Raw genomic sequence first — 144179 nt, forward strand, 5'->3', positions numbered from 1 at the left:
AGCACAAAACAACACATTATTTTTACCCTTCTGTCATCCACATATGGTCACATGGCTTATTTTCTATTTTAAATTATGATGCATTAATTGATTTTTGGTTTCTTTTTCTGGTTTTTATGTCAAGCCTGTTCAAAAATCTGTGCACACCTGAAAGTTTCAGTCTGAGCTTCATCAGGTACATCCGACTGAAACACTGTGATTTAATAAGTGTATTAGCAGTAAGTGAGACAAATGGTCTTCACTGTGTGTAATTTAGTGCATTTATAATTTCCCTTCAGGCAAAAAATATGTAAAAATAAATTTAAAAAATATCAGTGTTATTAAAAAAAATATGCAGTATCATTAACTTCCTGAGGGGGGCTTGAGTATTAAAACAGGAGTTACCACACTTACCTGCCTACATCTGTAGGTATGAACTGTGGAACCCAAGAACAGTTGTGCTGCAATTACTGAATTTAAAGTGGGGTTATATTGACCATGAGTTAATAATTCTATTAATGCACACTTGACTGTTTTTGGTATTATTTTTATGAGTCTTCAGTTCTCCAGGCTTCTTGAAGGACATTCAAAGCTCTCTTTGGATGTTTCTGCCTTTTGTTCTGTTCTCTGTCAGGATGATCCCACACTGCTTCAATAATGTTGAGGTCCGGGCTCTGGGGAGGACGATCCATGACTGATAGTGTGTTTTCTATCCAGGTATGATTTTACTGCATTGGCAGTGTGTTGGGGATCATTGTCATGCTGAAAAATTAAGCTGTTGCCAATCAGATGTTTTCCAGATGATATTTCATGGTGGATCAAAATCTGATGGTACTTTTCTGTGTTCATATTCCATCAAATTTAACAAGATCTCCAACACCACTGACTGAAATGCAGACAGAGTCTCCACCATGTTTTACAGATGTTTGCAGACATTCACTGTTGTACCTCTCTCCTGAACTCCTCTTACATTCTGATGAAAACCAGATTTTCAAATGTGGATCCATCCCTCCATCAGACCTGCTGCCACTGATTTTCAGTCCAGTTCTTGTGTAATGTGGCATACCTCAGCCTTTTCTTCTTGTTTTCACTTCCTTAAGAATGGCTTCTTGACAGCCGCCCTACCACTGAGACCATTTCTGATGAGGCTTCAGTGAACAGCAGATGGATCAGCTGAAGGTCCAGATGCTAGTAACAAAGTGCCTAAAGATATAATTTAAAATTGGTTCTTTACTAAGTTGCCTGTTATGTGTAAACACAACAGTGGTTCATCCCTTAAGTTAGGTACCTTTTATGCTTGAATGATTCATTCAAGCATAAAAAGTGTTAAAGTATTAAATGGCTTAATAAACATAAACAAACAAACAAACAAAAATATTCCCATGAAAATGATCAGGTACAAGGACTGGACTGAAAATGAGTGAAAAGCAGTCAATCCAAAGACAACACCTAGAGAACTATTGCTCAAGACTACAAAAATAAAAAAGTCTGACTGCTTGGAAGCAAAATATATTTTTAAAAAAAATTTTTTTTTTTTTTGATCCACCATGAAATACTATCTGGAAAACATCTGATTGGCAACAGCTTAACTACTTTTCAGCATGACAATTATCCCAAACACACTGCCAATGCAGTAAAAGCATATATATATAGTATTATATATATGATTATATATATATAGATTATCTAGATACACATACATATATATATATATATATATATATACACATACATCTATATATATATATAATATATATATATACTTATATATCTATATATATATATATATATATATATATAAACGCAGCCGTTTCTATTCTGCGCGCTTCTGAGCAGCAGCCAATCAGAGGGCCAGTTTAGTCAAAACCGGAAGTCGTCATCACAGACAGAGCAGTATTCCCGCGAAGATTGAGCCTCCTCCGCAGTTTCTCTTGGTATGTGTCTCTCCTGTTGTATGTATAAGAAGCTCGAATAACTGACATGTGTTTTTATGAAGCGGTCGAAGTAATGAAAGTCAGAAATGTAAAACATTTGTGCTTCTTCAGCGCGCTTTTAGCGAGCAGATCTGAGAGTGAAGCTCTGAATTGTGTTTCGAGCGTGTGTGTGGCACCAAACTCCCTTTGTAAAATGACAATTTAGTGATGTCATGCCTTGTCGGCGGATAGTAACTTAGTATTGAATGCAACCCGAGACGGGTTCTCACATGATAAGAGTCATTTTCTATTTCGGCATACATAAAATATCCATATACATAATCTTATTGTAATGTAAAGGTTCAGATGAGCCGTCATATTAAATGGACGGTTATTGCTGCTTTAGCTGTATCCCGAATGGAAAATAGTTTTGTTTTTACCTGTAATCGCCTTTAACATTTGTTACCTCCAAATGTAAATGTGTCCTGAAGCGATGTTATTTTGTTTTTGGTGATTATTAGACTGGAGGCTTGGCGTAAACTCATACGGGAGGTAGTTATTGGGGTTAAAACTGTCTTATTCGAGGTGTTAGTGCGTTTAATTGACAATTTGGTGTATTTCTGAAGATTTTCCATCTACATTATGTGAAGTACACAATTATATCATTATTATCCAGCTGAAAAATGGAATAAACTGTATAAGTTGTCCTGCTTTCCCACTTTTTAAATGGTTTCCAGTTTACAGGCACATCATCATGAGTAAGAGGAAGGCCAAAGATGCTCATCTGCCCATAGGGGAATGCATCACACAGGTGTGTATGAACAATCAGTGAGTTTCTCCCTGTTGTACTCCAGCACAAACCTAATCAGCTGCCAGTTTGTTTCTGTGCAGGTTCAGCAGATTTTAAGGGAGCGGTTTTGTGAGAGGCAGCTCCCTGACAGGCTGGATGGAGTGGAAGCTCAGTACAAGTAGGTTCATATCATCAGGGCTGGTGCAAAGAAATTTTGTATAGTTGTTAAAACTATACAAAATCACTGAAAGAGAAGAAACTGTCTGTAGAAATGACCACCAAAGCTTCCTGTCATAGCTACAGCTGGACCGGCCCGTTCTCATCCTCGGGGCATCTTTGGCTCTGTCATAGCTGCGTTTGTCGTGACTTTGTTGCAAGTATAGGTGAGGGTTAATCGGTCACTCCTAAGTCATCATTTGTAATCAGAGTTACTTGTTGTGAAGGGGAGCGTTGGAACCCAAACCACAACATGTTCCCGAGCTTAACCAACTTGTTTTAGGACCTAAAACCCATTAGATTAGCTTTAATTGCCTAAACTGAACCGACTAGTTTTTAGTGCCATTCTTCCAGATTAATCAGCTCCAAGTCCAACACAATCAGCTCAGTTGGCACTCATGACGGGAGAACCAAGGTGCACCACTAGCAGAACAAATCAGAGCCGGGCCGGGGGCGGGGCAAAATCACTGGGCCCTTTATACCCAAATAATAAAGCTCATAACATCACGACAAACAAAATGTGTTTTTGTAACTTGGCTTTTCCTTCCTCTGGTTTTTCCTTTTTTCGCTTTGCTGCCCCACCTTTATGCTTATATGAAGTGCCACTCATGTTAGCTTAGTCTGTAAAATGCTTCACTTAGTTTACATGACGTTGGTGGACGGTTGGTGACGAGTTTTACCCACAATACGCTTGGAGAAAATATCGGCAATCCACTTGAAATTTGCGTGTCATAAAGTTAAATGTAAGAGTGAGAATACAGCCAGTCATGCAGCACAACATCTTATTCAATATTTTACACCTACTACATCATTAATGTCTTGTAAAGTTTTGTAAAGTGTCTTGTAAAGTTTTTAGCAACCAAGACTCAGTCCTTACTGTGGCAACTTTTAAATTGGATGCAAGGGATTCAACGTGGTTCTACAAAAACACGCTTTAGGAGGTGCTAGTTGTAAGTGAATGCATTTAAAAATAGCTCTGAACCTTTCAAAATTCACCAAAGCTGTCGACAAAGTCTGAAGAACCATCTCCTTTAACCTAGCATGGTGCCCACAAGGTATCATCTGAAGAGGGAGTACCTTCATGTAATACCAGTTTGTACCACTAGATGGTGCAGTGAGTCAATATAAACTGTATTTAAGTAGACAAATCCTTTGGGGACAAAAAAAGCATTCTTGTTACAATGCAGGCCTGGAAAAAGGCTGGACGTAAGGCTAAAGAAATTATCGGAAAACATTTCAACATGCTCACTGGTGAAACACTGCCCCCTTGTGGTGAAACATTTAAGGTAATTACAAAAGTACCTTTAAAGGTAATCCGTAAAATGTTGTTGTTTTGCTTCCGCTTCAGTTTCTAGAGGTCTTCGGCGGTTTGGAAAGCCTGTAGTAGAACTGTCATCTATAATTAAGAGCAGACCTGGAGCTCGGTGTGAGTTTCTGTGACCCAGTTCAGTCGCACCTGGGTGACAGCTCTGTCCCAGTTTCCCAACCGACTTGGCCACAACACGAGCTTCCCCAGCAAGAGAATTCAACTCATTTAGAAGCAAGAAATGGGGGTGTGTATTCACAGGGCATTGTGGGTATTGTAGTTAAAGCCAGTGTGTTTGCAGACATCTCCTGGAGCTGCTGAGGCGGACGGCGGTCCACGGGGAGAGTAACTCTGTGTTAATTGTGGGTCCCAGAGGAGGAGGGAAAACGACGGTGAGCTGCTAAAATGTGTTTATGGGTTAAAAATCTATTTGTGTGGACTTCTTGTCTGACTGTGTCTGCGTTTGTGGTTTTGTGCCCAAAGCTGCTCCAGTGTGTGCTGAGAGACCTGCAGGAGGAGGAAGAGGTGGAGAAAAACCTTCTTCAGGTTCACCTCAATGGTACCAAACCTCATTTAAACTCCTCACAGTTTAAGGACCCACACGTTTGGTAGAAGTCTGAATGGGATGGATTTGTGTGTGTGCCGCAGGTCTCCTGCAGACTGATGACAGAATCGCGCTGAAAGAAATAACCAGGCAGCTCCAACTGGAAAATGTTGTTGGCGACAAAGTGTTTGTGAGTATTCACAGAGACTTTTGTTGACATTTTCAGCTCTAAAAACACCTCCAAAAATCTCTCTGCCTCTTTTCAGGGAAGCTTTGCTGAAAATCTGGCTTTCCTTCTGGAGGCGTTAAAAAAAGGTGAGCAGAGTAAGGATTTCAGACTGATTTCAGCTGCTTTCAAGGCCACAGCAGCACGTTTGATGGGGTTTTTTTGATCCCTTCAAGGTGACCGCAGCACCAGTTGCCCAGTGTTGTTCGTCCTGGATGAGTTCGACCTGTTTGCCCACCACAAGAACCAGACTCTGCTCTACACCCTGTTCGACGTCTCCCAGTCCGCCCAGGCTCCCATCGCTGTGGTCGGCCTCACCTGCAGACTAGTGGGTCTCAGTATCCTGCTCAGAAATTTTTGCTAGAAACGATGGCTGTTTTTAATATGTGTGATGCTTCTTTTTCCATCCAGGATGTTCTGGAGCTGCTGGAGAAGCGGGTGAAGTCGCGGTTTTCCCACCGTCAGATCCACCTGCTGAGCGGCCTCAACTTCGCCCAGTTCCTGGAGCGTGTTCAGATGCAGCTCAGCCTGCCGGACAGTTTTCCCGACAACAAGTTCGCTCAGGAGTGGAACGCCAGCGTGAAGGTGACGCGGACAGTCCTGTGGGTGTGAAGCGCCTTCAGGCTGCAGATAAATGAGCGTCTCTGCAAACAGACGGTCACATTAGACTCTAACTTAAAATCAAACCAACACTTACAAAATAAACCTCATGTTTTATTCACAGCATTTGCAGCAAAGTGTTTTTAATGAGGTCGTCAGAGGAATTCGAAGGTCATTTCCCCTGTATAAGCTGTTTTGGTTGTTTTTTGTTCTCCAGACTCTGTGTGAGGACAAATCCGTGGAGGAAGTCCTGCAGAGACACTTTCAACTCCAGCAAAAACATCCGCTCTCTGCACGTGCTGCTGGTGAGAAGAACATCTCTGCCATTTGGTTTGAAACACTGAGCGTTTTCTATTCTTTCATCACGTTTTTCATGCAAATGTCTTCGTAGATGTTGTGTCTGAGTCGCGTCTCCGTCGCCAAACCTGCCATCAAACCGGCCGACCTGCTCGAGGCCAGCCGGATGTGTTTTGCTGATTCCACGGCTAACATGCTCCACGGTGGGTACAAATCCCAAAAAAGGAAGAGGGGAATGTCTTAAGTCGCGATCGGAAGAGTCTGAGTGAGTTATGTCTCTTTAGGCCTGTCCATCTTGGAGCTGTGCCTGGTCATCGCCATGAAACACCTCAATGACATCTACGAAGGAGAGCCGTTCAACCTCCAGATGGTCCATAACGGTACGAGCAGGCATTAAATATGTAAGTTCAAGAAGCTGTCTCTTTTTTTTCCTCACACCGGCATGATTGTTTCCAGAGTTTAAGAAATTCCTGCAGAGGAAGTCCAGCTCCATCTACAACTTTGAGCAGCCGGTCATCATGAAGGTTGGTAGAAACTCCTCGCAGCCCCCCCCCCCCCCAGGAGTCTTCCCTTCCCTTCCCTTGATTCTTCGCCTCTTCTCGTCTTTAGGCGTTCGAGCACCTGCAGCAGCTGGAGCTGATCCGGCCGTCGACGGGCCCTCGGTCAAATCCCAGCGGGAAGTACCAGCTTGTGAGGCTCACGCTGGACCACAGTCAGATCATGGAGGCCCTGCAGAAATACCCACAGTGCCCCACTGACGTCAAGCAGTGGGCCATGTCGGCATTTGGGTAGAACTTCGGAACATTTAGAGGGTTTTAGTTTTGTTTTGACCTGGACTAAGGCTGGAGGTTGGAGCAAAACGACGACGTGACGTTTCTTCTGGATCTTCTGGATGTTCACCGTAAATTATCAGGAAATAAAAGGAAATCAGGGATCAGATTTCAGACCCTATATGTCCTTTTTTTCCCCCTCTTCTATCATTAAAGAGGTTTATTTTGAAGGTTTAGGGAGCTTTTTAATGACCTACATCACACGGGCTTCCTTTTGGAGAAGAAAGACTGAAATTCAGCTTTAAGTGTTGTGTCATTTAGTCTAGAACACAATGATTGACCTTCCTGCTAAAATTGTAGGTTAGAAAAATCAAACAAGCCGTGGACCATCTGAGGCTTCAGATCATTTTTAGATCACGGTATCAAGCTGCCAAATGCTGCCATCTAGTGGTGAATTCGTGCAGTTGACACGAACCTGGATGAAAGTTGTAGTTTTGATTCTTGGGGAAAAAATTAATTATTATGCATATTATATTAACTAGTGTGGTCAGGCCGTGGTGAGGCATCTGTCCCTCCACAGCTCACAAGAATCGCTGCTCCTCTGACTTGGTGCACAGCGATCACCTGATGGGCCCTATCTGTCACTTTCTGGGCAGTAACCTGTGAAATCTGATGGCCGAGTGAACGTCGGTGATGTTCTGGTATAGTTTCTGCAACATTAGATTCCTATTAGTGTCAGTAAAAAGCACTTCATTCATTATTTAATCACAGGACATCCTCCTGGTAGATACTTGGTGTTCTTGAGTCGTCAAAGTCCTCGCTGCTCAATAAAGTTTTAAAGGTAAAAATGGCTTAAATCCTCTTTTCTTTCCAGCTGTATAAACAAAAAAGTTAAATTTTCCACTTATTTGAACTGTGTTTGAATGCAACACGGATATTCAGCACCGTACTGTTATTTTATTTAAAGCTGCATTTTTAAAGATTTTGTTCAGTGTAAAATGTCATTCTGTACTGGCCGTGCATTACAAATATAACCCTAATAATTTCATGTTTCCAGGAGGAAAAAGTGCCTCCCACTGTCAAATTAACCACCTCTGGTTAGACAACATGTAGCACTGAGTGTTTCAATAAGGCTGCAGTCTACTAGTGTTGCTGGGGCAGGGTCCTAACTGGGTGAAGTCACCTGGAAGTATCTGCATGGCAGCTGTAAGAAGGAGCTTCCTTTATGAAATGAAAGCAGGTAACGGTGCCCTGTAGTCCAGCGCAATGAATCAGGCACGGTCAGCATGGCTGAGAAGTGGAACCGAGCATGTAAATGTTAATTAATAATTAAGCATTTTCCATCTCCATAACCTGCTGATAGGTTTTTGTTCAACCTGCAGGTGAGTCTGCTTCTTGTCAAGATGTTGGCTTTTGTGGAAAAAACAGTGGCGCTAAGTCAAGACAATAGGCTACACTCATGTCCACTTTATTAGGTACACCTGTCAACTGCTCATTAACACCAAATATCTGATCAGCCAATCACATGGCAGCAAGATGACCCGCTGAAGTTCAAAGTGAGCATCAGAATGTGGAAGAAAAGTGATGTAAGCGACTTTGAACGTGGCATGGTTGTTGGTCTGAGTGTTTCAGAAAATGTTGATCTGGGATTTTCCCACAACCGCTCCGGTTTACAGATGATGGTCTGAGAAAGAGGAACTATTTAGTGAGCGGCAGTTCTCTGAGTGAAAGTGTCTTATTGATTCAGAGAATAATGGCCAGACTGCTTCCATCACCTTGGTAAAGGTTCATCTTTGTCTCATCAGTACATAAAACTTTGGCCAGAATTCCTGAGGCTTGTCTCTCTAATTCTTGGCAAAGTCCAGCCTGAACTTCCTGTTCGTCTTGCTAATCAGTGGTTTGCATCTTCTGGTGAAGTCTCTGTACTTTTGTTCATGAAGTCTTCTGTGAACAGTAGATTGTGATACCTTCACTCCTGCCCTGTGGAGGTTGTTGCTGATGTCACTAACAGCTGTTTAAGGGTCTTTACAGCACTTAAAATGTTTCTGTCAATCGACTCCTGTTGCTGTCGTCAGTCCTACCTGTTTGACATCTGTTACTTAGAACACCAGTGACGACTTTCTTCTTCAGGACACTCCAAACAGTTGTACAGGCTATGGCGGTGGCTTCTCTCAGCTTCACAATTGCTTGTTTTTCACCCACAGACAGCTCTCTGGTTTTCACGTTGATTACTCCTAACTGTGACTATCTGGCATTAATGCTGAGAAGAAGCTGGGAAATTGAAATAAAAACCAGTATATTTGTCATTCACGTTAAGATGCATCATTTGGAGATGTTTGTAGAAACTTGATATCTAACTGCAAACTCCAGACTGATTCAGTGAGGGAAAAGAAATGAAAAACCACACTCACAATCTAAAAACACATTTATTTACATCACGTGGATCACTTCAGCTGATAAAAACCACGGCCGGCTAATGTTAGCCTAGAGTTGCCGTGCTGATCAGGGATCAGTCCTGCCTCCTCTGTCATAATGTACCCAGGGTTCGTGAAGGTTCTTCCTCTGCTGTAACACATTTTCAGAGGATTTTTCTTTCCTCTCATCTGTGAGAGGACAATTGCCAAAGGTCAGGGTGACGACCCCTGGAGCTGGTAAAGACTCACTCCTGCTCAGGAAAACCCCAGCGGGGTGCTTTTTTGATGTACTTCACTTTCCAGTTTGAAATTGCAGACCTTAGTTTCTTTCTGTTTTTCCCATTTTTTTTTTTTCTCAGTAACATAAAATGTACAGTCACATGTATGAGGAGCAAAGAAACAAGATATTTTCATCACTGAAGAAAGATTAAAACAAACAAAACAAAAAAACAACAAAAAACAACCCGCTGAAATTTCTTGATCAGACTAATTAGTTTCTTCCAGCCTTAAGAACCCTGTGAGCATCATTAGCATCGGAGACAGCATTGGCAGACCCTGACTCAGCACTGCAACTCGAAAGCCTTGAGAAATGTGGGGTCAAAGTAGTGTTTTTGTATGTTTTTTTTTTTTTTTTTTGTAGAAATTTCAGGCCTGGCAACCAGACTTATCTTACTGCAAGACAGTCTTAGTGGTGGGGGTCACTGGAGTTCAATGTTTCCTCTAAAACTCTTACCAACAGCGGGAAAAAGGAGGAGATTGGGAAGCTGGAATGAAATAACCTGTAGTGGATGATTGTAGTATCATGTATGGGAATACTGCAACAGCTCCTAAAGAGCTTGGAGAGCTTTTTAAAATGCAACCATTAGGGGACCCAAATAGGCTCCCTGAGGAACACCCTTGGCAGAACCATCATGATTTGTTTTCTTTCTGCCTTACAAAATACTCCAATGAGCCTCCAGCTTTTAGCCCACACAAATCTCAACTTAGTGAAACTTTTACAGGCCTGGGTTGCCAAGTCAAAACACAAGAAAAGTATAAATGAATGTAGAGGAAACACTGAAGTTCAACACGCACTTATAAAGATTCAGCTCAGAGTATATAGTTGATACAGGTATTTATGTCTGTACAGATCCTAGACTGCTTAAAATAGTGGGGGCAACAAGACACAAATGTTTCACTGTTTATATGCACAGCAATGTGAGGTGCTGGGCTGGAGGAAGTCGTGGTAAGAAACACATAAAGCCTCAACACGCAGAAGACCCATCCATACACCTTCAAATGAGAGTCAACAGTAAGAGTCATCTGCTCCTCATTAGGATGAAGCTAAAGTTTAGGATACTTTATGCAAATCAGGGGTGGCCAATGCGACTGGACTATTTTCACACAATAAGAGAACGTTCGCATGTAACCCCCACACTGGTTTTGATTTGAAATCTGGGAGCAGGCAGGTCGCGTGAGCTGCAGCTGAGTATCTGGACTCTTAGGGGCCCATTATGATTGCTGCACTGACAGTGTCACATGCAACACAATGACAGGCGTCGCCACTCAGACAACACCTCCGCATTAGCGCTGGTTGTAAGAGGAGAAGTCATCAAAATGGGAAGATGTCTAATCTAGGAATCTTTGAGATCCTGCACCAACTGAAATGGTGGTTAAAAAAAAAAAAGAACAAAATTGCCTAAAACACTACTGAAGTGTGGCCAGCAGATGCAATGCCACATTTAGTGTGTGTCAAGGGCCAGAATACAACAAGCCCTCTAACAGGCTGCAAACACCTGTCAATCATTTACTATCCCTACCTAGGAAGTGGTCTGGCCCCTCCAAAAAGGGAGGATTCTCATGAGCACTTTTTTTTTTTTTTAAATGGAGTCTTCATCATAGTGACAACCAATCAATCACAATCGTTTTCATTGATTTAATTGACCAGTGCTTCCAAAGTTGAACCTGAGGGGCTCTAGCAGAGACCATTCCACTTCCTGTTAGTCCCGTTGAACAGAAACTGGCTGCAGTTCAGTGGGGGGCACTCGTGACACAATCATCAATCAATAATACTTTTTTTTTCCAGCACCTTCTTCTAGACAAAAAGTTCTGGCTGTTGAAGGTGATGCTATTATGAAACTGCTGCTAGAAAATTTAAAATAGAATTATACTTTCTCAAACCCCTAAGAAAAGGTTTACCCATTATATTGACATTTTTGGGCTACAGTTTGTTCTGGACCATCTTAGAAGTGCCCGCTATGAAACCAGATGTTCAGGGAGTTCTTGAGTACTTAGAAGCTCTTTTGTTAAAGTTTCTTCAAATCTTCAGAACAAACAGTGAAGCAACAGATTCCCAACTCAGTTCGTCAATATGCCACGCCACTAAATGTGAATCCTCCCTTGGTGGAGTAACAGAGATAGTATAGACCTGAGGGGAACCAACAAACACTAAATAAGATCGTCTCCAGTCGCTTTAATCTGATGTTTGGTTAGGTGAAGATGACCAAAAATTTGCTTTGTTTTGGAAATTTAGGCGCTAAAACAATAGGAGGGCCAGAAGTCTTACGGTTCAGTCCTTCCAAGGACAAGGTTCTTTTTCTTTTTTCATCGGCTGGTTTGGTCCTAATGGACCACAGAGCCGGTACAACTGAGAGGTGTATGAAAGGATGTCCAAGTGTGCTGGGCTTTACAAGTTTCTACGGGACAGGGCACAATCACACGAAACCAGCCAAACGCAAAGCCCTCTAAAGTTACACAGGGCCGGGCTCAATCCATCAAAGTACACACAATACTGGAATCCAGGAGTCTGAATAACATTCATTCTCGGTCATTTGTCCATAGACTGAATAGAAAGAAGCATGAGTACAGTTTATATCTTTTTCTTTTTGAATTAAAGAAAGTTCCTGAATTACAACTGAACACCCACCCCAAAACACCCTCCCCAAACCCTGAAACCCCAACAAAACCAAAGCTCGTGCCAGAACTTTATTCCAAGTTGCACTCGAGCTCTGATCCCCAAAACCTCAGGCCAGTAAATTAAAAAATAAATACAACATATCAATATGCAAGGTCACGGATTAAAAAAAAAAAAATGCTACAAGTTATTCGTGTGTGTGTATATTGAAAGTCACTCCTGCAGCTGAGCCTACAGAAGTGTAGGGTAGGTTGCGGCACTGGTTGCATATAACTCGCTAGAACTTAGAAAAGCATAGTACTGAATCCCTGAATGGTATTTGTCGGTTTGGGTCGGTTTCCCCGAGGGCAGTTTAAACTCAAGCTGGAAGTCTTTCACCTACAGTACTTGGGATATGACTGCCAACCAAACAGCAGCGAGTTTCTTTGCTCGTGGCTGATAAGTTTTGTCAGCCACTTTGGCAGGTAACCAACCGGTTTGGAGGCAGCTTTTGGAAATCCACTTGGCGGCTGGAACACTGGTGAGTAAGTTTTGCATTTGAGGACACAAACACAGGGACTAAAGAGAATAATACTGGTGTTTCTCCCTTTTGTGTCAGTCAAGGATCCTTTTCGTTCTGCAGTTCAGTCTCCCACCACAGGACGAGAAAAAGCATTGCAGTGGAAATGAGGAAACTTCTTTGTAGCCTTATTCTGCTTTTGTCTGTCGAACCTTCAGGGAACAAATTAAGTTTACTCCTAAACTGGAACCTTTCCCCTAACTGAAGAACATTTTGAACTTCTTTTTAGCAACCTGGTTATGATTTTGGTTTATTTGCCATAGTTTCTACCCCAAAGAAATCCCTGCAGGTGAGGTAGTACTTTCTGAAGGGCTGCTGGGGTTTGCAGTAATGATCGTCCCTGACTGTTCAAGCTTTGATAGGACCTCGGACAACGGCTGCTTTTGAACAGCAGTCGAGCAGCATAAGGAAGCGACACTGATGCAAATATTGTACTCTTGCTACAATAAGTAAATAAGACGATGGCTTCAACTTCCTTCAGGTTTGCGGTGTTGTTGCAGTATGGCGTGCAGAAATAATCTTAAACTTGTTGTCCTGCCAAATCTTTACCATTCAAATTTACTCTCTACAGTTAACTCTGAAGATCCTCTAGATCTAGGCGAGATAACTTAACAGCTTGGCCCTGATGGTTACAAAGTTGGCACACATCTACGTGCTCCAAAACATTTAGCTTCATTACAGACTTTTTAATGTGCAAAATGTAAAGTTTTGCTGCACTGATCACTAATCAATTAAAATTCTTAGTGTTTTACTTATATACTTTACTGGCTCTTACTCTCCAAAGCATCACAGTTTAGTGCTGTAAAGAAACGTAACTATCTTGAATGTGAAATGGTTTGGTATAAAGAAGTTTCTTCATGTTTTTTCTCGTATTTTCTAACTGCACCCAGCGCTTGATTTTAAACTGTGTCCTGTGAAACCGTCCCAAAGCTTGAGGAGAGACTGCAGGTCTGCCGGCACCAGTGTTCAATGTCCCTCAGAGGAAATAAAGACTCAAAAATGTCATTTGTCGCCTTCGCAACAATGACAGATACATCCGTTTTGCCTGACATCTACAAGAGTAACTAATATGGACACGTAGAAATGGCACCAGGATGAAAGAGAGAAAGAAGAGATCCCTCGTCTCCACTCATTTAACTGCGGTTTAGCCGTGCGGCTGTTCCGTTGGTGCCAGCAAGGGTTTAAAACAAGTTGAGCAGCCTAACTGGTTTGCCATCTATCAGGTTAAATGTTAACCTGGAGGAACAACAGATATGCTGAGAGTTACTCAAGAACCTTAGGCCCCAGTTACTGCCTGGTAATCACCGTTTGCTAGGAAAAAAATGAGCATTCCCCTGCTGGAGGGTTGATTGCGATTACTAGCAGATTGCCACAGTCCCCTTTAGCTGTTTGCAAACACTTGCCAACTACTCACTAAGCTGTAGTGAAACTGTGAAAGGTGGCATCAAAAAGTTGCACCTTTGGAAACATGTTTGTTTCAATGGGCAAGTCAGTATCTTCTGTGCAATCTACTAGCAACCAAAGCAATTTCAAGGTTTTTGGTTGCCACAGGGTAACAGGCTGGTCTCCGGGGCTGTGAACTGAGGCCGTAAGGAAATAATCCCAGAAGTCCAATTTTTGCTTTGCTAATTCAGTGGTCTGCATCCCTGAGGCAGGCTGGGTAATTGGGAGCCTCCTTTCTTTTTGTTAAGATTTTCATTAGTATGACTAGCAAACATAGTGCCGTGGAGACCTATTATCGAATGGTTGGTGTTCAGTACTGTAGAACAAATCACCAGTGTGGAAATCTCTAGTCTCACACTTTTTTTTTGCATAAACTATCCCAGAGCCTGCACTAGGGAAGCCAGCCACGTGTTGTTAGCTCTGCTCCAACACAACCTACATTGTACTGGTTGTGTATCCTGATCACATGGGCAAGACCACCTACATCTGATTTGTTTTAGGCACCCTGGGTCGCTGGTTTCTTCAATTTACATTTCTGTTAAATTTTGGTTTTGTCCATTCAAATGAAGAGGTCAGTGAATCCAAAGCTCAGGCTTCAGACTCTTTTTTTCCTACTCTTAGATCTTTATGATGTCAGAAAAGGGGATATTCCTCATATGGTATATGAGGTGTATGGTCTCCAGTTTGTGAGGGACAGCCAATCAGAAGAAAGGCTGAGCAAATAAAACAACTTATTTCAGACAGAGGATGAAATCAGGGGCCTCAGGTCCAGCATGAGATTAATAAGGATTATTTTGAACTGTGAATCATGCTAAGCTACTTCAGTAAAAGTATAGGTCCACATTTACTTATCGACCAACCCAATCTTACACCGTTTCTTCAGACTGACTAAAGAGACTGACCTTAATTCTCTTGTGAAGTTGTGACTATTCCCGCACGGCCAAACCCTCATAAGTGGAGACGAGGCGAGACAGAGGAGGTGCAAGATTCAGCGAGAGAGGAGGTACTCCAGTTCGAGACAGGTGAGGACGAGGATGTGAGGGCATGGTGGTGAGTAGCAAAGATTCCTGAGGTGTATCCAAAGAGAGCAGAAACTCTTAATCCGAAAAAGAAAAAAAAAAAAATGATGTGTGCAATCAAATCAAAAGCAAGCTGGCTCAGCTAAATACAGGCACAGTTCCAAAGTAGGGCTGGGTACCTGTGGAACCTGCACTTCAAATCTGTTACCTCCTAAAATAATCATGCCAGGTGACCTCTTTTTTTTTTCTTTTTTTTTATCTTGTTAATCTGATTTTTCTAAATAGAATCAAACAACACAATTTATTTTACAAAAGAACAAGAATACGACGCGAGAGTTTGATATCTTGGGTTAAATATCAAAAAAGGTGTCATTAGCTGGTACCCAGCGCTAATCCAGAGAGATTTCATGATTCAAATTAAGCTCGTCAGCGACAGGTATTTACTCTGCTGATGGCTGACACGGCAAACCAAAACAGAAAACAATAATAATAATAAAAAAAAAAATCACTTTTAAGGACAACTTCATCATCATGGGGTGGGGGGGGTGGGGGTGGGGGGTCGTGATTTTATCCCACTCTCATGAACATCTGAAAGAGGAAAAAAACAAAAAAACTGGCAACAGGAGGAAATAAAAGTCGACACTGAGAGAAACGGGGAGGAAGAAGGGAGAAAGTTGTGGGGAGCTTTTTTTTTTTTTTTTTTTAAACAGTGTCTATGGCCATGTGTGTGTGTCGAGGCTTCGCTGACCGCCGCCAGCGAGCTGTTTGGATGCGACGAGGAGCCGAAGGTTGTGGAGGAAGTGCGAGCGATGACCGTGAACAGGGAGAGAGGGACTAATTTTTAAACTGTGTCCATCTGAACTGAGGTATACCTGGTTGAAGGAGGTTTATGGTTTTTATCATCGTAATGCTTGAAAATGGACCCCCCTCCCCATTCCCCCCCCTTTAAAATAAGCTTGATTACCAAGTTGTCTGGGTCCATAATACACTATGTACAGCAGCATTACACTATAAACATTCAGAAGCCGTTGCTTATTGGCAGAACGATAGTCTCCAAAAAAAAAAAAAAACCCACACGAGAAAACAGCAAATGTATCAAGAGCCGGGTGCTTGTCCTTTTTTTTTTTTCTTCTTTTGTTGTTTTTTTTTAACACTAAAATGCACTGAAAGTTTCGTGAAATTTCTCAGAAGGATCTTCTCCGCCCAACTACATCTGTGTGTGTGTCTGTGTGTGTGTGCGTGTATATAAAAACAATACATGATCAAAGTGTCCGTTGAGTGTCGTCGTCCCAGCATGTGAGCGCTGTCGCTTGGTAAAACATCCTGAGTGAGTCCGCTCAGGATGGCAGAGAGTTCAACGTTAAAATCCTCAGGCACGCATATCAAAATGAGGTGGATGTCGACTGATGTGGTGAGGCGGGCGCGGGGCGATTCCTGAATGCGAGCAGCGGCCCGCACTTAAAGGAACGGGGGGGGAAAAAAGACAAAAAACACAATCAAAGGGAAAAAAAAAAAAAAAAAAAACCCACAAAGCCGACCAACCAGGGTCAGCCATTTATCCCCTCGTGTTGATCCGTGTTTCCGCTGGCTCATCCGGAGTCGGCCGATTGGCTGATCATAAGCTGGACTCCTTGGGCGGGAGGTCCACGTTTGTCACCATGGTGACGACAGTGACGATCTCCTCGGGGCCGATGACGGGCGCCTGGCGCTGCATCTGTCCGATGCGCTCCTCCACGCAGCCGGCAGACAGGCGGGCCTCGGCCTCGTGGTCCCAGCAGTCCTCGATGGTTTCGCAGAGCATGGCCAGACCCTGAGGGACGAGTTCAGAGAACCATCAGGCTGCATTAAATATTAAAGACCTCGCAGAGTTTCTACCAGCAGAAATCTGTGGAACCAGTTTGGATTCAGGAGACACACACACCCCCTCGCTACTTTTAAGATTAGACTTGTAATTTTTTTTTTTTTTTTTTTAAATCTTAATTTTGTGAAGTCACATTTCAAGATGCATCCATAGACAGGTCTCCCCTGAAGGTGGGGAGCCGGATATAAACCTGCTGCCTGTAAGTAAGAGACAACAATAATAGTCATAATGAACTAACAGACAAAACTAAGTTTTACCAGTATCCATTTTCCCAGTACTTCAAGTCTCAGAGAAAAGGTCAACCACACATGCTTCAACCATGTTCAGGTATTTTACTCTGTGACAGACCTTAAGGTGTTTTTCCAGGAGTGTTCCCTCCACTAAGCTGAGCTCGAGCATCTTCTGCATAATATATTTAATCAGTCCTCTTCTGTTAGCTCTGTTTGCTTCTTATTTAACGTACACTGTGGAGAGACCTCCATTCGACTGTGCAATGAGGTACGACCTACACATCAGCTCTGTATATGCATCAGCAAGAACTTTAAATTCTGTCCCTCCTCCTCTACGGGCTTGATGCACTTTTCAAAAATGAAGTCTTAACTGAAGGTACCTGAAAAAGTCGTGTTTTCTACAACTAGCTGAAAGTTATCAAAATGTTCAGCGTCCAGTTGTGCTGGTACAAACTCCGCGCCAAATGCCACCCAGCGGAGTATTTGTGCATTTCTTTTAAAGGCACTGCAGTCCACATAGATAATTTATCTCGATAGCTCTCTTGAAGTTTTTTGGTCTCCCGATAAGATGCAAATATTTATTCAGTTTTGCTCTAAATCATTTTGCGTCACAGTGGGTGGTCACACCAGGAAGTCAGAATATGCAGCTGTGCAGCTCTGCAGTAATCCTCCCCCTTCATCCTTTACAGGCAGTCGTAATGTCTGAAATCTAATCCTTGGGTTTGTTCCCCCAGATAAAAATTAAAATCATCCGGTTCCATTTGTTCAACTGAAACCTTCCTTTTTGATAAAGCTTACGGATCCTGAACCAGCCTTTAGTTCTGCTGCTATAGGCTCAGGCTCTACAGTCAAAGAAATAAGCTCCACAAATAATAAAGCACTACTTTTAGGGATTTTCTGACAAGGAAAATTCAGAGACTTCTTTAAAACAGATCGATTTCCACACTCTGCTCATTTTTTCATGCATTGACGGGTGAAAAAGAGCCAAATGTGTTCATTTAATCTGTGGAAATGAATGTAAATTGACCTCAACTGTGATCAACTTGGCCAAAAAATATTTTTTCCCCCACCATAACCGCATCAACTTTGTCCTCTCTCTCTCCCATTGTTATTTCTCCTCGTCTCTCTTTCTTCTTCCCCTCACTCCACTCTGCAGGTTGCAGGTGAACCCCCCCCTTGAGCTGGAGGTTTGAGGTCTTTCACTCAACCCAAAATGATCTCAACCATACATGCACAGGAGGAAACGATGGGCTGTGTAGTTACATTTCTAGAGGTGTATGTTAAGATATGACACAGGTTTCACCGAAGGCGTCTGACCCACAGCGTAGCTTTAACAAAAACTAAACTTACTTGCTGACATGTTTGATATTCAGTAGCTGTTTTCAGACCTGTTCTGCCCTCTCTGGCATCTTTTATGAGGCACCAAATATTTTAAAAAACACTGAATGAATGAGACCGTCTCAACAAACACCGCCCTCATCTCTCACCGTGTGTTTCTGCCAGCAGTCTCGCAGGCAGGGCCGCAGTTTCTTATGCACCACCACTTCCTGCATGTCCTCCAGCGACGGGTGCTGACCCACCTCCTCCTCAAAGGGGAGCATGTACTCGTCTACTGGACCTGGAAACGTGCGCACGTGCAGAAAATTTTAATTCAGATGGAATAAATAAATAAGGCAGTGTGGATAAAACGTGGCCGCGGCGCCTGTGGTCTCACCATCAGCAGCTGTGCACCGCGACGCCAGCTCCCACAGAACGAGGCCGAAGGCGTACATGTCGATGCGCAGGAAGGAGTCCGCGCTGGAAGTTGATGGCGCCCTCCAGCACTTCAGGAGCCATGTAACGCCGTGTTCCCACCTACATGTTCCAAACGGGAGGTCAAAGGTCAGCATCAGCGCAAATACATGAGCACCTAATTAAGCAGATGTGCAAAGTCTCTGCCAATTAAATGTGTTTTTACTACTTTATTGTGACGTTTTTGTCCAACTGCCACAAAAGGAAAAAAAAAAAACTTTCAAACAAATCTTTCCAGGGCTGCTTCAAAGATTTCTGCTCTACGCTGCCACCTAAAGGAGACTTCAAATACTGTCTCAAGGCAAGAATAAGAGTCACTCTTAAGTAGACATATTATGGTTTCACTTATTTTCTGATGGAGATGAGAAATAAACCTTTAACTGTGAGCTGTACCTGTCCATGTGTGTCTCCTGCTGATTTTCCTGCCTCAAACTTCAGTGCAAGGCCAAAGTCAGCGATGCAGGCTGTCAGGTTATTCTTCAGCAGCACATTCTTACTCTTAATGTCCCTGAAAGAAAACAAGACAGAGCAAATGTAAGTTCAGTTCAGTCAAACTGCTAACAGCTGATTTTTCCACAGATGTTCAGGCAGTGTACCTGTGAGCAATGGAGGGCTTGTGCCCGTCCTTATGTCCTGGGATGTCTTCGTGGAGGTAGGCAAGGCCACGGGCTGCTGACTGAGCGATGTGGCAAAGCTCGTTCCAGGACACCACGTTGGCCTTCAGGTAGTCTGTCAGTGAACCCTGGTGAAGGAGAGCGAAAGGAAAGATGGCTGTTACTATGAAGGAAAAACAGAAACAAACTTTTCCGAATACACTATTATTGCCAAAAGTATTCGCTCATCTGTGTTCACACACACGAAATCCAGAGACATCCCATTTTTAATCCACAGGGTTTATATGATGGCGGCCCACCCTTTGCAGCTACAACATCTTCAGCTCTTCTGGGAAGGCTTTCTACAAGGTTTAGGAGTGTTTATGGGAATTTTTGACCATTCTTCCAGAAGCACATTTGTGAGGTCAGACAATGATGTTGGGTGAGGCCTGGCTCACAGTTGCCGCTCTAATTCATCCCAAAGGTGTTCTATCAGGTTGCGGTCAGGACTCTGTGCAGGCCAGTCAAGTTTCGCTCATCCATGTCTTTATGGAGCTGCTTTGTGCTCTGGTGTGCAGTCATGTTGGAACAGGAAGGGGACATCCCCAAACTGTTCCTACAAAGTTGGGAGCATCAAATTGTCCCAAATGTCTTGGTATACTGAAGCATTAAGAGTTCCTTTCACTGGAACTAAGGGGCCGAGCCCAGCTCCTGAAAAACACCCCCACACCATAACCCCCCCTCCACCAAACTTTACACTTGGCACAATACAGCCAGACAAGCACCGTTCTCCTGGCAACCACCAAACCCAGACTCATCCATCAGATTGTCAGATGGAGAAGCGTGATTTATCACTCCAGAGAGCACATCTGCACTGTGCTACAGTTCAGTGGCAACGTGCTTTACACCACTGCATCTGACACTTTGCATTGTGCTTGGTGATGTAAAGTTTGGATGCAGCTGCTCAGCCATGGAAACCCATTCCATGAAGCTCTCTGCACACTGTTCTTGAACTAATCTGAAGGCCACGTGAAGTTTGGAGGTCTGTAGTGACTGACTGCAGAAAGTTGTGACCTCTGTGCAAATATGCCTCAGCATCCACTGACCCCACTCTGTGATTTTACATGGTCTACCACTTCGTGGCTGAGTTGCTGTCGTTCCCAATCACTTCCACTTTGTTATAATACCACTAACAGCTGACTGTGGAATAGTTGGTAGTGAGGAAATTTCACAAGTGCACAGATATCATCCTGTCACAGCACCACGCTGGAATTCACTTTCACATGTTGGTAGAAGCAGTCTGATTGGAACACCTGGATTCAATGATTTGGGTGGGTGACTGAATACTTTTGGCAATCTGGTGTATGTTTAGACACCATTTTTTAGCCATTATTTTGGAAACAGGTGCTACTATAAAAGGAGTAGCATCATGATCCTTAACTGACCAACGGCATTTTTATTTCCCTGTAAAAAACACCAAAAGGACTTGAATATTGTTGAACTTCACACGTAAGAAAACTGAAATAAAGTATCTCAAAAACATGCCCTCTGCCTGCTGCTCAGCCCACACTGTACACAACCCCAACGCCCGTCCCCATCATCAGGCTGCTCCCTCTGGGCTGGAGGAGAGATGGTCCTAAAAGATCTTCTTAACCATGAGTGATGGAAAGGTGGAGCGTGAGGTGAGCTGGCAGATGACGGAGGACGAAACAAATGTTATAAAAAAGTTCAAATGTTTATTAAATGAAATCTAGAAATGTGTGATTTTACTAAATATATCCAACAGTCAGAATGACACTAAAAAGTTATTAATAGCACATTAAAGGTTGATCTGCAGTGTGAGAACAGTAATATCTCTAATGGATGGAAATTCACTGAAGCTTCTTGTTTTTTTTAATTTATATTCTGTAGCAGATTCCGTAAGATAAAACAATTATACGCAAGTTTCAGTATTGACATTTTTGAGATGATTATCGAAGAAGAAAGAACTTCTGGAGCTCAATAAATCCCCCGGAGGGCAATAAATGACATTTACAGCCTCCAAGGCGTCCTCCTAAAACCACAGCAAAGTCTGCCAGTCGCCTCTGTCCCCGAGCCAACTTCCCGGACGCTCATTGTTCTCTCTGAATAGCCGAGCTCTGATAAAACTGATTCCCTGAGCTCCCTGATGTGATCACTCGCCCTTTGTCTGTTTATGAAGAGCGGCACTTGTGTTCATTTTAAATATCAAACTGAAACAGTCAAAACGTAACTGTAGATTTTAGCCTTCAAACCCTTAAATTTAATTGTGATTTTTTTCCCTCTGTCAGTAAAACTGTGCTCCAGATGCGAAATAATATGAATCAGAGAAAATTAACCTCAATTATTTTTACACAGAAAATCTCTTCAAAGTCCTCAACATTTAATTATAAATACATAAGAAAGAACAGCAGGTGTACCTAATAACGTGGCTGGTGAGTGTATATTAAAACAAAAACCTGTGCAAATGTCCAAAATCACCAATCACTCGATAAATTAATAATTTAAAGACAAACTCTTGATGAGACTCTTTGGTTTATGCTTTCGGTCCTGCTGCTCTCGTGCCCTCATTAAGTGTCCTTTATAACAATGAAACCCCGACACATTAATTTCCCACATTTCTTATATTTCATACTTTTTAATCTGTATCCCCCTTAGTGTTTTTCTTTTGATGCTACACACACACACACACACACACACACACACACACACACACACACACACAAAAAACCTCTACGAGCTTTGCTGTGCTCGCACAATGACAATAAAGGTCTTGAATCTTGAATGTCAACATAACACAAGGTCACCAGTGAAGGCCAAAGGCAAACGCAGTTGTATGGAGTTACCACTAGAGGGCAGGCAACTCCCAACACATCAGTTTGGCTTGTGTGCGTGCTTGTGTGCATATTCTGAGTGACGGCTTTTAATATCCTCGCAGGGGAAATGCATGAAAAGATATAAATTACAGGGATTCTGTTTTTCCAGAGCGAGCCGCTGCACGTACACAGCTCCACATCATAAAGCTGCTCAGGTGGATCAAGCATCCAGGCACGAATCAGCTGCGAAGGAAACGCCAAACTTTTCAACATCTGCTCCTTTTAGGTTAAAGTTTACAGACGTGTGCTCGCAGAATAATTACAGTTTTAAACCTCCTGAGCTCACTCCACTGCAGACTCGAGCAGTTTTGCGAGAGATGCACTGTTATGGAGAGAAATTTGCCTCTCAAGTGTCACAGATGTGAATGATATGATCCACAAATGTGTACAGTGATATTTGTGTGAAACTTTGCATGCTTCAATCCACACACAGATGCAAAGCATTTTGTGCACATGTTAAACTATTTTACATGTGCGTGCACCCAAACCTGAATAAGCAGTGATGATTTATGCACAATATTTTAAGTTCAGCTTCACAAATCAGATCATTTTTGCTTTCAAAAAGCTTCCTGAGCGTACCAACACCTAAAAATATTAGTGCCTCTCTTTTTGCTCGCTTACAGATCCTTAAACGTGTGTGCACGAATCGCTTGATACGCACAGATCGCGTCACATGCCAACACTGCCAGCCTCGCACAGATCCACAAATGTAAGCTGTGTTCAAGTGCTAGTGGAGAACTGGGACATCTGGGCTTCCTCTGCTCGTCCTGTCAAATAAAGCAACGTTTCTTCTTCTAAATAAACACAACAGCTCGTCCCTCCTCTGCTAGAAAACACGCAGCAGCACTGGCAGCGTTTAAAGCACGAAACAAAAGACTAGGACTGTGTGTCACATTTGCTTTTACAGTTCAGCGCTGTGGAATAAACTAAACACACAATCCTAAATCTGACTGTTTCACTGTAACAGGAACAAACCATTATGAGCTTTATGACTTCAAAGCACTTCAAGCTAAACACATATTTGTTAGATTAAAATAGCTGAGAGCAGGAAGCTGCTGACTTGGTGGTGAACTCAGAGGACACAATGTTAGCCTGCTGTTATCAGAGAGAGGCCAGATTAGCATCAAAGTGTTATTCCACATTACCTGGATTATATCTGTATTCAAAATATACAGAGATTAGTTAGCATAGATTCACTCCAGAGGATGAGCCACAGGGACGTGCAGCCACGGTGTTCCCCCATCTGCAGCTGAGCACTGACTGACAGACACCATGTAGCAGCAGCTTATTTAAGCCATATATTAACCTCCAATTACACATTAATTACAGACACTACTGTTATTTAGAAAAAGAAATGTCTGTTTATTTGAAAAAATGTAGGACCACAGAGGAAACCCAGATGTCCCAGTTCTCCACTAGCACTTAAACGCAGCTTACATTTGCGGATCTGTGCTAAGCCAGAAATTTGTTTCAAAATCCCACGTTGGCATGTGACGTGATCTGTGCGTATCAGGCGATTCACGCACACGCATTTAGGATCTGTAAGTGAGTGAAAGGGATGTTGCGTGTATTTTTAGATGCTTGCACGCAGAAGCAGCTTTTGAAGGCAAAAATGATCTGATTTATGAAGCTGAAAATTGTGCATAAATCATCACTATTTACTCAGGTTTGCATGTATGCACATGTAAAGTAGGCCTCAAAAGTTACACACCAACCCCTGCACACCTTTGTAAATCTCAGTGCACGCTTGTGGATCACATTATACACATTTGTAACACTTGAGAGGCAATTTCTCTCCATATATTGCAGGGGTTAAAGCCTCACCACCACACCCACGAGCTTTTAATTTTTCCAACCGTCATTCACGTGAGGAAGGCTCCTTAAGCACGCCGATTCAAATCCTCAGTCTGGCTGAGAAATTTTGGGCAAGCGAAGCGTACAAGAATCGCTCTCCACTTGGCTGGTAATGACCCTCAAAACACAGAGGCACGTAAGAGTCCTGAATACTACAAAAACTGCAGCATGGAGGGTGAGTGGAGCACAAAAGGGGGCTAAGGCAGCTTAAGCCCACTTTTCTCTGCACAAAAAAGAAAAGAAAGGAGGAAAAAAAAAAAAAAAAAAAAAAAAGGTAGCACGAGGCATATTGTGACTATAGATTAGATCTTAAGGCACCAAGCAAAATCGATCAAGTGTGAAAGTTTCACGCATGTTTCCCCTCTTTTACAGTGTTTACAACTTTGTTAGATGGCCGGCCCTGGAGCTTTTTAGATCTGTGTGTGAAGAAAGAAGGAAAAAACAAGCTTGACAAGAGACACTAAGCTCAGCACATCGCCGAGCTTACATGAACACAAACAGCCCAGTTAGTGGGAGAAATCAGGTGGGAAATCAGAGAGTTTGTTTACATGTGCTGTAGTACACTGTGTCTGAAAAACAGAGCCGCAGCGCTCCATTTAGAAATGTTTGAAACAAGACTCATGACGGTATTTCTAACCTCTTCTTCCACTGTGGAAACTTCTGTCTTAAACACTTCACTGACAAGTACACCCGGCTATTTTTTTTGATGAGTTTGTGTTGATCTTACAAGCTGTTGTTGCAGGGTTTGAGTGGCTGTCAGGTTAAATCTGGATTCAATTGTACATTATAAATTTAAGAAATATAACAACAGACAGCTGCCTGGATATGGATATATACATATATGGATAAATGCCAGTGAACACTCAAATCCCATCACAACTTATTGGTACTGTTTAAAAATGTTCTAAAATAAAGTTGTGTTGACATCCAGACCATCAGTTGAATATCTTATCTGGGTACCAATAATAAAAAGCAGGGATTAATACCACAGACTGTACATAAAAGATGGACAGAGCCATCATGACATCACAGATGGGGCTGTAGACAAGCATTTTAAACCCCCAAGGTTGGCCATTAAAGCTGTTGCTGTCTTGGTTTTTCAAAGGCAGAAGTAACCATATTTTGTGGAAGCTTGTTTCTCTGCAAATCAAGAAAATTTTTTGGTAATTCATAAGTCAAAAATTTGGGTTAGTATCTTAAAATTTTGATTGAACTCAAAATTTCAGATTAGTATCTCAAAATTTCAATCTTATTAATTAAATTGTTTAAAACATTTAAACAATTTTTTAAATTTGACTTATTCTCAAAATTTGGTAACTCAAAATTTCAGGTATCTCAAAAATTTTGACTTAATTCAATATTTGTTTTAACTTGTGTAACTCAAAATTTAGAATTTGTATTCTGAAATTTTGACTTTTAAGAAACAAGCTGAATGTCATGGCACATTTTTTTAAGATAACTTAAATTTTTTGACTTCTTTTCTTTCCTGCCATGGTGGAAACGAGCTTCCAATAATGTCTGGATTAGAGTGCCAAAGCGCAGAGTTATTAGCTAATGGTATCAAGCTTGGCTATAAAGCTGCATGCATGAACAAAGACGGAGACTAGAGCAAATCAATGAAAATGACACCAGAATTTTAACCAACAGTTAAACTAAGATAGTTGGCAAAAACAGCACAGAGGGATCAAGAAGAAAACCCTGTAGATAAATAATGAAGACTGACTAATGCCAAATATAAACAGTTATTAAAAAATTCACCTCCCTTACAGTTTTCATTAAGGACCAAACCGGCTACAGAGACCAAAGCTGCTTTGTGTAGTAGGTTGTAAATATGTGTATTTCTGCTGTAAAGTTGGAGATTTTAACATGGGAGTTAATGTGGATTGACACACTTCTGTAGCCTCCAGTGAACATTAGAGGAGCTGCGGTTTTAGCCGGAGGTGCCCCTGTGACCATACCTGCTACTTGACATATGTAACAGCACTTTTTATTGTAATGAAATAAAGAGAGCACTTAAGATGCATACCCCAGAAAAAAAATGAAGGGCATATGCACATGTAGGTAAAGTTTCAGGTTCCAAGGCCAATAAAAACAAACCAATTTGTTGCGTTATTCGATGCGTGTTTTTGTTTCTTTTAAATAAATGCCTACTGTGTATTTCAGAAGGACCCCTTCACCATATTTGGTCTTATTCTTCGGTTTACCTGCTCAACTCATGAAGTTCTTTTTAGAGCTAAATTATTGTGTATTGATTTAAAACATCCCTCAAAGCCTTAATGGGCCATCTTCCAAACTCATGCAGGAAGAACAGTTCACTGAAACTGGGTTTGAAAAAGATCCACAGTATCTCTATAAATACTTGCATACAAGCGGCTCAAGGATCAGTATGAAGCTCAGATCGTTGACCCTGGAGGTCTAGACGTCCCCAATGGTGTAAAGGTGGATGAAGGAATGAGAAAATGTGCAACACGTAGAGAAAAATCAGGGGAGTTTTTCAGAAAATGTGGCAGCAGTTACCAGTCCGATCGAAAAGTTAAAATCAATGGTTTGTTATTGGGCTTGTGAACTCTGTCTACAGCCAAAGAAGATGCAGAAGTCTAGTTTCCCCTCGTAAAACTGTGGTGGCATGATAGTTCTGGTTGCTTTACACAGTGACTGTAACAGTGTAAAATGGACAAAAACAGACAAATGAATGCTTAGAATTCAGTCCGGCCCTCCTATAAGTGTATTCTACATGTGCTGCTTGAGTGCAGTCCGGCTGAAAATGACTCAGTAAAGAAAAGAATATGCATCTCTGCAGCCCTGACAAGCGTACCTTGTCGTGGTAGGCGGTGATGAGCCACAGCTCCAGGTCCAGGTTGTTGTCTCCTCTTCTCCACGCCGATAAAGTGGAGGATGTTTTCGTGCTTCCATAGCCGCTCACAGCTGTAGATCTCATACTCGTTCTGCCAGAGACAGCTTGTCCTAGACACGAGCACAGAGGCAGAGATGCAGATGTTACTGATGCTGCCGTGGCCACCCAGTCGACAAAAAGTAAAGGCAGGTCACGACTAGTGTTAGAAATAAGCATACATAATAACAAAGCTGCTGTTTTTAGTCTGTTCTTTTATGTTCTAGTGCCTCATTGGCTTTTACATCCTGACTTCTTAATTTTTGATATTAAAACAGCTCATCAACAAATGAGTTAGAGTCCAGACATTATAACACTTGGCAGCCAAATAATCCTGAGACAACTCCTTAATGATAGGCAGCTTGCACATAAAACACATCTTTGTTTATCAAATGGTCAGAAACAACAACCAGAAAGACATAAATTATGAGGTTTGCACCAGAAAAGCTGTTAGGCTGGACGAGAAAATAACAGCATTTAGAGAAAAACGACATGTACACTTAAAAAAAAAAACTCAAAAAACAAGGGGCTAAAAATTAAAATGCACAATTCTGCAGTTCCTCTAACGGCCACTAGGGTCAATCCCCATAGACATCCATGTAAAATGTCCAACAGAAACAAAGAAGTGTGTTTGCAGCAGTGATCAGCTGATGTAACGATGGTAGCTTTTGTCAGCCTCGTACCTGGATGGGGAAGATCTTAACGGCCACATATTCGTTCAGCAGCTGGGCCTTCCAAACGCAGCCGAAGCGCCCCCTGGCTTTCACCTCGATCAGCTGCAGCGGTTTGTGTCCCAAAATGGGGGACGGGGGTGACGGTCCGGATCCTGCAGAGATAGAGGAAATAGAGACAAAGAGAGTGGGGTTGTTATTCTTTATTCTTTTTTTTTGTGGCAGAGCATCAAAATAGCCCTCGCTTCCACTGAAGGTGACCGGGCTTTTGGCTCAGCAACAGGCATGCCTGAAGGAGCTTAGGCCAGCAGAATCGCTACAGTCTTCACATCTTAAATCTTACACCTCACATTTATAGACTGCGGCGCCTTTGTGCTTTATTTTATTTCATATTTCTGTTGTTTCTAAACTGGGGGAAAGTCCGCTCTGAGAGAGCTGCATGTTTAAGTCCAGCCTCCGTATTACTGTGTGGACACAGCACACCGAGCGGGTTCGCATTCATTCATTTTAAATTTCAATTAAACCCCCTGAGGGGCTGCATTTGCTCGAGTTTACAAGAAGCGGGATTGCAAATGGAAGGTTGCCAGTTTAAAAAATCCAGCAAGCAAGTTGAGGAAATGTGTGCGCTGTTGGTGGTGGAAAACCCGAAAGCTTAACCGCTGAGCAAGGCACACAAAGAACGAGGCAAGGGCTTAATTACGGATTTAATAAAAACATTTAAGAGGCAAACGTGGCAGGTCGGACCCATGCGTGCGCCGTGCGTTCATGCTAATCCCACACAAACAAAAGTGAAAGCGAGTAAAGCCAAGTGTTCCAAATCTAAAGTAGGTTAAACACAGCTGGTGATTGGGATTAAGCTGATCACTTTCACATGTGACTTCACAGAGGAGGACAGAGTGAGCAAGGATAGCGAGGCCAAGACAGAGAGGGGGGGGGTTAAAAAGAAGCATGCAGTGCTGGAGTCACATTTCCAAAGGATAAAAGGTAGAGGAGAAAGACTAGCACATGACTGATGGCATTTGATGAAACCAGATAAGCTGCTGTAAAACCTCGACTTTTGCTGCATGCCTCTGCTGTCAGTAAGAAAGGAGAAAAAAAAAAAAAAAAGGAGCTTTTTTCCCCGCGATGTTCATGTTTTCACTTGAATTGAGAGCTTACAGGGTGCCTGATAAGCTGCAGCAAGTTTCAAGACCCCGAGGCCTGCAGGATCCTCTCAGACGCACTGATAATATATCAGAGGTGCACTCGTGTCAGTCCGAGTGTTTTTCCAAGCTAACGCAAAGAAAGAAAAGGCCTCTCTTTTGAGTTACACAGATGGAAGCACCACTCTAACCAATTAGGTTTGTTTTTTTTTTTTTAAAAAAAAGGTGCATTTCAGGGCACAAATATTCCATTTTTTCTGGATTTACTGTTCAGGTTTTGGCATACAACCTTTCTTAAAGGCAAACATGAGCCAGATCCAAGTCTCACACCGACTGTGAAAAATGAGCAGAGCCAGAGAAGCGTTTAAACAGCAGCAGCAGTAAAAACGGCAAGGAAACGGCTACGGCATTTTACCGCCGGCCCCTGACGAGATTACCGCGGCTACAGGAGCAAACTGTATATCCTTTAGTAACATTTATGGGTTTGATTTGTATCAACATGAAATTGAACTCTGGCCTTTAGTGCACACAAAAACAAAGCGCTACTGTGGGGCTGAGAACGAGCGCCTTTAAGTGCATTTTAGTAAATCTCATCGTTTTATTATGTTTTCGCAGCTCGAGACACTATTTGAGAGGGTGGAGAAAAAAAAAAAAAGTCTGAGAGTAGGATTTAGAAACGGAGGAATAAAATAAAATTAACCTTGGCTGGCTCTCATTGCTGAAGTTAACTTTAAAGTAAAGGAAAAGACACTTCGCTGGGAGAGTGACAGATTGCACGGTCAGTTCACAGAAATATTTTGCATAAATCAAATCATTTTTAACTAACTATAATTAAATCTATAGATGCAGGTAAAGTAAATTAAATTTAATTTGTTTTATTTCTTCTACACCCACAACATATCCTTGCTCTGCTTCATAAGTATTCAGCCAATCTTGTATTAATGTTTCTGCACTCCGCCACGGTGGATTTTAAATCAAACGATCATAAAGTGATTGAAGTGCAGACTCTACCTGTAATTCGAGGAGTTTAACAAAAACTATTGCATTAACCGCTTCAGAAATACAGCCATTTTTATACACAGTCCCCCAACAGCCACTGAAAAACCTATGGACTGTTATTTTAGTGTCTGAAATGAGGTTTGTAACCATCTTGATGGAGCAAATAAGGTACCACCAATGTTTTCCACCCAGCCCACATATCGTCAGGGGCAATGGTTGGCTTTACACCACATGACTGTGGGCGCCGTTCCATTACTGTCAGCTGTACAGCCCAGTGGAAAAACGCCACCCTTACTGCTTCCACGGGAATTAAAGAGTGTAAGTAGTAGCCAGGTGCTGCTAATCAAATGCACTTGATTAACTGATCATTGGCGAGTGCGAGCACCTCTATAATAGCAGAGGTTTTGGCACTTTGTTGGTCTGGAGCGTTCAGGTGTGTGTTAACACAAGGCCGCAATCTTCCCAGGAGCGGACATTCCAGCAAATGCAGTCCAGGGACAGACCATGCAATGCTCAGAGAAACTGCAAAACACCCAAAGAGCTGCACCTCAGACTCTACAGGCCTCAGTCAGCATGTTAAATGTTAAAGTTCAGGATGGCACCATTAGAAAAACACTAAACAAGTTTGACTGCCAGGAGAAAGCCTCTTCTCTCCAAAAAGAAGATGACAGCTTTGCAAAGTTACATCTGAACAAACCACAAGACTTCTGGAACAAAGTGGAGATGTTTGACCAGCACCAAACAGCGTATCAGCACAAACACCTCAGACCAGCCGTCAGCACGGTGGTGGAGGGGTGATGATTTGGGCTTGTGTTGCAGCCACATGACCTGGATACCTTGCAGTCATTAAGTCCACCATGAATTCCTCTGTATATCAAAGTATTCTAGAGTCAAACTTGAGGCCATCTGTCTGACAGCTACAGGTTGCCCCTAACTGGGTTATGAAACAGGACAACGATCCCAGCACAGCAGCAAATCTCCAACAGAATGGCTAAAAAAAAAAAAGAAAAGAATCAAAGTGCTGCAGCGGACCCAGTCAAAGTCCAGACCTCAACCTGACTGAAATGTTGTGGTGTGACCTTAAGAGAGCTGTGCATATTCAATGAACTGATGCAACATTGTACAGAACAGTGGCCAAAATTCCTCCACAACAATGTGAGGAACTGATAACGTCACACAGAAAAAAACATTACTTCAAGTTAATGCTGCTGAAGGTGGTGATAGCTACTGAATAATAGAGTGTATTAGTTTTCCACAGGATTGCACAGACCGTCCTATGATGCATGTCAAACGGCCTTTTCTCCCGGTCTAACCTGCAGGGATCACATTTTCAATCTGTAGTATCTACAAGTGTGCAAGAAACAAAATGAAATAATGCTGCTGCCTCTTTTGGAAGATCTATGGCTGCCCATTTCTTCTGGGCAGTGTGAGGGGAATAGAGGATTTGAGTGGGAACTGGTATGTTTACTTAAAGCCTTTTCCCTCTAACAGAGAGCTGTGAGGCAGACCTGCTGTCTGCACACTGCTTTCACACCAAATGCCAGCCAAATGACAAGGAAAATTACCCACCACGGTGCAGAGGTTGGATTTCAGAGGGCCCCGAACAGTCTCAAGATGGCAGCTTCAAAAACACTTTTAAGAACACATTGTACTGACCAAAATAACCAATCTATAGATTCACACAAATGTTTCTCTGCATCTGTTCTTAATGCTCTTCTGAAAATATAGGCATAACTCTCAAACTTTCAATGAGGAGGATCAGCTGGATTCAAACTTTCTTTTAAACCAATCATTTACTTTACTTGGTCACGATTGGAGAGCACGTACTGTATTCATCATTGACTGACCCTTACTCATTTATTAACTAGAGTCAGGATTTTTCAGGCTGTTATTTCAGACCTTTGTGCATAACTGAACCTGACAACCCCATCATCTGGTTGTACAGATGGGTTAAAGAATAACCAGACAGAAATCTGGTTTCTCTCAATTTGAACTTTTAATAAACCTCCAGCAGCAGACTGGATAAATGACTGAAGTTGTATCTGTTCTGATGTGTAACAGAAGATCACTACTACAGCAGCACATGCTGCTCCATGAAACTTAAATATACCAGATGAACTGGTCTGTCTTGCTTTGAAAGTATCTGCTCAGTGTTTTAAAGCAGGTTTCTGTTTAGCAGTAATACTCATATTTGGCTCCGTCTCCTATTGTTAGCGTGGGCTATATCTGATTTATGTCCCTGACCCATTTAAAGACTCCATCATGGTCCTGCCTTAATCCAGATCTTGCAACTGTATGTGTATGTCTGATCTGTGTTTTGACAATGTGCGAGAAGAACAAGGGGCAGATCTAACTCAGGCTGATGGTTTTACTAAATAGAGAACACCCTGCTTTATTGTCCTTTGCGACTCTAATGGGGACCATAATTTAGACAATGAACATTAGAAGATTTAAAGTTGTGATTGAGACCATAAACTCAACAGGACTGTGCTTACTGAGGGCATAAATTCAGTGAGAAATAGGGTCATCTTCTTATACACTTTTGCATAAACCAGGAGTCTTTTTGAACCCACAGGAGTCGCCCCCTGCTGGCTTTCAAAAGAAAGCAGGTTTCAGGTTCTCCTAAATTGACTTTTTCAGACCTGGAAGCTACATCTATTTAAATTTCTCTTCAGTGTATGCTCCCTTTTTGGTTGCAACCAATACCAAGTCGTCAGAGGCCACACCCTGAAAGACTGTAATCAAATATGCCACCATAGAGTGCACATTGGTTTCAGACACCAATCTGAGACCAAGAATCAGCTTTATGACACCCCGATATCTGACAAGGTCCAGAAAAGGTGGGCTGAGGATTTGCATTTCTTTCAGGATTGAAGGACTCTTCTTTTGAGGATGAAAAAAATTTCTAGTACATCTATTAAAGGTAAAAGGGACCTATTTTGCAAATTTTCTATCAAAAATTATCTTGTTCTACTGGTGGGTGCTCATAATAAACACATTTAAAGTTTAAAATAATGAGGTCAGAATAAGCAAAAGTAAGAGTTTTTCTACTCTCGCCTTTGTATGATGTCAGTAAGGCAGCAAAGCCCCACCCACCTGCTGTTCAAACCTTCTGTTTGTGACGGGCAACCAATCATAAGAAAGTTTGAATGGGGAGGTGCTAAAAGGGCTCGTTTCAATAGAAGATAAAAGGAAGGGGCACTATGTGTTACTTTCAACTCTGAATCATGCAAGAGTATAAATATGGAACTGGAAATGAAAATGTCCACTTTAAGCTGGCTTTCTGATTATTATTATTCTCTTCATGGTGTCATTGATAAAATCCGGCTATAATACAAGGATGCAAGCACTATGTTACAAAATAATTTTCTAATTGGTCTCTAGTCAAATTTCTGTGTCTTTATTGGGCTCAGTGATCCAACACTTTAAATTCAGATTATGATTTAACAATAAAAGTATAACTGGAGGACTTGTTGTGTTACATAAGCTTGCAAAAAAGCAATCAAGAAGAATTCCAGTGCATCCATCGCTCTTGGCAGTATAACTGATTATGATTCTGTTCAGTATTTAAATCAACTCAAGTCGTGCATAGTAATTAGTCAGAAAAATAAGCTCCGGTACATTTTGTTCTGACTGAAAATTAAAACCAACCTGATTTGGTGATGATGTGGTCAACAAATTATCAATAAAAACCTGCATGGCATTAATGTTTCCCGTTCAGCCTCGCCTGCATCGTGTTACAGTGAAACTCGGAACTACGTGATGCTCGCTTTGTTGAGAAAAACTGATCACGGGAGGACCTGTTCATGTTCAAAATTCCCATGCCGGTCTATAAAATGTACAAAAACTCATTAAAACCTAAAGATACAAGGCCAAGGCAAATTCCTGCACATCCACTATGGATTTTGATGGCAGCTGTCTGATCAGCATCCGACACGAGCCTGAAGATGATCTGTCATTGCAGGTATTTTTTCTTATTTTTTGGAAACTCATCTCACTTCTGGGTTTAAGCCTGATGAGGCGGTCCAGGCCAGCCCGGCCCGGCCCGGCCCGGCCAGGCGTCCCGTGGGAGTCACCGGATCCCTTGTCCGATCGCAGGGCGCTGTGGCCTCAAATGGGGGCGCATTACACTTAGTCAGCAGACCACAGGAAACAGGAAAACAGAATCTGCTGCTTCACGCCATTCTTCCCAACCCTCAACCATCTCCTATGGCCTAATCAGGTTACATCTTCATCTATTACATCAAAATCAGGTCTTTCTGGCCTCATTTGGTTTGTCCTGGGTTTAGGTGCAGATAAGTGGATCTAAAAAACAAAAAAATAACAACAAACCCCCAGAAAACAAAATTCCAAGCTTGGTTTTAGGACAATGAGCAGTTATTCTAGCTAAAACTCCAGTATTGTGAGGTCATATCCTGTTGTTGACATGACCTTAAAGAAGTTAAAGCTGGGGTCTAAACTACCTGAGTTATTTAGTGAGCTGCATTTTTTTTCCCCAACAAGGTCTGGAGATGCATTTCGAGTGCAATTTGATAAAATTTGAGCCAAAGTACATTTGCAAGAGGCTTATGCTCCCCGTGTACTTCAGTAATTTATACTCTCTGACTTGAAAAATGTTCCAGAGAAGTGGCAAAGCTCCTACTTATGTAAAAGCGTATCTGTACTCCTCCTCAGTCTGCATATGAGATGGAAAAGCAAGCTGCAGTTTTAGTTTCAAACACCTCTGCCATCTCTGCATGGAAAAATGGTAAGCCATAGGTCTAAGCAGATACCATTCTGGAAACTGGGTCACATCACACACAATGTGTTACATAAACATCACAGGTGGACATTCATACAAAGAAAAATATAAAAGGGGGGCTGCATTCAGAGCCGCGTTGGCCATTTTCCACCATGCACAATGCATCTTCAGTAAGAACACAATAAAAAAGAAAGAAAGAAAGAAAGAAAAGCATCCACCCATGCAATTAATCCAGGCAAAAAACAAAAAGTTAACTGAACAAGACACAAAATGGTGTTCTGGGATTGAGGTGGAGAATTCATACCAAGCTCTGAACCCAAAAAGGAGGGAAAACTAACAGTGTTTCCATTTAAACTGCTCTTACCTCTACCATAATGTGAAAGGCGTGCTTGTTGAAAAGGAACATAAGAAGCAAACAGAGAAATTATTGCTCTCTTTTTTCAGTTAGTGAATGAAGGAGAGGCAGATAAAAAAGCAGGACATGATGGGTCAAGCCCTGAGTAACTTTTTGTTCCCCTCTTGCGCTCCAGAGCAGGGCTCCCGTTTGTTATCCCACACGGATCATGAAAAGGTTAATAAGCATGGTATTGAAGGCAAGATGGTACATTTTTAGGAACTTAAAATGATGCTGAAAATAGACTGAATGATGTATGAAAAGAACAGAAGATCACAGTGAAGCCAAACAAACAAGTTAACAGCAACAGCACCCTGATGTCAGACACACACAACTTTTCCAACAAAAGTCACGTAAGAGGCAGAAAGAGTCAGACCTTCAGCTGAGGAGCTCAACATGGAGCTGCAGAGAAATCAGACATGAGAAATATGCCTCTCTCAACTAACGGCTGTTTTTTATCTCGGACAAGGTGCTTATGTAAGTGGAAATAGGGCTGGGAGATCGGATCAATATGCCCAACGCGGTCTCACGGCAGTTTGTGAAATAATCATGAGTTGCTAATCTATCAATTCATGCTCCTGGATGCGAAACTTGCACTCTTATTTTTGTGGTCCTGAACATTTTTTTTCATCCGCCTGTTCTCATATGTACTGATTCATGCCCAAAAATTGAAAATTTATATTTTTGGAGGGTGAAAAAGGTTCATGGTGGAGCGGATAATTTGGTTGTTCACAGTACCTGGAGTCACGCATCACAGATTTTCCCTCCTCATTTATTATTGATTTAAAATATGTTAAGTATCACTGGAAACTCCTAAAATCTCAGTTTTAGGTGCTACAAACTATTCGGTTAGGTTTAGGCACTAAAAAGCTAGTTGGTTAGGTTTAGGTGCTAACAACTAACACTAGGTAACAAATTTCCACTTTTGTCTTGTTTTGGGGTTTAAACTGGTCTGTACATGTTAAAAAAAAAAAAAAAAAAAAAAACTAAAAAATTTTTTTGATCCCAAAACTGCTTTTGTGGATCAGACAATGATTTTACAAATGTGTCATTTTTCCTTATAATGCCACTTACCAATGGTTTTCATTTAGGTTTTAACCTTTTTTGAAGCAGTTTTCTCTTAAAAAATTGCCTATAAAATGGTAAAAATAACAACAAACCCTAACGGTTTACACAAATCAAGAAAAACTGTAAATTTTTTATTTTAAAAATTTGTTTCATAAGTTTCAAAAATAAATCCTTGTGTCTTTCAAATTTGTTTGTTTTGTGTCCAAAAATAGTAAAATTGGTATAATTTAGCCATTTTGGGGGAAAAGAAAAAAAAATCATTGTAAAATCCACAAAAGCAAAGTCTAACAGGAACGATGGATTTTTCTATTGCTTTACAATAGAAAGAGTTAGAAAATAACACCTGCTTGTCAAAGACAACACTGTTATATTGTGTAGTTGGTTAGCTTTAGGTGCTAAAAGCTAACTGTTACTAAGCTAATAGGTTAGTTATGAGACTTGGTATAGTAGCTTAATGCTAAACCCATTGCATAAAACAAAAACAAAGCAAAAAAACAAAACAAAACAAAAAAACTGGTGCTGCCTCTCAAGCAATATTTAGGTTTGATTTGTATTATTTCCTGTTTTTCACTCCACTTCTCTCTCTCCCTCCTCCCTCCATCCATCGAGTCCACCACCGTTTGAATTTTAGGTTTTTTTGTTGTTGTGAGTGCTCTTTTTTTTTTTTTTTTGTTAATTGAGTCAAAGCTGAGAGTTTTACACAGACAGTGAGTATTATTATGACAGACAAATGTAGCAATGGCTGATGTTAAGTACTGTAGAACAAAGCCTAGAGGTCTAAGGAACGTTTAAGGTAACAAGTCAAGTTAATTCATGGCTACAAGTTACTATGAAACAGCACATGTTCTCCTGAAGCCACATGTGGCCTCATTTGAACTCAAGTAAGCCGTACATTAAACCTTAAGAGGCTATGCTTTTTGGAACAACTTGACATCTAGAAATACTTCACATTTATATATAGTTTTACTCCTGTGTAATAACAGTGTATTTTATTACAAAATCAGAGTTGTTAATGACAAATTTCACGCGCAGGGGGCAACTGGGCTCTTTGGCGAGCCGGTGTTGACGCCCTGATTCTCTCAATTTCCTGGGTCATATGGGTCTTTTATTTTGCTGGTTTCAAAAACAAAATCCCAAACAGGTGATTCTGAGCAGCACACACAACCTAACTTGTTGGACTGAAATGTTAAAATACAGTCGAACCTCAACAAGAAGCGGCGCCAGGATTGTACTGTGTTTAAAATAAAACCCCTGGATGTTAAACAATCCCAAACAGCAAACATAAACTCTATAATATAAGAGTTCAGTCACATTTCAAAGGGCAGCTTCTGTGACCAAGGAAAAAAGAAAATAAAGGGCAGTAAAGCAACAATTAGGTCAATATCCCATCTACTTTCGATTTCTCTAACAGCACCTGCCAGCTTCATTTTTACACTATCAAATGAGTTAATAAGACACGCTGTGGAGTCCACTGATCCTTTAGGACTTCTTTGGAAAGCTGCACCCAGACAAACAAGATGTAAGTAGTTCCATAATAAAGCAATTGATGAGATTTTGGTCAGAATCGATCGGTGAGATGGATAGAGATGAGAAAATAGGGTCCACTCTGAAGAAGGGAGAAAAAAAAACAAAACAAAAACAAAACATAAGTCTAGCCTCTTTTTTAAGTGCTGAGCTCCAGGCCTCGTCGTGTGAAAGCTGTGGGTCTGTGTACTCAGACAGAATCAATTCCAGTTTGCCTCCACTTCGCACTGTGGTGTGAATAATGGAGGCTTGGTGGCAAGTATGCAGACCATGATGGACCGCGGCCATCATGACATAATGACAGAGTGCGACAGAAGGACTCTGGCACATGAAATTTTCTGCATTTCACAATGGATTTGATCTTTTTTTAAGGGTTGGGAAGGCTACTAATTAAGTAGAAAATCCAACATGTATTTTTTTGGATATACTAAACCCCCACCTCCATCCTGGTCAGATGCAAATCTGAAAGCAAAATGAGAAAGGAACGCAGGAGCTCCTTTTGTAAAACTAGGTACATTTTATTTCTGGTGCCTTGTGTTGTAAAATTAGAGAGCAGAGCCATGATAATGGATCCAATCACGACCATTAAGTGCGAACAATTACATTTGCACTGTGAAGACTGCATGTTTCATTACCTAGCAGAGAAAATGAATGGTGTTTTTCTTTAAATGACTAGAAGCTCCTTCCCTGAAGAGATGAGACTGAGCTCAATGCTGAAAAATGTGCAAAAATATCACACCACAAATAGAAATATTTGGGAGATAGTTTTCTGTAACTGTGGAACAGCCTCCCTGTTATTCAAATCCTGACTGAAAGCATACCTCTCTGTGGACCTTCAGTTTCAGGCTCGCAGTGTCAGTGGATCATCAAAAAATGGCTTTGTTGGTTTGGTTGCTGATGGTTTTATCTTTCTTTAAAAACTTTCTTCTATTGTAATTTTGATGGCTTCAGAAGCTGGTAATTATACTTCTCTTGTTTTGCTAGGTCTGAGTTCATTGGTTGGATTAAATCTTATCTCACAGGCTGAACTTTCTCCATCTCTATTAATCATTTCTTGTCAGAAAAGGCCAGGATCAATGCTGTTTGGCTTGAAGAGTGTGCTGACTGCTCATTTAAAGGAAAATAATGTTACCATTTGCATGGGGATGAGATCCAGTCAGTCTTTTCTTTCCAACCTTTCTGATACCTGTCATCAAGTCTAGTTTAAATTCGGTACCGTTAAATTCTGCCAAAACAGAGTCTCATGATTGCTCCAGATAGCGCCATACATAAAATCAAACAGTGCCATGGCTCTGTTAAATTCTTCAATTAAATCTAGCTCTTATAAATCATGGGATTGTCTGGGTCAGTTTCCTGTCAGGAAGCTGACTCGATCTTCAGTTTTTTTTAATCTAAGGAAGGAACATTTCTAAGTTAAGACTCGGCCCTTCCAAGGTGGAACTGGAGAAAACTGTTCATCATTGCTTTCATCTTTTCTCACTCTTAAATCCTGTTTACATCGGCGTCTTTAAATCTGTCTAAAATGCAGCTGCACATCTTCTAATTCCAGGAAGAGAGCTCACCTCGACATTTTCAAAATTTCTCTCAGATTTCTTGGGGTCTTTTGCCAATTTGGGGTCTTTTTTTTTTTTTTTTTTTTAAAGGAAAGCAAAGAGGAACTTTTACTTACTTGAGCATATTGACATTGCAGTTACTAATGCAGAGTAATTTTTTTATGCAGAAAAAATAGCTTTACCTTGATAAAGCCATGACTGTAATTGAATAAAAATTTGTATTGACTGCACAACCTTGCAAAGAGTCCATTTAAAAATTTGATGTATAAACAAAATAATCTAGGACATCTAGGCTTTACAAAGGCTACAGAAAATATTAGTCAAGTTTGACTAATATTGGAATTAAATACAAAGTTTCTTTGTCTTCAACTTACAGTGAAGATAAAGAAACTCAAAACGTATCTTGTTACCGGATGCTTTCCTTGCCTCCAGGCCGGCATATGTTGGTAAATCAGACACAAATGATAAGTTGATAAAAGCTCCTAATCATGGACTGTTAATAAAATATGTGACACCACCCTGGGGTTTGTGAAGTCCGTCTGCAAAGCCTTAAACTGAGTATGCTTTTTGTTTGGTGAGGGCCACCTGACTGAGAAACAGCCGCTAAAGAATACCCAGATTTTACTCAAACTAGGACGATAATTTACAAAAATGATCATGTTGTGTTTAAGAAACTAGCGACTAAGACCAGAAGCTCACCAGGAAGGTGCCTGTGGAGGTCATAAATGACAAACACAATTTGACTTCTTTGTGAAACCAAAGGAGTCGCCCTCTGCTGGCCATTACTGTATAATCCATCTTGTTGCAATTGTAACTGTTGCTATTCCAGCTGGCATCACATTCTGGCTGCTCACTGTTCTTGTTCTCGCGAACGGCCAGACGACATCTGCTGATGCAAGCTGCAACTTGGTGTCATTTCAGCTGGTCCTGCACCTCCTTTAATTTTTGAAGACACAAGTTTGAGTGGCGACACCTATTGTTCAGGAGAATACCTCACGCCCACAGTGCTGGCATAAATGGTACGGAGCTGTGGCAACGTCACTGTTTGCGTGCAAAGCGAGCAATGCATTGAGCATTAAGTGGACTGTTAAGTGGAGATGATACTTTCAGCTTCTGTGCGTATGCTCGGGTCCCAGTGATGTAAATTTCATCATCAGATGGTTAGCCCGAGGGTCTGTGCAAATTCGTCCATGGAGAATTTACATTACAATACACCAACTACGCATGCTTCCCAGGGGTGGACTTCAGGTGGACAGAAGTGTAACAGGAATGCCCACTCGGGCCTCCAGCTGTCCATGTCTGCAACAGTGTATAATCTCGGCTTTAGCGTCCCTCTTGGTGGTGCAAATGCAAAAAAAAAAATACGTAGTTCACGAGTGGGCGTTTGGTCTGAAAACACTTCTTGACTCTGCGATTCTATTCATGCTGTCCTCATTTTACAAATCAGTCCTTCAGCTAATGATCCATTAGCATTTCTAGCTGCAGATTCAGGGGATTTAAACACTCAGAGGGTATTAAGAAGACATATACATCTTTGTCTCTCTGGCTGGCTGTTCAGACTGCAGATGCTTGTTTATGATATAATCACATTGCTACTCGTTTTAATTAGAGATTCAGATTAAATGCGCACAGTGTGATGCAGAGCTCTGACATTTTACAAGATTAAGCAGTGTAGCTGGCACACGGATGCTGTTAGGGAGCGGGGAAAATGCTCCCAACAGGTATGATTAATAACTAGAACGACTTCCCGTGCACATAGGACGCTCTGAAATCCAACCAGCAACAGGTGTGGCCAATTTGTTGCTGTCACATTAATAATAAATGACTAAGAACAGCGCATTATGCTCGGGTGTAGATGCAAGCATGACCGAGCATAAAACATCTTCTGTTTTTGACATTTTCACTGAGTTGCTGAAAGCTGATATGAAACGAGGTGGCAGAAGTTTTCGCTTGATGGATGCCTCTTTCAAAAAATTCCAAACAAATTATTCAAATTTAATCTGACAAAGTGCGAACTGGAGGAAGATGTTGACAATTTCTCAATCGCCTGTGGACAGCTTTTGCATAGATAATACAGCACTGGAAATGTTCTGACATGCTTTTGCTTACCAGAGTTTGATGAAAAATGTGCGCTCGTATTAAACACGAGGAAACTTTTGTGTGGATGACTGCATTAAGAACAGGCGAGTCGGAAAAATATTTTTAACGCACAAAATTTGTACGTATTTTACGCATCCAGTGTGTAAAGGCCTTAAGTGTTAGAAACTTTCCAAATTCTTTTAGCGTCAATAAAACAACCACAGTGGGCTTTCCGAAGTTTAACATCCAGGAATCCATGAAAAGCAGAATTTATAACATTGAATTAGAACTTATATCATGTTCTGACCGAAGGATTTTCAGACTAAAACATACAGCACTGCTACGATGCTGGATATGAACACAGTGAGGTTGAGCTAGCTGACATATAATATGCTACCTGGTGGCTATTAACAGAACTATGATTAGGCGAATATAAAGACAGCTGCACATAGACGCTGTAGGATGAGGGTTTAACTGTTCTCAATTAAAGTTCATGCCGAGGGTCCCTGATGGGCAGAGGGAAACGCCATCATATGGTGGGAAGAAGAAGCCGAAAACAAGCCAAACTTCAACCAAGAGAACATTAGAGATGATCCATCCATGACACGAGGTTAGTCACTAATACGCTGCTGCGTGGTTTGGATTACTCGCTCATTTTAAGCTTTAATGTGTACGCCGAGAGCGATTCTCCTCTGAATTCGACACCTCAACAGTTTTGGGAGCCTCAGGTTAAAAAGACGAGAACCTCATCAAACACAGGAGACACGTGGACCCGGTCGATATGTCATCACTTAACAAGCAGACAGGACACCTTTAAATGCTTCGCTTCATCGAGCAGGTGTTGCACGTCCTAATTGAGTAACCTTTGTTGTAACAGAGGGTGTTTGTGGTGTTTTTGTGCCCTTCAACAACTGAAGTGCTAGAAGCCATCCTTGATGACTTTGCAGGCTGTTTGAGTGATTGCCGGAGTCACCTCTGCTTTTATTTATTTTTTTTAAATAGTGCCACACACACGAAAAAAAGAAAGAAGCAGTAGAAATAAATCCCTCCATATCTCCCCTCCCACTGCATCCACCTCTCTCCTCTCCATCTCCTTTATTAAAAACAAAACAAACAGGTTTTAATCAACTGCAAAACAAGCGATGGACACAAAAACAGCTGCAGACGTAGACTGCAAACGCACCTCTCTGTTTGTTTTACCCACCTTCACGCAGCGGGCAAGTGGAGTTTACCTCATTGTCTCCTTCCAGAAATGCATATGAGCTGACTTTTAAATACATTCCTATGTGAGTGACCTTCTTTTATTTCCCCTCTCCTGTCCTTGCATACCTACTCATTCATGCAATAATGCACTCCTGCACGCACACACACACATACACGCAGCATGACTCCATTTGTTCCACCCTGGCTATTTTATTTCATTTCACTCCCCTGTGATTTTATAAATCTTTTAGGTGCTGCATTTTTTTTCACTCTCCTCTGTATCATCATTTGTTATCTGATCCCCCCCACTCCCCCACCATGATCTTGTTTTGTTTTCTGTTGTTTATTTATTCATTTATCACCTCGCAGGTAAGATGCTTCATAAGCTTCTTAGCGGTGTTGTTTTTCCATCACCATTTGTATCCAGATTGCATTGTGTCGCTGTCTGTTTTATCTTCTTCCTGCCGTGCTTTAGCACCGTGCAAATACAATAGCCAAGTTAAGAGAACTGCATGTCTCTCTTCACTCCCCCACACCCCCACCTCCACCCACCACACCACCACCATCCTTGGAGGCAGAGCTGCGAGCGTCTCTCTGCTTAGTTTTGTTTGCCTATATAAAGCCTCATCAATAATGCAGAGGCCCCTGACTCCTCTCTTCCATACGGTGGAAGCTGTGCATGGGTTTTCTTTTTCCCCTGCTGCCAAGCAGCCGAGAACATCGCTGCTGCTGTCGGGTTAAAACAGCCTCAGAATCACAGAAACTAAATTAATCAGGAATTTGGAGAAACTGCGTGGTCGGGTTTAAAACAGCCTCAATCACAGAAACTAAATTAATCAGGAATTTGGAGAACTGCCTTGTTCTCAGTACTAAAAGGGCGAGGGTTTGAGAGATGTCTAAAAGGTTTGTGACAGCGTTAAATCAGGAAACATGGCAAACATGGTGGAATAAGAAAGGTATCCATTACCATCATGATGTCTTAGCATTTCAACCAGGGCTGACAGCCAGTGGCGACACCTGTGGCTAAGCTGGAGGTGTGTGGGATTCACCAGCAGATCAAAAATTTTCAAACTTATTTGCAGACAATAGCCTGCTTGTCTATGGATTTTCCTTTGGGAGTGACTACCTGTATCAGAGAGATTGATCCATGTGTGACAGTTAACATGCCCTGAAATGCCACATACACACTGGCCCTCAGCCATGTGTTCCCGGCTGGCGCCATAAAACAGCAGCTTGAGGAGGAAGCAGTGGGAATGAGGTTCGGAGGACAAACGGATCATATATAAACCAGTTAGTTGGCAAGAAGCCATTCAGTCCCTTTTTGCTGGAAAAAGCTGGCGATGTATGTCCTCAGGAAATCTCCTGGTATACTTCCTGCAACCTTCTGAGATCTCCACTCATCTTCCTTCCTTGTTTACAGAACAGGCAGTACCAGCTAAAGAAACACCAGGAAAACCGGACCGGGTGACTGACTTCACCGTTAACAAACAAAGAAGTAAAAGAGAACGCTTGATATTTGTGTTGAGGGAGATTTATTTGTTGTTATTGTTTGGACTGCAGATGAAAAAAAAGAGGAACTATTGTGCCTGTTTGTAAATAAGTGGCAAAGAAAGACAAACTGAACTGTGGGAGGAGTCAAAGAAAGCCTGAAGCGGACTGTGAGTTTCATTTCCTCAGCTGAAACCTATTTTGTTGTGTTGTATTCTTGTGACTCAGACGTTTGAGAAAAATTTGAAATGTTGCCTTAATATATCTTTTTGTGATTCTTACAGAAGCTGCTGTTTCATTTCATTTGATACTTGGGGGGGGGGGGGGGGGGGGGGGGGGGGGGGGGGGGGGGGGGGTGGGGGGGGGGGGGGGGATTTGACCTAAAAAAACAAACAAAATCTTTCATGTGAGGAGAGAGACCTGGCTAGCACCCCAAGAGAAAAACAATGAGTCACACATGAACAATAAAGGCAACAAGTCAATCGTTTGACAAAATCACAGACTTGTTATACGTGGCCCATCAAAAGAAAGAAAGTTTGACAGCCCTATGGTAGTTATTAATATTATTAATTGTTGAAAGTTTATCATCATTACCAAAGTAATCTGTGATGACTGTGCTACCATCACCCACCTGCTCTGTAATTAATAACTGATGGACTAAGGCTGTCTAAGGGTCGGCTAAGCATTGGCGTGTGGACATACTTGCTCTTGCTGTTGTAGAGTTTATTAACTGCCTAATAACACAGTAACAAAAGAAAAGAAGCGGCTCCTCGAAAAGCGATAAGGTCGCCTGTGCACACTGGCTCGTGTGAAAGTGCCCGCAAGTCACCAGCTCTCATCCTGCAGCCGCTTGTAGTCCAGCCCCCCAGCATAGTGGGGGGGCAGTGTGTCAGCATATTCAGAAAATGCTGGCACTTCATTTTCCAAAATATAAGAAATACGATACAAAACCGCACTAAACTGAAGAGCCATTTGCTTTGAAAGTGTCACTCACAATGAAGGCTAGCTCCTTCTTTGGGTTTTTAGATAAGATAAGATAAAACTTTAATGATCCCACGACGGGGAAATTTGCGCATTACAGCAGCTCAGTACAGAAAACTAAAATAGAATAGAATAAAATAAAATAGAAAAACACTATAGTTTGATGGCAAACTAACAAATGCTGCGTTTTATTTTGATGCAGAAAATGAAAACAAGGCTGTAGCCACTCCAGCCGGGGCGCTGCGAAGAAGACTGCTATCGTCAGCCAAAGAGTGTTTGTTTATGATTAGGTAAGTCGCACCCCCACTCTCTTTAGACACTAACTGCTGGAGTGGATACAAAGTAGTTTGAAGTGCTTCCCTCTTTAACTGCAACTGTGAGACAACCTTTCCCCCATGTTGTCTGTCCCTCATGTCACTGTTATCAGCTGGACTAAACTGTAAATACGTACGTCCACAGCCGCCTGTTTCACCAGTACAAACTCCCCTCTGGTGGCGTTTTGCTGCAGCGCACTCCAGCACATGCCTTCACTGCAGGATCTCTGTATCAGTTTAACAGAAACAAGCGCCTGTGTTTATGATGGCACTGAAAATCACACCGTTTCATCATCTCAGCTATAACAGCACACTGAGCTTAATTTCTTGGAGAATCTGAGAAAAAAGAAAAAAAAAAATCAGCCACTTCTGTGTGATTAAAAGCCTGTCTGGCACACTTTGAACAACCCAGACTCCTCGTGTGGTGAATTAGAAGCGAGTCTGAAACGAGTTTGCTCTGAAAGAGAACCGCAGGAAAAAGAAAACGACAGAACCAGGGCTCCTCTCATCCTTCTAAACAGGACTGAAATAAGAAATTGAAAAAGCAATTACCCAGACGTAAACTCTCGGCACAGTGTGTCAGGTCTGGCTGACCAGCGCTCTGTTCCCTCTGCTGCACAGGGCAGGAGAGGCCAAGGCTGTTTGAGCCCACTGATGGAACTGGATCAGTGATGAAGCTGAAGGTTGGTTAAACAGAGACAGGAGTGCACACTGTGGCCGACTGCAAACTTCAAATAATACACAATCTTTTCAAAGGTGAGCAACTGATGAACTCATGTCAGAAATAAATATTAACCTCAATCAGAGTGCAGCCAAACATTTCCTGTAATCAATTAGCCGATAGTTCACGTGTCTCTGAATCTGTATCGTCATCCACCGACGTGCAGGAACCGACTGGTTTTACATTTCCCCTTTGTATGCAATTAACAGATGAAGTCGGACCCGGTGGTCACCGAGGCTGAACAGACAAAAAGAGAAACTCTAACTGCATCAGCAGCAACTTTGAAGAAAGAGGACACTGCAGCCTCGCCACGCTGCTGACTGACAGGTGACCTCTGAAATCAGACTACAGCGAGGAGCAAACAAGACAAAGACAAATAATAGGGTCACGGAGACCCTGAAGTCCTGTGGACGTTCACGGTTCCAGTAAGATGATAGAAAACCCTGAAGCATGATGGGAACAGCAAGCAGCACAGTTAGATGATGGTAAAGTTGTTTTTTTTTTTTTAAATATCAGATTTTATTAATATTAGCAATAATCACTAGGGGGAAAAAAATCACTGATTTTTTAAGCAGCACTTAGAATAATAATGTATTAGAATCAGTGATTTTACCACCATTTGGGGGTGTCATTGGGGGCCCTATCGAGAATCAATATAATATATTAACACTCATGAGAAAGTTCATACAAGGTCACAGAAATATGTCATACAGTTAACTTGCAATACATGTATTTTTACAAAAAACAAACAAAACAAAGACCAACATATTTGCTGTTTGGGGCCCATTACGGCACAAAAAAATGTATCAATGGTGACAAAGTTTCTCTGAGTGTTCATACTGAATCTCTCGACATCCCTCAATCTCTACCAGAAAATGTACGGTGTATTTTTCAAGAAATAAATGCAAAGTATGCAAAGGGTCATTTTGTTGGCACATTCGGGGGTGCTGGGGGCACCATCAGAGTGATTCAAGCTGAATCAAACTACATTCATAATCAAGATATTATTGTTACCAATAATCATAGGAACTTAGAGAAAAAGTTACTGAACAGTTTTTCGGCAATTAAGCAATATGTGTGAAATGTGCTATTTTTACCCTTTGGGAGGCCCTGTGGGCCCCCCCAGATATTCAATCACAACACCAAGCTGAACTTTTCCTCTCTGATATGCAATAAATGTTTCTGCCAAATTTGAGAAAAATCCACTGAATGGTTTTCGTGCAATTTCCAGATGGCGCGGAGCACACCGCGCACAACAGCTGATGACTAAAAATGAAAACAGTTATGGGTTAACATTTGACTCTCTCACTCTGGTGGGACTTACATGTGTGGGAACGAGGGCCGCTGGGTAGGCCAGTTTGTGATGCCGCCACATCCAGAAGGAGAAGAGGACGACAGCGGCCAGGCCTATGATGGGAACCAGGGAGTAAAGCAGGGTGCTGAAGAGCTGGGGCTTCTGGGAGAACGGGTTGGAAGTGGCTGTGAGGTGAGAAAGAGAAAAAGGATATTAATGAGAAAGCACTTGCCTCTGAGAAATAAAATTAAAGCACAGGCAGCATTAAAGATGCAGATGAAGCATCAAGGACCAGCAGGGGAGACTGCATAGAGGTCTATGGGAAAACCTCGGCAAACACATTCTTTATGAGTTCATGGACTCAGTCACTACGTTCAGGTCATACTGAATAAATTATGTACTTAAAATGGGTCTTATTAGAGTCAGAGAGGAGGATTATCCAGCTAAGGCTTCATAACGGAACTGGTGGGTGAAGTCATGGTGGTTACGTCCATCTTTTGTACCGTATTTTTCGGACTATACGTCGCTCCGGAGTATAGGTCGCACCAGCCAAAAAATGCATAATAAAGAAGAAAAAAACATATATAGGTCGCACTGGACTATAAGTCGCACTTTTTTTGGGGGGGGGGTTGATAGAATCCGAGACCCAGAGCAGAAATTCCATCTTGAACGGTAATTTAAAATAATAATGGATTAAAGAACAGGACGAACACGGTTACACCTACGTTATGCTAACGTAGCACATTCAGCTACATGACGCACAACGAACACGTGTTCGGTATTGTAACGTTGTAAACACACTTCCAAGTCGGCGATATTCACAACAAAGGTCGTCTTTATTAACAGAAAAACGGCTGCTGTAGGCCACAGCCACGCCAACCACAACTACAACAGCGGAACAGCAACACACACACAGGCAAGCTCTCAGTCTTTTTCTCTCTCTCCATGCTGCCTTCACGAACCTCCCGAACAGTCCGAAATCCCACAACATCAACACGCTCTCTAACTAAGAGAATCGCTACAGTATGTTAACGTAACATTAAGTTATTCAGATAACCATAGCATAAAGAACATACTAACAAGTTAACCAACCATCAATCCATTAAATTCTTCATCCTCGGTGTCACTTCTAAACAATTCCGTACACTCCGTAGACGAAGCGCCGCTTCCTCTTCTGTGTCGCGTTAGTCAGACTCGTCGTCAGCTGCAGTTCCAATTATTCCAGCCTTTCTGAATCCCAACAGGATGGTTTGTCACTGAAGCCCATGTTTCTTGATCCATCCAATGACTTCCAGGAAAGTTGGGTGGCGCATTCTCCCAGTTGCCGTTAAGCTGTGCTCTCCATCCATCATCCACTGCGCCCACAGGTTACGCAAGACTGCCTTAAAGCTGCAGTTCACGGAGATGTCAAGTGGCTGGAGTATTTTGGTTCATGTGTTATAAATGTCACATACTGTATACGTCGCTCCGGAGTATAGGTCGCACCCCAGCCAAACTATGAAAAAAAGTGCGACTTATACTCCGGAAAATACGGTAATATGTAACTAAAGCTGTGAAATATCAACACCATTATTAACCCCCTAAAGCCCAAACCTCCAGGCAGAATGTAAACGGCATGCTTTCTTTCACCAAATTGGCATCTTTTGTTTTCATATTACGAGCTGTAAAAACAAGCACCAGATGTTTAGAACATCCAGTGGGATTTAAACTATGTGTAATCTAAGGTTCCTGTCAGGAAAAGGCAACTAAATCAAAGCTTAAATGTGTAAAAGAGTTAGAAATATTGTCAGAGTTAATTGCTCAAGGTGTCTCATTAAAAAAAAAATTGTCAAAATAACCAGTCTGCACTAACTGGATCCTGTAGAAAACAAACGATTCTGTGCTCTTCAGCTGAAATCAAGAACCATGACTGATCAGCTGCGACCAGCACTAGCATGACAACAAATCAGCGAGTTTCTGTTAGCGTGGCATATGGCAGGCTCGGTCCACACACTGCACTTCAGGAGGACTGGAAGCAGAGACAAAGCGGGGGTTTCTGGCACAACTTTGCCAACTTTCAAGGTGCACGGAGAGCACGATAAGATCTGTTAAAGCACCATCAGCACTTGCTGTATAAAGAATAACTGGATTGCTTCACTGACGTGTCTCGACTTGCGGCGATCATTAGGTTCACGAGGACTGGAAGTTAAAATAAACCATACCTGAGCGTTAAAATAATACAGAATTGCTCAACTTATTAGCAGCCTGTTGGAACGGATTGTGCTTGATGTGCGTCAAAGGAGGACATGTGAGCGCGTCAAATCTGCCTGTCTGCCTGCAAACGCCTCCAACACGATCAGGGATTGAGCAACTAAACTTGCTGCACAGGGACATCTCACGCCCCTAAAGGATCTTATCCATACCAGATATGATGGAACTCATCATGTTGCTTACCAAGCACCTAGCAATGAGCTAAAATGGCCCTTTTTGAGCCTTTAAACACCTGTAACACCATAGAAAAAGCATTCTATCATTTTAATTACAGCACAATAACATCCTATTTATATCCCCAACACTTGATTATTATGAGATATTAGAGACGCCATCATGCTGCCTGCCGCCCACCTAACAATGAACCAAAATGACAATTACATGCTCGCCTTATTGGGGCTCGGGCCCTCTTAATTCTTCATGGCACAGTTTTCCTGGCTGGATGGTGATTTGCAGAGTAGCAGGGAAAAGTGCCTGATTTATGGAGGCTCTAAAAATATAAATAATTTAACACTTGAAGACCCAGTTTTTCTTTCCTACACTGCTATCATCTGTTTATGCTGTATACACAAACATAAAACAAACAAACTGAATTTTATTTTTATATTAGATTGCATCCTAAGTTTGCTTTACGTCACAAAATCCATTTGACGTCTTTCTCCTTCAACCTCTGGTTATTCTGTTTCCACGCAGAAGCAGGACTTCACATTACAGAGAAGAACAAGCCCACAGTGACTTCAAAATCTCAGAAGAAACTGCTTCACGTTCAGAGAAACAAAGGAAGAGAGAACGCGGCCTTTTTGATTGGCCTCACATTGGGCTGCACCTCTAAACGCAGCTCTAACCCTGCTTACAGCTCACACTCGCTGTGCTTAGAGATCATATCGGCGCACGCAAGCACACACAAACACACCCACGCACACAGCAGGATTAGCAAATCCATCTCGTGACATAACGTAATCTGCCTGCCAAAAATAACAGAGCTCTGAACTGTGCCCGACCCCTGCAGGAGGCACAGGGTGATGCCTGCTGGCTCAGCCTGTCCTCCCATCACAAGGTGCGGCCGTCTGATTCGGCAGTGCTGTCAAAGCGCCGACGCTCAGACGCCGACCCCGCCGCTCTCGGAAAGGAGGAGGAGGAGGGGAGAGGAAAGGCGGAGGGGTTAGGTGCCGACAGGACTGCACCAGCTGCATTGTGGGACCCTCGGGGTGTTTGTCGGGGAGGTTTTGGAAAGTTCTTCCTCTGCAGGATGTCTCCAGGTTTCACAAAGTCAAATTTACAGGAAGAGACAGACGGGCCTGTCGGACACTTCAGCTGCGAACTGATGAGTGTGAGGACACCGGAATCACCACTGGCTGGTGAAGCATTTATCACCGGTACCTGAATGTGTTTTAGACTCCCGTTACACTAAATTTAACTTACTTATTACTGGATGTAACGTCTTGTTTTGTCTAATTTTTTGCTTTATATTCATCTGTTAAGGACTTGCATGATATTTGCTATACAAATAAAGATTGATTAATTTGCTTGCTGTCTTAAATTCAACATTTTTCCTGCTTTTAAAAAAAATGTTAGCGCCAACCAGAGAGGTTTTAAATCATTTTTACCCATTTAATTTTTTTAAACTGGGGTTTAATTACTCAAGCTCCAATACATTTTTGTTTCCAGAACAGCTAAAAATAACAGGAAAATGCACAAACGTCTGCTCTGATTTCCAACTGTAGCTGTTTTGTCTGCCTGCTTCTCTGGTAATAGATTTTCAGACTCAAGTGTGACCTGGCTTTGACCTCTAAGGACAAGCTTCATTACTCACAAGGCTGCTGCCCTTAAAAGGTGAAGGTCAGGCTGGTATAAGTAGGTGGGAAAACTGACAGAAGTTTACAGTTATCCTGCTTTTAGATCATCAAGAAAAGAAAAAGAACATGAAGAAGAAAAGATGCTTTTCCTCTGAAATAAAAATGAGTGGGCTGTCTGAATGTAATGCAAACAGAGGCTTAAGGAAGCAGCGGCTGCCTGGGGCTTGGTGACGTCTGACCGTGGACGGTTTTGGATACAAGCTGCAGGTAGATCAGCCTGTGCTCAAAGAACCCTGAATGGAAGTCTGGGTGCTGCAGCAGCAGGGGTGGGGTGGGGTGGGGTGGGGGTGTTTAAAACCCTTTTTTCCCCCTTTTATGTCTCAGTGACCACTGACATTCAAAGTTGATTTAGATAATGTTTCAAAGCGGCTGCAGATTACCTATAATTTGATAAATGCAGAAATACAATTTATAGCTTACAGTTTATAGTTTGTCAGATCATAAATGTTTTTCCCCCTCAGGTGTGAAAACATGTGAATAAAACACTATCATTAGGCCCAGTCTTTAATTTTAATAACCATTATGAAACAAAAACTGTAAAACACACTTTGCACCTCCCTAAAAGGAGCAGTTCCCAAACTTTTCCCAGCATGTCCCACCTCACAAGCCTTTTATTTTGTCACTGACACATAGAAAAAAAATTATATATATATCAACCAAGTTTCATTTTTCTTAAGTGAAGGTCGCTGCAATACCACCAGCAAACTCTTTTTTTTTCCATTATTTTCCCTTAAAACAACATACTGAACTTGGTTAACTGTGTGCCACCTGCAGCAGCAGAGTCAAAGAAATGCTGATGTCAAGGAGGTAAAGGTCAAAAAATGTTCCTGCCTCTACGTTTGGCTGAAGTGGCGGTTGGCTTTGGCTCTCTGCTGCTGCCCCTGTGGTTTCTGTGCTGGTCTCTGAGCTGCGCGACTTGAGGTGACTGGAGGCTACAGGCTGGCAGGAACCATCGGTAGCTCTGACAACAACAGGCTTCACAATCCAAAATACCCGCTGGTCTACCAAATGATGCCCTTTTTTTTTTTTTAAACTTAGACATGATGTGTGTTCAGTTAATGGAAAAACTTAAATAATCCTGAGGTGTTCCGGGCATGTCCTACCAGAAGGAGCCCCCTGGGGGGAGACCCGGGACACGCTGGAGTGATTATATCTCTCGGCTGGCCTGGGAATGCCTCTGTGTTCTCCCGAATAACCTGGAGGAGGCGGCTGGGGAGAGAGAGGTCCGGGATTCTCTGCTTAGGCTGCTGCCCCTGTGACCCAGCCCCAGATAAGCAGAAGAAAATGGATGGACGAACTGTTAAATAATCAAGGCTGTCATTATTGAGCAGCTCTAGTTGTCATTTCCATCCACAGTAATTTATATTTTCTGGTATGGCTCTGTTCTGGGTAGAGATACACTGATGGACTGGCCAGGGACCGGAATTGGCCGATTTCCAGCGTTCTCGGTCCGAGCTGGTGAGTAAGCCTCACGTTAATTTACCAGAGTAAACCGCGGGGGAGGGGACCACCACGAAAACATCTCGTACTATAACAAAGCTGAATGCGGACATTTTAAAGAAGCTAACAAAGGCAAAGCTGTCCAGAGCGCAGAGCCAACAGCCTCGGTATGAGCAACAGCTCAAAGCAGTTACAGGAGATGAGAGAAAAAGAGAAAAAGGTGGCCGCCCTGTTATCTGGTGAATTTTAAAAAATGTGACGGAAAATTATCCTGACATTTGTTCTGTAAATCTGTTGCACCTGATTTTGTTCAATAAGGTAAAAATACAGCAGGCAAAGACGGGTATACAGCAAGTCTTCTGCAGTTATTTCTACCTTATTCCCGTAGCAGAACAAACCCTTTTTTTTGACAGCTGTTTGAGTGAGAGAAGTTCCTGTAATGAAAATATTATTTTGCAGTGAAGAAAAGTTGATTTTTTTGCATGTCAGCTTTTCCTTGAAAGAAATCAGCAAAAATCACAAGCTGCTTTTGGCTGCTGCCTTGCTACATGCGGTCACCACAGCGGGTAGCTCCACATGCTTTGATTTGGCAGAGTTTTACACTGGATGCCCTTCCTGACAGAACCCCAAGAGGGGGGGGGGGGGGAGTCTCCTGCTGGATTTGAACCAGCAACCTTTCACTTGCCATGCTGATGTGCAATCTGTGCATTTCTAGTTGCGGTAAGAGCGGCGGCAAGACTCCCTCACAGGAGAGATCAGGTATGGATGATGACAGTATCAACTGATTCAAATACAGATAAGGGGAGGAGCTGGGGTGGGGGTGGGTTGCCAAGTTGCTTTCAGGGACAGCGGCAGCAGCAAACGTAGGCAGACTAAAGCAGAGAAAAAAAAGACGCCGCCCTAGATGACATTGTCCAATAGTAGTGCAGGAGAGTATCAGCTGAGCCTTGAGCTGATGTGGGCTGGCACTGAGATCAGCTGATCTACACACACTGACGTCAATCTTGACTTCATTTCCTACTCTAACTAATGCTTTGCTTGATTTCTTTCTTTCACATTCTTAACTGTGCAGATCCAGTACGCTCATCAGCATGGCTGCATTTACATTTCCCAGTTATCCTACATTATGAGGATCCCTGGACTTCGCAAAACACATGTAAGCCCAGTCTGCACCTCACTTCCATTCCTACTCAAGGCAGAAACAACTTTCAAGTGATGCTGTGATACCATACCACTCTACAAAATTTAAGTTTAGATGGCTACAAAGCTCAGTGCATATTCAGAACCATAAAATATATATTAATGTGGAATTTTCCACAATATTTCCACTGGATTCCACATAAATCAGATACATATCTGCTTAAATATTTCAACTGATGCTTCCTTTTGTCCAGGCAAGCACAAAACAAAGCCCAGACATGCCTCCCTCAAACTTGGATTTGTTCACTTTTTAATCGTCATTCCCAGAATAACTAATTTTTAAGACCTGAACACCTGGAAGGAAGCTCAGTTGATGGCTGCTGTCCAGAATTTCTTACATCACACACTTTAACAAGACCACACCTTCAAAATAAAAGCCTGGATGTTTCTGGATGGTAGAAAAACATTATTCTTTACCTTATATGTATTTTTTTTAATGTATAAGCTGTACTATGAAAACAAAGTCAATATAAAATAAATAACTGGAAATATGCCAAACATGTACTGAGGTAAGATGTTAATAAGTGGGTCCTTTTGTTCATAATTCCTGAGTTATATGAACCTAAATTTTGATGTAAAACCATTCAAATCTGTGAGAAGTTCCCACATGACCCCCCCTCAGCATCAGCTGATTTTTGCGTACTATGCCTTTAGTCTATTTCATGAAAATTACACCTTCATTGTATGAATATTTACAGATTTTAAGGCCCTCAAAGTACACAGGGGTGGGTTGAAATTTGCTTTTTTTTTTTTGCAGGTGGTCTTACTCTTTTCTAAATCCTTGAACGGCCTGGATCACAGAGGATCAAAGGAAGATCCGAGTCAGCGGATGAGGACAATGCACTGAATGAGTGTCACAGCAACTCCCCTCTAAAGTTTAGTGATGTGAGTAAAAGCAAAAGGCATTGAAAAGCACATCCGCTGATGCTCAGTGCCAAATATGGGCCGACTAATGTACTTTGAGGGCCTGAGACTTGGAAAATATTGATATAGTATGAAGGCAAACTTTTGCAAGAATTCATTTAATATATAGTAAACAAGGAAGAAAAAAAATGATGATTCTGATGGAGTCAGGCAGGAAGCACACCGATTCAATCCTCAAGAAATGACCTAAATATTAAAAAGAGAATTAAGCCCAAAGAAAATAAACTGTAGTTCTGACTGTAACAGACTGCAACCACTGAGCAGTCGTCACTTTCAGCGTGCATGCTGGACTGTACGCACTGTAGGCGGTTGAATGGTGCGGGTCGCTCTGCGGGGGCGCTTCGGGAGCGTACAGGAACCTCTCGTTGCACATGTTGCCTTCACAGCAGCAGAAGAAAACATCGGGACTCTCCTTCCTCTCCACACACTCGTTACTGCAGAGGACACAGAGGTGGAAATCAGAAACAATCCTCTCCACGTACTGCAAAGGACATTGGAGCTATTTTGAACATGCACTCACTCCAGGAGATGAGGGGAGGGGGAGAAAAAAAAAAAAAAAAAAAAAAAAACACAACACAAGCGCACACTGCTTTCCATTCCCTTGCTGCTGCAGAGCACATGAAACTAAACGTTTATAAAATAACTCCCACACATGCTAACAGACGCACACATGGACACCAACAATCGCACTCACTCTCTCCTTTCGCACTCACTCAGCCATCAGATAAAAGCCAAAGGAAGTGGCAGCCGCCCTCGACTTGCTCTGGACTCTCCGGGGAGCCGAGGCGGCGCCGTCTGAGAAGAGGTACCCCGAACTGTGCGGGCTACAGATTCGACAACAACTTTATCGCTCCGGAATCAAAAGGAAAACAGAGCCAGCTCAAACCGGTATCTGAGGCCAGGGTGATGCTTTTACTCAGGGAGAAACTATAATAATATCTTTTATTATTATCTGTTTACAGTCCTGGATTTGGACGCACACATCAGGCTGCGGTTCAAGCTCCCTCGCTCGAGGTAATTAAAGTACAGCCATTCAAATGTGGAAGCTCACACAGGGACAAAAACTATGCTCAAGGTGATTTTACATGTATTTAGAGTTGAGACGGCGGCCTTTGCCCTGATTCAGAGAGAGTGCAGAAATTATTGTACAGCTTTTCAGCAAGCCGTGATTAAAAGCTCGCCCTCTTAGAGCACGCATGCTACTCCAAATTTGGTATTTCCTATATTCTGTTATTCACTGTTTTAGACTATGCAACCTTCACTTCCTGCATTTTGTAAGGTTAAAAGGAGTCTACTGGATATGAAGATCCAAATGTAAATACTCCCGATAATGACCATTGTTGCTCTTGTTTTTTTTACTATGTTTACTAAGCTATATTTTACTTACTTTAATTGGACTTAATGAGCTGTTATATTTGGCATTCATAATCCCACTTTACTATAACTTGTTCAAACTTTTACATACAACATACTGTATTTTATTTATATTCAGATTTATGGAAAAAAGAAAAACTTTATAGGGAAACTATTTTTCAACTTTGCATGATTCACAGTTCCAAATAATCCTAATTTAGCCTATATACCTGTCAATGGTACGTAATTCAATCTACAGTAATTACCAAGACACACTCCACCTTCCCAGTAATCTGCAATACATCTGCTAATAGAAAAAAAAAACGTAAAAAAAGAAAGAAAAACAATCCAGTTCTTTTAAATAATTCTGTCGGTTTCGCTGACACCCAAATGGGAAATTACATAGTTGTTTTATTTTTCAATTTTAAACCAAATCGAAATAACAAAGCCTTGTGATCGGCTTCATTTTTTCCTCTGAATTAAAACGAGAAAACAAAATTTTGCCTTTTTAAATTTCTCATGTGTGACAGTTACTAGGTGGGAAAACGGGAAGCAGAAATTAACAGCGACAAATGTCAAAATAATAATGGAGGCCTCTCCATAAATGAAAGAAAGGAAGCAAGGTGGCTGGTGGACAAAGAAGCTGGTTCTGTGGGTAGACAGGTTTGATGGTAGGAAAGGTAGGTGGGTGGGTAGGATGGTTGGTAAGTTGGTACATCTGGAGATGGGTGGGGCAGGGAAGTGGGCTGGTAGGTATGTTGATTGGCTGAGTGGGTAGATAGGTTGGGTGAAAGGTTGGGTGAAAAGTTGGGTGGCTGATGGGTGAGTAGGTTGGGTGATCAGTTGACTGGTAGGTGGATAGGTTGGTTAATTGGTGGGTGGGGTGGATAGGTAAGTATATACATTTACTGGTAAGTGGAGACTAAGGTTGGTTCATTGGCTAGATAGATGACCCACCCACTTTGGTATCCAACCTTACAGTTAAAGCCTCGACCAGCCATATTGAATTGTAGTTTTTAACCACACCAAAGCAGTTGCACCTCTGCATTTATTCTCCCTCACTAGAATCTCTTTCAGCTGCTGTATTTTCTCATGTTTCCTGGGTACCTGTCGTAGCAGTTGACGTCGTCCAGCCAGCAGCCCTGCTTGACGATCTCCACGGACCCGGAGACATTTTTCCACGTGGCGAAACAGTGCCGCCTCTTGTCTTTCTCGCCATAGCAGGGTTCGGTGCCGTTGCGGATTGTCTGCTCTTTCTCCCAGCTGGAGTTGTAGTAGGCACACTTCTGCGTCTCTGAGCGTCCCAGGATGGCACCTGGAGAAGGACAAAGAGGTTATTCTTTAATTTCTTTCCTTTTAATTTGAAGGAGAGCATTGTTGACTCTTGCTGGGGAAGATAAATTACTCTATCAAACATGTTGTCAGGTTAAGTCTCAAACACTCATGAAAGAGGCTTCTGAATGTGGAAATTTACAACCACAGTGGCTGTGAGGTATAAGAGTTTTTCTCCTTCCCTGTCACCAACAAAGAAGATAATTTAGTTGTGTATCAATAACTTGTGGAAGGACATTTCTTTACAGCTTCAAAGTATAAAATGAAGTGATGTCATAAAACATTTCTCAATTATAAAAATTTCACTTCTGTGGTACTTTTCTATGTGAACACCCTCAGAGTCAGTACACCGATAACAAATAAAAACTTTTTATTTTGAGTGAAAATATAAAGTTATAGTGGGGGAAGGGGGGGGGGGTCCTGTTCACAAACACAAAGGAGCTGAGACGATCGACTTCTCTCCCCGCCAAAATAAAGGGGACTCTGATTTCCTGCGGATGAAGCCTGCAGGCAGCAAACTGATATCCAGGGAAATAACTGCATGACAGCTTGTCAGTTTAGCGTTGCTGCCGCTGCCTCTCATCACCTGTCAGAGAGTTAGTCCAGTTTAGACTGCTGACAAGACTGAGGATAGTCAGCCGCTGCTTGCCTGCTTCCTGGTGCTGCAAGCTAAACAGCCGAGACACACAAGAAAACAGCGACTGCTTCCCACGTTGTTGTTATGTTTGTGCTCCAACAAAAGTGAAATAAAGACATTTTTTTACTTGTTTTTGTTGACTCGTAGCCCTCTGAATGCCTTCCCAGGCACTCAGTGCCAATGAAAAATGTAGTTTTTAAGCCATGAAATGAGACAGAAGGAGTTTCGGTGCTCCTTAGAGCTTTACACATTTCTGCTCAATTCTACCTTCCACAGCCAGATTGCTCCTCTCTGTTGTAGAGACATATGGAACTAAAACCAAGTATGTGTGCTACAGTTGGCCAACAGCCACCAACTGCAAACATAATTGCAGAGCTACAACGTCCTTGGCTTTGCTGTTGCCTTACATGCTGTATTTCCATGTTTGCACATGTGTCAATAATATGGTTACATAAAACACCTCAATGGCAGAATAACACTAATGCGGAGTCCATAATAAAAGTATTATTTGCACCTTGTAGACGTTCTATAGTGAAATCCAATATAGAAGTAGAAAGAGCTTCATAAACTACAGGAATTTCTTTATAACTAAGTGACTATCTTCAGTACTCATACTGATGTAAAACTCTGTGAAGCACAAAAACAAAAAAAGAAAGAAGTCACTACTAAATCTGTCAAAAATATCATGTAAACCGTGTCTAAAATAACAGGACAAGATTCTGAGCTTCTTCAACTTGCTGATAACGGTTTGAAAAAAAAAAAAAAGGCATTAAAAGAAGGCACAGGTATACGACCCTGCAGCCACATTCAGCAAATATACAAATGGTATGTGATGTGGTTTTTTTGTTGGTGCTAAATGTGCAATTAGAGAGATTTCCAGCCTTTCAGATGAGGGTGTTAGGTGGCCATTTTTTTAGCCAACAGGCATTGTTATTTATCTTTTGATTCCTGTTTAATTCACTCATAACTGTCTGGGTTTTTTTGTTTTTTTTAAGTCATTCCACCCTTCTAGGGTTCATGCTCTTGACCTAATTGCCTTTGATTTAATGCTGCTTTTAATGTCTGAAAAGCGCACTGTAATTTAAGGGAAAAGCACAAGACAAATAGAAAGTAATGCTCCAATTTATGTGATCATTATCCACTCTCCCCTGTCAGTGAAATCACATCGCAGAGGAGAAGAGTCCTGACCATGTCTGCAGTCACAGTAGCTTTCAGAAATCAGGGCTTAGCTTGCGTAATGGAGGTTAACTTCAGAAATATCATGTATTTTTCAATAAAATCACTGCTTAAGTAAAGCCAGTTAATGCCAGCCGGGGCCCCCAGAAGCGCCGCAGGTCTCTTTTCAACGACATTAACAGCTGCAGATAGAAGTGAGAGGAGAATGGCTACTTTACTGGCAGGCGAGGTCACGCTGCCTCTTAGCAGCACCGACAGCATTTTCTCTCTCTCCTCAAATCCATTTCCCATGAAGCCCCAAACTATTTCCCAGCAACAGGTGCAACTGTGAAGTGCTGCCTGCGTGATTGAGAGCAAATGGCCGAAGTAAAGAGGCAGCGACAGGAGAAAAACAGTTGGGGCTGGTGAATGAGCAATGCTGGAAATTCTGAAATAATTGGTTCAAAAACAAAAAATGATTTAATTTTTATTATATAGAAGCTACTGCCGGGCACTATATCAACTCTTTATGCTATTTTAATGCATTTCCATGAGTTACAAGGTGATCTGTTGGTGCTGCATTATATAATGCATTCTCTGGCTCCACCTGCTCACAAGCTATCTGACAATAAATACCTTTAAGACATAATCATATATTTCCAAGAATTAGAATGCTGATTAAATCAATATAGTTTGGTGTTGTGCTACATAAAGCATTTATTCTGCAGAGTGGGGTCTTGTTTCCATTTATGGCCCCCACGCCACTCACGAGTTCTCTGGTAGCACAGCTATAGGAAACTGGATCAGTACTTATGTAGTGCTTTTCTACTTTATTTGAACACTCAAAGTGCATTCTTACTACAAGCCTCATTCATCCATGTGCTTTTTTTCTACGCCTAAACACTTCTGACGTCCACACACCCACACACCAGTGGAACCACTGGGGGAAACTCGTGGTTCAGAATCTTGCTCAAGGATACTTCAAAACTATACACTGGAGGAGCTGGGGATTGAACCACCGGCCTTCTGAGTGGTAGATGACCTATCTTATATTTGTCAAATCTCACCTACACCACTTAACATCAACCATATAATTCCATATTAACTTTATAAGGAATATCCATGTATTTCCACAAGATCACAAGTTATCCTGCAGCACAGAGTCAGATGACTTCTCATTTAAAAGACAATAAGATATGGTAGCAGCTCACAGATTTGCCAAGCAGAATTTCTTTTTTTTTTTTTTTTTTAAAAAAGCCCCAGTTTGATTCCAGGAGGAGACAAAAATCCCCTTGGGGTTGCGGATCTGTTGTGAAAAATCTGCCGAATCAAACATTGCGAATAAGAGCGCAGCCAAAAGTGGCTTTAGCCAAAAAGCATATCCTGCATGACTGTAACAGTGCCCATCACTTTCAGAATGAACATCTAGTTCTGTCCAATGTAAGCTGTGACTAAGCCCACAGAGTCATCAGGAACGTGCTTACTAAGGCCCCAGAGTAACCGGTGGATTCACTTTTCAAACCCAGAAGCTAAGTCCATCTTTTATATCACCTATGGTTGCCTGTCTGCCGCGGGGCTTTTACTGTAGTGGCATGTTCAGTTTCAAATCAGGCCTTTAAAAATAATGTCACAATCATGTCATAATGTTAGAAAAATAACCAACTGTGGCAGCGGTAGACCAACGACTCCTGTGTTCTTAATAGTAAAATTACAGTTTTTGTCAATGGAGTCTGGAGAGAAATAAAAAGGTTTCAGCTCCCTGTGGAAAAGTACAACTGTGAAAATATCCTGAATATAGCATATACCCAAACTCACACTGATTTCTTTAAAAAAAAAAAAAAAAAAAAAAGCCTTTTACTGCTGGCCATGAACCACAGCAGCACATGACATAAGCTTCTGTACTGGCGCTCCATACAAACCAAACTATCCCATATTCAGTGAAAACAGCTCACCCAGAGAAACAGCTGTTATTGTAAATGTGTCTTCAGGAGTAAAATTGCTGTTTTAGTCAATGGAGTCTGGTGGCTGGGCCAACAGCAAAAATAAACATTAGAATTAAGTTTCCTGCGACCTGCTGCAGCTCCTGCATTTTATTCTGATCTCAGTCTATTCTCACCGGCTGCTTTGACATAAAAGTGAACATCTAGCCTACTTCAGTGAAAATGCATTGCCTTCCAGCCATAAAACAAAAACAGGATATCATTTTTAGCCCATTTCTTCTCACCCTAAAAGAAACAAGCACAAACACGAGGAAGAAAAAACAACAACCATGCACTATGCAAACGTGCAAGTAGCCATGAATACAAAGGGAAAAAATCACTGGAAGATAGTCACAGATATCTGACTCTGGAGAAAAAGGAATTTGCCTGAACGTGCACATAAACAGAAATAACGCCATGGGGAAGATTACCTCACACCTTGTGGTTTATGTGGTGTTCATTTCAATCTCCCTCTCCCCCCCGCAAAAATAAAAACTAACACAAACAAATCGCTTCTTAAGTTTTGTACATTTCTTTTACTCAAATAACAACAACAAAAAAAACCCTACTTGACTGCAGTGATCGTGCCAAACTAAGATAAACACGAGTGGTAAATGTGGATGCTTGAGCTGGCCAAATTAACACTCCCCCCAAAACACAAACTACTGCCAAGACACCCTTGAGCAAAACATTCACATCTGCAGTGGGGATTATATGTGACAAAGAGCTGTTGAAAGGGCCGGTTTTCCCTGCCACAGCCATTACACATTTGCGTGAAAAACTGCAAACAAGTCCCTTCAGACATCCCATCATGCCTTTGGGTTGTTGCTTCCAGTTGGGTTCCAAGCCACATCTGGAGGTTGAGAGGTGAAAAAAAAAAAAAAAAGTTAAAGATGTTTTCTATGAACGATGCATCGAGGAAAAAAAACCCAACAAAAACAAACAAAAAAAGTGGGTAGACAAAATTTTCCAACCACAGAGTCCCTGAAGGCAGCGAAAGATAAGGATGGAGAGTTGGTTTTCCCTGAAAGATCTTGTCCTCAAATAACCCACGATGTTATGCACGCCTCTAAACACGAGTGGCAAAATCCCTGGTGGTGTTTGGTACATTTATCCACTCCAATCAGCCCTTTAGCAGTTTAAGTGTTCACTGTATGGCGCCTGCTTTCTATTATTTCTCTGCTTCCTGGATGGGGATGAATGCACCGCTCCCTTTGCCGGCCCTCGCGGGAGCTGAAGGCGCTAATGATGGAGAGGTACGTGGAGGTAAAGCGGAAGGTTAGCTCATTAGCCGCTTCTGGTGTGACTGCATTAGCCGTGCTAGCGCTGATCCCCACGGACGGCATGTTGCGGTGCCTGGAATAGGCATTTCTATCTTGCATGGGATGGTTCCCAATGAAAGCAACTTAATTACAAAAGTATTAATAAAACAAGGGGTTCCCCCCACAGAGAAAACATTACTGCATACTTCGATAAATAAAACCCAGAAAAGACCAAAAAAAAAAATACAAGCTACAGTTTCAAGGTTGATTTTTAGACTTTGTTAGAGTAAACACAAGTTAATTCTTTATCGTGCCGTTTATGACAAAGAGAAGTTCAAAAATGTCTAAAAATGATGATGTTGTTACTCCAGCTGTGAGACCGATTGGTTTTCAATCAAATCTGGAATGCTTTCACTGTCAATCTAACTGTTGTTTAAGTTTTGAACCGTAGCTTGAAGTGTATAATAAGGGTGTAATATCCGGTACATCCTGCTCGGCTCAGTATCTGAAGCTACAGTGTCAGGACTCTGTGTTCATGTACTGGAACAGAAAGTGTAGAACACAAGCTCACCGGGGGGCTTTGACATTACACCAGTTGTTTTCCATTGGTTACAGCATGTGAGCAGGGTTAGCCTTGAAGGCAACGGGGTTTTTGCTACCATGAAATGAAATACAGCCATCACAGGCCACTTTCCCTTGCCTTCTGCTGGTAACACTATGTACTAGAAGAAAATCAGATGCTCACCACAGCAGATGGATTTGGCACAGATTTTATGGGCATGGTGGTAGTACTAGCACCGTAGTGATAACTGTTGGTGGAAAAGATGTAATTGTGGGCATCAAACATCAATGATAACTCAGCGTCTTGTAGTGATGCCAGGCGGAAAAACTGCTGGTGACACAAACAACGTGAATCCGGAGTTCAACTTCTCTCATTTTGAGTTGAGTGGCTGAATTGGCTACCAATGAGAGCCAAGGATAACACTGACTGAAGGGGACAGTGAATATGTTAGGGTCTTAGGGTTACCTAGTCATTGCAGATTGTACATGAACTGGGAACTAGAAAAAAAAAAGATTTTGTCTTTAGATTGTGAAACTTCGGAGTGGATGTAAAACTGATTTGTGTGCAGCTTTTCAGAGATCTCAAATTTGTTTACCTTCTCCATTTCCTCAGATTTGATTTTAATTATCTATTTCCAAAGATGTCTGTTTCCTTGCATCACCTCAACAGCTTCATTCAGGTACTGCTCCTCAAGAAGCCATGAGCCATGTGAACTGCAAATACAGCAGCGAGTTGTAAATACGGCCATTAAGAGCTCAAATCAATCACTCCTCTGAAATGAGGTGACAGCACAGGCCGGCTGCCTATAGCGCCGTGTGCCAAAGGTGGCCAAGAGAGCTGCCGGGCAGCATGGCGGATGTGAAGGATATAAAGCAAAGAAATCAATCTTCTGACTAAAGTCGCAGCTCAGAGTTCACTAAAGCGGATAATGTCACCGAGCGATTGTGCAAGGACATACAATAATAGGCCTTCCACCCACAAACACACATGCTGCCAATAAAGAGAGAAGCCTCTTCCTCCTCAAAGACATCTCACGCATGGAAATGTCAAACACGACTGGCACGGGCTTGCTTTGTTTACCGTAATAAGGTCGGTCGGCCTACAGACGCTCTTAACGCAAGGCTTCTTTCTTAGTGACGGCGCCGGTAACATATATTTAATTCATTACGCGGTAAATGAAAGTGTCAGGATGTCGAGATAAATGAACCAAAACACAAGAAAACAAAAAGAGTAAAAAGCAAAGTAATGAACGGAGGAGGGAAAATTAAGCAGCTAAAAGCAGCAGTGCGCTGTTTAGCCTTAATCAACATGCCTGGCTAATTGATAGTAATGGCTGGCTGGGAGGCTATGCTGGAAGGTAAGTTCACAATGGGGTAAATGGGAGAAGAAAAACGCCTATTTAAACTTCATATGGAGCCCATACATCAGCTCTTCCTAGGAAGAGTTTTTGTGATGTTTAATTGGTCACGTCCATCAAAAACAAAAGCTTCGTTTCCTCTGAGTACGAATGACCTCCCTCCCGCACAGCCTCGTCTCTTTTTGTGAGCAGTGAACACAGTGGATTTTACTCAGGCGCTTCCACTCAGACAAGAGATTTATCAAGGTTAACCGTGACCTACTTTAGCTGCGGACATTTCAGGAAAACGTCTAAACACCTCGACCTACTTCTCAATTCACCGGGGCTTTTCTCCTCACCTCTTGCTATGGCTGCTTGGTGGTGGTTCTTGAATTTTTTTTTTAAGCCACCTCCATCCCACAGTATTTAAGCTCCCTGTTATTGTAGCACCACAAAAATTACAGGAAATAAACTAAGGCTGCAAATATCCCTGCAGCCGCTGAATAATCTGATAAGATCATTGAAGAGATATGTCTGTGTAGATTCTCAGTTATCCAGGTCATAGTAGTCTCTGGAGCTTGAAAAAGGCGACTGGACTTCTTTTTGTTTCTTGAAGACGTTTCACCTCTCATCCGAAAGGCTTCTTCAGTTCTCAACCAAATGGTGGAGAGACCCAGGTATTTAAACCCCTGTGGGCGTAGTCCCCTGGAGGTGGTTATGACCCTCTATTGATCATGTGCTTGAACACATGTGCCCAGGTGTGAAGGGGGCGTGGGTCATATTTAATCAGTGGTTTCAGTTGAAACCAACTTAGGACTCCGCTCCATTGTTTCCTGTGGCCTATTGAGGTCACTGGAACAAAGGTGTGAATGGGGGTTCACACCATTCACACCTCGGACCTCTACATTGGTGAAACCAAACAGCCTCTTCACAAACGAATGGCACAACATAGAAGAGCCACTTCGACAGGACAAGATTCAGCAGTACATCTGCATCTGAAGGAAAAAGGGCACTCTTTTGAGGATGCCAATGTCCACATTTTGGACAGGGAAAACAGATGGTTTGAAAGAGGAGTGAAAGAAGCCATCTATGTCCACTGTGAACAACCATCATTGAACAGAGGAGGTGGATTACGTCACCAACTTTCCCCCGCTTACAGTGCTGTCCTGAGCTCCCTTCCCAGACGTCTCAACCCCCATTCACACCTTTGTTCCAGTGACCTCAATAGGCCACAGGAAACAATGGAGCGGAGTCCTAAGTTGGTTTCAACTGAAACCACTGATTAAATATGACCCACGCCCCCTTCACACCTGGGCACATGTGTTCAAGCACATGATCAATAGAGGGTCATAACCACCTCCAGGGGACTACGCCCACAGGGGTTTAAATACCTGGGTCTCTCCACCATTTGGTTGAGAACTGAAGAAGCCTTTCGGATGAGAGGTGAAACGTCTTCAAGAAACAAAAAGAAGTCCAGTCGCCTTTTTCAAGCTCCAGAGACTATCATTGAAGAGAGGATTTTTTTTTTTTAAAGTACAAGACTGCAAACAGAGAGAGCGTAATACGAAGATGGAAAAGATGGCAAACTTGGCAGACACGCTGCGACTTGAGGAGATTACTGATTATCTGTAGCCCGAATTGAGAATTCAATCTTTTTGTCAGGAGGCCAAGAGGTCACTTTAGGTGGAAACAAATCAAGAGATCCTGAGCTTAAGAGGCAGCATGAAGATGCAGAGGGTGATGCCATCCTCTGTGATGGTGGGTGTGGAGATGCGCAGCCACGACTTGCTGTGTAAGTAAATCACTGTGATAAGAAAAGGCTTCACAGGTGGCTGTTAAACACAGCAAAATGAGCCAGTTTTAATAGCTCAGTCAACCTAGTTCTTCAATAACATTTATCTATTAAAAGACTTCAGATCCACCTTCGCGCCTACAGCAACACAAATATGAGACAATGAGATACTGACACACAGGGTTGAGCAGGTAATTTAAATTTGCTGCCTTCATTTTCATAATTGTTTTAGCTTGTGTTACAAATCTAGCGCACTATCTTTAGTCCCCCCAGTCATACAGGCCTAGAGACCGGTCACTGACCCACTAGCAACTTCTGGTCGCAAGGGAAAACTGGTTAGCTGGGTGAAATTGGTTGCAAGGAGGTATGTGGTGATGCACTGCAACTGCTTTGGTTGCTGGCAGATTGCCCTGGTTGCTTGTGGTTTGCCAAACTTAAGTCAAGGGGTTACTGACAAGTCAACACCATCCATGCAAAGTATGGGCAACCACTGCAATCTGCTAGTGACCAAAGCAACCGCAAACAGACTTTTTGTGCTGCATCGCAAACCTCATTAGAACCTATTTCTTTCTAGCGGCTGCCAGCAACGTCCAGCAACCACTTGCACATTCATCCCCATGGGGATCACAACAGTGGCTTTCTTAGTTAACACAGGCTCTGGGCATGCTCACCAAAGTGCCAAAGCTTAACGAAGAACATGCCGATATTGCTCCAGTTTGTGGCCAAATCAAAGTGAAATTAATTTTACTGATATTTAGATTTCTCTGTGACAAATAGGCCACAAACAGATTTATTAATTTGCCTTTTAGATCAATTACATCTAAAATTAATGGACGTTAACCTTAACTAGAAAAAAAAAAAAAGATCTGAAGTCAAATGCCTGCATTTAGTTTCTAAAGCTAATAAGTCATAAATAACCCAAAAAGTCAATAATAATCAGGCATGTGGTCTGGTTTCAATATGGCGAGGATTCCTGTCCAAGTTAAACAAACATAACTGAACTGGTTCACATTTTCCAGGAATACGCTCCTTGCATGTTTCTCGCTCATAAACGCTGTTTTGCTGGATGCCGTCTTATTGTTTAGCGGCAAAAGTTGAGCCAGACGCCACATTTTTGCTGGATGACTGTTTTTCCATTGAAATAAATGAGGAGGCTGCATTCTTTTAACGCTCTGCTGTTGCTGCTCTGAACATAACCTCCGTCCTTGTCTGTAGTATTTATTTATTTATTTATTTCACAGCCACACAAACAGTTCTGAAACATAGTCAAAGAGATTAACCTCTTATCTCCTCTCCTTTCACACGACAGCATTCACTTTCTTACTCGAGTGGCATGCCAGACGTCCAGAAAGAGCTGCACGGGATCCCGGGAACTGGCACATGTCTCTTTATTAGCAAAGCGAGATGGTTCTGGTGTTATCCGCGGCCAGGCCAGTGAGGTGCATGCTGGGTGGGAAATGCCCACTAACCACCTGCCAAATGTTGGAGAAATTTCGACTGAGCCACGCTGGCAGGAAGCCAGCCAACGCCCCGAGGTTTTTTTTGTTCTCACCGCTGCCCGGCGAAACCCATGAAGTGTTTGATTAATTTAAAGTCCTTGAGCTTGTGTAGCAGGAAGCCTTTTTTTTTGTCCCTCAGAGTTTGAAGAGCATCACTTACAGTAAAAGAAAAGAAAAAAACAAAACAAAACAAAACACAAAAACAACACCATCAGCCAAACGGGCCACATTTCAGCCTCACAGTTTCAAAAACATACCACTGCTTTATATAAATAAAACATATATTTGTCTCCTCGCTGCCGTCAGCTGTGTTAACACCACAATGATTCAACCTATATTATGGTTGTCAGGGAAGCTTTGCAGTCTTTTTCATCCCTTTCTTCTTTCCTATCAACACCATCACATTTCTGGTTTCACTGATGCACCATCTCAGGGTCACTGAGGGCATAAACACTGCATGAGCACTAAGAAATATTTTTTTAAATAAAAGGATCAAAAAGAAACGCTTGAGTTCATCGGTGGACAACAAGAGCTTTTAAACGTGACATTTCAGACTTGAAAACTGCCCGTCCAAGCGTCTCCTGCCTGACAACTGTTCAGGAATACAGGAACTAATATCCAATTTCCTGTGTGCGAGGCCGGTCACAGGGGCAGGCTGCGCTGCACTCTGCTCTGCAGCCTCATAATGAAGTGGCATTTTGGCGGGCCAGGCCTGCGCTCGGCACTGCGTGCACTGAAGTAGGTAAACAACTCATTCATCAAGGCTTTTTTTGTGTGCCTGCCAGCAGCGGGGATTGTTCGTTATGATGGAATTTGTTCTAAGGATCAACTTATCATCTGCGTCCGGGGCCCAGATGAAATAGATTGGCGGTGATGTATGGTCGTTTGGGGCGCTGGTTTGTGTGGGAATCAGCGTGACTGGCGATTTTTTTTCCTTTTTCCTTTTAAAAACATGAGTGATAAGTTTTTGAATAAAGACGTTTGGGCTGGGGCCACAGGTCGAAACGCCGTCTGCAGAGCCGGCCTCTTGACTTCTCAGCAATGCTCGTCGTTGCTCCTGACGCAACCCGACACGCCTCACCCTCCCGATGTAACCGACTCAAGACAACTAAATACAGCTTTTGCATTTAGGAGCAAACCTCTAATTGTAGCGGCGTTAACACTCGGCTGCAGAAAGTCTCACACGTGAAGCAGAGGTGTTTCCAAAGTTGCGCAGCAGAGCAGGGAAAGAAGCAGGAGTGCAACGAATGCCAGTCCAGTTTAGACATGCACACAGAGAAATAAACAGAATTGACATGACTTAGGGGTCACGCTGGGTTCAGGCAGGAAAGGTTTTATAAGACGTCAGGTCTCGTTTGAGCTGCAGCCCTTTCCTGCACTCTTCCTCTATAGGTAGTTTATCAAATAGGTGTCTGTTAGGACTATTTAATAGAGGGAAAAACAAAAGGTCTGCATGGGTCACTCCATGAAAAACGAGTGAATGTAAAGTTATGATACTGATGACTTTGGCATCACGCTGTGGCACATGGAGAGGATGTGAAATGGATGTGATTGCAGTTTTGAACAGCCTGAATGTGTTTTAAAATGTGTGCATGGGCCCTGAACATACCTCCTGTACTTACAAAGTTACGGAGGCTCCAAAATGCAAAAGCACACTGTTCCAATGGTGTAAGCTCATAATCATCACCCTCTTAAAATAATGGCCCAAGTCATTTTTTTAATGAAAGTTTTAATTTTGCCCAAATCAGCATATTTTCAGTGTTTGGTTCAGTTTTTTTTTTTTTTTTTTTAACCACCAAAAGCGCGTTACAACTACCGGCTGGTTGTGCAACTCTTGATTTTTGTAACCTGGCCCATGTGGAGGGCGTGGTTGGACTGAAGACTGTGTGCGACCGTGCAGGAGCTCTGAGGTTCTCAGATTAGAGAGCGAGCGAGATCCTGCAACCCCGTGCTGGGGGGATAAAAAAAAAAAAAAAAACCTTGACTGTTTCCAATTTCAACATTTTTTACTCCTGCACCAGCACGCCATCCTCAAGCACCAGTATAAATGGTTAAAGGGCTGTGGTGACATCACAGTTGGCGCACACAATTAACGTGGTGACCGTAAACTGAGCTTAAAGCTCAATTACAGACGGGTTTTTCTACCCTTCGCCCTTGTGGCCCAAAAAGCCCTACTCACCTGCTTTTCAAACCTTCTGTTTACAAGGGGCAGCCAATCTGACGAAAGTCTGCTTTAAAGAGGGGGGGGGGGGGGGGGGGGGGGGGACTACAATGAGGAGCTGCACAGACATAAATAAGGATTATTTTTGGACTTCAAATTATGCAAAACTACTCTAGTAGAGTCCAAAGTAAAAACATGGAGTACAAAGTCCAGCTTAAATAAGATTCTATGTTAGTTTTAGCGCTGTTTGCAGAGTTTACCTGGACCTTTGGTATTTTAGTTCTACAGTTTCATAAATGCACCAAAAAACAAACAAACAAAAAAAAAACAATGACAATGCAAAGTTAAGTGCCAAACAATCATAAACAGCCCACTGAAGAGTCACATGTCATGAATACTTGAATTATTTACACCTCTTCCTAATCCTGACTGGCTAATTTATACTTAACAGGCTGCTAATGGCTCTTTTGATAAAGGTTGCTGAACCCTGGTCTTGGGGAAGAGAGCCATCCAAAATCCTGCATGTCTGAGAGCTTATTTGCTTAGTAATGTATAAAAAAAAAAAAAAAAAGCACTTGAACAAACTAAATGTAGCTCTACTTCTCCATATCCACCATCCAATCTTTCTCCCTGACTCCAAAACGTGGGCACTGCCAGTTAGAAATGCATCCCACCGCTTGCCTTCAGGGCAGCTCCCGGTCGGCTCGGATAAAGATTTTTTTACACCATTTATAGCTGCTCGACTATCACAGGCATTAGGCGGCAGGGGCAGCATGGGAGACCACCGGCCCACGGCGAGGTCACCACCTCAGTGTATGGATATTATGCACCGTTTCAAAGCCTGGAAGCAAATTGCTAAAACCCCACCGCACAAAGTCTGATGGAGCCATTACTCATGGAGCTGCCTCATCAGATTTCGGCGCTGATTTTCCAACCTCAAATATGCGATAATCACAGAAATGACAGAAAAGATGACGAGTCTTGTTCTTTGCATGTGAAATTATATCAAATTAGAGAAGCTGGGAAAGTTATATAATTGCATTAATTTAATTTCCAGCAGCAGCGGCTGAATGAACAGAGAGGTAACAGTCTGGTCTGTGCATAGAAACGCTTTTTTCGTTTTTTTTTTTAAAAGTAGACAGTAATTTTACAGAGATCTCTCTGGAGTGCTACGTTAATGCTCAATCAGATGGTGTCGTGACATGGCAGGGGTGGTTGGGTTGGCTCGGGCGAGCCGGTCACAAAGACCGCACTCTTTCCACGGTGGGGAGGAGGAGGAGGAGGAGGGGGAGGGCATTAAAAACCACCGCACTCAGCAACTGAATCCAATCCTTTTAATCCTCGCTGGTATGCCCGAGCCCGGCAGTCTACGCCTCAATTAGCACTGATGGAGCCCGTTGCTGGACAGGTCAGGGGAGCACCTGGGTCTCCTTAGCCTTGAGTTGTGGCAGGCTGTAGGAGCGAATACCAGCACGGCAGCCCAGTGTCTCCTGTGCAGTCGGCCTCTGCATACCGTACATTCTTTACAGGACGAGCAATTTAAAAACGCCTCGTTATCTCTCCGCAGAAGGATCTGCCAAAGGCTCCCCTCCGACTCCAACGGCTCCCTCCCTCCTCCCCCCAAATGCTCGAAATGTTTGGATTTATGTGAATGGTATGTTAAGTGCCACTTGGGCTTAAAGCTGTACTGCGTATTGAGTTTGCAGTGATGCTGCAATATCAGCAGCGAGCACGGCCATTTCAATTCATTTCTATAAAACAAGCAATCAATGAGCGAAGAATAGAAGGCAGAGAGGAGGGAGGGAGGAAGGCTGAAGAGCCCTCACATATATATCTGTGAGGCCACTTCAGTGAGAGAAATTTCCCATCATCCCCTCCTGTACAGCTACTGAAAGGTAAAGCAGGCTTACAGTGAAGCCTGAAAGCAAAATGTATACGCTTCCTTTTTATTTGTGAACACTACCCAGTTGATACACACAAATCCTACACAATAACATACAGTGAACACACTGTGCTCCATCTTTGCCAGTCTGTTAGTATTATTCATGAGTACAGTAAAAAAAATAAAACAGCTGTATTTAAAAAAAACAACCTCTAGTATGGGGTAAACTGGCCCTTCATGGGCTCATCATTTTATTCTGGGGACTATCAGAACATGTCTGCATACTTTCATACCAGCACGGCTGCATACATAACTAATGCGCACCATTACTGTAGCTGCTTAACAGGACGCTTCAACCACTCACTCTCCTAATGTTTTTTGTACATGTGAATACAGCGAAAAATCACCACCAGCTTTATTTTAACCGATGAGATCGGAGACACTGTTGGATGAGGTCTGTTATAAAAAAATCAGGCTGGAAAGTAGTTTGAAAATTAGCCTCTGTGTCACTATTTCACACCCGTGCGGTCGTTTAATGACAAAAAAAAAACAGGAACGTATAGAGATGAGAACAGCTTTAATGTGAGTCTGGCTTGCTGAGTGCACAGATGCACCAAAGCCTGCAGTCCTTACTGCAGGGGAATGCATGGATTCGACTCCACCATTCAATCACTGAAACTCTCTCCCCACTCCTGTTTACACTCTGGGCTGTACCAAAATACATCACAACCCCCTCTGCGCAAAAGATCAAGCACTACTATATTGGTTTCCCAGTTGTTGCGGGGACACTACTAAAAAGTTAAGCCACCAGGTCCTTGTATACTGGGAGTGGATGATGCAGACAAAGAGCTGGTGCTGAAGCTCAGTCACACACGAGTGGCTCCCTGTAATAAATTAAAGCCACCGACGGAGCCCGGCTCTGGGTGGTTAAATACATTCAATTGTGTTGCTAAAACGACGTGATGAATCCAGAATGTAACTGACAGCGTTTCCTGTGAAGCATTCAGACCATTGATAGTATAAAAGTCAAAACCGATCAAACCCAAAACACTGGCAAAACTTAGCTGGCTTAACCAGAGCCTGTGTAAAATATAAAGCAGTGACTCCCAAAATATGGACTGTGATGATACTCTTAGGTACCCCAATGCCCTCATGGAAAACAGCTGCCCCACTTGATACACACCTCACTGAGAACCATCATAACCTGCTCCTCTTGGTGGCACCGCTGTCACCTCACAGCTAGGTGGCCCCAGATTCAAATCCGCAAGCGGGCTGACGTCTTTCTGTGGATCCTGTGTGGGTTCTCTCCAGGTATGCCAGTTTCCTCCCGCAGTCCAAAAACATACAGGTTAGGTTACCTGGTGACTCTAAACCGCCCGTAGGTGCAAGTGTGAATGCTTGTCTGTCTGTCCATGATAGCCCCGGCGACCACCTCTCACCCCATTAAGAAGTACTTAAATTACTTTTCTGACCCATTTTTGATCCTGAGCCCGTCTCTAATCTGGTTATGAGTTGGAAACAAGTAGAAGTTTGTGGAGAAACCATGTAACGAATGAATCCGTGTAAACACAGAAAACACTTCTCTGTTTGTGTGATGATTACACTTGTGATTAAAGGTTTTCATATTTCAAACCAAGCCGTGGTGGTTTGGGGATGGCTGGTGTAAAGGTTGTGCAGGGAACTAGTAACACACTCTGCAAGTATGGTTACCCCACGCTGCGTATACAGGCGGCTGCTGCTGCTCCTGCTAATGTGTACAACTACCACACCGCCTTGCTCTGAATCACCTCACGTGGCCCTCCAAGACTTGTTGTCTGCCGCTCACTTGTGCTCACTGTTTGCACTCACCAGCTTCACATTTGTACAAGACAGACCCATAAACGTTTGGAGTCAATAAACCCCACGACCTTACCCCACCACCAACCAACATCCTCCCTGACTCATCCCTATTTAGAGCAAACTAATGGCATACCAGGTCACAAGGCACCGCGGCCAAAATAAAACCCCCAACACTTGTGTATTTTCTGATTGAGATTATATTACAGGTGCAGTAAGCAATGCAGAGAATAGCCATAAGGTATCTGCAGGGGTTTATGGTTTTGTTTACAATACCAATCATGATGACTCAGTGATAACCGGTGAGCTGCTGAGACTTTAAAAAAAAAAAAAAAGTGTTTCCTGTCAGGGGGAGGGGAAAAAGTGAGAGTTTCAAGACTGAACAAATCCCCTCTTCAATCGGCTACAAGAGCTGAGAGGCCTTGTAGTCAAGGTGAAACAAGCAGCAGTGACAAGAGCTGCTTTTTCTGCTATTTAGCAGACATTCTTGATCTCTGCTCTGCTTTTCCTGACTTCTTCCTCTTCATCTCTGTTGTGTCAGAGGTGTAGATTTCAGCGTGAGGGCTGCCAGACACACATCCCCTCAATATTTAGAGACCACTTTTTATTTACCTTTAGCAGGTTCTTCTTCTACTCCCAAAATATGATGTAAAAAAAAAAAAAATCACACATACGATAAACATAATAATCCCTGCCGCACACGCTTTTAGTCAACAGCTGGATGGTGTCTCCTCTGGAGAAGCTGGGGGTGGTGGTGGTCTGATATTAGGACATTTTGGATGTTTCAAATGTGCAGACATTAAGGATGTTCCTGGAGGCTAATTTACTAGTCATTTAAATAAATAACTTACTAATCTAAAAGGAGAAAACAGTCTAAATTAAGCACAATTTAATGCATGTCATTAACAACTATTACATTTATTTGAAACTGTTCATCACAGACTTCTATAATCAAACGATGTTTTACATGCTGCTGAAATGTGTTGCACTTTGCACACACAGAAAGGCCCGAGTTGACCAGGAGGTTTGAACTGTGAATGTTGACTCTGACTAATTTACTTCTCTAAAAGACCAAAAACAGTGATGAACAAGATTAAAAGCTGGCCACGCATATTTCCATGTGTGCTTAAAAGCCAGTCTTAAACTCTTAACCCTTTGATAACAATATGTGCCACTTGGTCTCTGTAACGTTAAACATGGAGCAAAATGTCAGATTAATTTGCAGAGTGTGGCAGTGCACAAAGCGGTCACACATCACGCCCTCTCGAGTGGCTGTAATGCCAACATGCAACTGCCAATTTTCTGCAGAGCTGCGCTTGACAGCGGCGCCGTCATCTGCTTTCTTTTTGAGCTTGCTTTGTCTACGACTTCCTGTAAACGTAAGACAGCGAAAGGAGCGAGAAAGCGAGGCGCTGCCATCAACAGTTAACTGGAGCTGTACACAAAAGAAAACGAGGTTGAGAAATGAAACCAAAGTTGTACTGCCGAAACTGCAGTTCCGTTAGTGGCCACTTGAGGCTCCAGCAGGGAGTCAATTCCCCATAGACTCACATGTTAAAATGTCCACATACAGCAGAAATAAACAGAGGTGGGGATTAGCAGACACCCCACGATATGATATTATCACAACACTACACTCATGATACGATATTGCTTTTTAAAAAATGATATGCTGAGTATTGTAATAACATATCCTATGATTTATCACCTTTATTAAACTGCAATTTATGTCCTCAAAGTTAAACTTCATCAATATCTGTTTTAGCCAGTAAGTTAAAGTTATCTCACTGTCAAGCATAACACCGTCACTAAAACCTGCCACAAGACAGAATTAGTCTGCAATTTAATGGGGTAAAGTTGGCAATTACATGCAATCTGTTTCTCGTAATACAGCAATTAATTGTGATAAATTGTTGAAAATCACATCTGTTGCTGTCTAAATAGGCAGAAATCCACATTTAACTATAATGTTTGCACTCAGCAGCCTTCCTGTTCTAGAGGAATATAACCAGAATACTGGTATATCTGACAGCCAGCTAAATCGAGTCCCCTCCAGTTGCTCATTGACAAAGACTCATTCAGACTGACGGCACCTTTGACCTCTGACTGCAGTCAATCCAAGTCAGACTGCTACTGTTTGCAGAAAGGCAACCTGTGCAATTGTCTTGTGATCATACATAGTTGTAAGTGTGCAACACCCGCAAGCTCTGGGCAACCATTTAGTCACCACAAGTTGCAGATTCTGAAAAAATACAATACAATCACCAGGCAGACACTGATTAATATTATTTGTTTGGTAGATGCGAGGAGGTTGCTGAACAATTTTTACTCATGTGACTGAGCCATGAGCTCGCTCTGCATTAGGGGGTAGTTTTGTCACGCTAAGTGTGTCCAGTGTTGTGGGGTTTTCAGTTGAGCTGCTTTCGGATGGTGGTGCATGAGATGAGCCCTTTTGTTTGTAGACTCCGCAAAGTATTTTAATTTGGTGTCCTTGTATTGATACAATATCACCATGCAAAATATTGAATATCAATTTTTTTTTTTTTTTTTACCCCCACCCCTAATAAAAGTCTATTCCTCTATGGACACTTTGACCATCTTCATGCCTCTACTTTTGTAACTCACCTATTTGGATGCTGGAGTTCTGGGCGAGGCTGCTTTGATTGACAGCTGTAGGTGCTAGGCCTCACCTCTGCAAATCAGAGTTACTGAACTGGACTTCTCTGTGTCTGTGCTGCTGGTGGCTTCGCCAGCATTTTAACGGAATTATCTGACTAAAATTATGACTGGCTGTGCAGTACAGACCATCCAAGAAGTTTGTGCTTCAGTTTTGGTGAATGAAATTCAAATGTTTTATTAGCTTTGCTTACTGGCCAGTATGTCTGTGCCTCGTTCCCATGGAGTTTTTGACCAAATATGGTCACTTTTTGGTGACTCCAAAAAGACGACGCAGGAGCAGCTAGAGGTCTAACATTGAGGCTTCAAAATGTGGAGACCAAAACCAATGAGTGACGTCACACTGGCTATGTCCATCTTTTATATACAGTCTATGACCGTACATTATGAAAATATGAATAATTTAACTAACCGACTAGTAAGGGCAGCAACATTTAATCATCTAATCATGCACATCGGTACGTGAAACTTTTCTCAAACACACCTGAGCTATTAAAATCCAGATATTATAAAGAAATAACAGCTCATTCTCCATCTCTCACATCTTGAACCAGGAAAACAAAGGAGCAGAGAAATTAGAGGGAAGTAGAGAATAATTATTTAAAAGTGATGCAGAACAACTAAGAGCATCTCGGTATGTGTTGCACTTCACAGTGCGGGAAACGAAGTGAAGACCCAGAGACCCAATTAAAACCTACACAGCTATTTCACCAGGTCGGCTTAGATGTCATGTTTCTGCTGCGGCTCGTTGCGTCCTAAATGACTTTTGAGTTTTATTAGAAAAAGTGACAGCGACAATAAAGGCGGGACGGCTATCCCCCATTATCGCGGGGGGAGCAGCGCTCAACCCGGGCAAACCGAGTCCCCGAGACACTGCTACCCTTTGGTGGTTTTGGCGATAAGAAGTTAGAGCAATCTGCATGACAGCAAGGAATCTTGGCAAGAGGCGGCCGAAGAGGTGGAGGAGGAAGAAGAGGAAGGAGGGTGTGTAAAGCAGGCAAGGACCCTTGAGAGAGCCTGAAACAAGAGCATGATGAATGTACAGCTCGCAGTTTTTAATCAAGGATCAAAGCCGGGCCTCTCCGTCTGAGCAGCCAGCCTGTCTAGACTGAAACTCTCCCAAGCACATAAAGCAACATCTGCAGGATGCATTAATTACAGTAAAAGACTGTTCTGGACCGATCTCTGGGGTACCGGCACATCAAGTGGTCTAGACTGAGACGCTATTTAAGGATAGCTGGATTCTGAGAGCCCCTTATCATGAAATATCCACACTAAAGGTGATGCTGCAATCCTGAACTTCCATCTGCCTTCATTTGTTTTAATCTGAGTCGGTTTAATTCAGTGGCTTCCCATTATACGGGTCACTCGGTCTACATTTGCATTATAAGCTTTTGGCTCTCATCCTCTGTGACTTTAAATAAGCTGGCAAACATGAGGCCCGAGGGCCAGAACCAGTTCACTGGATACTTTACCAAGTGGGCTAGGTCATTAATTACTAGAGCCTGACTGATATAGGATTTTTAAGACCAATACTGATATTTGGAGATTTAAAAACCTGATATATAGGCCAATATTTTTGTTCATTCAGACACATGAAACAAACATATTTCCTTAACATTTATTATGTGTGGTTATTCATGAGCCCATAAGAAGGTAATATGACAATCCAGTTTAAAAATAATCTTAATTTATCGTCACAAGTCATGGATTACTTCTTTATGCTCTGCCTGGATAAGCTAGTTGTCGTTAATAGAGAAGTGGCAGAGTGCCCTCTAGTTGAGAAACTATGCAAAAATCAACAGTCATAACATGCCTGAAGGGTGTTTCTTCGATCTCTTCCTTTTTAATTTTTCAATTATCGGCCGTAACAAATGCCGATACAGATTTATCAGGAAATAGCTCCAACATTTTAAAATAAAATGCGCCACCGCATTTACTTCAAGCTTTGTTTACGTGTCCATGCTACAGCACTGGTTTGCCTGTTTGAGACAGACTTCATCATGTTGAGGAAATATAGATAAGAGCCTTCACGGGCACAAGATGTCCCTGCACGCTCAACTTTTAAACAGATTTCATGTATTATAGCAAGGCTCTTGTATATTAAATGAGTAGACTAGTCTAACCTACAAGCCCAGTGGCCCACTGGAGAAAATATGTTATGTTGAGCACTGTATAAACAAGTTTTTTGAATGATAAAGACTTTATTTCATTACAAAAACCGCTTGTGTGGAGGTTTTCTGGCTTCCCACTGTGAGCTATGAATTATAATGTACCTAGTAAGGACAATAAGGACAGGAAATGAATAAATAAATGTGCAAAAACTACAATATATTGCTGAAATTACAATTGTTTTTCTTAAGCACCTTAGGCTGTTCTTTGACTGTTTTCCAAGGGGACCCCCTCATTAAATGAGAATAAGAATTTAACAAATAATACAGTTTAGCAAATCTTTTGGCTAAAAAGTGGCTCTGGACCACTTTTCAGAAAGTATTTCTTTACTTTAAAGGATATGGAAGGTTGTTTTTAAATACAGGCTATTATGGTTTCAAACTCAAACTGGTCTGCAGTTTGGCTGCTGACAGGATGAATGCCTGCAGCAGTTGTTGAACATGTGGCCTTTGGTTACCCTGCGGCCTCTTTTTGCCACCTGTCTCCTATGACACATCAGGCAGAGTGTAAAATGGTGGATTTGAGCAAGAAATCCTCCTCTAAAGAAGGTGCAAGTCTGGACTAGATGCAGAGGTTATCTTGGTCCCTTCTAAAAGCAGAAGAACTGTTTTCTGTTTTCAGTATTGAATATTTACTGCTCCAGAGTCAGAAAAAGTACACTAAACTAGCGTTCAAATGATTTCCTCTAAACACTTTGACTGCACTGTCCTGTGTGGCAACACTCAGCCCAACGACACGGAGAGCAGGTTGAAACAAATCCCTGCAGCAGGAAAGAAAATCCCCTCAATAGTAATCACAGTGTTTTGATGATATTTAATTGGAGTCAAAGTTTTAGACAGTCCTTCATGTGGTGAGCCAGTTTTAGAGAGGCTTTTGAAATCTGTTAAAATGCAATTGCAAGAATTTAAAATAGTTATTTTTCTTGTGGCGTTCGCGCCTCATAAATATAATCAAGTCAGATGTTGATTTATGTTCACTGGAGTTCAATGACCGCAGAGACTTTGCCAACATGTAAATAAGGAGAGAACAAGTGAACTTTCCAAAGATCAGCAGCAGTTTTTTTTTTCCCTTTCACTTATTTTATTTAATGTCAGGTTCATGCAAAATAACAGCAATAACTTTCACTGATCAAACTTTAAGAGAAACTAAAGGCTTTAAAGTGGGCCTTTTATGCTTTTCCTTATTACAGTGGTGTTCATGTTAAACATTGTTTATGACCCATCAGTCAACCTAGTCTAGTACACTCAAACAGCAAAAACATCGAGCTGGATGGAAGCAAAATACACATACATTTAAAACATTTGGCTTTTTCCTTTTTTTTGCTTGCTTTGGTCACTGGTGATTTTTACCTTACCGAGCCTTCTGTTTTGTATTATTTTATTAAGCTATTCAACGTTATTTAAGCTACTTTGTTACAGGTTTTTGCTCATTTGAAAAAGGAATTTCCCAACTGCGAGCATAAATAAAATATCTACCTTAGCTCAATCAACAATAGTGAACAATTTCCAGGTTAACAGCCAGGACATCCTGGTTCATGTCCCACCGGAAACTTTGTGTTCTGCACTTCCTTTCTTTTCCCCTCTCACTTTTTATTTTCACTTCCATGTGCTGGACATGTTTAGGTGCTCAAAAGTACCATCAGCAGCATTGACAAAGCGGCACTAGCTGAAGCCCAGCCGCTCAGAGCGGGCTGATCCAGATGAAGCCATGAGGCAGGAAGCTTTCGCAGTACTTTCTCCTGACAGTTTTTCCTTTAAGTGGTTTTAGGGGGATTTCTCCACACAAGAAAGTGATCACGTTTAACTCACGAAATGTTATCATCCCTGCTATTAATCAGGGCACTTGATGTGTTATTCTTTATGCAGTTGCAATAATCATGTTTAGTTGACACAAAATCCCGAGGCACACCATCCAAATCCCAGGCCTCCAACAACTGATTGCTTCATTTGCATCCATGAGCTTGCTGGTTTAAAAACACATAATAAACAGGTTATTTTTCCATTGGCTGAATATGTGAGCTGCTGCAGTTTGTTGAGAATCACTGTGGACAGTTTAAAATTTTTAACCATCCGCAGTGATGAACTCCACTTTTCTCCCTGAAACCTTAAACACACAACACTGACTCATCAAACTTGCAATTTCCTCAGTGATAATGCATGTTTAAGTACAAAGTTTATCTTCCACTTCAGAAATGCAATCACCAGCCTGCACACACCGCCCACCATCCAGTGTGTACAGAAGCACAAAACACCTGGATACAGGCTAAATTTAACCAGCTGGTCGAGGGTCATAATTTCCCCAGTTGCATTTGGCAACACACTGTCTTGGGTCAACATTTTACCTCGGTGAACATGAGCTGGTGCAGCTCTTTGTTTTGTTAAAGCACAGAATGATACACGGCCTTGGAAGGAGGCTGTCCGGTTAGTTGGGCCCAATGGGAAAATGAGGATACATCTGGCCTTAACAAATACACCTGTGCTTTCGAAGTCTAATGCATAATGCAAAAGAACATATTAGAAATAGATAGGAGGAGGAAAAAATGGGACAGAGCTGATAGCTGGCCCCAGACCACTCGAGGAAGAAGCCAAAACACTGCAGCACAAAGACAGAGAAGGGTTTATTAACATGCAAAAGGTTTAAATATTAAAGAAAATTAGGATTTGATTCATTTACTTTACAGGTCCACTGAAGGTTTTTACAGAACACTGGAGCATCTACAGCCAAACCACAATAAAGCTATACTATCATTCTCTCTTTCCACTCTTTGGTTTAACTATTGATTCAGTGCACTTCACTGATTTTTAACCAGTTACAGAGTAAATAATCAGCTCAGTGAGCACGGGTAAACATTTCAGAGTTTCATTCAGCTATTAAGACCGTTAGTCTTTACTTTCCACGATTGGATTTTTTCCCCCGTCTGCCTCAAGTGTTTCTGAATCTTCAATTTAAAATGAAAAACACTTCATACAGCATCTAATGATTAAATGAGTCTGCAAAGGGATACCAAAGGAGCTGAATTCTGTTTAAATGACCAAATTAGAAAGGTGTAAGCTTTAAACGCCTTGCAGTGATGATAAAACTAGGAAAGGTCATGATTTTTGGAATATTCAAATAATCATTAAGTTGTTAAAAATAACCATCCAACAGACTACGCGGCTATTTTTCCACTGTTTTTACCTGAGCCTGACAGCCACCTGGATACCAGCAATGATTAAACAACAAAACAGGGATCAACTGAGATGGCTTTTTCAAGGCCATTACTTATTATTAGTAGGTCTACAACTAAAGATTATTTTGGTAGTCGGCTAATCTGCCAATATTTTTTTTTCGATCAAAGATTATTTCAGTCTTACCTCACCTGTTCAAGCCTGCCCACCTGTGAACATCACCTTGTTCTCCTCTTCTCACAATTAAAATAATGACATAAAAATACGAGTCTTAAACTAATCAAATGTATTTTTAACATTAATGTGGCATCACAATAAAAAAAAAAAAAAAAAAAAATCAAACAATGCATATTAAAGTGAATGTAATTTTTATTTTTAAATGAAAATGTAATGTGCAAATAAATGAAAATGGCCTCTGTCCAAAAGTTCAAATAAGGCTTCGAATTAAAATCAAAAAGATTTTTCTGCCCGAGACAGCTGAAAAGTTTACAGACGATTTAGTTCATACAGAGGTTTACTATTCAGCATGAACGCTGATATTAATGCTAGAAAAAAAATTATGAGCCAACGTAGCTGCTCCTATTGTCCTTCACTCGTTAGCTAACATAACTGAAACGGTGGCACTTAGCAAACATCATCCATGAGAGCTTGTTTCGGACAGGTAAACTAACAGAAACATTACTGTACAAACATTAACAGGTATCTACGACACACTAACGTACCCATCCAGAGCTGCCGTCACAGCTCCAGGGTGCCGGCGTTTTAAACGCTCAGCACTGCAGCGATGCTGCCCGAAGGAAATCATTATGTTGTTCACGTTACGTTATGCATGGATGGGGCAACCAGACGTCAGACCAGCACAGTGAAATGAGATACTATTGCAGACACAGAAGAAACATACAAAGCCAAAAATTACCCTTTAAAAAAAAAAGTCTCCTTAAAAGAGAAGACCTGTTTCAAAAATCTTGCATGCTACAATGATCCAAACTCTGCATAGTAATCTGAGCATCAACAAGGTGGGCAGTCTTTGAAGAATACACTCATAGCTCCTAGTGAAAATGCATGAATAGCACGTTTGATTTGCACCTGGGGGCGTCTGTGGCTCAGGTGGTTAAGCCGGTCGTCTACCAATCGGAGGGTCGTTCCCCAGGTTCTCACATGCTGAAGTATCCTTGGGCAGGATACTGACTTGCAGTAGGAAACACGGTCCATTTACCATTTACTTGAAAAACCCAACATAAACACTTGAAAATAATCTCATAATTACTTGCACAATTGAGGGAAGAGCGTCTATCTTTTTAGATCCTCAACAGCAAGGTCAAAGGTCAGGGTCTCATATATACATATGAATAAAAAACAACAAAAAACAAATGCCATTTAATGTGTAATTACTAATCTGGTGACAGAACCACCTGACCTGTTAAATGCAACTGGTGAATGTTAGTCAGGCCCAGCTTAATGGCACAGAACACAGAGGCCCTGGACTGGTCATCGACTGAGAGTCAAGCTGATGTGCAGCAGAGCTGAAACTGAATTATCTGCTCTGTCGTTCTGCTGCTGAGGATTTAAAAAAGAAAAAGAAAAACAATCCACAGCTGCTTCATCCTCGCCATATTGATGTAACCTTACACTGGTGTGCAAGAGGATCAATGCCTGTATGAAACTGCTGCAGTGTACAAAACAGGAGGCCAAATGTACAGGCAGAGCACGGGACGCGACTTATCCGTCTCTTGGCCTCTGCAGTGGAGAAATCTAAACAGCCATTTACCCCAAATTACCAAAGAAACATGGCTTTAATAGCAGGGGATGACCTCTGCGGCTAGCGCCTGATTCCCTGACTAACAGTCACATCATGTACGAGGAAAAGGGGAGCTTCTTGTTGCTTCAACTCAAACCCATTTACGGACACTGACTTGTCAGAAAAAAGGGATAGTCACTGGGTAGGGGAATGTTTTGCTCATAGTATGTATACAGGGTTTATACAGGAATCCTAGAGTTCAATTTACTACCTTTTACTAGCTATTTTTACTACCTCTACAATATTTTTACTACCAGCATGAAATCGAGCAGCAGCCTTTTTTGGGGTGGCGGTGGATTCACAGCACTAAGCCATGTAAGATGATAGCCCATCTCTCACCGAAGACAAAACTTAATCCCACTTACTTGAAGGTGTAACTGACTTTGTCTTGACTAAGACCTCATACACGTTAATATTCCAATCGCATTTCTAGAAGACTCAGGGAATTTGTTTTTTTTTTTAAGAATATAAACAAAATGCAATAAAATTCAAGTTTCACAAGCCGATGATTTATTTTCCAATAGAATATTTTCCAACAGAATATTGGAATACTGGTTTGCTGCTGAGGTGTGACGCAATACTTGTGGTCGTAACTGACCTTAAGGGTGCAGTTGCGGTGCTTTGTGTAGCACCAAAAAATGAAATAGGGATCTGCTCCCCGCGTGCACGAATCCGCTGCTGGTGAATGGTGGATGCTCGGTGTGATCTGATCACCATCACGCCGTTCCAGGTCGAATTTATATTTTTTCTGCACACTTTACAAAACGACTCTCGATCATTCCCCATGACCTTCAGGGGTCCGGGGTATATGTGGCCATTTTTGACTACTTTTGTTTTTACCTTTATAGTTGACCTTAGAAACTGTTTACCTTGCCTTGTTTAGCATCATTTTTTTCAGCACCACCTTGTGTGTGACTGTATAGTTATTCTTTCATTTTGACATACTGTATTAACACATTGGACTTATAATCACATAAAATCCAAGTAGAAAAAAAGTTAGATTTTTTTTTAACTGTAAAAATCACAAACATGCTTAACGAATTATTTTTACAACTGAAAATGCAAATGCGAGTTTAAAATGCAAATATAAGTTTTCGAATTATTTTTATACAGACTTTATAGTTAAACCAACTTAAAACAAAAAGTCTGCATCAATGGAAAAGTCAAAATATATTGAATGGGGTGATGAAATATTTACTACCAAGTCAAATTCTGTTTGTTACCTTTTACTACCTTTTAATAGCCTCGATTTGAGCTCATTTAATTTACTACCTTTTACCATCCCGTGGAAACCCTGGCATAACTACTGCATTAACAAGGCCACGAGCTGACCATCTGATTCATGTGTTTGCACTGTTCTCAAAACATCAGCCTAAAAATCAAATCCCCACCCTTGAACTCAGGAGTTCAGAGTGAATCTCACCGGATCTGGATGTGCTAGAGCAGCACTGTAAATATTTACCAGCTTGCAGTTCAAGCTCGCATGACATCTGAGGCAGAGGTCACCTGAAGAAAAGCAGATGACTGAAGGTTCAGTGTTCACCTGCTGCTGCTGTGGCGTGACCAAAAGAAGTGCCATCAAACACTCAGGCAGACAACCCTGGCCTATCATGTGTTAGAGCTGTGAAACACTCTGCAGGTGCTGAGATGCCTTACAAAATAAAAGCATCAAAGCAGTAAATATGAAAATCTTGTTTTTTGTTTTTCTTTAGAGCAGGGGTGTCACAATTATTTTACATAAAGCTCAGTCTTATCGCAAGTGGGCTGAACCAGTAAAACTATTGCGTGATAATGTAACGCTGCAGATTATTCCCCTTTCTTTCAGTGTAAGGAAGTTTAATTACACACTTATTTACCTAAAGACACATGTCTTTAGGTAAATAAGGGAAATTTTAACAATACATCTCAGTTTTTCTACACTGTAAAGAAAAGCTGATGTGGTAAATAAAAGAAACCTGTCACAGCACGGCTCTCTGGGCTTCAACTTTAATCATTTAATGTGTCAGATTAAAGAAAAGGCTGCCGTGGAGCTGCTGGAAAAAACACAAAATTTCTAGAGTCAATTGTGAAAAACGTTATTTAACAGACTACTAACAATTTAAAAAAAAAAAAAAGAAAAGCATAATTTTCTATCATTTACAGCTTATTTATTACCTGCTTACTCTTTGTCAGTAAGAAGGTTGTTAAACTGAAATGAATTTAAAGGGTAAAACTGACCCTCTTTCTTTTCTTTGCAGTGTTCACATTTTCACACAAAAAAATTCAATTCAATTCAATTTTATTTATATAGCGCCAAATCACAACAAACTGTCGCCTCAAGGCGCTTTGTATTGTGGGTAAAGACCCTACAATGGTTTTACATTCGTCATCCGCTTGTATTTCTACTGGGGCTGTGCAATTCATCAAATTTTAATTTCAACACACTTTTGGCTTTGAACGATTATTATAACTGGCTAATCGAGATAAAAACAATTATTTGGCCACATTCTGTTATGAATTAATTCTCCTTTTCCCTTTCAGCACATTATTTTCCTTTTGCCAATTTTTGCTTTTGGTTGACTTCACATTAACTTTTTTTTTTTTAATTCTAATTAAAGTTCAATGAAATCAGCTTAAATAAAAAGGGAAACTTTATTTTTTGAAGTTTAATGAATTAACTTCTTTTTCCCAATGTCTATTTAAAAAAATTGTGTTAAATAATGATTATTTTATCATTGATTATGATTCTTTTTACCACAATCAAGCATCCCTAAATTGGCATCTGAGCGGGCTCTGTCTGACTTTGAGGATTGTAATTGCCAAAAATGCAATTAAACAAATTTTAATTTCAATTACGCATGATTGAGATCCAACTTTTACTTTCATTAAAAGTCCAGACTCACTCCCCGTCAGACTGTGACTGGGTTTGAAGTTTAATAAAGTCACGATTTATCCAACCTCTCGGCAGAAGCTTATGTTTTTTTGCCATAACTGAGCACCTAGGATTTTGACCTCTATTGATTAACTGCATCTGAACAGGCCTCGTCTAATTCCAGAAATTGTATTTCCCAAAACTACAACCTCAGAATCATTCTCTATCACCTGACATTAATTTGGGTTTTTAAATGGCTTGCAGGCAGAACAGGAAGTACACACTCGAAGGCCTGAAATAATGGCAGCTGTCCTCAGAGGTTAAGTCAGCAGACTATCTGACGATTTCACTGAGTGCCAAACAAGTTTCTGACAAATGTTTAAGCTTCTTCTCTCAGTTTTATCTCAGGTAAACTGAATCTGGTTACAAGTGCATAATGAACACAGCTGAAAAGCTACAGAGACCTCTCTATGCTCAGCTCTTCTGGCATGTTCATCAAATAAAGCTACTCTGGGCCAGGTGCCCTGCCCTTATCAGAGGTTTTCTTGAGCTGTGCCAATTCAACTCAGATTTCATTGAGGATTATTATTCCACCTCGTTCATTTCCCCACTTCAGTCAGTAATAAGTGAGTGGAATAATCACCTGCAGCAACTGGCTTATAACTCCAACCAACCCCGACTATTATCATATTTGAGAAACCTTTTAATTTCTACTCAAAGAAACCCGAGGGCTTGCTGTGAAAGTACAATTCTGCTGCAACTCAAGGGTTTATTTTACACTTGCTTTAGGTTTTAATCGGGACAGCTTTCACACAGGTACACCGAGTATTTCGCAAGCCAGCAACAACTGCAGAGAAAACCTGTTTGGGTGAGTTGCGCAAGCAAGCACAAACGATAAAGTTAGAACATATTCTGTTTATGAAGTAAGCCAACAGCAAAAGAAATTTTGCCTCCGGGCCTAATTTTTGTTGTCTTTTGTCAGCTCCGGTAACATCAGGCTCAATCACACCACAATCAAACCCCATAGAGTGACACAGCAGTAACGGGAAGTTAAACTCACTGCAGTGCTATTTGTCACCTTTTTGTCATGTCAGGTAGTTAGCAGCACCAAAACCTCAGCTACTGTGACAGTTGTGTCAATTTCCCCCCAAGTATTTACACTAGACACAGTCTTAGAAGGATTTATGTGAGATTACATGATCTTATTTAAGAAAGTGGAACTGGTTCATTTAGTATTTACAGCCCACGTTATAGTTTTAGAAAAAGTGGTTTCTAACCAACTTTGAACTTTCATGCATCAAAATCAGAACACGCAACATGTAAAAGAATGCGTGATTTCACATCTAACTGCAGCATTCGAGATTGAAGCATACTTTTTTTTCAATCTACTGTGCCAAACCATAAGTTGGCACTTTGGTTTTCCAATCACTTTTTGGAACAAACCTATTCAGTCACCACAGGTTAACTACTAATTACCTACCACTCACATTATCTGTGGTGTACCACAAGGTTCAATTTTAGGTCCCATCTTATTTTCTATTCATATGCTTCCCCTAGGCCAAATTATTCACAATTATAATGTCTCATTCCACTGTAGATATACTTAGTGTTGAAATCTGATGACCCTTAAAGTCTAGCTCAGGGTTGTCAAACTTTACTATCAAAAGAGCCATTTTTGAACAATTTCTGAAGGTTATAACGATGATGACACATCTTATTAAGTATAAAATCAACCACTTCCCTAACTTTGACCACATTTATTTATTAATATTTGGTATTTCAACCATGTTTTGTTGCAAATTAAAGAACTAGAGTAAAAACAATTTACTTTGTAAATATGTTTATTTATACAATGGTAAATGCATGTATAGGCCTACTTTGAAGACAACTTTTTAGTTGTTTGTGCAAATTATTCAAATTAAAAATACTACTTTGATAATAAATATCACAGGAGCTTGAGAACTTTAAATTAAAGTCCATGTCAGCCCAATCATACCAAGGAAGCCAGCAATGCTGGCAGTGAATGCAAACAGATCTGTTTGGATCAATTGCTAAGGGAAGTCAGGACTAGCAGTTCATGTCCATCCTAGCCACCAGTATCGAGGTTCAGCAAAAGTAAGAGGTGTGCCGGAGTTTCATGCTCCCACCTGCGGATCTTAGCATTTTAATTTATGATCCTGAATGACAGGTTGGCATCAGAGACTCTACACTTGTTTGGTTTTACTTTAAGAATGAACCTATTTTGCATTGTTTACAGCTCGTATTACCTGTGGTGTACCACAAGGTTCGATTATAGGTCTTGTTATAGTTCCTATTTATATGCTTCCCTCTGGGATAAATATGAAGTGGAAATGTGGTGACTCTAAAACCCTAGCTGCTCTTTTCAGCTGATATGAACAGCTTAGTGGCACAAACTTTTCTTCAATTGAATTCCTCAAAATCAGTCATGTTACCTCATCTAAATTCCATCAACCACTCTGAAGGCATCCTAGGCTCCCCAAAGCCTTAATAAACCCTAACCTTTGAAACAGAAGATTTACCCAATCCTGCTTCTTCCAAAGAAGATCCGTGGCTACATTTAAACCAAAATATGAGCTTTTGCCCTCTCCAGGCTATATTACTGCAACTCTTTTCTTTCTGTCGTTAATGAAACATCACTCTCACCTCCAACTAGTTCAAAATGCAGCACGGAGGCATCTTACTTGTACAGACAGTATCACATCATCCCAATCCTGCGGCTCCTAGTACATTTCAGAATCAATTTTAAGATTTTACTGGTCACTTTTAAAGCCAAGTAGCAGAAATGCTCACCCCCTTATAAGCCAGTTTACAGTGTTAGAAAGAGCCAAGAGGGCCCACCTGAAAAACTAAAGGTGCTTTTACCATCAGGACCTGTCAGCTTTCAAAAACCTGCCTGAGCAGATAAGGCTTGTAAAATCAGAGCCTTGGTGTAAAAACACATTTTTGTAAGCTTGCTTTTAATGACGTCTTTCTTTCTACCCTTTAATCATCCCTCATGTTTAAATTGTTTGCGTGTTGCCCTCTTTTATATCACTCATTTTTTGTAAACTGTTCTTTTTATTATTCTTTTAAAAAGCACAATTTCTAGAGTCCATACTCAGTGGATTTTGACATATTTCAAAGTGATCAACTCCCTTTTTTAAAAGGAGGAATTTATTTCACAATACTCTGAAAAGTAAAAGCTAAACTATGAATCTTTTTTCCCAGTCGCCCACATAAACAGCATGCCCTGCACTCCTGAGATGACCTCCCTTTCCTTTATTATTACTACACTGACATTCATTAAACATCCACCCTGGGGAAATAAGTACATATAATGGGTGTCTACCAACACAGAGTGCTGAAAATTGCTTTTAGCATGTAAATGCTATAATAAAATACAAAATGTGTAGAAAGGAGCCACATGCAACCAGTTTAGCCAGCGTGATTAAACATAATTTTCCCCTTAAAAATGGTGACTGCAAATACAAATACCTCGCTGCCCCTAATTAATTTAATCAAAACTCAAAGTTGTACCTGTGAGTCCCACAAGAAGCCACTCAAGGGGCCCTTTGAGGTCTCCGGCCCCCAATCTTGGGGCTTACCTGCGGTGTAGCATGCACGCAAGGATGCTCAGAAAAGGGTTACACTCCCCATACATGACAGCAAGCTATGCACTGCACGGTTGACCGTATGCAACATGCACCCCCCACCCCACCTCCACACCCACCTGAAGAGCAGGAGATGAGGAAAACGGCGAAGGCCAGTTTGGTGGCGTCTCCCATTTTCCATCCGAATCGGATCCTCTGACTAGAAAGAGAATTTTACAAAAGCACGAAAAGCTCCAAAACACACGACTGAGTCAAATTAAATGTCTTGTTGTCTCTGGAAAGATTGCATCTTAAAAAAATGTCGAGATCGAGTCTATATCCAAAATATCCCAGGTAATGCAAGCCTCAATAGTCCAAAAAAAGACGACGGGAGGATGAAGAAGAGGAGGAGGAGGAGGGGATGTTCGGTGGTATTTCCAGGTTTATAGACAAGCAATGCAGGACGATTTGATGGCACTGGAGCCGGGCTTCTTATCGTGTACTTGCCAGGTCTGCAGCAGCAGCATTGTTCACCTGTGCCCTGTGGTGCTATTTTTCAGAAGAGCGGTGCACAGAGCAGAGCCACAGCCGGGCAGGACTAACATCCATCGGACTGCAAATCAAGCGCACTCCGCTCTCCAATCAAACTTCTCCTCGGTAAGCTCCGTCGCATAGCTCTTTAAAATGTCAAAACGGCGTCGAAAGGGAGCATTTCCAATCTCACACTATTTTAAAAAAATATTTAAAAGCTTTATCGTGGATGCTATATTCCGTGCAGAGGCTTCAGGCTTCGTCCGACGGTCCAGCGGGGCTGCCCGGCCACAACCACGGCTCCGTCCGCTCCAGCAGGGAAACAACCGATTACCAGGCTGCCTTTCCCCCCTCCCTCCCGCTGCGAAAGCCCTCTCCAAAGTGGGCCAAACAACCGTTCCCGGTCCAAAAGACTCGAACGAACAAGTGGACACACTATCATATGATAGCAATAACCGCTGAAGCCGCCGTTAATCCGCGTAGCTGTCGAGTTTAGGACGAGCTGATTTTCCCAAATCCGTCTCCTCCTGCCTCCTCTGCTCGGGACGATTTCAAGATGGCGTCACTGGCCCCTGTTAGGCTCACCCAGCGCATACGATGAGCTTCCGGTAAGGATTTTCAAAATAAACAGGACAGTTTCGTGTGGGTTTTGTTTTTTGTTTTTTGTTTGTTTGTTTGTTTTGTTTTGTTTTTGTAAATGAACTAAAAGAGCAGTAAAAAAAACAAAAAACATTTTAGGTGACAGGAATAAGAATTAAGACTACCCTAACTGAAACAATATTTCACAATTAACTAACATAAAATTAAAATATACAGAAAATGTAAAGTTTGCTCCACAAAAAGCTTCCAGAGCCTTTGGTGCAAAGTTTTTTTTTTCATGATATCTAAATGACAGCATTGAAAAAAGATTTAAAAGTTTTCCATCATTATTTCTCAAATCTGACCAAAACAAATACAGACCTTTTCAAAACCTTTTCAGCTGGTGAATCTTGATGATGAACAAGTTACAAAGATTAACTAGATTTCCTTCTATGGCACAGCTGTTGCAAGGATAGCTGTGGAAAAAACATCCATCATGGGTAATACTGTGAGGTCTCATGTTTTAAGTCATCTGGTCCAGTGTTTGAGAAAACCTCAGGTCGCACAAAACAGAACTGCTGGATTAGGTTTGTGTTCTTCTTTTCTCACCTATGTAAATTAAATGCATAGAAAATTGTAATGGTTAACAGCTGGTGCGATATTAAAATCTTGTCTTCAGGTGTTTCTTTTGTTTTTTGTTTGCATAAGGTCACATGGAACCATACACAACAATTCTTTTTTTGAATCATGAGCTGACACGAGAACTCATGACTATGAAACTCATCAGGGAAGTCAGTTGTTGTTGGATCTTCCACGTGGTAAATCTAGTTATATGTGGAAAACTGTTTTTTGCCAGTCTTTTTCTGCTTAGAATAATATGTCTTTGAATGTTAGGTTGATTAAAAACAGAATATTGTTTGAGAAGCAGAAAAACCCCCACAAAATTGATTTGATTGGTTTCTGCTGACAACGTCTGTGATCTTTTTGCAACAATAAAAACTACAGTTGCTCTGATTTCTTTATATTTTGCAGGAAAATGGGAAATAGGCACAGTGATTTGTTGAAATACATCCAAACAAACATGGAAATAAAGCATATAAGGCAAGAACAGACAGTACAATTCTAACCAGCTTGAAAGTCAATATTTGGTGTGACCACCTTTATTCTTCAGCACAGCCTGAACTCTCTGAGGCAGCTTTCTTCTCATTTCTTTACGTAGTCTTCAGGAATAGTGCTTCAGGCTTCCTGGAGGACATTCAAAACTCTTTTTTTGGATGCTGCTTCAATAATGTTGCGATCCGGGCTCTCAACATTATTGAGACTGACAGTTCAAAGATGAACAACCCTATCAGAAGACACATCATGAAGTGGTATACAAAATAACCATAAACACACAACACAAATTTGCAAGTTTGTGTTGCAATTTCTAGTGAGAAAGGGACTTCTTTTTGGCAATTTTGATATATTCATTACCAAATCAGATGACTTCATTTTGCTTGTAGTTGAAAAATATGTCAGTAGAATTCAGCTGAGGGGGTCACACTGACCTGTTCATAACACTGGCCCTGTTAACATGCCCCTATAATCCATATCAGTGAGTGCACACACAAAATATGAGAAACCTGGAAAAAGAGATTGCAGCAGAAATTTCTCTGCAGCTGTTTCTGCAATTCCAAGTCAAAAATGTCTGACGTATTAAATGGCCTTTTCCTTTTTGCAAGAAACTGCAAAATTGCTTTCAAATTGGTGCCATAACATAATTGAATTTTGCATTAACTTCTGTTTGCAATTAACTTCATGTGAACTAAATACAGAAACAGAACAATAAACAGAAAGGCAGATGTAGTTTGGTGGTTTTGAATTTTGAGTGTTTTGACACTTCCTTTGGTTCATCCTAATTTTGAAAGGAAACTTGATCGACTTCCGGTGCCAATCCGGCTAACTTTATCCAGCTTGATTGAACTGCTTTAGAGCTAGGGATTGTTTTTGTCCGGGAAGGCTGTTAGCTTTGCTCTCCAGTGCATGCCGCTGCATGAAAGGAGGGGCGGTCACTTTTTAAAAAAAATATTATTATTATTATTTTTATTTTAAAGATTCCATCAAAGCAAAAAAAAAAAAAAAAAAAAAAAAAAATCCAATTTGACATACTTTTAAAAACATTTACTATAAAGTGCATTTATTTCATACCAAACTTAAACACCTTTTGTAAAAGGAAAAACGTGCTATTTCTAATCAATAGTATGCTCATAGTGCAGCCGAGTACTCCATATAGGCAAACACATGCTGTACACAGGCTACATATAACCTCAGATTGCAGTATGTGCTACTATACGGTCACATCTCAGGTTTCAACATGGGTTGGGTGCTCAGTAATAAATGCTGAGAATACCATGAAGTACAGATATAGGCTTGGCCTGTCCCCAGATCTGTGTGACACTAATCTCTCTAATAGCCTGGAGCAGATCTCCAACCATAAGCGCTACGAAACGATTAGGAGGTCAAAGGTCCAGGGGGATTTCTCTGCCAAGCTGGAAGCTGAGTCACCTGTTCTATATTGGAGTGCTGGCTTTCATCTTCAGCAAAAACACGGGGTCCTGTACATAGCTTAATGGCTGGAGCTCGAGGCACTGACACAGGCCCGGGTGAGGAGTTCAGTTCCTGTCGATGTTATTCCCCTGGCAGTATTTTCAAACTTTTATCACGAATGAACTCTCTCCGGAAAGAGTGAGCGCAGGCCCGGCAGGATGTTCATCACTTTAGAGAGATTAGAAACATGCATCAAAAGGCTTGTTTCTAAGTATGTGTCAGGAAACTGTGAGCATAGTGGTGGTGACCAAATCACCACATAATTAGATTACACCTTCATTGTCACACTCTTTTCTTGCGTCACGTACAATTAACTAATTCACTTGCATAAATGTAGGGTGAGCACGGCATGAGCTCCTGCTGCAACAATAGCTGCACAATCACCCATGCATCAGCTACAGGATTAATTCATCTACATTTGTGCTGTTGCTCATCAGTGAGGCATTTTGAAGCTAATATTTTAGCATCTGCTGTAAGCTGAAAGCTGAGGACCCTGTTCTGAATCACTAATAATTTCAAATAAATCAACCCAAGATGAATAAGTGGTTAAGGAAATGGATCAGGAATGAAAAAGCTCCAGACTGCAGGGAACGAGTCAGCTGAGATGCAAGACCATGTGGCCAAAATCAGATCCATGATGCATTTGAGTGGTTTTTTGTTTGTTTGTTTGATTTTGTTTTGTTTTGGGGTTTTTTTTTTTTTGCATTTTGAGATTTGGTTGTGAAGATGTTAAAGAAAACAGTGGGAAGAGTAGAATTAAACAAGCTTTCTTCTCATTTCTTTAAGTAGTCTTCAGGAATAGTTCTCCAGGCTTCTTGAAGGACATTCAAAGCTCTTCTTTGGATGTTTCTGCCTTTTGTTCTGTTCTCTGTCAGGATGATCCCACACTGCTTCAGTAATGTTGAGGTCCGGGCTCTGGGGAGGCCGATCCATGACTGATAGTGTTCCACTGTGTGTTTTTCTTTCCAGGTATGTTTTTACTGCATTGGCAGTGTGATTGAGATCATTGTCCTGCTGAAAAATGAAGTTGTTGCCAATCAGATGCTTTCCAGATGGTATTTCATGGTGGATCAAAATCTGTTGGTACTTTTCTGTGTTCATAATTCCATCAATTTTAACAAGATCTCCAACACCACTGGCTGAAATGTACCCCCAAACCATGACAGAGCCTCTACTGTGTTTTACAGAAACTTTCAAATATGGATTCATCCCTCCATCAGACCTGTTTCCATTGATTTTCAGTCCAGTTCTTGTGTAATGTAGCATACCTCAGCCTTTTCTCCCTGTTTCCCATCATTAAGAATGGCTTCTTGACAGCCACCCTTCCACTGAGACCATTTCTGATGACACTTCAGTGAACAGTGGATGGATCAGTTGAAGGACCAGATGCATCTGTCAGGTCTTTGCTGGATTATTTTCCCTCTTTCTTAGGGACACAACTTTTAGATACTGTTCATCTGCTGTAGATAGGTTTCTAGTCCTGACACTTCTTCTTTTGTCCAGGTTCCACAGCTCTTTGGGAATCACCTTGTTAGTGCAGAAATTTTATTTTTTGTCTGTAAAACTGGTTTATCTTTGCCAGTTTTCATAGATTCGACTAAAGAAATGGGAACAGATGATTTGTCTGTTATGTGTAGACACAACACTGGTTCATCCTTTGAGTTAGGAGCTTTTTTTATGATTCATAGGTCAGAGTTAAGTGGCTTGATAAAGAAAAAAACATTCTTCTGAAAATGATCAGGTACAATGACTGGACTAAAAATGAGTGAAAAAGCAGCCACTGTGTGTAAGGAAGAACTTTGAGAGCCCTTCAGAAAGCCTGGAGAACTATTGCTCAAGACCACTTCAAAAAATGACAACAGAGTCTGGCTCCTTGGAATCAAAAAATAAAGAAATGAGGGGTGGCTCAAAACTTTTGCACAGCACTGTGCATCAGTACAGCTGATAAGTTTGAGATATTTTCTTTTCCAAAATAAAGTCTTCTAATATGTATTATTTCAATCTGTCATGTACCCCCCCCCCCCCCCCTCTCTTCATGGTAAAGAAGGCTTCAGTAAATTCCTGAACAGTCATTTCTATAGTGGCAACATTTCCACATAAATCCACCCATAATTTTTCATGTAATCCTGCTAACAGACGAACAAACAAACAGATAAGCCAAAAAGAGTCATGTGACCTGTGTTGGAGGTAAAAATAACCCTCAAAGCAGATTAAAATGGTTTCCACAGCAAACTATCACATATAACCTGCCACTGTGCTCAGTGAATTAACTTCAGTCAAACCTCAAGGGCTTGAAAGTGAAGTCAGTCTAACCGGCCTGTTAAAGGCTAATATGGCTGCTTCTATGAAGCTAAAAATCAAGGCTAGTTTTGTATTTTCCAATACTTTTCATTTGTTTAAAAAAGCAAACATTATTTTTCAGTTCAGTTTAGTTTCTGTGTCTTCAGGGAGCTTAAAAATGTTTCGTTTTTCTTGTTTTGAATGGGATTGGGCCCTAGACCCCGAACTGGAAAAGCAAGTGAGTTAATGGATGGATGGCTGATTTGGGTTGTAGTTCTCGGTGGAGTTTGAGGTCTGCTTTAGGTTGGTGTCCTGATACAGAAGCCTGCATCTGTACAGTTGCACTTTCTTGACTAACTTCACATAAACATCTCTAACCAGTCCTCCAGCTAAGTCATTTTATCAACATTAGATCCCACACTCTGAAGTGAGGCAAACGTGCAAATGTTTCTGAAATGACACATCAGACTGTTCCCATTTCAACACAGTGAAAAAGGTGGTTGGTTTGGTGGAGGAGCCTCCCACACATCTGACTTTTGACTGTCATCAGTCACCATTTTGAAGTTTCACTTTCAGTCACTGGTGACTGAATAATATTCAGTGTTTGGCTGGAAAAGATCATGATGTGGGTTCAAATACAGTTGTGTATTTTTAAGTAGCTTTACTGCTTTCACAGGAATTAAGAGGGTTATGTGTATGGATTTCCATATGGACAGCATATGGAGAGGGGTTTTCACCCCCAGCGAACGTGCTCCTGTGCAGTCCTTCAAAACCCCAACTGCATGACGGTGGGCCTCCGAATGCTGGTTGATTGACAAGTGGGCTGGTTCACCACAAAATGGAAAAGCACAAAACCCCCCATCAAAGATCAGAAATACAGCATGAAAAGTACAGACAGCAGCTGCAGTTGACACTTTCCATTGTTTTGAACACTCAGTTTCACTTCAGATCTTTGTATGTTAGGACTTCATTCTTCTCTGCAGCTGGCTGACAGACCAACAACAGCTCAAGCAGGAAAAGCTCACAGACTGGTTGCACCACATACTTTGTATACTTCCTCCATTGACAACAGAGCTCTCTGTAGGTAGACGGGCTGCCCATGGACCGCCAACACTCTATCACTGCTGAACAATAATTTGAGCTTAACTAGTAGCCAAGTGCTGCTAGTCAAATGCACTTGCAGCAAGTGTGAGCACCTCTATAAAAGCAGAGGTTTTGATCTGAAACATTCAGGTGTGTGTTAACACAATGCCATAGCCTTCCCAGGAGTGCACATCCCAGGAAATTCACCATACAGACCATACAGAGCTACATCTCAGACTCTACAGGCCTGAGTTAGCACGTCATCTTAAAGACTTCATAGAATCTCATGGGATACTTAAGAGTAGAATGGGAGGCAGAGCCTTCAGCTTTCAGGCCCCTCTTCTGTGGAACAGCTCCCAGTTTGGAGTCAGGAGACAGACACCCTCTCTACTTTTAAGATTAGGCTTAAAACTTTCCTTTATGATCACACTTATAGTTATGACTGGATCAGGAGAGCCTGAACCATCCACGAGTTATGCTGCAATAGGCCTAAGGGCTCCTGAACTGAATGTTTCTTTTCATTCACCTCTTTTCACTCTCTATGTGTTTATACTTCACTCTGCATTTGATCATTAGTTATTATTAATCTCTGGTTCTCTTCCACAGCATGTCTTTTGTCCTGTCTGTCTCCCCTCACCCCCAATCAGTTGCAACAGATGACTGCCCCTCCCTGAGCCTGGCTCTGCCGGAGGTTTCCTGTTTAAAGGGAGTTTTTCTTTTCCACTGTTGCCAAGTGCTTGCTCATAGGGGATTATTTTGAATGTTGGACTTTTTTAAATAGTTTTTACCTTGCAATATAAAGCACCTTGAGACGACTGTTTGTTGTGATTTTGCGCTATATAAATAAAATTGAAGCAAAGTGAATTGAATTGAATGTTAAATGTTAATGTATATGACAGCACAATTAGAAAAGACAGTTAAAATGTCCCATTTGACTGCTGTATTTACATGTTGCTTCATATTTTGGTGGTGGGACAAAATATGGATCATAATTCCATCCATCCATCCATCCATCCATCCATCCTGCCCTACCCCCAAGCAGTTCTTTCACTACCTCATTGACCTCACCCCCAGTGATGGGTCGTCGCCCTCATCCGCAGACTCTGCTTCCTCTACAGAAGGCATGTCAGTGGAATTTAGGAGATCCTTGGCTTTTGCCCCCCTCATAGGGTCTCTCAAGATAAATTGGTCCTGGATAATAGGGCAGACAAAGAGTGATTCCAATGACCCTTATAGCAAAGACAGTGAGGGAACAGTTTGCCCTGCCTGGGATAGGGTTACTGGAGCCCCACCTTGAAGCCAGGCCTGGGGAGGGTCCTCAAGGGAGAGCATCTGGTGGCCAGGTCTTAGCCTGTAGGGCCTGGCCAGGTGCAGCCTGAAGAATAGATATGGGCCCGCCCTCCTGTAGGCCCTGGAACCAGTCTCCTGGAGAGGGGCTGGACCAGTCTGGAGCTGCCCTTGGTGAAAGGTGGTGGGCTGGGGTGGGTATCCTTGTATCTCCTTGACTTGCTGCCTGTACGTCAAAGTTTTCACCGGTGGACAAGAGGGTTGCTTCTCTGCGCCTTCAGACCAGAGAATACATCCTGACTGTTTGTGCTTATGCCCCAAATAACAGTTCAGAGTACCCACCCTTCTTGGAGTCACTGGGTGGGGGTGACTGAGGGTGACTCCATCGTCATACTGGGAGACTGCAGCGCTCACGTGGGGAACCACAGTGAGACAAAATATGGATATGCAAACATATCAGATTGCTTTCTCTTGTGATATACTATCAGTGCGCAGACATTTTCATTAAAGATGCAGGCACATCATTCCTTGCGGTGGTTCTTATCAACTGAATGACTCTAAAAAGAGTGGCAGAAACATAATGGAGTGAAATGGAGGAAACCCGATCAGAGAGCTTATTTTGTGAACTGACAAATTCTGGGAATGTTGCTTCTTCACAGGCGGGTATCTTATTGTACTGAAAGGATTCTTATACAATGTTATTGAGTATCACAATTTTATCATTTTAATGTGTCCTGTTTGCGTGACTGGCTTGGACTTTAGTGATGAGGTTGTGGATGCAGTTTACATCCAAAAACTTTGATGCATCAATAAAGCACCTCTGCAGTGACCAAGGCCAGAGAACTGCCATGTTTAGCAACACTTCAGACTGAGGAAATCTCAAGCTCAAAGTGCTTCATTTTCAGATGCTCAGCCAGGTGTTAAGAGGTGTGCGTGTGTGCTCGGTGAGCTTTAGGACAATGTTTGAAAACAGCATTTGCTGTGAATTGTCGTCAGCTTGGTTCCTAATTGATCATTCCTGATCTGTAAGTTAATTAAGGCTTAACAAGTTAATGAAGCAATGAGACTTCACAAGCTGAAGGACAACCAAAGTTCTGCACACGCAAAGAGGCAAAAAGTAACACAAACTGTGCACTGAAACAAAATTACATAGGCAGCATTTTCTTCTTTTTGCTTAAATGTAAACTAAATATGTAAATTTCCATATATTTTAACTGCTGGAGCACCTGAAAAAAATCTTTTAAAGTTTAAAAACATAAAAAAATAAAATAAAATTGGCAGTGTTATAGTATTTTTGCTATCTGTAGAGCTGTTAGACATGCCAAGGTCCTTCCAGACACTCATGTGGACAGGTATGACTTCACTGAGGCTGTTTCATTTCTCCACAATAACAAACCTTGAAAGCACTCAGCCACGACAAAAGGACGATATGACACGCCTCATGTGGAATAAGTGTGTCTCTCTGTCCTCCCTTGAGTGGGGAAGACCTACAGTTCTGGTCCTGGAGATTTACTGCCCAGCTAATCCCATTACTCAACTATCAGATGCCAAATCCCCTCTAATGGCATTACACGTGCCAGAATTACGTATGATGATGCTTGCTAATGAGAGCTCAGCTGATATACCTTACTGGAACCAGTGGCCTTTGTGCACAGAGTAGCCCCGTGGCTCTGCGGCTTAATGGACTCAGTATTGAGTGTCAAGGGAAGTCAAATTTATCGACAAAGTGCTTTTAACAAAAAGCAGGTTGCTCGCTGAGTGCACTACAGGGCAACAAAAGGATGTAAATACATTGAAACTGTGAGCAAACACAGTGAAATATTGATAGTTTGTAATGCGAGGGAGCACGTGCGACAGTGGGAGCTGCAGGGTGACGCCAAGGACGAGTGGACACTTAAAGATTCGAGCATGAATGATGAATGGCAGGATGGTCTCTCAGACAAAGCTCAAATCAGGCCGCAGCTGCTGCTGCTGCTGTTGCCATGTCATCTGAAAAGGTCATTTTGAAAAGTTGATAAGTGCCTTTGCCAAAAAGAAAGCTACAAACACACCTACTCCGCTGAGGGGAAATGTCACTCAGCAGCCACTTCAGTCTTCAGAAACAGTGGCCGAGCAAGTATTTGAAAATATTCAGGCACTTAATCATAAGAACCAGTACTTCAGAAAAGAAAACAGCACTTAATAATCACTTAGTAAGAAATACACTATATTGCCAAAAGTATTCACTCGTCCACCCAAATTGCTGAATCCAGGTGTTCCAATCACATCCAGGGCCACAGGTGTATAAACCCAAGGATGTAGGCATGCAGACTGCTTCTACAAACATTTGTGAAAGAATGGGTTGCTCTCAGGAGCTCAGTGAATTCCAGCGTGGTACCTTGACAGGATGACACCTGTGCAACAAGTCCAGTCATGAAATTTCCTACTAAATATTCCACCGTCAGCTGGTTAGTGGTATTATAACAAAGTAGAAGCAACTGGAAACAGCAGCAACTCAGCCATGAAGTGGTAGGCCATGTAAAATTACAGAGTGGGGTCAGTGGATGCTGAGGTGCATAGTGTGCCGAGGTCACCAACTTTCTGCAGAGTCAATCTCTACAGACCTTCATGTGGTCTTCAGATTAGCTCAAGAACAGTGTGTGGAGAGCTTCATGGAATGGGTTTCCACGGATGAGCAGCTGCATCCAAGCCTTACATCACCAAGCACAATGCAAAGAGTCAGACGCAGTGGTGTAAAGCACACCATCTCTGGACTCTGGAGAAGTGGAGACGTGTTCTCTGGATTTTTATAACAGATGAATTCCCCAACTTTGGGATAAATAACATATACTCAGGTAGGTTGTGGAGTTTAAAGTGTTCAACTGGTATTAAAGGACCCAGATTCTGCCCAGAAATTATCCCCCACACCATTAAACCACCATCTGCTCGAACCAGCAGCCTGAACTGTTGATACAAGGCAGGATGGATCCATGCTTTCATGTTTACACCAAATTCTGACCCTACCGTCTGAATGTTACAACAGAAACTGAGACTCATCAGATCACGCAACATTTTTCCAATCTTCTGTTGTCCAGTTTGAATTGTAGTTTTCTTTTCTTAGCTGACAGAAGTGGCACCCCAGGTGGTCTTCTGCTGCTCTTCTGCATACCTTTATTGTAACAAGTGGTTATTTGAGTAGCTGTTTCCTTCCTATCAGTTTGAAGCAGCCTGTGCCTTCACCTCTCAAAACAAGATACTTTCTCCCAGAAAGAAACTGCTGCTCACTGGATATTTTCTGTTTTTTGGACCATTCTCTGTAAACTCTAATGATGCCTGTGTGGGAAAATATCAGTAGATCAAGAATTTCTGAAGTACTCAGGCCAGCAACTATGCCACGTTCAAAGTCACTTAAATCACCTTTCTTCTCCATTCTGATGCTCAGTTTGAACTTCACCAGGTTGTCTTGACTATGTCTACATCCCTAAATGCACCAAGCTGCTGCCATGTGATTGGCTAATTAGACATTTATGTTAATGAGCAGTTGAGCAGGTATACCTAATAAAGTGGCCGGTGAGTGTATTTTACTGTAGCCTAATGTGGATTTTGTGTTAAGAATGTTCAAAAACAGTTCTGTATAAATTATGTTTATGAACCATTTAATGTCCAGTGCTGCTATGACCTGAGAAACTATGCTATTGGGCCACATGCATGCGGATACCTAAGCGCTGCAAAACATGGAGATAGAATGCAGCATGTTTAAAAAAATCATTGAGGGGTTTGTCCTGCAGTTTCACATCAGCAGCCTCCTGTGTGGATGTGTTTGAGATTCTTTGGCCTCACTATAAAAGTCAGAAGGACTCCACTCCTACAACATGCTTGCCTAATTAAACACATTTGATCAAAAACAGCACCACCAGCGGGTAGTTCAGACCGGCTGGTGATAGCTCTATCCGTGCACAGGCGCTCGAGCTAAAATCAGAGCCTCCGCTTTTTGCTCTTAAAGCTCCCAGGAAAATGATTTATACGCCTGCTCTCGCCTTGTCGCGATGCCACTCAGAGCGATTTATCTTGCCTTGGCCCACGCTCTCTGTAGCAGGAGCTGGCCAACCCCCCCCCCCCCCCATCCTCTTTTCTGTTGTTTCAGCATCAATGATCTTTTCCATTGACAGCTTTGTTCATCCCTGCAGGCAGATCTGCACCTGTAACCAAAGCCCGGTGGATACCGGCCTAATTACTGTTCTCATCTGGCACCCAGCTGCCTTGCTCGTCCTCGTGTGAACCTGTGCAGCAAAATTCAGAAGAGGGGCCATTACCTGGTTAAAAATGAGCTGCGGTTGCTGTAGCTGCCATGTGAAAAGCAATATAGTTGAAGCTGGGAAGAAAGGGTTTTTGAGGACTCAAGGTCAGAAGGACAATAAGCTAGAGAAAGATGGCATCTCCAGTTACGTCGTCAATCAGCGACGACAGTTCACGCTTATGTCACGTTGGCAGGTATCACTGTCTTCTTAATCCCCAGCATGCCTGACGTGATCTGTGACAGCTACTGTTTTTAAACCGAGACATGCAGGAGCTGTCAGCAGCAGCAGAGCCTCCAAACATCACCCAGGAGAGGCAAAATGAGTTGCTTGGGTCCGAAAGGTCGATGGGTTCTCTGTGAAAAGAGAAAATAAGGACACGGGTGAAGTGGATTTAAGTGTTTTTACTGGTTTAAAAAAAAAAAAAAAGCATGCAGGCTTCACAGCTTGAATAAAATTTGAATAAACAAGACTTCCTGCATGGGAGAGAATATTTCTTTCACAAATGGATATACTGATGTAGCATGATGACGCACGCAGGAGAGATGCACATTGTATAGTATACAGTCAATGAAGGACGAACTTGTTGCCAATCTTTGAAGCTCAGGCCTCAACACTGTTCATTTATTCTGTTATGAGTTTAGTCCTGTATATACACTTGTACCAAGGCCTGCTGTAGCAGAATTTATATGCAAATCTTGACCTTTGCCAAGCTGTTACATGAATAGTTGTTTTTCCTCGTGTTCTCATCCGATAAACACTTGTTTGCGGACAGATTTGCAGAACTTGCTTCCAGTTTGCAGTCATTTCAAGTCAGCCAGTGAGCCCTCATCAGTCATACAGGAAACATAGCTTTATGAAGTGAGTTTTTAGGATCAGTCACCAAGCAGATGAACGCTGTTGAACTGATCTACCTCTTCATTTTCCTCTCCGGAGGGGGGCTTGACAGGAGAAGAGGTGCTGACAGCTCTAAATTTAATACGCTACGCCCCCCCCCCAAAAAAAGTGCCAGCATGACCAGGCTAGTGTGAAAATAACACCACGTTAAAGCTGAGGCAGCCCATGCCTCGAGCATGACGTGACACTTATGCAATCTCACAGTGAGGCCCAGTTATTTGAGGAATGTAACTCGAAACCCCAAAACGTTTATAGACAGGTTGTTGCCAAGGTTTAGGAAGGCAGCTGTGCAGGTGATGTGCGCGCATGCATGAAGGGCAATTTCCAAAACACGAGAGGCTGGAAGAACAATTTTTAGGTATATTTCAGGAATAAGTTGGAGTTCTGCTCATTTTCAGTCCCATATTTTTATTCTTGAACTCTACTAGACTAGATTTGCACATTTCATGGTTCAAAATAAGCCTTATTTATCTTATTCAGGGCCTTGGTGCAATCTCGTCGGTTCATTGAAACAAGAACTTTTAGAAACTATCCATTTCTGATTGGCTGCCACTCTTAAACAGGTTTGAACATCAGGTGGATGGGGCTTCTGTGCCTGAGATATTATGCCACTAATATAATCTGGTGAAAATTAAAAAAAAAAAAAAATGGTAGGAGTCAGCTATTTTGTTACAATGTAAGCACTGGGGGAGAAAGGGATAAATAACAGGAGTATTTACCACTTCAAAAACAGGGCTGGGAGCTCCTCAGGGCACCTGCTGTGGTCCTCTTGTGTTTTATTTTGTTTCTTATCAGACTTTTTTTTTTGGTTATCCATCCATTGTGTTCTGCTTATCCAGGGCCAGATTGCAGAGGCAGCAGCCCAAGCAGAGAAACCCAGGCCTCCCTCTCCCCATCGATCTCCTCCAGCTTATCTGGGGGAACACTGAGACACTCCCAGGGCAGCTGAGAGATACAGGTGCTGGTAAAAAAAATTAGAATATCATGAAAAAGTTGATTTATTTCAGTAATTCCATTCAAAAAATGAAACTTGTATATTATATTCATTCATTACACACAGACTGATATATTTCAGATGTTTATTTCTTTTAATTTTGATGATTATAACTGACAACTAATAAAAACCTCAAATTCAGTATCTCAGAAAATGAGAATATTACTTAAGACCAATGCAAAAAAAGGATTTTTAGAAATGCTGGCCAACTGAAAAGTATGAACATGAAAAGTATGAGCATGTACAGCACTCAGTACTTAGTTGGGGCTCTGAGATGACCATGTAAGAGATATCCACTCTGTTTGACATCATAGAGCATAAAAAAAAAATACTTTCAGAAGCCTAAGCCTTGGCTCTTGTACATACTCTGACCTCATTATCAGAGACTTCAACCATTTCTAAGATGAGTACCCATCATATCCACATCCTTATAGGTAGGAGAGAAATTATGGAAGTTAAAATCCACTCTAAGTTAAGTTAGTTAGAGCTACTTTTTATTTTAGAAAAGGTGCTCTTGAAACCAATTCAATATTTGTACCACTTCATTTAACAGAATATGTTTGCCTTTCTGTTTTAATCACATCCAGACAACCATAAAGCGCACAATAAATGAAGCTTCAGATATTTTTGAAAAGCAACAGCACAATTATTAAAGTTATATTAAATTCTGTGTCACATTCTGATATTTGCCTGGTGATTAAATTGTAAACAAAGATTATACCCTGCTGAAAGAATTCTAGTTAAGAAGGCAGTTCAATTATATATGAATCACATAAGTAGGTAGAAGCCTGACTGAGTTTTATTAAATAATATTTTTAGGTACATTCCTGCTGTGTTTGAAAAGCAGTGAAAAAAGGGGCGAAAAAAAGCTGAGGCAGGTGAGATCGAGGTGAAACAAGAACCACGGTGCTGTTCCAGCAGCTGCTGTAAAGCAGTATTAAGCTCATCTGTGTTTGACAGGTCAAGGTTTCTGCTGTTCAGCTGTAGTTTAACTCCATACTGTGTTGAATTACTTTCTGTGACACTGTTTTTATTACATAAATCGTTCTTTTTACTAAGATATTTAAGGCTACATGTCTCAACTGGCTGCCATACTTTTCTGATTTTGTATTCCAAACTTTACTAAAGTTGACCTATTACTTACTTTCTATCACATATATATGCTGCTCAAAAAAAAAAAAATAAATAAATAAAAAAAATTATAAAGGAACACATCAGATCTCAATGGGGGGGAAAAAGATCATGCTGGATATCTATACTGTTATGGACTGGGTAATGTGTTAGGAATTAAAGGATGCCACATTGTTTGATAATTGTCAGCCTAAAGAGGGCTGAATTCAAAGACACCCCAAAAATCAAAGTGAAAAGGCTAGTCCATTTTGCTGAAAGTTCATTGCAGCAACTCAAAATGATACTCAGTAGTTTCCTGACAGATATGGACCAGGGCATCACTGAGCTCCTGGACAGTCTGAGATGGAACCTTGCAGTGCTAGATGGACCAAAACATTATATCCCAGAGGTGTTCGATTGGATTTAGGTCTGGCAAGTGTTGGGACCAGTCAGTGATATCAAATTCTTCATCCTCCAGGAACAGCCTGCATACTCTTGCCATGTGAGGGTGGGTATTGTCGAGCACCAGGAGGAATCCAAGACCCACTGCACCAGTGTAGGATCTGACAATGGGTTCAAGGATTTCATCCCGATACCTAATGGCAGTCAGGGTACAGTTGCCTAACCCGTAGAGGTCTGTGCCATGCTTCCATGGATATGCCTCCCCAGATGATCACTAACCCACCACCAAATTGGCCATGTTGAATAATGTTACAGGCAGCATAATGTTCTCCACAGCTTCTCCAGACCCTTTCACGTCTGTAACATGTGCTCAGGGCGAAACTGCACTCATCTGTGAAAAGCACAGGGCACCAGTGGTGGACCTGCCAATTCTGGTATTCTATGGCAAATGCCAGTCGGGCTCCACAGTGCTGGGCAGTGAACACAGGGCCCACTAGAGGATGTCAGGCCCTGAGGCCACCCTCATGAAATCTGTTTCTTATTGTTAGGTCATTTTGTTTCACTGGCAGTGCTCATCGTGTTCCTCCTTGCACAAAGGAGCAGATACCGGTCCTGCTGATGGGTTAAGGGCCTTCTACAGCCCTGCTCAGCTCTCCTAGAGAAACTGCCTCCTGGTATCTCCAAATCAAATTCGTTTAACTTAGTATAGCTTGATATTTTTATTGTGGTCATTCACGCCACCCTTGCAGTGGCTCTATGCCCCACTAATGGGGCCTGGACAACAGCTTGAGAACCACTGGCTTAAATGGATGGTGTCCTTAAAGGGAAAGGGGCTACAATGGCTTGTTTCAGACAGGAGATGAACTAAGGGGCTTCAGCAAGGCCCAGCTGAACATACAAATTTACTCTAGCAAGAAGAAAAAACAGAGTTGGGAATTAACATAATAGCTTGAAGATAGTTTTGTTTGCGATCACTATTATTTATTTGTGTCTGAAAAATAACAGGAATGTACCAAGCTGAAGCGAAGCATGGGCAAAGGAAGAACTCATAAAATTTTTATGTAGATCTGGATAAATCTCTTTAAAATTGCAAAAAAAAAAAAAAAAAAGAGCACTGGCCTTGACAGAGGATGCCCTCCTACTTTTATATGAAGTTAGCTGGAAGTTTGCTGAATAAGACAAGATACTTCTCTGATTGTATTAATGATAAATAACAATCAGTTTTTAATTGATTGGTTTATACTCAAATACCTACAAAAAGACTAGAAAGCAAACTATTTTCACGTGCTTAACATGAAAGCATTACCACTGTGATGGCTTTCTGATTAGTCTATCTTCATCTAGTTCTTAGTCTTATTTGGCAGTAAATTGAGAGCAGAGATGACAATGTGAATATTAATATACCTGAGCATTTTTTAATAGCCTAAACGTTTTTAATAGCCTTTGATGCATCCTACTGGAAAATTAAAATGTAAGGAATCGTATTTAAGATGCTTTAGCCTTTCCACAGGTTCTGTGCCTCTGCAAGCAAACTGGCAACCCATCTTCAACCCAACTTTTTTTCCCCCTCCATGCTGTTTTTGACTTAATGTCATATCTTTTGTCATTGATCCCTACTATCTCTGTGCTAGGTCATGTTGCTGCTCTCCTCCCCTCTGGCTTTCCATGCAATCTGAAGGGCAGGGATGTCCTGAAATAGAGCTGTGCAGCCAAATATAAATTATTACTGAAATAACAGTCTTTATTTGGCTGTAATGGTCATGACTGAACTCTGATGTGTTGGCAACAGCTGTCTAAGGCCTTGATTATACTCTGTTGCGGACACGGACAGCTGGAGACCCGATGGCTGAGTACTCATTCCTGTTCTATTTCTTAGAAGTCTGCCACCTGTGGTGCATGCATAATTGGTGCATTATAATGTAAATTATCTGTGGACAAGTCCACGTGGTAACAAAAAACAGGCATACATACCAACGTCTGAAAGTACCCTCGCGTTTGCTGTCTGATGATGAAATTTACATCACTTGGACTGAGCGGACTCTAGTGGCCTCACAGATGTGGAAAGTATAATCAAGGCTTAATGCAACTAAAGCTAAGGAAAACAGTGGTTGGAGATAGCAGCACAATCAAAATTATTGCAACTGTGTGCTATGAATTTGCAATCTTGTTGCCTTGGAAATTGTTGCTTCAAAGATGGGGACCATGTCTGCAGCTACTTGCAGTCAGTTGCTGTCTTCAAAGTGACTTTGGTGGGTTAAGATGATGATAAAACAGCAATAAAATGGAGTCAGTCTGCCATCAGTCTGCAACTGAATGGGGTCCAGTTGGCAATTACATGCAGCCTGTTCGTGATAATACAGTGACTGTCTGTGTTTATAAATTAGATAGCAGTTATTTACAAACCTTACTCAATCTGCCTGAGAGTGATTGCAGTCAGTCTGAGCCAAACTGGGGTGCCTGGCAACAGGTGTGGTCGCTACAACTACTTTCGATTGGTCTCTAATGGAAAAACAAAAAAATCATGCAATCATCGAGCAACCACTGATTTTTCCTAGTAACAAGGAGGTTGCTGTCCATAGCGTGACTGAGCAAAATTTTGATGTTGGGTGGATGTTGGGAACCCAGCAGCTAGTCTCCTGACTCAACCGCTGGGTCAACAGCCAGTTTTATTTGTAGTTCAAGACTGTCTACATTTGCCTGTCATGGTTCCAGTGTTTTGTGTTGCTTTGGAATTTTGGACTGAAGATTGTGTTTTGGTTTCCACCTGGATTTCATCGCTGTTTTCTTGTTTGAGGTTTTTATCCTAGTACAGTAGTTGTGAAGTTTTCACTTCATTTCATCTTTGGTAGTTGGTTTTACATCTTTGTTTCCCCTGCCCTCATTACTTTCGCCTGTGTCTAACTCCCTATCTGTTTGTCATCCCAGTCAGTTCTGTGTGCATATTAAGTTTTGTGTGTCCTTCAAAAGACACACAAGATGTCCATTTTTGTTCCCTTTGCTTTCAGTGTTTTTGGATTTCTGGAAGCAGAACAAAGGATGGCCTTATTACATCTTCTGTGCAGTTGTCCTGGTTCCTAATCCAGTCTGTTCAGCCAACAACGGATGTAATGTCGCAAAATTTGAGGAGGCTGCCAATTAGCTATTATCTAATATTATGCTTGGCCAGATCTCAGAGGGTCATACTGGAAACATGTATGAAATCATGATGATGTTATGTAACTGAAGCTCCTCTTTGCTTATTTCTGATCTCCTGCCACAGCAGAATTTTTAAAAACTGGATCATGTGACACTGCTACAATTGCAGACAGTTACAGACTTTCATGCTGGATGTCCTTTCAGAGGTCACAGAGTTTGTGTTTTGACTGGTTTTGGACATAGATGGGATGAGATTTTCAGAAGATCTTTCTTCCTTAATATGAAGTTTTTCATTTTATAAAGAGATGTAGGCGGGAGAGAGAACAAACCGTATATCAGTCAGCCAGTTGGACTGAATGTAAGGAACATGCTGTTTTTGTTTGATTTAAATATACAAACGTCTAGCTTTCTATGGAATCTGGGGAAGTGAGGGAAATACTAACATTACTGGATGAGCTTTTAGCTTGAGAAAAACAGCAAGTATACCTAGATAATATAAGGTACAACAGAAAAAATAAGGAATTCAGTATTTGTCAAGTCAAACAACAAGCACACAAAAAATATTTTGTGCAAAGCTGAATTGTGGGAAATTTTGGTGTAGATCCAGATCATTTTCCATCACCAAGGTTAATGCCCATGTAGCTATATGTCAAACACTGTATATAAAAGATGGAAGTGATGTCCAAGAAGTCATACAACGGTTTTGAACTTCTAGACAGCCCCCCCCCCCCCCCCCCCCCCAACATGATGGCTGCCAAAATGGTAATCTTGAGGTTTCAAAACGGCACAGTGATGATATTTGGATGAAAGGGTGGCGTGCTGAGTTATCAGCTAATCATAGCTAGTTAACAAGCTCCATTCATAAACTGTGTGGATGCAATGGACAGACACAACTGTGAATTGGCGCTAAATAACAGACAGTAAACACAGCAGAAAGTTTCAGTTAAGTGACTCAGATTAGCAGAGGGGCGATCTAGCAGACAGCCATCAGCTACACTGGCATGTGTTGGGACACCCGTCAATCAAAGTGGCCCTGCACCTAACTTTCATATTAATCACAATTGGCTTAAAGGGGAAAGCTATCCATAGAGACCAAAACAGTTTTTGTGTTGTTGTTGTAGCTGTAAACATGTTTATTTCTGCTGTAAAGTTGGACTTTTTAATATGTGAGCATGGGGATGGACTCTTTTGGATGCAGCCCCAAATGGGCACTAGAGGAACTGCAAGTTCTGGCTCTTGTGTGTTTTATTCATAAAGCAACAAGTTTGAACAACAGTCACCTCAAGGTGCTATATATTGTAAAGTAAAGACCCTACAATAACCCCAACAATCAGACAATCTTCTGTGAGCAGGACTTGGCGACAGCAGGAAGGAAAAACTCCTTTTAATCAGGAAAAGATCTCCAGCAGAAAGAGGCTCAGGGAGGAGCAGTGATCTGCCTTAACCAGGTGGAGGGAGAGGGGAAAGAAGTGGAAAAAGGAGAGCATTGAAGAACTTCTTGAAGTTGAACAGGAAGCATGTGTTTACCTCACTTGAAGTTAATGCCCTACTGTAAGTAGTGTACAGTGTGGATGTCCTCGCCAACATACTGTCAATGCAATTGTTGTGTTACAGACACTTGGTCCTCAGCTGAGCCTTCGTCACAAGGAACTCAGCAAACACATGTTTACATGACTAAAAGGAGATTAATTACTCCCTACTGTTTGGATCCCATCACATGGTACCAAGGCTTTTCAAAGTGCTGTGTGTGTGAGACTGTGTGTGCGGTCATAGATAATAATTCTGGCCTTCCTGAACAGTATGACAGCACTCAGCAGCTGTACAAGGCTCTGCCAAGGACCACCCCCATCTCTCTCTGTTTGTTTTTATGTCTCCTGCCCTTTTCTCTCTGTCTGAGTAAGTTCTACTCTTGCTCTTTCCCCTCTCTGTTTTTAAAATCTTCAGAATTCATAAGCTGATAATAAGAAAGTGTAAAAAAATTCCCAAAAATGCAAGTTAAAGAATTCCTATTATGCTCACTTCCAGCTATCTTTATTCTTTCATGTCACATTTTGAGGGGACCTATTTTTCCTTATTTCTAGCTCCATATTTTTTATTCTTTTACGCTAGATTAGCTTTGCATAATTTACAGTTCAAAAATTACCCTTATTCATCTTACACTGGGTGTTACATTTCCCAAGAAGTCCAGAAGATGTGGGGAAGCAACAAAAAAGTGTTAGGGTTGAAAAAAGGAGAGCAGGAAGCAAAGCTGGCAATATTCAAAAAGATGGTAGCACAATGAAATAAAGTAAGAACACAACAAAGCCAAAACAGAGTAAATTAAATGGTTAACTGACAAACAAACAAACAAACAAACAAACAAACAAACAAACAAACAAACAAACAAACAAACAAACAAACAAACAGGCAGACAGACAAACAAACGCTCTTCTCCACTAAGCAGGAGTAAGCAATAAAAACACAGTCACCATTCTGCATGGGCAAAGGCTCTCTGGTACTGGAGCTCTCCTTTCTCTGGCCTATTTGAAGAGCAGAATCAGATGCACAGAAGGATGGTACTAAGGAAAAGAGAGCAAAACATGCCCACTGGAGCAAAACCACAGCAGGCCCTGCTTGGGTTGTAACATGGCCCTGACAAACTTTTCCTTTGAGCCAACTTTCTTCTGACCGGCTGTCCCTCATTAACAAAAAAGCACGAGCAGCAGGTGGCTGGGGTTACTGTGCTGCATACAAGATGTGAGACGATTAGAGATCTCAGTTACAGTAGATGTTGTTAAATGTAAGCATTAGGGAGGAAAAGGGTGAATGAAGTGGGGTTTTCCCATTTGACAAACAGCTAGGAGTTCCCCAGGGCATGTGTGTGGGTCCCCTTGGGTTTTTCTTTTGTTTCTTGTCTAACCTTTTTTTTTTTGTGGAATTTTGTTATTAATTTTTGATACTTTTTTGGTAAACTCTATATTTTTGGACTTAGCATTACATGTTATTGAACCTTGATGCAGCCCCTCAGGTCATCCTCTGATAACTTACTTCTGATTAGATGCACCTTTTACACAGAAGCTCTCTTTAGCTTCAGCCAAAGTCAAAAGTAAAAAATGTCTGAAAAAGAGCGTTCATCCTACAGACTGGTATCCGTGCAATTTGTTCCTAATAATGTTTTCTGTTTTTGCTCTGATTAGTGCTTTTTAAAAATACTAATGTTTTGGAGTCAATCATTTGACTCCTGCCTTTATCATCTGGACGGAGAACTTACCAGGACATCACCAGATCTACCTGAAAGAGCTGCCATATATGAAAAAGAGATCTGATGCTGCTACATTGCAAGCCCCCAATCCCAGCAGCAATGACCTTCTAGGGAGCGAGGAAAACTCCACACGCTGATGTGACTGTTCAATGATTAGCTGGAAAATCTTCTTGAAATAGGTGTTACCTTTGGTCCTGAAACAGAGACAGGAAGGTAGCAACTGTTTGCTCGGCCTGTCACATTACAGCATGCTCTGAACAAAGCACGAGGCAAATTGTGTACTATAAGTGCCTGCTGTGTGGGATTAGCTTTAGCTGTTTTTAGTTGCTCCAGTCCCTGTACAGCTGTACTGAGAGCTTGGTCTACATTGCCAGCAGTAAGTCAAACTTGTTCCAGGTGCATGCTGGTCAGGTCAGGGCTGCCCTTTGTCCTTGATTCTGTTCATAACATTTATGGACAGAATTTCTAGGCACAGCCAATGGGTGGAGGGTTTGGTAGTTTCAGGATCTCATCTCTGCTTTTTGCAGATGATGTGGCTCTGTTGACTTCATTGAGCCATGACCTCCAATTCGCACTGGGGTGGTTTGGAGCTGAGTGTGAAGCGGCTGGGATGTTAACTGTCACCTTCAAGTATGGCATGATGTTCAGCTGTGTACTCCACATTGGGGATGAATTGTGGCCCCAAGTGGAGGAATTTTAGCATCTCATGGTCTTGTTCATGAGTAAGGGGAGTGTGGATCTGGAGATTGACAGATCGGTGTGACAGACCAGTCTGTTTCAGTGAAGAGAAAGCTGAGCATGAAAGCAAAGCTGTCAGTAACTAGTTGATCTACGCTTACCCATGATCTACCCAGGGCACGCTGGAGAGATTATACCTTTTGAAATGACTGAAAACGAAGTGATTCCAGAGTGAAAGGATGGCAAATAAGCTTTTAAGTAATAGTGTGGAGTGTACATTGGATAAAAGCTGTATTCAGTTTTTTCTTTAGATGACATTAAATGCATGACTAATAATGCTATGTGAAGAACACTCGGTAGTCCATTCATGTTAAATATGTCAGTAGCACGAGGATTAAAAGCAGTCCTAAGGATCACTTGTGTATAAACTGACTTCATTATTTGAAACCTTGGGCATGTTTAATATGAGCATCCACCAATGTTACAGTATAAACACAACAAAAACTAGGAAAAGGCATAATAGGTCCATTTTAAACCATCATGAATCAAGAAAAAATGCTCAGTAGAGTTTCGCACCAGTCTAAATCTGGAGACTTTAACCTGATGGTCTTACTGCTGTCTTCCCCTGTCTTTCACTCCATCTTTGCTGCCTGCCTCACCTTTTCTCTCCCCTGATGAAAAATAGCTGTTCTCCTGCAGCAGATGGCTGTTCTCAGCCACTCCCACCCCCACACTCCACTGGGGCTCTGTGCGGGGGAGAGAAACACAGGCCATAACATGACATCTGCATACAGCTCACCTGTACTACTACATACAGCTACATTTACATATCCATCCTTGGTGTGGTAGTATTTTTATTCATGAGCACAAACATGGGCTCAGTGCTGAACTGTGTGTGTGTGTGTGTGTGTGTGTGTGTGTGTGTGTGTATGTGTGTGTATGCACGCTTTAATCACAAAAACTGCAGGTTTCCATGGTATATTACTACTATGATAGCGCGTTGTGTTTGTTGAATGATGCTCAAACGTCCACGTTTTAGATTTTTGGTTCAGCAAATAATTGTGAGAACACGTTAACTCATGGTCATCATCCTGCACAGCAAAGGTCATGGGGAAGCAATCAAAGGGAAACTCCATTTTTGAGCGGAGCAGCCTAAACTTGTCCTCCTTGGATTCATTAGGAATAAAAAGGTAAAATAAACCTCTCTTATGTTATTGAGGTGAAGTGGTTGTAGTAGCTCACTTGTTTTTGTACTCTCTTATGCAACCTGTGATTTTTCTCCTGACTCCTTATGATAGGAATGCACTTGATAAAAAGCCTTTTTAAGTTGCTTATAAAAGAAACAACATCCTGCTTCTAAATTTTGACAGTTGATTGTTTTTCTTTATTTTAAATGGTTTAAAATGGAATAACTTTTTTAATCAGAACAACAGCAGGACTGCATACATACCTGTACCGATATATGGATGTAAACAGAGAGCTGAGTGTGAAAGTGAAGTTGGTGATCTGTTGGTCTACTTTCCTGCCCTCACCTATGACCACAACCAGCCGTGTTAGTGGCTTGTGAGATCAAACTGTAGACACTGCTTGTTTGAAAGAATGAGATCGTGGAAATGAGTTTCCTTTGAAGGATGTCTGGGCTCACCCTTAGAGATAGTGACCCATACCCAGTACACACTGGAGAGATTACACCCTGGCTTGGGAATGCCTCAGTATCCCCTCAGAAGAGCTGGAGGAAGTGGCCAAGGACAGGGAGGGCTGATGCTTACACTGCTGCCACCCAGAAGAGTGGCAGAAAATAGATGGATGAATGGAGTCTCTAGATTTCAGAGGAACATCTCAATCTGAATAGGCTTGTAATTTCCTTTCTTGAACATCAAGATGGTGTGTCCCATTTTTTTTTTTTTTTTTTTAAATTTCAGTCTGAAAAATGTGTCCATCAGCAGGAGAGTGTCAGACAGAGCCAAATATACATACTGGATTTCCACATGGGGTTAAAAAAAAAAAAAAAAAAAAATCAAGGTCCTGGCTAGGTTAGTATGGAGTTGAAGTGCACACCAGAAACTTCTCCCACTTCCTGAATGAGCTCAACAGTGCCTACAGGACCACACCCTCATATCTTTAACCCTGCTGTGTATCGCTTTGTGGTTCCAGTGCAGGAAACATTTTCCTATCAATCAATTAGGCTAATTCTGTCCTCCAGGCAATCAAATTTCCCTGCTGCTGCATTTTAAAAACATTTCTGAGGTCCTGTCATGCTGGTGTAGACAGACTGTAATACTTTCCCCTTATATCTCCATCTCTGGGCCTCCCTGTTTCTGCAGCACAAGCAAAGGCAGTAGCTTTTGCTTCATTAATGGCCTGAAGACTTATTCTTCTGCAGCGGAAATCAGATAAGCCGTCATCTTTTAATAACTGGATTAGGGAAATGCTTTCTATGCTACAGTTAGAAGAACTGAGAAGAACCAACGTTCAGGTCAGTGACCTGGTTGCCTTCTACTGAATATGTTAAAAAAAAATTGAGCCCATCATAATACAACCAATGCTTTGCTCTGTTTTTATATATGCACTGTGTTTATTATTTAGCAACTTGTTGTACAATACTGTGCAAGTCTTGAGACACCCCTCATTTATTCATATTTTGCTTCCAAGCAGCCAGACTTTGTTCTAATTTTTTAAAGTGCTCTTGAGCAACAGTTCTCCAGGCTTTCTGAAGATCTCTCAAAGTTCTTTATTGAACACTGGCTGCTTTTTCACTCATTTCAGTCCTGCCTTTGTACCTGACCGTTAAGCCATTTAATGCTGAACTATGAATCATTCAAGCATTAAAAAAAGGCACCTAACTTAAGGGATGAGCCAGTGTTGTGTCTATACAACAACAACAAACAACTTAGCAAAGAACCAGCTTTAAAATGTATCTTTAGGCACTTTGTTACTAACAGCCTGTCACAACACATTTGTTTCCTTTTCTTTTGTCAGATTTATGAAAAATGCCAAAGACATAAAACTGTATATTTGCACCAGCAAGCTGATTCCCAAAGAGCTGTTGGCTGAAACCTTGTCATATCTCAGCATGGTGTGCGGTGTGTCCTTAAAATATTTCAGGAAACTGGACAAATGGAGGACAAAACAGGAAGTGTCAGGACTAGAAAACTATCTAGAGCAGATGAACAGAATCTGAAAGTCATGTCCTTAAGAAAGAGGAAGAAAAATCCAGCAGAGACCTGACACAGGACCTGAGAGATTCATCTGGACCTTCAGCTGATCCATCTACTGTTCACTGAAGCCTCATCAGAAATGGTCTCAGTGGAAGGGTGGCTGTCAAGAAGCCATTCTTAAGGAAGGGAAACAGAAGGAAAAGGCTGAGGTATGCCACATTACACAAGAACTGAACTGAAAATCAGTGGGAACAAGTCTGATGGAGGCATGAATCCAAATGTGACATTTTTAGTTCAAATCATCATCACTGTGTACAGAGGAGGTCAGGAGAGAGGTCCAACAGTGAGTTTCCACAGCCATCTGTAAAACATGACAACAGAGAACAGAACAAAAGGCAGCAACATCCAAAGAAGAGCTTTGAACGTTCTTCAAGAAGCCTCGAACTATTCCTGAAGACTGCTAAAAGAAATGAGAAGAAAGCTGCTTCGGAGTTCATTTCCATGTATGTTTGCACATTTCAATAAATCACTGCACATATTTCACCGGTGGACGAGAGGGTAGTTTCCCTGCGCCTTCGGGCTGGGGAACGGGTCCTGACTGTTGTTTGCGCTTATGCGCCGAATGACAGTTCAGGGTACCCACCCTTTTTGGAGTTGCTGGGTGGGGTGCTGGAGAGTGCTCCATCTGGTGACTCCATAGTCTTGCTGGGAGACTTCAACGCTCACGTGGGCAATGACAGTGAGACCTGGAGGGGCGTGATTGGGAGGAACGGCCTGCCCGATCTGAACCCGAATGGTGTTTTGTTATTGGACTTCTGTGCAAACCACAGTTTGTCCATAACAAACACCGTGTTCGAACACAAGGATGTCCATAAGTGCACATGGCACCAGGACACCCTAGGTCGCAGGTCGATGATCGATTTTGTAATCGTATCATCAGATCTGCGGCCGTATGTTCTGGACACTCGGGTGAAGAGAGGAGCTGAGCTGTCAACTGATCACCACCTGGTGGTGAGTTGGATCAGGTGGCGGGGGAAGATGCTGGACAGACCTGGCACACCTAAACGTGTTGTGAGGGTGCGCTGGGAACGCCTGGCAGAAGCCCCAGTCCGGGAGATCTTCAACTCCCACCTCCGGCAGAACTTCGACAGCATTCCGAGGGAGGCTGAGGACATTGAGTCCGAATGGACCATGTTCCGCACCTCCATTGTTGAGGCTGCTGCTCAGAGCTGTGGCTGCAAGGTGGTTGGTGCCTGTCGTGGTGGTAACCCCCGAACCAGATGGTGGTCACCGGAGGTGAAGGGAGCCATCAAGCTGAAGAAAGAGTCCTATCGGGCTTGGTTAGCCTGTGGGACTCCGGAGGCAGCTGACAGGTATCGACAGGCCAAGCGGAATGCAGCTCGGGTAGTGGCCAAAGCAAAAACTCGGGTGTGGGAGGAGTTTGGTGAGGCTATGGAAAAAGACTTTCGGACGGCATCGAAGCGATTCTGGCAAACCGTCAGGCGACTCAGGAGGGGAAAGCAGTGCTTCACTCACACTGTTTATAGTGCGGGGGGGGGGTGCTGCTGACTTCAACTGAGGCTATAGTCGGACGGTGGAAGGAATACTTCGAGGACCTTCTGAATCCCACTGACACGCCTTCTGTAGTGGAAGCAGAGTCTGGGGATGAGGGGGATGACTTGACCATCACTGGGGGTGAGGTCACTGAGGTAGTTAAACAACTCCTTGGTGGCAGAGCCCCTGGGGTGGACGAGATTCGCCCTGAGTTCCTGAAGGCTCTGGATGTTGTAGGGCTGTCTTGGTTGACACGCCTCTGCAACATCGCGTGGAGATCTGGGGCAGTGCCATTGGATTGGCAGACCGGGGTGGTGGTCCCCATCTTTAAGAAGGGAGACCGGAGGGTGTGCTCCAACTTTCGGGGGATCACACTCCTCAGCCTCCCCGGTAAGGTCTATGCCAGGGTGCTGGAAAGGAGGGTGTGTCCGTTAGTCGAACCTCGGATTCAGGAGGAACAATGCGGTTTTCGTCCTGGTCGTGGAACGCTGGACCAGCTCTTTATCCTCTCAAGGATATTCGAGTGTGCGTGGGAGTTTGCCCAACCAGTCTACATGTGCTTTGTGGACTTGGAGAAGGCATTCGACCGTGTTCCTCGGGGTGTTCTTTGGGAGGTTCTGCGGGAGTATGGGGTGTCTGGCCCATTGTTGCGGGCCATTCAGTCCCTGTACAACCACAGTGAGAGCTTGGTCCGTATAGCCGGTAATAAGTCGGATTTGTTTCCTGTGGGTGTTGGACTCCGTCAGGGCTGCCCTTTGTCACCGATTCTGTTCATAATTTTTATGGACAGAATTTCTAGGCGTAGCCAGGTGGCGGAAGGCTTCTTCCTTGGTGGCCTCAGAGTCTCATCTCTGCTTTTTGCAGATGATGCGGTTCTGTTGGCTTCATCAGGGGGGGGCCTCCAGCTCGCAGTGGAACGGTTCGCAGCCGAGTGTGAAGCGGCTGGCATGAGAATCAGCACCTCTAAGTCTGAGGCCATGGTCCTCAGCCGGAAAAGGGTGGAGTGCCATCTCCGGCTCAGGAACGAGTTCTTGCCTCAAGTGGAGGAGTTTAAGTATCTCGGGGTCTTGTTCACGAGTGATGGGCGAAGGGAACGGGAGATCGACAGGCGGATCGGGGCTGCTTCTGCAGTGATGCGGACGCTGCACCGGTCCGTCGTGGTGAAGAGGGAGCTTAGCGTAAAAGCGAAGCTCTCGATTTACCGGTCGATCTACGTTCCTACCCTCACCTATGGTCACGAGCTTTGGGTAGTGACCGAAAGAATAAGATCGCGAATACAAGCGGCAGAAATGAGTTTCCTTCGAAGGGTGGCTGGCCTCTCCCTTAGAGATAAGGTGAGGAGTGCGGCCATCCGGGAGGGACTCAGAGTAGAGCCGCTGCTCCTCCACATCGAAAGGAGCCAGTTGAGGTGGCTCGGGCATCTGATTAGGTTGCCTCCTGGCCGCCTCCTGGGTGAGGTGTTCCGGGCATGTCCCACCGGGAAGAGGCCCCGTGGTAGACCCAGGACACGCTGGAGAGATTATGTATCTCGGCTGGCCTGGGAACGCCTTGGGGTCCCTCCGGATGAGCTGGAGGAGGTGGCTGGGGAGAGGGAAGCTTGGGCTTCTCTGCTTAGGCTTCTGCCCCCGCGACCCGGCCCCGGATAAGCGGAAGAAAATGGATGGATGGATGGATGGCACTGCACATATTTCCCATTTTCCTGTAAAATAGAAACAAACGACTGGGTGGCTTCAGTAATTTGCACAGTACTATGCATATATATATATATATATATGTCACTAACCATGCTAATAATTTTTAATACACATAAAACACACTTCTTTGAAAGACTTTTTTATAGCTTTTTATGCCATTTTAAATGTAGATTGAGTGAAATTTGCCCATTTTCTACCAGTCTCTGTGTCAGCAGCACAGACAAACAGGGTTTCTGCAGTTCTGTTACAGCTGCTCCGGATATATTATCCATGTCTGGATTCTAGCTAGCAACGGCCACTTGCGGGTTCCTCAAGTTAATATTTAACAGATAACTTAGAGATGAAGTTGACATGAGTTTAAACTCACAGTCATCTAAACTTTAGGCAGCAGAAGAAAAAAAATACTGTAGATCCAAAAACTAACCTGCTTATCTTGAACTCTGTTTCGGCCATGAGAATTTCTGCATAACTGAAGTAACTCTGTACTTCTGTGCAATCGCAATCTGAGGAACTGAGCGTGTTACAACTGCCCCCTACATCTTTGCTTGAACACTTTGAGTGGCCGTGATAAATAAGATCACAGTCACAAGCTGCACCAGAGAAAATGTGCAACGCATCATGAGAGCAGAAACAAACTCCAGATAAATCTACTGGTCTCCAAAACAAGCTAAGATAAACACTTTGCAAAAACAACAAAAACATTCATGGAAGCAGAGCATTTTTTTCAGGGGTCATTCGTGCTTAGGATTATTTTTCTTTCTTAATACCCAGAACTGAGTTGTGCAAGAAAGCAGCAAATCACTGTGGAAAAAAAAAAAAAAGAGAAAGAAATTCCTAAACGGTTCCCTGAATCTTTCAAGCTTAACAGTGTGTGCGCCCGTTTCAGGAAATGCCAGGGCAGCTGGGAGATCCTGCAGAGATAAGTGGCGCCAACAGCACCGCTGATGTCACTGCCACTGGACTAAGAAGGCTCCCTCCCTCCTTCCCTTCCCCTCTGACTACACTGACAGAAAAATGCCAAGTGAGGAGTTCATTTCCAAAACAAGGTAAAGCTTCTCCCTACAATACAAGAAAATCCTTATGGAGGTGCAGCCAAGTGTGAAGCTGAAGACTTTCACTCATGAAATACAGACGCAGGTTCACTTTGAGGATTGTAATGCTTCATGAGACACAGCAAAGTGACCCCACTTTACTGGTTCTTATGCTACAACTGCTACTAATGCTTATTATCATTGCTCATTTAATCCCTCGATCCTTTTAACTCCTCTAAGGAGTTCTTAGGATAGAGTTAAAAAAAAATTAAACAAAGTGTAGACATACAAGGTCTAAGCTGGTTGGCATGAAAAACTGAACTGAACTCTCTGAGGCAGCTTTCTTCTCATTTCTTTAAGTAGTTGGCTGCCTTTGGTTCTGTTCTCTGTCAGGATGATCCCACAGTGCTTCAATAATCTTGAGGTTTGATCCCAAACACACTGCATTGTGTTTGGGATCATTGTCCTGCTGAAAATTGAAGTTGAATCAGATGCTTTCCAGATGGTATTTTATGGCAGATCAAACTCTGTTGGTAATTTTCTGTGTTCATAATTCCATCAGTTTTAACAAGATCTCCACACCACTGGCCGAAATGCAGCTCCAAACCATGACAGAGCCTCCATCATGTTTCATAGATAGCTGTAGACACTCACTGTTAATCTCCTGACCTCCTCTGTATATATTGCCAGTGATTTGAACCAAAAAGGTCAAAAAGGTCCATCAGACCTGTTGCCACTGATTTTCAGTCCACTTCTTGTGTAATGTGTCATACCTCAGCCTTTTCTCCCTGTTTCCCTTCCTTAAGAATGGCTTCTTGACAGCCACGCTTCCACTGAGACCATTTCTTCCTTTTTTGTTTTTTGTTTTGCATAAATCATCACATGTTCAATATTTCGCTCAGTTTTTGTGTTTTCTGACAAATCTGAAAAAATGACTTTTATATGTTGCTTTTCTCTAAAGGGGACTAGAGTATACAGTATCAAACACTTTGTGAGTTTCCTTTAATGAACCTAAAGGATACGAATGTTTTTGGTTGATAAAAAGAATAAACTTACGAGTATATACAGTCCATTTCTAAACATGTTTCTAAATTATAATTTATTGTCTCTGAGTTTTCTGTCATGCAACATGCTAACATGACTTCTCTATGTGGAAAATTGAATTGCCTGATTGGAAAATGAAAATTAGCTGCCCTTTGTAATTGGAAAATTGGAAAACTTTAGACGACAGTTAAGTGCATGGATGTTCTCTTTATAATAATAAAGTTTATTTGTATAGCACTGATTTATGCCAACACATTTTACACACAATAAAATTTTGTTTTACAAGCACAGTCATAAAAGCAGGCATACAAGTCAAACACCAAGTGATTAATATGTCATAAATTCAAGCGCCAACATAAAGAATTAAAACAATGTGGGACTCTGGCGCAACATCTGATTGTATTTTGAATGCACTTCATCAGGTTAACAAACACAGATACTGATTTCTGTCCTGAACTATAATCACTTTGTGTCTCATCTGCTTCTCCCTACAATATAATCCTCAAATAAATGTATTTTCACGCTTTCAAAATGTATACAAGTTTGCAGCCTTTTCGTTTTAACAGAAAAGTTGACGCTTAACCCATTCCACCCAAAACAGAAAGGAATAACATGTTTGCATAACTAGGAAAGCATTTTATCAAAGCATTACAGACTTATATTTTAGATTTCCACCTTTTACAGATTATCTTGGTGGCTGAAATTAAAACATCGTGATGGGAAGCTTATCTCTGTGACTGAAAAAAAAAAAAAAACTAACAAAATAAAAACAAAATAAACAAAACAAAACAAAAAAAAAAACCCCAAACTGAAAATCAGTGTTAGTAAAAAAAAAAATGAAATTTGGGCACAAAAAGAATTTTGTTAAATTTGGAGAAACTTTGGCTTTAAAAGAAAATGTGCTTCATTAACACGAGAGGACCTTTCTCATCACTGTAACAACAATAAACATGTTGGTAAGGTCACATCATTGGTCATGATTAAAGAAACAACACTGACTGCGGGCTTGAAACGAGAAACAAACTGAAATGTTTGGACCCGTCCATCGAGCCCAGTCTCCTCCCCAATAGAAGGGAACTTAAGGCTGCTTGAACAAACTACTATTTGGGCTGTTTTGCTGGCAAAGACAGTCTTGCACCGCTTTATCTGACCCAAAGCCAGCCCACCGTTATCCCATTTTCATCAACACAGAGCTGGTGCTTCCAAATCCAGAAGGGTTCCATGCACTTCCCCCCAAAAGACTTGCCACTGCTAAAAAACTGGCGTCATCATGGCAAAATGAAACTGCAGTGAAACTCACCTGAGTCAGTGACTTACTTTATAAGGCATATTGTTGCATAGTTTTCAACAAGTGAGCAATACCAGGAAGTGCAAGCAATATATTTTCCAGCATGCTGTCCTGCCATCAAAGGTTTGCAGTAAAGAAACTTATTTTTAATCAGTGCAGTGTCAGATGACTGACTAAATATTTCCAGCTAATATTCAGCTCATAAGAAGGATGCATACAGCACAATAGGCTTCAATTCACACGGTGGAACCATGACTTGTATCATTAAACTCTTACAATCTGCCCAACTTGAATTACACACATCAAATACATACATACTGGTGCACTGTCCTGGACACCCCTTTAAGAGTTAGGTCTTTACACACAAACTACCCCAAACTCTACCAAAAATAATTGGCTCTTAAAAGGCATCACTGACTTTGCACTGTATTGGTAGGAAAATACATAATTTTGACAGGATTCAGAACAGACACTGGGGATATTGAGTTGTTGGAGATGTTGGGAATAGATATTTCTTAGGAAATCAGTTAATCAACTTTAAGATTTTACCAGCAGCTGACACCAGCAGTTACAACTTTGAACTAAGCAGTTTTGTGGATTCGTGCTGATTCCAGCTTGTTTTGATGAAACCGATTGCAGAGGAGGCACCCGCATCAGAAATGCGGCGAAGAGACTTTTTTTTATCTTTCACGGTGCTCTCCGTTTCTGCTGCTGTTTGGCTGAGAGACAAGTAAAACAAGTTGAGCCCTGGCTGATGATGGCTTGCTTGTGCAGGTTTCTGACAACCTGCATGACATGCTGAGGAGATCAGGAAGAGAGTTAGAGACGGATCAGGAATGTCAGCAGCGGCAATCTCAGGGTTAAGGTGCTCTTGACGTTGATGTTGTCAGACTAGTTTGACAAAACAGCAACGGTTAGTCCACTCACTATAACTTTCACTTGTTACCCCTGCCCTGGAGAAAGGCAAAACTTGGAAGAACAATTTAACAAAAGCAAAATACGTATTCCGATTGCCTACAGTCAGGGTTGGGTTATCCCCAAATTCGGGGAATCACCAATCTGCATTTGTATTTTTGAACTGCTTCACAAGCTTCTTAAAAATGCTTCTTGAGTTAATGTTTCCACATCTTACATTTGTGTCCAAATTCCACATTTCACTACAGACAAATTGAATTTTGGAATTGTTTTTGGAACGCGTGGACATTGCACCCTCCGGACTAAAGGGGGGGTGTCTAGTGTTGAGAGGTATCGACAGGTTTTAGAGCAACATACTGTATGCTACCATCCAGATAACAATCTTACATATTTCAGCAAGACAACGCTAAACTACATACTGCATCTATTACAGCAGCACGGCTTCATAGTAGAAGAGTCCGGGTGCTGAACTGGCCTGCCTGCAGTCCAGACCTTTCACCAACTGAAACCATTTGGAGCATCACGAAATAAAAATCATGATAAAGGTGACAAAATCCAGCAGTTGGTCTTTTTCTCTCAAAATGGTAAATTTTCTCACTTCAAACAATTTCATATTCTATGTTCTATTGTGAATAAAATCTGGGTTTTGAGATGTGCAAATCACTGCAATGTATTTTCATTTACATTTTACACAGTGTCCCAACTTTTTTGGAATTGGGGTCACAGTCAGAATCATGCCCTCTGTTCAAGAACAGAGGGCTGGTTCCAAATATTTCTCAGTGGTTTACAGACAGAAACCTTCAGGTGCTTCAGACACTCAGTGAACCAAAGCCGAATTTGTGCATTCAGAAACGTGGGAGGGATGAATGTGCAACAAATTGGTGGTATTGAAGTTATTTGCAGCGATTAGAGAGGCTCCACACACGAGGAGCATTCACCAGTGACACAGAAACTGCCTCCTTTTGTCTCCTGTTTACACTTATTTACCACCTCACATGCCCGCACACCTCGAGTGTTTATTTTAAATCCACTAAATCATACTTAATGCCACTAACGGTTGGTGCTTTGAGCCTGCTTTTACTTCTAACAGGCGTGCAGCAATAATAATAAGCTCTCTGGCTCGCGTCCCTGCTCATCTCTTCGTTACTGTCACAATCACAAAGAAACTTTCTGAAAGCTTCGTGGACACATTGTGAGATCTGATCTTCACACATGTGCACACACACAGAGTAATGAACTTTAACAAGCCAGCTCTGCACAGTACGACAGCTTCAACCCCTCGCACACACTCACGCGGCGCTGCCAGCACAGCTTGCCATTAGCCCAGGGTTGGCCGACTCCAGACGATGTTTCCAATCTCTCGCACCATCTGCTCCTCGCCTCTGCGCTATCGAAAGGAGGAAGAATGCAGCTTCCTTTTCCTCCTCCTCATCATACCGTACGAGGCCTGGCCATCTTGTGTGGAGGTGTGAAAGCTCTGGGACATCAAACCCCCTTGAAAATATTAGTGATAGTAGTGTTTTCTGCATGTTATTTCCCCCCAAAGAGTTGCAGTCCTCTGAGATTCTTTTTTTTTTTTTTTTTTATCTTGTTGCAGGTTGTTCAGCAGTAGTAGCAGCTCCTCACTGGCATGACAGCACTTTAAAACCAAAAGCAAACATCTCAAACAATCAATAAAACACTAAACAGAGGACACTAAAAACAAAGCACCATTAAGATAATAGATATTCGAAGGTAATAGCGCAATAGCATCAATAACATCTGCCTTTAATTTCCTGGAAATGATGACTTTGATGGATTTTTATGCCTCTTGCAGGAAAGTTAAGAATAGCTTTCAACCTGTCAATAGTCACCTGCTGACGTACTCTATGTAGGTTTTAACAGTGCAAGTAAAGTGTGGAGCGCATAAAAAGGGCTCTTTTTGTGAAGCCAAGACAGACAGTAACTGTTTTGTGAATGCAAACAGACAGATTTATATTTATCCGCTGCTCGGTGGAAGGCCTCGGCATCCATCCGCTCCTCCTCCAAGGCTGAGGATTGAAAAAATGAGACGGATGGCTTCTGCAGATTACAAAGCACGGGCCGTGATGCATCACGGCGAGAGCTGACAGAAATACTACATGAATCATATGTGGCGACGTTACACAATGTACTCCAGTCCCTTCCTTTCTCTGCTCTCCATGCAGCTCATTTTCAGCTCGTTATGTTGTTGCTGTATAAATGTATCGAGCAGCGATATCAAGCAATGTCTCGTCAGTCTGCATGTGTTCAGTAGAAGCTCGAGCTGCATCTTTGTGTCATGCTGCACTGACAACGCTACTCATGAATTTGAATCTACTGAGTCGTGATCCTGGACACTAATTTCCCACCCTTATATGAAAATTCATGATCCCAAACATGAATTTTCATCTCACTGGTCTCACGACTTTTGAATCACATCCATGCAAATGTAATTATTATTTTCCACTTTTAAAGGGTGAAAAAGCCCACATTTGGAGGCTTGATGGATTGACACTGAAACTTTCCACCACTCACACCAGCGAGCACAGATTTTTAACACTCCAGTTGTGTTTAAAAACTACCTGGTCATGTTTGGAAAAAGATGGGACATTTTTCTGGTTGCCAGGGTGACGCGTTCCCTCCGAAGACTCGTGACGACAGACGGTCGTGGTAAAACAGAAAGTACCACCTCTTTTTCATATCAGGACATAATAAAAAAAAAAACCCATCTTGTTCTTAGCAGGTCATATTTAACAAAGACTGAACCAAACTGTGGAAGCAGTGTGTGAAAACCGAGTCCAGCCCATGATTCAGTAGTTGTAGAACCACCTTTAGCAGCAATAACTTGAAGTAATCATTTTCTGTATGACTTAATCAGTCTCTCACATCACTCTCCTTTACAGGGTTGCTTCAGTTCATTCATTTATGCACAGCTCTCTTAAGGTCCCACCACAACGTTTCAATCAGGTTGAGGTCTGGACTTTGATTATTTTCTTTTTCTGCCATTTGGTTGTAGATTTGATGCTGCGCACTGTCCTGTTTCACGACCCAGTTTTGACCGAACTTTAGCTGTCAGACAGATGGCCTCACATTTGACTCTAGAATACTTTGGTATACAGAGGAGTTCAATGGCCAACCCAGATCCTGTGGCTTTAAAAGAAGCCCAAATCATCACCCCTCCACCACCGTGCTGACAGGTGTTTGGTTTTCACCAAATGTGGTGCTGTGCATTATTGTCCAAACATCTCCACTTTGGTTCCATCTGTCCAAAGGACATTGTTCCAGAAGTCTCGTGGTTTCTCCTGGCAGCCCTTCCAAACAAGTCATCCTTTTTCTACTTGGGCTATCACAAACTTTAACATCTAACATGTTAACTGAGGCCTGTAGAGTTTAAGATTTGGATTTTTGTAGCTTCTCTGAACATTTCACAGTCTGACCTTGGAGGGAATTTGCTCGGGCGTCCACTCCTGGGAAGATTGTTGTATTGTGTTAACAAAAACCTGAATGCTCCAGACCAGCAAGCTGCCAAAGCTTATGCTTTTATAGAGGTGCTCACACTAACTGATGATCAGTTAATAAAGTGCTTTTGATTAGCAGCACCTTGCTGCTAATAACAGTGTAATATGTCATGTATTATTGTTCATCTGAGGCTGTATTTACCTCATTTTTATTATGTCTTCATGCATAAAACCTTAGAATTTAAGGAGGGTGTGCTTTCTTTTTTAAGTGACTGTATGTGCTGACACAGGTGGACTAAAACAATGGTTTAGGCCCATTAGGCTTACCCTATATGTAATCTGGGGATGTCAACATGTTAGATTTTCTCTATGTGATTAAAATAACACACTTTAGTTACATTTTTTTTCCATCCATTTTCTGCCACTCCAGATCCAGGTCACAGGGGCAGCAGTCTAAACAGGGACACTCAGACCTCCTAGCCACCTTCTCCAGGGGGACCCTGAGGCGGTCTCAAGCCAGCTGAGAGACACAATCACCGCAGCGTGTCCTGGAAAATATTAATTTGGCCCACATGGATGCGAATCAGTACATACAGTATGAGACCAAACAGAGGAAAAATCATGTTGAGGGACATGAAAAATTGGGAAATTTGAGTCTGGGAACACAAATGATCAGAGATCTGACTATTTCAGAAATTATTGCAGAAATCCATCTGTCAGCTCCACAAATGGGCTGGGATTCCCTTTGACCAAAAGGGTTTAAAGGGTTTTTCTTTTTTAGGGGAAACAAGTCTGAACAAATTACTGATAGACTGAATTAAAATCTGTTTAAATCTTTAACAAGTTGTACAGCAATAATAAAATATAACATAAAATCCCACTCACACCTGACCATTTGAGAACATCACTACAGGATATGATACTGAAACAGTTTCCAGAATCTCCTTTCTGTACCGGAGCTTCTTCCTTGTCAGTCATTTTTATTTTCAAATGATTTCCCAGAATTCCCCCCTTACAGCAAACCTTCATTCATCTTCAACCCATTTAGATATTTTAATGATCTATCCGAGGCCCTCATTCCACCCAAATGTCCTCTCCTCAATGACTTCCTCCACCTCCTGCTCGGGGATAACCGGTCACTCCCAGGCCAGCTGGGAGTTGTAATCCCACCAGCAGGTCCTGGCACTTGCCCTGGACTCTGAGTCCTCGCAACCAGTCAGGACCAGAGCAGCCAGCCAAGAGGCACAGAAAGCAGTTGGCCATTTGTAAATATTGCTTCATTTTGCTTGTGCCTGGTTTATAGTCACATTTCATTCCTTACAAGGTAAAAATTTAAACCAAAAGCCATAAAGCATGGAGATACAACTAATGCTGGTGCACAGTATTCAGGGATCGGTCACTAAAAGTCAGAGAAAAAAATAAAGAAAGAAGGCATCTGCAACAACCAGAAGAGCTGAAAGGGATGGGCTAAAAAAACAGATTAAAGACTTAGTTAACAGTGTTGGTTGACACATGGTGTGGAGGGAAATATTTACCCATGGATGTATCAAAAGAGATGGATATGGTGCCATTTACGGCAACAAAATAATCTCCTGGTGGCCCGATAAGCATTTTTCCCATTGATAACCATAATAAAAGCACAAAAGAGGACATATGACAGCTGGAACCAATATCAAGTATTGTACTTTGTATCAAAAATGCTTAAACCATTGAGGTGTAACAGTTGTAAGGCTTCACCAGAATCCACGAGACTGATTTTATGTGTATAAAATAGAGAAAATATTTCCGACTCAGCTGCCAGTTTGGATTCAGAGGTTTCCGATTCTTTTAAGAAATCCACAATATTTATCTACTGTGTACTTTCATTACTTCCTTTTAGTGACTTTCACATGTGACTGTCATGACTTTAATGATTTGCCTGTCATAAAAAGGTGGCTCTGAGTGTTTGAACACACAGCATTAATTCTGAAGAATCTTTGGGGAACATTTTTTTCGTTGTGGCTTTGTAAGTAATGACAAAAACATTTCTCATTTCTAATGACCAGTGCTTATTTTGCTCATCATCTCTTCAAGGTGCAGATGGTGCATCCTTTTCTAAACTCCCATTGTGGCATTATGGTAGACATTAATATGACAAAGAACGTGTCCAAGTTTGGTTGGGCAAACTTGGACCCACAACTGGTGAACCAGGTGAGACCTGTGATACACTGGAGGAAGTGAGCAGCCACCATGCTGCAAAGCTGCATGTGGAGGCCTCAACACAAACCATGGAGGCTCCACACACAGACTCTGTAGAGCTCAAGGCAACCAGAGAGGCTGCCTCAGAAACCCAGTGTGAGAATCAGCAGGAGCAGATCAACCAGCTCCAGGAGCAGCTCCTCAGGGCTCAGAAGCAGCTTGAAGAGGAGGCTGACAAACGCAAAGAAGAAGAAGAGCAAGCCCGCTGTGAGATTGCAGAGCTCAAAACTAAGCTCTGCACCAGTGAGGCCCTTCTTGAAGAGAATGATTTGAAGTTACAGAACTTCAGTGAAGAGCTGGAAACCTTCAAATCTTCCTACAAGGAACTTGTAGAGAAGCAAAAACTGGACATCGCAAGCCAGCTGAAGGAAACAGAAGCAGAGAAAAACCAACTACAGCAGACGTTACTGTCTCTGCTGGAGACTCTGCAAAACCAAGAGGCCAGCATGATCAAACTAGATGATCGTGAGGCCCAAAATGAGACACTGAAGGAGACTCTGGAGACCCAACAAGAGAAAGAGTCCAGTGTTAACAACCTCGAGGGTCCAGAGGAAGTACCTAAAAAGAAGAAGAAGAAGAAGCGTGGCTGGCTGCGTAGATTATTCTCTTGTTGTAGTGCAGCATCCACATAATCTCCTACATAATCTCATTAGTATACAAATCAATTTCAAGAGCAAATAACTATTGACTTTGCTCCCCCCAACCGGTCACAGCAGATGGCTGCCCCTCCCTGAGCCTGGATCTGCTGAAGGTTTCTTCCTGATTAAAGGGAGTTTTTCCTTCCCACTGTCGCCAAGAGCTTGCTCACAGGGGATCGTCTGATTGTTGGGGGTTTCTCTTTAAGTCAATTCAGTTTCATGTACAGCACCAGTCACCCATATGGACACACTCACCCATTCATATAAAAGGGTGATTGTGTCTAAACCTGTAAATGAAACGGAATTGAATTAAAGATGATTTGTAGGAGATTGATAAATTTGACCAAATTCGAACAAAAAATAACAAAATAAAACAATTGACTTTCAAACAAAATCTGAATTGTGAAGACTCATTTTTTTAAGCATTTCAAATGTCAAATTACAGAAGCTTAACAGCAGAAATAAATATGTTTACAGTCTGGTTAAAAATGGTTTTTTGCACTCTGGATGGAGTATTTCAATAGAATTACCAATCAAATAATATGTCTTGCTCAGTGGTTAGTGGTATTAGAAAGAGTCAATGTTTTGGTCACTGAAATTCTACTTGATACAATCCCATAGTCTTTCCAGGAGTTGACGTCCCAGCAAATTCACCCCACCTCACACACCTGAATGCATCCATCCTTTATATACAGGCTATAATTTTAACCCTAAACCTAAGCATGCATTTTTGGTTCCTACAGGAAGGGGGTAATTACTTTTTGTGGCACTGTAAATCTTATGCAAAAGCAACTGAAAAAAACAAAAAACAAAAAAGGACAAAGTGTTTCACAATGATCTCTAAAACCAAATTCTGCTGTCTTTTTTAAAAAAAATTTTTATGTCAAACTGGGAGCTTTCCACCTTTTTTTCACCTTTTTACACCTTTTGTTTATAATGTAATTTAAAGTGCCCTTGAGTTGTTTGGCAATATTATTTTTAGGCAGGACAGATTGACAGAAGAAGCCAATCAAGGACAGAGATTTTGAGCTGAAGCACATTTAAGGTGTTTTGTTGCTGCAGTTATGAACAAATCACAACGTTATGATTGCTGAATTCATCCAAAAAAGTGACCCTGAATCTTAAATAGATTTAATTTAAGCTGCAGATTTTTGTCATTACTCACTGCTGCAATAAAGAAAAAAGGAAGAGAACCCCTGGGCATATAATTTTTCTGCTTTTACTTAAGAATGCATTTTCCTAGTCTTTGTCATTATTAAATTCTTCCAGGAGTCTGAAGGCAGCGGCTCAGTTGCTCATGTTTTTTGTCATAACTTTTTAATAAGCCTCATAAAAAGACGAATCAAGACAGTCAAGGTGAAAACTTGGAACTCGGAGCCTCAATCTTTAGGTGAATTTTGATTGTTTGCCACTTTCCTGATGCCTCACAATCGGCTTTACAGAGCCCTGGCACAACAAAGGACCCAAATGTCTGTCAGATTGAAAACAAGTGAATCAGAGGCCGGGCTGTGCACATTCAGCCTGCGACTACAACGCTAACAAACAGCGCAGCAGAACGCGAGTTTGAACGAAAGCCGGGCGCTGGAAGCCATCACCTGTCAGGGCGCATCATTTTCTGCTGCCATTTGAGGAAACCGGATGCTTGCTTAGAGAGCTGGCACCACTCCCAACTGAGCTTTGAAGTGCATCAAGTCTCATCACTGATCAGTTTTCATGAAAGTGTAGGTTTGTTTTATACTTGCAGAATTATGAGCAATTGATCGGCTCCATTCTCTGCCTCTGAGGTACAGAAAGCTGGCATTTTCAGTCGATGTATTCAGATGATTCATTGGAGTAAAGTCCTGACCTTCCACAGAGATTAGAGGATAAATCTTTACTCATATGAAATCCCAGCACAATGCCAGCACCATGCAAACGAACCCACGAGTTCCTGGACAAACAGAAATGTCACTTTCTGTCTGCTCACATCTTCCACTTTTTGCTTCCTCTGCATGCAGTCAATCGATCTGCACATGAAGGCAGTTCTGTCTTTTAGCTCCTTTCCATTTCTTCCTTTTTCATTTTCTCTGGATGCAAACACGAAGTATTTACCTGTGCCTTAAATCCATCTATCAGCAGCGTGGATCTATCTTTGTAATAAATTATAAATGCAGACCTCTTCCTCTCTGTTCGTCTTTTTAATAAAGGCAGCCCTTTCTGTCCCTTTTTTTTTTTCTTCTCTTCTTTCAAGTGGTTCATCCTTCATGGAGCTCTCTCACCTTTTTGGCTCATTTTTCTCCCTTTGTTGGATGGATGCAGGCTTCAGTCTCATTTCTCTCCCTCCCTGCAAATCCATCTCATTTTTCCCTCTTCTGGGCTCATTTTCTAACCATCTTCATAGATGTACATGTCTGTCTTTCCTCTTTGTTCCCTGTCTTTAACTTCAATAGAGCAGTGTTTATTTGCCTCTCCTGCTTTTATTTCTTTTTGCTCCCTGATGCTGTTCTCACCTTGATTTCTTCTCTCTTGAACTAATCTTCCTACATCCTTCTTTCTCCCTTTTACCAGCATGGCTGAGCATTTCTAATAGATGGAAATTCTTTACACCAATAAAAAGGGGTCATTTATTCAGGTCCCTCCATTTATTGTTGTGGAGCTGAGTTTGAAAATTAAATATTGTAAAAATTGTAACATTGGAAAGTGAAACTTTTTTTTCACACATGTGGCCAGTGTGAAGAAGCACTGGCTCAGCATACTAAAAACTCCACAGAACTGCAGCACACGTCTATCAGTTTTCCCACTGTTTCACCTCTCAGTCGAATAAAAAGATACGTGAAGAAAACGCTAAGCTTTTGGTGCTTGCAGTCCACATTGACTTCTATTTTCTACACAGACTGTATATAAAAGACATAAGTGTGACATCATACCGTGATGTTTGTAAGGGTTTCCAGGAGAAAGCCTCTTCTCAACTCAGGTTTGCAAAGCTGCTACTGACCAAATCACAAGACTACTGGATCGATGTCCTTTGGACAGACGAGACCAAAGTGGAGATGTTTGGCCATAATTGTATTTTAATACTACCTGCTGGGTCTTTTTTACTCTATGCTGACACATAAGGCCTGTAATGAGCTGTAACCCACACAACAACTCTTCTTTTTCTTCTTTTGGTTGGTCCATTCAGGGATTTCTGTGCTTGCTCCACCTTCATTTTTCAGTTGCACCTGTTGCCACTTGCTCACCAACCACAGTACGTCACTCCTGGAAACCTGGAAATCTCTCACAGAGAAGAAAGACATTTTAACCCATCATTGCCTGCAAAAGAGATAAAACACTCCTCACCTGGAATGTCCTTAATTTGCACTTCCTGCCCATGAATCACTCAACCTGCCTGGTACATAAAGCCTTAAACTGGTAAACTCGCTGTCTGTCTCTGTGATTGCTTCTGAGTCCAGGTTAGCCCGGCCATAATAACTGTATGTCCCGCCAGGTGGAAAACCAGCAGGTCTGACTCTGAAGTCAGAGTCGAGCCAAACATCATAAATCAGGTCAGTGCTGGACAGACTTTCTATCCTTCTTACAATTTCAGTTCACAGTTTGGTCAGTGCTCTCTCAGTTCTCACTATTCAGGGCAGGTTTTCTTCTTCCTCCACAGGATGAAGCCTGCGACATTTTGTATCTTTGTTAGTGTGAACAAGTTTTGTGAAAAGACCAAAAATCAGCAATGTGCCAGACTTTCAACAACAGCTGACTTCCCTGTGTTGTCTCAGTGCAATTTCCTAAAACTGATTGCCGGGGAAATTGTGCAATTTTGGGCCCATTTCCAGCAGTGCACTGTTTTTTTCTTGGCATTTCAGAAGGATTTAGTTCATAGAAGTGAAGGAACAGTTCACCCGGTGTGATAGTGTGCAAGCTTTCAACTGCTTTTAGACTGCAGTGGCAGAGAGATTGGAGAATATACCGCACCGAGTCTACGAATAAACACATTTGGTGAGAACACATCATTGTCAGGTCTTCTCTTGGTAATTGCTGCCAACATTGCTCAGCCTCATGTTCTGCATCTCAAGACGTAACAGTTTGACCCGACCTGCCACCATACTCTACGTCCAGCGCCGCCCCTGCTGACATTAAAGGCACGAGTGTGTTTGTTAAATTCAGGTTATACAGCATGATAAAATCCTGGAGCAGAAAGTGTCTCCACAGAATCCAACAGTTAGACAACTTTAAAAAAAAAAAAAAAAAAAATTATATAATCAGAGAATTTATCACCAAACAATTAACTTGTAGCTCACAGCGAGCCCAGAATGTGTGACTCTCTGGTGAAACCGACTGCCAACAAATTCAGCTTGTAAAAGTCAAAACTTTTCTGCTGCTCGCACACACAGTTTTACTAATTAGAGCGGCTTCACTCTTCTTGCAGAAACCTGTAACTTTCTCTGTAATAATACCCTTTTTCCCAGCATTGAAAAGTAGTTGAAATGACCTTAAAAAAAAAAAAAAAAGACCTGCTTGTTTGTGCGATGCGACTAATTTTAGTGCATGAACATTGTGTAAAATGTACAGTGAGCTCGCTCTGTTCTGAGGACAGGTGCCAGCACACACGCTGATCAACATTTTTCAGCATTTCTTCCAACCACAGTTAATGTGACAGTTTTTCTGTTTTATAATACTTAGAAAAAGAGATGATGATCTAATTAAAAAAAAAACACTGCAGCTTCTCGGAGAGATAGTTGTTGAATTATTATACTGTGGTGTCAGGATGAGGGAAGCAATGAAGTGAAACGGCAGTAATAACAAGAGATGTATGTATTTAAAACATTTTTTGTTTTTAGCACTTATTTAACAAGGCTTTATGGGTGCTGAGCTCAGTGAAGAGAGCAGCTCACAAAGCTGCAAAAACAACAGCTCACAGACCTTTGAAGTAGATGCTTGTACTTATATTCTGGCATTACTGTACTGCTCCAAAGGTGGATGCTCATATTAAAAATGACTATAGTTTTAAATAATGACAAAATGTACAAGTAATCCCAGTGAGCCAAAAGCTGCTTTGAGCTCTTAGCTCTCACTAAACTCAAAAAGAGGGAATTTCCCTAATATGGGAATTCCTGGGACAGAAGCCCCACCTCCCTGCAGTGCAAACCCCTCTGTTTGTGAGTAGCAGCCTATCAGAAGAAAGCAAGCCTAACCCTTTCTAGGGCACTTATGAAATTTCAAACCGAGACTTTTAATGGACAACACTGCAAGACTTTTGGTTTTTTTCTTTTCTCGTGTGACATTATTAGTTTCTAAAACCTTTAACAACACTAGTGCTCGTATCTGGGCCCAAAGAAATTGGCCAAAAAAAATCCAGGATTGTTAAAGGGTTAAGATCTGTGGATGGTCTCCAGCACTGTCAGGAGTTTAGTTGTGACATGTTATTTATTATTTGCATTTTTTTTGGCCACAGTGGCTTTTATGGGCAGTGGAGAGAGACAGGAAATGGGGGAAAGATACAGGGGAAGACGTGGGCAAATTGGTGACAGGCCAGGACACAAACCCGTGTATGTATGCGGTCGCCGGCTTCCCCACTAAGCCACCCAGGTGCCCCATAGTTGTGACACAGTGTATAGTGTACACAAATATGTGTACACTATATTGCCAAAAATATTCGCTTGTCTGCATTCACACACATGAGCTTGAGTAACATCTCATTCTTAACCCATAGGGCTTAATATGATGGCATCCCACCTTTTGCAGCTATAACAGCTTCAACTCTTCTGGGAAGGCTTTCCACAATGTTTAGGAGTGTTTATGGGAATTTTTGACCGTTATTCCAGAAGCACATTTGTGAGGTCAGACACTGATGTTGCCTGGCTCTCAGTCTCCGCTCTAATTCATCCCAAAGGTGTTCTATCAGGTTGAGGTCAGGACTCTGTGCAGGCCAGCTACACACAAAACTCACTCATCCATGTCTTTATGGACCTGCTTTGTGCACTGGTGTGCAGTCATGTTGGGACAGGAAGGGACCATCCTCAAACTGTTCCCACAAAGTTGGGAGCATCAAAATGTCTTGGTATGCTGAAGCATTAAGAGTTCCTTTCACTGGAACTAAGGGACCGAGTCCAACTCCTGAAAAACACCCCCGCACCATAACCCCTCCCCTCCACCAAACTTTACACTTGGCACAATGCGGCCAGACAAGCACCGTTCTCCTGGCAACCACCAAACCCAGACTCATCCATCAGATTGTCAGATGGAGAAGCGTGATTCATTCCTCCTGAGAACACATCTCCACTGCTCCAGAGTCCAGTGGCAGCGTGCTTTACACCACTGCATCCAACGCTTTGCATTGTGCTTGGTGATGTAACGCTTGGATGCAGCTGCTCGGCCATGGAAACCCATTCCATGAAGCTCTCTGCACACTGTTGAGCTAATCTGAAGGCCACATGAAGTTTGGACGTCTGTAGCGACTGGCTCTGCAGAAAGTTGGTGACCTCTGTGCAAATATGCCTCAGCATCCACTGACCCCACTCTGTGATTTTACATGGCCTACCACTTCATGGCTGAGTGGCTGTTGTTCTCAATCACTTCCAGTTATTTATAATACCACTAACAGTTAACTGTGGAATAATTAGTACCGAGGAAATTTCACAAGTGCACAGATATCATCCTATCACGGTACCACGCTGGAATTCACTGAGCTCCTGAGAGTGACTTTCTTTCACACGTTTGTAGAAGCAGTCTGCATGCCTAGGTGCTTGGTTTATACACCTGTGGCCATGGAAGTGATTGGAACACTTGGATTCAATGATTTGGATGCACAAGTGGCATTATAGTGTATTTTTGAGGAGGATCATCTCATAGAAATGACTAGAAGTTAAGTTTTCTTCTTTACTGTGGAGCTCGGTGCGTTGTTCTAGAATGACATCCTGTATGTACGACTGTGAGGCAGCATTTTCTCCTGGCTTTAGATTCTGTTGTAATGGCCTTGTCAGATTCTGAGAAATGGCTGTCAAGGACTCAGTAATTCAATAGATGTTTGTCTCATATACACAGAAGAACGCCTTTATTGTGTTGTACCTAAGATAGGCGCTAAAAGAGTGAAATGAGGATTCATCCACTTTCTATTGCTTATTGGGGTCTGGCTTGCAGAGGCGGGAGTCGAAGCAATCTGGCTACACTAAACAGAGGAAATACATAATAGTGTAAAAAAAAAAAAAGGTCATTTTTCATCTGCTGCAGCCTGGCATTGCTTCCAGCTGACAGCATGGAGATAATAGTAATAAGAAACCAATCATTTCCCATGACCCGCTTACACCTTCAACACATCCTGTTTTCCTTTCTTTGGTCCCTGCGGTGCGTTCATGGTGCAACTGTCAAAGTTGCGTTTGCGGTATTTCAGCATGTACCTAGAGCTACAAAAGAGCAGCCACCATAAACAGATTAACTTTTTTAAGTGGCAGGTAATTTCAAATTTATCCTTTCAAACAGCTCACAGACATCAACAAACATACACTTTTTTCTGTGCAGTTTGGTAGCTTGGTAATGCAGTTTGGTAATGTACAATTACTGTATTCCCCAGGGAGAGAAAAAAATGTGAGACTCTCTCAGAGATGGACAAAGATGTAAGAAAGATGGGACAGGGAGGAAGATAAGTGATTTTTTTTAGAGGTAACTGCTCAGCAAGTGACATTCAATAAACTGGTAATTCTGCTTACTTGTAAAATGAGCAGAATTTTTTTCCAAATTGGATATCGAATCAATGCATGATGTGTTACTGAAGCCTGTTTTTCTTGCAAAACAAACTGAAGTGCTATGTGCCAAAGTAACATCCACATGGATGGCAGGACCCAAGGTTTCCCAGCAGAATACTGGCCAAAGCATCACACTACCTCTGCCAACTTGCCTTCTTCCCATAGTGCATCCTGGTGTCAGGTGTACACCAGGTAAATAATGCACATGCAGCTGGGATGGCAAAAAATGTGACTCATCAGACCAGGCCACCTTCTTCCATTGCTCAGTGGTCCAGTTCTGATGCCTACGTGCGCATTATTGCTACTTCTGGTGGTGGACAGGGGTCAGCGTGGGCACCCTCACTGGTCTGCAGCCCCATACACAACAAATTGTGATTTACTGTGTATTCTGACACCTTTATATCTGAACCAGCATTTTTTTTTTCCAGAAATTTGAGCTACAGTAGCTCATCTGTTAGGTCAGACCACACAGGCCAGCCTTTGCTCCCCACGTTTATCGATGAACCTTGGCCTCCCATGACCCTGTCGCTGGTTCATCACTGTTCCTTCCTTGGACCACTTTTGATCGATACTGACCACTGTAGACCAGGAACACCCAACGAGATCTGCAGTTTTGTAGATGCTCTGGCCCAGCCGTCTACCCATCACAATTTGTCGAACTTGCTCAAATCCTTATGCTGCCCATTGCTGATCAACTTTGAGGACACAATGTTCACTTGCTCCCTGATATATCCCACCCACTGACAGCTGCCATGATGAAGAGATAATCAGTGTTATCCACTTCACCTGTCAGTGGTCATAATGTTATGCTTGATCAGTATATATTATGTAACTACTGTTGATTGAACTGCCATCTTTCTCAGCCAGGATGCTCTTGTAAAAGAGATTTTTAATCTTGAGCATCATCCTGGTTAAACAAAAGTTAAATAAAATAGAATAGATAAAACTCGCAGAAAAAAAATCAATAAAATCACCAGACAACCACCAGTTTTTTTTCCCAGTTGCAAGGAGGTTACCATCCTATTTTTACTCTGGTGTGACTGAGTTGTTACCGGATACACCTGTTAGTCAAAATTCAGCCTTATGAAGCAGCTACTGTGAGCACGAACACTCATAAATTGCAGAAGACAATGTGACGGTAATTAAATTAAGGATTAATTCCTCTACGGTCTCCAGAGATTCACTCAACAGAGCAACAACAGCCTAAATGCACCCGTGTGGGTCCCTCAGTCTGACTTCACTGTGGGAGAAATTCAGGTTTAGAATTAACAATTTATTATGAGTTTATCTCTGTGCTGTCATGCCGCAGCCTCCGCACACTCTCTGTTGCAGTTTGTGCCTAAACTGCTGCTGGCTTCACGTTTCAGAGCTGGAAGTTAAGCCCATCTTTTACATACAGACTGGTTAGAACTGCAATTTATATAACCTAAAACAACGTTCTCAGCAGAAACAACAGTTTTTTAGTTTTCTTGGTCAGGAGGGAGCGGGTTAGACATGTTTGATGAGGAGCTTTGGTAGAAACAAATCTTCTGTGCTCAGTTTATCTAAAAAAAAAAAAAAAAAGAGCTCCTTTTAAAGATATTTTGCATCATCAGATAAGCATCCATGAACTAAAACTTTCATCCTTTGCAAAGATGATACACACTACCAGACCTGGCCCCCATCTATCCATCCATGGTAATTGCAGCAGCGTTGGATGTTGCTTCAGCAGGAGGCTTTTGCTTCCTCTCACTGGGACAGAGGATAAGAGGCGCCAGCCCCTCAGGGCTTTAAGGCTCTGACAAATCTTTCTCCTCCTGGCTTTGAAATGAGACACCCCTCCCTCTGCTGACTAGAGACCACCAGCAATCCCCCACCCTGGCCAATCGAAGCGAGAGGGCTACGGTCCTGCAGGGGTGTCAGATGTGAATGACACGGTTGTAGAGGAATGTAAAGGGAGCTCCTGTAATAAAAAAAAGGTTTTACTTTCGGGTTTTTCAAGAGTGTCGGCTCACGTGGCGGTGCAGCACGATGAAATGTGATGTAAAAGGAAGGAAAGAGTGCTTCAAGGACAACGGCGTGATGAAATAGGTGAAAATAACGGGGGGGGGGGGAAGTGGTAAATACCACTGAGAGCACACTGCTTGATGTCAGAAGTGAAACAGCCAAAATGATGTTTATTGCACACTCGAATGCAAATGATGTGTATTATATATAGATGCTGGTGCTATGATGAGGCTGCTGCTCCCTCGAGATGTTTTTGTTGCAGGATCAGGTGAGGCACTGACAGATGTGTGTGCGTGTGTGTGTGTGTGTGTGTGTGTGTGTGTGTGTGTGTGTGTGTTGGCACACTGTGACACTGACACTTTTGTCTTTGCCGTCTCTGCCAATGGTAATCCCAGCTGTCATGTTGCATGTTGCTGCATTTTCAGAGCAGGCTGTGATAAATCTGTCTTTTCTATTTTAACTCATCTGGGTTACTCTGAAAATAGAAGTGAGAGACGTTAAATGTAAACGTCTGTGGATGGATTTTTAGTTAAGTTGTGACACTTTATTAACGAGAACAGAAGCGCTTTACATGTATATATTTCTGAGGAGGTTCATTTCACAGAAATGACCAGAAATATTAAGTTTCCTTCTTCACTGTGAAGCGCGGTGTGTCGTTCTGCAGCGAGCTCCTGTATGTACAACTGTGAGGCACGATTTTCTTCTGGTAGAAAGGAGCTCTTTAGATTTGATTGTAATGGCCGTGTCATATCCTGAGAAACAGCTGTCAAGGACTCGACAGGTAAATCGGCATCTCTCTTTTCACTGTAAAAAAAATGGTGAGTCCACATCTGCGCTCCACTCTTCAGCACTTGTGACAATTCAGTGTTATTAAGTAATTACCCATCTTTTAGATATTACTCACAGCGTTTATCACAGTATTTATAATCAAGCTACACTGAACGCACAGTCTGTGTAGAGAGATTAGCTGATGTATAGCACTGTCCACAAGTCACGAGCCTCCCCTCATTCCTTAATATTTTGTTTGGAAAATGGGGAATAGGTGGAGGGATTTATTGAAATCTGGAAACATACACACAGTATTTAAGCTAAAAAGATTTTATACAATTCTAATGAGCTTGAAAGTCAACATTTGGTGTGACCACCTTTATTCTTCAGCACAGTCTGAACTCTCTGAGGCAGCTTTCTTCTCATTTCTTTAAGTAGTCTTCAGGAATAGTTCTCCAGGCTTCTTGAAGGACATTCAAAGCTCTTCTTTGGATGTTTCTGCCTTTTTGTTCGGTTCACTGTTAAGACGATCCCACACTGCTTCAATAGTGTTGAGGTTCGGGCTCTGGGGAGGCCAATCTATGACTGATCCGTTGTGTGTTTTTCTGTCCAGGTATGATTTTACGGCATTGTTAGTGTTTTTTCACAATCACCCCCCTGGTGGCCATTAAAAGGAATGCAGGTTTTGGTTTCTGCTCTCTGCTGACAGTTCTTCATGCAGCTCTATGTTCATATTTTACTGGTGTGCCCAGTATTTCCCTTTCTCCATCACTTTCATCTGTTTGTTCCCTTGTCTTCCTTGTTTCCAATTCCTATTTCATTTGGGTAGTTGCTCTTCCTTGTGTGTCAACTTTGCCTTAACTTCCTGTCTTTGTCTTGCCTCTGAGCCCCTGATTGTTTCCACCTGTGTCTCATTATTCAGTTGTCTGTGTGTGTATTGTCTTGTCTTTTCCTTTTGTGCTTTGTCAGATTGTCTGTTTATGTCCTCCTCTCTGTTTCAGGATTACTGTTTGGTTCTCAGACACTGATGAAGCCAGATTCATTTATTATAGTGGAAGGTCAACACATGGTATGTGATGTGTTTAGTGAAGCCACAGTTTTATCGGTTGTCTGAAGTGCATCTACGTGGCTTTATAAGAGTTTCAGAAGCAGAAGGTTTTGTCTACACAGGGTGTTTTATTTTGCAAATTTACTGTATGTCCTGCGCTGTTCCTGTGTAAGTCTTCCTGCGCTCATCATCTACTCTGTACAGCTTTGATGCAAAATTGATTAGACGGGCATTTTAGCAAAGTGAAGAACTAGTTGGAAATCCCAAAGATTGTCTTTGGTGGGATTTAAGTCTCTGGTGGGATTCAAGGCTTAGAATTACGTCAGTACTCACAAGTTGTACAGCACAGCGCTACTTTGACTGCCTCTAAACATAAACATGGTCTTTTTACTCTAAAATCTAACAAGAAGCCTAAATTGATGACAATCTAAAGTAATTCTAGGTATTGATAAACCTTCAAACTCCACTTATTTCACTGATGACTTTTACAAAAGCTCAGTCAAATGATAAACTACCATTTTACTATAAAATCCAACAGGAAGACAAATTTAACAATACTTTGTGATAACTTTAAATTAGTTTCAGTGATCCATAAACCTTGAAACTTCACTTATTTCACCAATGAATCTCACAAAGGCTTTAAAGGCTCAATGAAATGATAAACTGCATTGGTGAATAGATGTTTTTTCAGCTTTTTTGCATTTGTATGTAGTAAAGCTTGAGTGGGTGTTTGCCATTGTGGCAGACACAGGCCAAGACCATAGATTCATAGAAAACTGCTGCCATTCAGATGGAAAAGAGTCTATACAAATGATGAATATGAAAAATGTACTATTCATGTAACCCAAAGTTCCTATATTCTATGCTTTTTCAGTTATTTTAGATGAACCTCACAATAGGTCTTTCAACGTTTATGTCAGAATGCTGTATAGATTAATTCTACCTGTACATAATGCCCCTGGTTTCAGCTCTGCTGCTGCCCACTCATTAAAGGAGTGTATGAAAACCACATAGACTTAAGCTCTAACCAATGACAAAATGTCTTCAGTCAACTAAAAACTTTACTTGTACTATGTTGAAATAATTTTTTTTTTTGTATAATAAACAATAATACAACAAGCTAAGGTACACTTGATGTTACTTAAAACTTCATAAAGTATTCCGGTCCAGTTGAGGACGCTATATTGTTCTTTCTCTGTGAATTTTTATACAAATAGTTTTTTGCTGGTTTTTGGTTTGTGTTTTGGTGGTCTGGGAGCAGCACCGTCTCTATGGGGATGGGGTTTTGGGTGGATGGCAGGAGGAGGAGCTGCAGAGAGGCGTGTAAGACTGCAGATCTGCTTCCTGGTCTCAACCCTGGGTAGTCACATTTGGGGAAGTTTAATAAATTCGGCCAGATTTTTTAGAAATGAGAGCTGCTCCATCTAAAGTGGGATGGATGCCATCTCTCCTAACAAGACCAGGTTTTCCCCAGAAACTTTCCCAATTATCAATAAAGTCCACATTGTTTTTTGGACACCACTCAGCCAACAATTTTAAGGCTAATATGTTGCTCCTGATCTGATTGGGGAGGGACCCAGAGAAAACTACAGAGTCCAACATTGTTTTTGCAACGTTACACACGATTCAGTATTAACTTTGGTGATCTTTGCTGGTGTCGCTAGCTTCACGTTTCTCAAAACAGAGTCGGCAGTAACCAGAATGTGTTCCCCGGCGGGTGTGTCATTGAGTGGGGAAAAAGATTAGAGACATGAACCGGGGGCTTCCGTTTAGGACTACGCTTCCTCCTCACATTCACCCAGCCGGCCTACTTTCCCAGCTGCTCGGGATCTGCTTGGGCGGAGCTAACAGTGACTAAGTTACATTCATCCACACCCACTCCAGGGGGCTGGCTAGCTACAGGATTTTCCAGGGTGTAGAGCCAAGTCTGCAACTCACTGAGCCTGGCCTCCAAAGCTACAAACAGGGTACATTTAGTAGAAGTATCGTTATTAGTAAATAATAATAATCCAAAATGCTGCAGCCAGATTACTGACTGGGAGGAAAAATGAGAGATCCCATTCCTCCAGCACACATAGATTATACTATGAAACCACCAAACTTGGCACACAAGTACATTTTAGGCCCCTGAAGGTTCTTATCTATTTCAGATATTAGTAGCCCATTGTGTTGCCTACCAGTCACCTCGCAATGGCCTAGAATGACGCATTTTTAACATTTAAGCACTTGTAACACGTCATAAAAGTATCAGTCAATTGTAATTTCACAACAATAACATCTCATTTCTCACAAAAGTTAAATTATACCTGAATTATGACTCCATCATGTTGCCTGGCAACCACTTAGCAATGGACTAAAATGAACTGTGCTTTTATTGAACCGTAAGGTCTGGAAAGAGTTAGGCACACCTTTTTTACATCTAGACAGGACTTTAATAACCTGCATCCATACACTCCTTCAAGATCATTAAGGTCTGCTTCCCAGTCACTCTTGAACATCCTGTGGTTGGAGCTTATTTCACAAAGCGGTCGTGCCTTTGCTGTTGCTGCACCAAGACTTTGGGATGATCTCCTGAGTGACCTCAGAGAAGCAACAACAGTGACTGTCTT

At 41.9% G+C, this 144179-nt stretch overlaps 3 protein-coding genes across 3 annotated transcripts; 1 reads left to right on the forward strand and 2 right to left on the reverse strand.

The window, feature by feature from the left end:
• The first annotated feature begins 1876 nt into the window (after positions 1 to 1876).
• Positions 1877 to 7489, forward strand: orc4 (origin recognition complex, subunit 4). The gene is given in 15 exon segments (XM_030750527.1): positions 1877 to 1913; positions 2637 to 2703; positions 2784 to 2860; positions 4506 to 4596; positions 4688 to 4763; positions 4853 to 4938; positions 5015 to 5063; positions 5151 to 5302; positions 5386 to 5559; positions 5792 to 5836; positions 5838 to 5879; positions 5966 to 6074; positions 6156 to 6251; positions 6328 to 6395; positions 6481 to 7489. Coding segments are annotated over 14 exon segments (1305 nt in total). The 5' UTR covers positions 1877 to 1913; positions 2637 to 2646; the 3' UTR covers positions 6664 to 7489.
• Positions 7490 to 15654: 8165 nt separating this feature from the next.
• Positions 15655 to 27794, reverse strand: LOC115798608 (activin receptor type-2A-like). The gene is given in 9 exon segments (XM_030755514.1): positions 15655 to 16779; positions 18548 to 18678; positions 18775 to 18853; positions 18855 to 18914; positions 19245 to 19359; positions 19448 to 19593; positions 27008 to 27058; positions 27060 to 27156; positions 27766 to 27794. Coding segments are annotated over 9 exon segments (903 nt in total). The 3' UTR covers positions 15655 to 16584.
• On the reverse strand, positions 27771 to 91060 carry LOC115791030 (activin receptor type-2A-like). The gene is made up of 5 exons (XM_030745116.1): positions 90105 to 91060; positions 57385 to 57592; positions 55225 to 55358; positions 47285 to 47439; positions 27771 to 27908 (listed from the first exon to the last, which is right to left on the reverse strand). The coding sequence occupies exons 1-5, from the start codon at positions 90157 to 90159 to the stop codon at positions 27855 to 27857; spliced, it is 606 nt and encodes a 201-aa protein (XP_030600976.1). The 5' UTR covers positions 90160 to 91060; the 3' UTR covers positions 27771 to 27854.
• Between the last annotated feature and the right edge of the window lie 53119 nt (positions 91061 to 144179).

Source organism: Archocentrus centrarchus, chromosome 2 (genome assembly GCF_007364275.1).
Source record: "Archocentrus centrarchus isolate MPI-CPG fArcCen1 chromosome 2, fArcCen1, whole genome shotgun sequence".
NCBI lineage: Eukaryota > Metazoa > Chordata > Actinopteri > Cichliformes > Cichlidae > Archocentrus > Archocentrus centrarchus.

Bases quoted from the DNA above. Each gene is read 5' to 3' on its own strand.
- LOC115791030 (XM_030745116.1), bottom strand. From the start codon at position 90,159: ATGGGAGACGCCACCAAACTGGCCTTCGCCGTTTTCCTCATCTCCTGC. The intron at 57,593-90,104 runs GTGGGTGTGGAG...GTCCTTCTCCAG, and splicing joins CCTCATCTCCTGCTCTTCAG to GTGCCATCCTGGGACGCTCA. The intron at 27,909-47,284 runs GTAAGTCCCACC...CTATCTCTGCAG, and splicing joins CGGCCCTCGTTCCCACACAT to GATCCGGACCGTCACCCCCG.